This window comes from Schistocerca americana, chromosome 2, assembly GCF_021461395.2.
Source record: "Schistocerca americana isolate TAMUIC-IGC-003095 chromosome 2, iqSchAmer2.1, whole genome shotgun sequence".
In the NCBI taxonomy this organism is placed as follows: Eukaryota; Metazoa; Arthropoda; class Insecta; order Orthoptera; family Acrididae; genus Schistocerca; species Schistocerca americana.
In genome coordinates, this window is record NC_060120.1 from 800,800,121 (window position 1) to 800,944,299 (window position 144,179).

The following is a 144,179-nucleotide window of genomic DNA, read 5'->3' on the forward strand; positions in this document are numbered from 1 at the left end:
TCGAGAAGCTACTTTCGTTCAACTGTTGAAGTATACCGGAATCTAAAATGCACTTCGAAATGGATCACAAGTTTCTGAAGCTGTACTTTGGGGCATATGGCAGGAGGACGTTTAAAGTTAAGTGGACATAAAGTGCTATTAAGGAAATACTATCACGGATCGGAGACGAAGGCTGTCTTTGAAATCCTCTAGAGGAAAATGCAGCTGAATGCGAACACCATTAGTAATATTGAAATAGTTGCTGGCAAGGGCAACATAGAGGAAAAGTTATGTGCAGCGGATTATAGTTGATATTCGAGGACGGAACTGAAATGGACGACAGAGAGGAAGAGACAAAGGTCGATGACCAGCTAGTCGAAAGATTGTCCACTCAAAATAAATTTGCGAGAATCTGTTTTTAGTTGTACCTTGGTCTTCTGCCTGATAACTAAGTTTACGTCAACGTTAAATTCTACTTGTAACGTTCGTCTGTTTCGTGGCACATAAGCCTGGCATCAGTGATCGCAGTTGTTGCAATCTCCCGAGCAAATCCCATCGTACTGGGCCAAATTCGAGCCTAATGGCATCGTTAAAAACCGAAAGCGCTGTTTCCGACGCCAATGGCGTTCTTTACGAGCTCGTATTGGTTTTACGGTGTTGATTTCATCCGCTGTTTTCAGTGTAACAGTGGACGGAAGTTAGTCAGTATTCTTACTTACGAGCCCGAGTTTCTCTAATTGTAAGATCCTCGTCATTATGTGAGAAATACTTTGGAGGAAATAAAAGGTTATTTATCTTGATTTGCTGCGTGGATGGTCAGAATTTTTAGCCTAAGCGTCTTCGCACTGCACACAGCCTTTCTTCTAACGTCTCTCATTGTACATCGTTGAGAATTTCTACGACCCTGCCACACTGGCTGAAGAAATAACATTGTTCTTCTTATTCTTTTTTATATCTTCTGATAGTACAAATTGGTAGGGTCCCACATCCAACAATAATTTGGAAGTCTGTTGTAGAATTTTAGAACACATTTTATTGTGACGTTCCTGGATACCAAGAAATTCTTCTGTGAAATCAACATGGACTTCCGAATCAAGAGGGGTTGGGGTGGGGGGAGGTGAGGGTGGGGGTTGAAAACTGGCTGATGCCAGATTATAGGGTTCAGTTATGGACTGTCGCCCAAGGTAAAAAATGAGACCGCACGGACTATCCAACCAGCTCTATATAAAACTTCTGGGTAACTTCGGAAGCTACAGGAAATTGTTCACTGATGATAATTTTGTATAAATTAAAGTCGCGTTGTTAGAAAATTTCAGTGAAATCCAGGAACAGCTCTAGGAAAAGGAAGGAAGAATGAATCCGGTTCAACTTCCCGTCGACATCGAGATCATTACAGACGATGTAAGAGTTCAGATTGTGTCAAGGATGGGGAAGGAAATCGACCGTGCCATTTCAAAGGAACGATACCGGCGATTTAGGGAAATAACGGAAAACCTAAATCCGGATGGCCGGACACCGGTTTGAACCGTCGTCCTCCCGCATGCGAGTACAGTGTGCTAACCACTGCGCCACCTCACACGATCAGTAACAGCTCCAGGGGATCGATGTTTGGTGCGGGGAGTGGCAGTTGACTTTCAACACAAACAAATGTAAAGTATTATGCATGGAACAGTAAACCTCGGGTTCTGTGAGGAATCGAACTGCCATGCACAAAACAACTTGAAACATCTGGTTTAATGTAATGCGTAATATGTCTGACCTTAACTACGTAAGTCAGAAAAAGTTTAGAAAAGATTTAGTATTATGTTTAAAATTTGTTGATAGTCGCTAGGTGCTATCATTATCGAACATTAGATGAGTATACTCTGGCTAATTTGCGCTCCATTTTAAGCAAAATTAGTTTCTCACTCATCTCGATGTTTGTAACGTCATACTTCCTGAGATGTGATTCGTACAGTGATACAATTTCGCTGGTGCATTCAGCGACATATACGGGTACTGTCTGCAAATTTTGCTTGCAATAGAATTAGTTGTAAAGAAGTAATAAATTAAGAAGTCATGCATGATGCTGAGGTTTTACTACATGAACAGTGGAAATGTAGTAAGCGATAAATATTTTTCCTCATCATTTTGTCGGGTTTCCAGCAAGAAAACGTTTATGTAAAGGTTTGAAATTGTGTGTAACATCTTCTGGAAATCGCCAAGTGCTCTCATTCACAAATTCTGGATGAGTATAGTCTCTTGTTACACATAAGATTATAATTCAAAGAGTAGATTATGACAGCATTTTTAATTTTAAAATTCGGGCAATAATTAAAGAAACATTGAAAATAAAGATTTGCCTGTCCCTGGAAACTGTTAGATAGGTAATCTGCAACTGGGCCCTCTATACCTTATCGATGAACCGGGATAGCGGTTTGGTAATGTTTGATAAGCGGAAAACTTAAAACTGGGGGACCGTCACCGAAATCAGTCCAAAATGGTTCAAATGGCTCTGAGCACTATGGGACTTAACATCTATGGTCATCAGTCCCCTAGAACTTACAACTACACTGCTGGCCACCGTAAATGCAACACCCTGAAGGAAGCATCCGAATCAAGTGAAATTTACACCATGGGCTTGCAGCGATGAGATATGCAACTGATTAGAATTTCAGCGCAGACGCACCTCATAGCGCCATTTAAGGCTTGGCGATTTCGACGAGTGTACGTTCGGCACGTGTGTTTACCTTGTGGCTATTTCACAAGACGATCAGTTATGCCTCATAGACAACAGCGAACATAGTTTGATCAAGTATCCGAGTTCGACAGAGGAAGAATAGTGGCTAACCGAGATTGTGGATTATCATACAGAGAAATCGCTAGTCGTGTTGGACGAAACCAAACAACTGTAATGCTGATATGTGACCGTTGGATGCAAGAGGGTACGACGGACCGACGTGGTCGATCGCATTCACCTCGGTGCACCACTGCACGTGCTGATAGGCAAATTGTGCGCATGGCAGTGACGGATCGCTCAGTGACATCCTGAACCATAGCACAGCACATTGCGTCTGTAACGCATCATCCAGTGTCTTCGCGTACCATTCGACGCCGTTTACAGCAGAGTGGTCTGTCCGCAAGACGTCCATTGCTTCGTCTACCATTGACGCAGAACCACAGACGTCTCCGTCGCCAATGGTGTGATGACAGACGGATGTGGACGGCAGAATGGAATGACGTTGTCTTTACTGACGAGGCACGCGTCTGTCTGCAGCACCACGTTGGTCGGATTCGAGTGTGGAGACACCGTGGAGAGAGGATGCTGGACAGCTGCATTATGCACCGCCACACTGGTCTTGCACCGGGTATTATGGTATGGGGCGGTATTGGATATTACTCTCGCACGCCTCTAGTACGCATTGCCGGTACTTTAAATAGCCGGCGCTACATATCCGAGGAGCTGGAACCAGTTGTCTTTCCTTACCTTCAGGGCTCGGCCACAGCCATATTTCAACAGGATAATGCACGACCACATGTGGCACGCATTGTCCAAAGGTTCTTCGTCAATAACCAGATTGAATTGCTTCCCTGGTCGGCTCGCTCTCCGGATCTTTCGCCGATAGAAAACATGTGGTCCATGGTTGCTCAACGAGTGACCCAGATTACATCCCCAGCTGCCACACCAGATGATCTTTGGCAACATGTGGAAGCTGCTTGGGCTGCTGTACCCCAGGAACACATCCAACGTCTCTTTGACTCAATGCCGCGATGTGTGGCAGCGGTGATCTCCAACAATGGCGGCTACTCTGGCTACTGATTCTGGCAGGAACTACATGTCACAGACGTCTGTAAACGTAATCATTTGATACTTGGTCAACATGTTATCTACAAAATAAATTTTGTTGTGCTACCTCTTGTCTTTCTTGGTGTTGCATTTACGGTGGCCAGCAGTGTACTTAAACGTAACTAACCTAAGGACATCACACAACACCTAGTCATCACGAGGCAGAGAAAATCCCTGACCCCGCCGGGAATCGAACCCGAGAACCCGGGTGCGGGAAGCGAGAACGCCACCGCACGACCACGAGCTGCGGACCCGAAATAAGGCACAGCCATTCAAGAGCTAGGAGTACGTGTGCGGAGCGATAAGGTGGTAAGATAAATAAAACTGTTTCTGAGAGTGTACGTTCCTAGAAGAGCCAACTATTACGTTGCTTCCTTGTACGTACGGGAGGCGTTCAATACGTAACGCAACCCATTTGTTTCGATCAGTCTCGGTTGAAAAATGCCGGATTTGTTGTGGGACATCGTGGAATATTCCAGCTTCAGCCGCTATAGTTTCATGAAGTTCCGATGGGTTGCGTCTATGTACGTATCCATCAAAATGGCGTCTGTAACGGAGGTGCGTTCCAAGCAGAGAGCTGTCACAGAGTTTCTTTCGGCGGAGAAACACAGTATCGCAGATATTCAGAGGTGCTTGCAGAATGGAGGCCTGTTGGTGATGAAAAGCACGGTGAATCGGTGGGAGAGGCGTCTGTCACCATCACAACAACGGCGCACATACCTGTCCAGTCTGCCAAGTGCCGGCCGGGCACACACAGCTGTGACTTCTTCATTGGCGGAACGTGCGGACACCCTCATTCGAGGTGATCAGCTGATCACAATCAAACATTTCATGGCTTGATGGACGTGTCTGTTTGCAGTGCTCACAAAACCTTATTGGACTTTTCTTCCTCTTCCAACCTACAGCACTGGTCTCGCACGTTCCTGCTTGCATCTGTTTCTCCCAAAGAAGGATGTGTTCTGTGTGATTCAATACGTGGACAATGGGGAGGCTACTGACGCAGCAAGACTTTGGCTCTGACGGCGACCGGCAGAGTGCTCCTATGCGGGCATACGGGCTCTCTCTGTAAGGTGGCGTAAGGCCGTAGCATTGAACGGAGATTATGTTGGAAATTAGAGTTTTATAGAGAAACCATGGACCTTGCCGTTGGTGGGGAGGCTTGCGTGCCTCAGCGATACAGATAGCCGTACCGTAGGTGCAACCACAATGGAGGGGTATCTGTTGAGAGGCCAGACAAACGTGTGGTTCCTGAAGTGGGGCAGCAGCCTTTTCAGTAGTTGCAGGGGCAACAGTCTGGATGATTTACTGATCTGGCCTTGTAACAATAACCAAAACGGCCTTGCTGTGCTGGTACTGCGAACGGCTGAAAGCAAGGGGAAACTACAGCCGTAATTTTTCCCGAGGGCATGCAGCTTTACTGTATGATTACATGATGATGGCGTCCTCTTGGGTAAAATATTCAGGAGGTAAAATAGTCCCCCATTCGGATCTCCGGGCGGGGACTACTCAGGAGGACGTCGTTATCAGGAGAAAGAAAACTGGCGTTCTACGGATCGGAGCGTGGAATGTCAGATCCCTTAATCGGGCAGGTAGGTTAGAAAATTTAAAAAGGGAAATGGATAGGTTGAAGTTAGATATAGTGGGAATTAGTGAAGTTCGGTGGCAGGAGGAACAAGACTTCTGGTCAGGTGACTACAGGGTTATAAACACAAAATCAAATAGGGGTAATGCAGGAGTAGGTTTAATAATGAATAGGAAAATAGGAATGCGGGTAAGCTACTACAAACAGCATAGTGAACGCATTATTGTGGCCAAGATAGATACGAAGCCCACACCTACTACAGTAGTACAAGTTTATATGCCAACTAGCTCTGCAGATGACGACGAAATTGAAGAAATGTATGATGAAATAAAAGAAATTATTCAGATTGTGAAGGGAGACGAAAATTTAATAGTCATGGGTGACTGGAATTCGAGTGTAGGAAAAGGGAGAGAAGGAAACATAGTAGGTGAATATGGATTGGGGGACAGAAATGAAAGAGGAAGCCGCCTGGTAGAATTTTGCACAGAGCACAACATAATCATAACTAACACTTGGTTTAAGAATCATGAAAGAAGGTTGTATACATGGAAGAACCCTGGAGATACTAAAAGGTATCAGATAGATTATATAATGGTAAGACAGAGATTTAGGAACCAGGTTTTAAATTGTAAGACATTTCCAGGGGCAGATGTGGACTCTGACCACAATCTATTGGTTATGACCTGTAGATTAAAACTGAAGAAACTGTAAAAAGGTGGAAATTTAAGGAGATGGGACCTGTATAAACTGAAAGAACCAGAGGTTGTACAGAGATTCAGGGAGAGCATAAGGGAGCAATTGACAGGAATGGGGGAAATAAATACAGTAGAAGAAGAATGGGTAGCTTTGAGGGATGAAGTAGTGAAGGCAGCAGAGGATCAAGTAGGTAAAAAGACGAGGGCTAGTAGAAATCCTTGGGTAACAGAAGAAATATTGAATTTAATTGATGAAAGGAGAAAATATAAAAATGCAGTAAGTGAAACAGGCAAAAAGGAATACAAACGTCTCAAAAATGAGATCGACAGGAAGTGCAAAATGGCTAAGCAGGGATGGCTAGAGGACAAATGTAAGGATGTAGAGGCCTATCTCACTAGGGGTAAGATAGATACCGCCTACAGGAAAATTAAAGAGACCTTTGGAGATAAGAGAATGACTTGTATGAATATCAAGAGCTCAGATGGAAACCCAGTTCTTAGCAAAGAAGGGAAAGCAGAAAGGTGGAAGGAGTATATAGAGGGTCTATACAAGGGCGATGTACTTGAGGACAATATTATGGAAATGGAAGAGGATGTAGATGAAGATGAAATGGGAGATACGATACTGCGTGAAGAGTTTGACATAGCACTGAAAGACCTGAGTCGAAACAAGGCCCCCGGAGTAGACAATATTCCATTGGAACTACTGACGGCTGTGGGAGAGCCAGTCCTGACAAAACTCTACCTTCTGGTGAGCAAGGTGTATGAAACAGGCGAAATACCCACAGACTTCAAGAAGAATATAATAATTCCAATCCCAAAGAAAGCAGGTGTTGACAGATGTGAAAATTACCGAACTATCAGCTTAATAAGTCACAGCTGCAAAATACTAACACGAATTCTTTACAGACGAATGGAAAAACTAGTAGAAGCCAAGCTCGGGGAAGATCAGTTTGGATTCCGTAGAAACACTGGAACACGTGAGGCAATACTGACCTTACGACTTATCTTAGAAGAAAGATTAAGGCAAGGCAAACCTACGTTTCTAGCATTTGTAGACTTAGAGAAAGCTTTTGACTATGTTGACTGGAATACTCTCTTTCAAATTCTGAAGGTGACAGGGGTAAAATACAGGGAGCGAACGGCTATTTACAATTTGTACAGAAACCAGATGGCAGTTATAAGAGCCGACGGACATGAAAGGGAAGCAGTGGTTGGGAAGGGAGTAAGACAGGGTTGTAGCCTCTCCCCGATGTTGTTCAATCTGTATATTGAGCAAGCAGTAAAGGAAACAAAAGAAAAATTCGGGGTAGGTATTAAAATTCATGGAGAAGAAATAAAAACTTTGAGGTTCGCCGTGACATTGTAATTCTGTCAGAGACAGCAAAGGACTTGGAAGAGCAGTTGAACGGAATGGACAGTGTCTTGAAAGGAGGATATAAGATGAACATCAACAAAAGCAAAACAAGGATAATGGAATGTAGTCTAATTAAGTCGGGTGATGCTGAGGGAATTAGATTAGGAAATGAGGCACTTAAAGTAGTAAAGGAGTTTTGCTATTTGGGGAGCAAAATAACTGATGATGGTCGAAGTAGAGAGGATATAAAATGTAGGCTGGCAATGGCAAGGAAAGCGTTTCTGAAGAAGAGAAATTTGTTAACATCCAGTATTGATTTAAGTGTCAGGAAGTCATTTCTGAAAGTATTTGTATGGAGTGTAGCCATGTATTCAAGTGAAACATGGACGATAAATAGTTTGGACAAGAAGAGAATAGAAGCTTTCGAAATGTGATGCTACAGAAGAATGCTGAAGATTAGATGGGTAGATCACATAACTAATGAGGAAGTATTGAATAGGATTGGGGAGAAGAGGAGTTTGGGCACAACTTGACCAGAAGAAGGGATCGGTTGGTAGGACATGTTCTGAGGCATCAAGGGATCACCAATTTAGTATTGGAGGGCAGCGTGGAGGGTAAAAATCGTAGAGGGAGACCAAGAGATGAATACACTAAGCAGATTCAGAAGGATGTAGGTTGCAGTAGGTACTGGGAGATGAAAAAGCTTGCACAGGATAGAGTAGCATGGAGAGCTGCATCAAACCAGTCTCAGGACTGAAGACCACAACAACAACAACAGAGGAAGGAGTGGTGGAATAATATGATGTATTTGAATCCTGAATATAACAAAACTATTTCGCAAACAATATGTGTTGCATTATTTATTGAACGCCCTTCGTATATCTCGATAAAATTTGAGAGATTCTAGGTTACACACACGTTTACCAACAACCGTTTTTGGCCAGCCGGTGTGGACGTGAGGTTCTAGGCGCTACAGTCTGGAACCGCGTGACCGCTATGGTCGCAGGTTCGAATCCTGCCTCGGGCATGGATGTGTGTGATGTCTTTAGGTTAGTTAGGTTTAAGTAGTTCTAAGTTCTAGCGGACTGATGACCACAGATGTTCAGTCCCGTAGTGCTCAGAGCCATTTGAACCAACAACCGTTTTTCCCTAAAAAAATGGTTCAAATGGTTCAAATGGCTCTGAGCACTATGGGACTTAACATCTTAGGCCATCAGTCCCCTAGAACTTAGAACTACTTAAACCTAACTAACCTAAGGACATCACACACATACATGCCCGAGGCAGGATTCGAACCTGCGACTGTAGCAGTCCCGTGGTTCCGGACTGCAGCGCCTAGAACCGCACGGCCACCGCGGCCGGCTTTTTCCCTAAAATCATTTGTGAGTGGAGCAGGGGAGGAACGTGGTGGGGAGGGGAGGTGGAAACGATGGCGGTACATAAAGTACTCTCCATCACAAACCACAACCTGGGCTCTGTAGAATAGATGTAGATGCTGGTTAAACAGGGGTTTTGTAGACAACCTCTTTCGCACTTTAAACACACATCGTTAGAAATGTAATTGAGGTGTTTGTCCTCTTTGATGCTAGATTTGTGTGGCTGCACAAAGTAAAAGGGCTTTCCATACATTCACTTGTTAAAATTAAAAAATCCAGAAAAGCATTTCTGGGTAGTTATGAATGAGGACGAAAATCTAACAACAGGGAGACACGCATAAAACGATTAGAAATCTTTAAAGTCTTACAAAAGATTTTTGGTCAGAAAGACTGAGCAACAAAAGAAGCCTTACATTGTGTAAACGACAAAAACTTAGTCCTTCGACGAGATAAAGTGCTTCATAGTTGCTATGTTATTGGCAAAGAGCATCTACGAGCAGGTTATTTTTAACAATAACATTTATTTTAATTGCTCAGAACTGCAATTGAAGGAATAAAAAGAATCACAGAATGGCACTAGCTACACGTGAGTCAGAAAACTGATGATGTAGGATGTAGGACCTATACTGATATGGAGATATGGTGAGAGCTACAGGTCTGGATACCCCCTGCATCAAGAAAATCTTACGTTCGATGATTGAAAAAACAGCAAAACTATATTTACATGAATCAGAAATAAAAAGTCTTTAGAGTGCAGTTTTCACCTTTTAGGCACTTGTTCGGCCGTACGATAACGATACCCGTGTTCCCAAAGGAAGGAAAATTACATTTTAACGCTCTGTCGGAGACCAAGTCTTCACAGCTGCCTTCCAAGATTGAACTGGGGGAAGGTGAGGAACGAAATCGGCCGTACCATTTGCGAAGGAAACAGCTCGGTATTTGCCTTCAGTGGTTTAAGGGAACCATGGAAAACACAAATATGGATTGTCGAACGGAGCCTTGAGTCACTGTGGTACTGAATGCGATTGAGTGTTTTGCATAAGACTACCTCGTAGTATGTGGGAAAGTATTGAACGAAGTGGCAGCCTGTGAATACAGACAAAAAACAAGTGCATGGTAAAATATCTTTTCGTACGGTGTATTATGGCTAGTGGGGATTAATTTGAAGCAGAAGAAAAGTATTTTGTATTTAATTTCATAGCATCCATTATTTCAAGATGTAGTTCATGGAATATCCAAGCGACAGTCAGAAAAATAATTGGCCAACGAAGGAATCATGATTAATGCTTCAAGAGTTAATGCTGATCTGTGAGTAAAAAGCTATTGTACTTTGTTTCGGTATTTGGTTCTTATGCTCGTTCCACGCAACTACGTCTTGAGGTGTGTGGTGAAGAGTATTTTATGTACCACAGTCTCTTCCTTCCTCAATAGTTTCAGTCGCGAATGGAGTGTGGAAACGATTGCAGCGAAGCTTCCATGTGAAGTCGAATCTCTCTAAAGGTTCACTCCTCAAAGATTTTAACAATAAACTGCACCGTGACGCACAACACTTCTCTTGTAAAGCCTATCATTGCAGTTAGAGGAGTAGCTCCGTGACGCTTTCACGCTTTGAAAATGAACTTCTGACAAAAAACGCTGTTCCATGTTTCATCTATTAATCCTAACTGGTATCGATGTGAGACTACCGTTGTCTTTGGTCAAGTTTTGTTGCATGTAAAAATCTCTTACTATGAAATTCTCTTTGAGTGCTGCCGGCCGGAGTGGCCGTGCGGTTCTAGGCGCTACAGTCTGGACCCGAGCGACTGCTACGGTCGCAGGTTCGAATCCTGCCTCGGGCATGGATGTGTGTGTTGTCCTTAGGTTCGTTAGATTTAATTAGTTCTAAGTTCTAGGCGACTGATGACCTCAGAAGTTAAGTCGCATACTGCTCAGAGGCATTTGAACCATTTTGAATCTTTGAGTGCTACGTAAACATGCAATGTAAGTGATACATCGCAATAACGATCACGTCCAACCACCTTCCTCTCATCCTGTAATGTTACTTGATCAATTCCATTGTCTGTGGCTATGTTGTGTGTTTTTAGATTTCGTACTTTGAAGCATTATAATTAGATTTATGGTATTAGGTTATGGAAATACAGTTTTAGAGAGGCTTCACACCGTAGTTCTAATTGGTAAATGCAACAGCCGTGCTAGAAAATTGTTTTTGCGCTTAGTTTCGAATAGACCTAAATTATTTATAGTAAAAAGTAATATTAACCGGTCAATACCATCGATTATATTTTTGTAGTGTAGACAATGATAGCTGTCTTCTCCCCGCTAAAATGGTGCTTGGTGATGTAACCCGTTTCTGAACTTGTAGAAACGTCAAGGCCCGTCAGTTTGTTCCAAGAACCACAAACAGCATAGCCTCGGACTGAAATGGCAACATGTTTTGACAGAAATTTTAGACGTGGAAATACTATTGTAATACTTGACATAACCACTGTACGTATTTGTAGGGGCGTGCGCGAGTGCGTGTGTGTGTGTGTGTGTGTGTGTGTGTGTGTGTGTGTGTGTGTGTCTGTGTGTGAGAGAGAGTGTGTGTCTATTGCTGTGTGTGTGGAAATAATATTGTGACTTAAGGTATAAACATGCATTTTTTTGTCTTGCTGGCATATTTTTGCAGACATTCTAGTCATTGAATTGACACATGACAGAATATAGAACAATTTTGATTCATAAAACATAAAACGATATGTCTATTAGCCTTACATTAAATATAGGCTTAAAAATGGAAATGTGAACTACCTATTTAGGAAGTTACTTTTTAGCCACATATATCGTCCAACAATTAAACAAATGTGGGACTAGCACTGGGGAACAACATTTGAGAGTTTATGTTTTAGGCTCCAATCTTGATGGGTATGAGTGTGCGTGTGTTGTGTTTGCGTGTGTGTGTATGTGTGTGTGTACATTGAAATAACATTGTTACACTTGACATAAACATAATTTTTTGTGTTCTCGATACAATTTAGAATATATTTTAGATGTGAAAAGAAGATAGTGATAGTTGACAAGCAACTTAATTTAAATGGGAAAATATTTAATCCGAGGGTCCTTTGTGCCTTATACCAAGTATGGTACAGTGATCGAACTATGGATGTTGATAAGTGCTACTTAACCTGCAAGTTCGTAGCATAAACATTTTTTGCGTGTGTGTGTGTGTGTGTGTGTGTGTGTGTGTGTGTGTGTGTGTGTTGCTAATGCATTTTAGACATGAAATACTGTTACTTAGTGTACAGTAATGGTCATACACTCACTTAAGGTATGCTAGAAATTACGCTTACATCTGAAGATTTCTCTCTTTGAAGAATTTAACGAATCGTATAAAATCTTGCTGAAAAAGGGTGAGTTTCCACTTGAGTGTTAGTAGCATCGTGCATGGATAGAACCAGATAGCAGGGCGGCGCACACAGAGAGAGACACCCCAGGCAAATCACGCGCCCGGAATGCCTCACTTTGCTGCCGCTCGCCTCGACGATCAGACTGGGCGAGCCGCCTTTGTCGGGTTCGGAACGTACTTATTGCGTACCTTAACAGTGGAGCTCAGGTGGAACATGTGGATTAGTGCGGAACCGTTCAGGTAAATTCTGTTTTCAGTGTAAAAAGCACGCTCCGCTTAGCATTTACGACTGTAATCGGTGGGCACCATTATGGTAACAGGCCTAACAGAATATCAACAGAACGAGTGTCTGCATTCTGGTCTAGCTGCATTTTCCATTAGTTCAGTATAAACGCTTGTCTGTCCACAGTGCAGGCAACTTTTCAGTTATTAATCGTGTCTCACAACTGAAAACAAATTCGGGTGTTGTAGGCTGATAATTGTTAAAAGATATTTACATGGAAAGTAGGTCAACATGTGGCTGCCTAAAATTTCAACCATTATGACGGTTGTTTCTCGCATAAGCCAGACGCCTTCGTTGATACAGGTGTCTAGCGCTGCTTTCTTCTGAACATTTGGCACCACTTGTGTTTGTATCATTTCGAAAATGAGTGTCACTACACCATTCTAGAAGTGTCTCGGATTTACACGTCTTCCTTTTGCATACCCATTTCCTCCATATCTTTCGTGTTCATTTTCTACGTTATTCCTCTACTTGGCTGCGACTAAAAGATGTCGATGTGTCCGTCTTGAATCATTCATTCTTATGCGGCAATTGTTTGGGTATTGAGTAAGAAACGTTCTTCTGTTTTACAATGTACTTCTTGTTTCGGTTTTTATGTATATCCCGTCCTTATAAATTGGACCAAGTGTACTATTTAAGGTCCTTCTCGGTCTTCTTTATAATGCTGCTAGGAAATGTCTCTCACAGAGAATAAGATGCACTGATGCTTCTATACATCCTGTTTTCATGATAATGCTGTAATTTGAATTTGGTGTTTATGTAAAAGCATTTTTTATTGCAAAGGTTTCAAGTGAGGTGGAAAGATATGCCCATTTTCCGGCTCTCACTCTCTGTGCTTATCTGGTCCACTGGCAATAATCCATTTGCCCAGATATTTATAGTTGTTCACACGTTTTATTCTTCTGTTTTCCTTTTTAACTGGGATATTTTGGCCTTGTCATTGAAATTACTTCTGTGTTTTCAAAACTTATTTGCAAGCCAATTTGCTCTCTTACTTCTGTTTCAAAATCTTCTGTCATTATGACTACATCATCTGGAAAAGCTAAACAACGTCGACGCTATTCTTTTTGATCACAATCCTGCGAGGTTTTAATTCGATATGCCATTGCTTAATTTTTCCAATATGTGTCAGATCAAGAATGTTGAAAGTCCATCTTTCTTTAGATTCCTACTGTAAGAGGAAAGATCCTAAGTTTAATCCTGACACTGTACATGTTGAGTAGCACATCATGGTAGATTGAGTGACGCACATTTTTAAAATGTAACAGAAAGGTAGAGCAGAACTTTCAAGAAACATTACTGACCCGTAGAGGAAGAAAGTATATGGCCATAGGTCCAGAAATGCTTCATTTCCATGTTGACCGCATGAAGCATCTACCGGTACTTTGAAACGAATAGTCATCTGTAACCAGCAGATGTGCATTAATATGAGAATTAGCAAAATGTTGAACAAAAAATTCGCAGGAGGAAAATCAGTTGCTGGTAGTGCCTGCAGAAGATGTGCACGGTACGAATACACCGTGTTCTCATGTAGCACAGTGCAGTCAGTCAACATTACTTTTCGCAGGTAATTGTCCTCCATCGACACTAGGTTTGTCTTCAACTGTAGCGGAAGTTCTTCCTCTGTCTGAGGTGTACTCGACCTTCTAGGCCTCCCCCAGTCGCGAGTAGCAAGCTTGGGTGCAGCCCGAATCCTACCGCGGTCAGAAAAATGGTACCGAATCTTCCCAAGACCGCAAGGGTCTGAAAAACGATGGGACCGAATCCTCCCGTTTGAAGCAGGTAGCAGTTCTAAATGTTATGAACACTCCAAGCAGGCAAAGGAAAGCATATGAAGTTGCAGTAGAAGATGTAAAAATTTTTCGCGTGTATTGTGAGTACGTTTAAAAGTTTTATCTTTTATCTTATTGAGACAAAGTCCAGCCAGCACAGCGCCAGCGACTAAGTCCCTCTCAAGGTCATGCGCAAAGCGTGCATAAGTGAATCAATGTTCTTTGTTTAAAACATGGGATGGGTAGGGGAAGGAGATAAGGAACATGGCACAGATAATTATATTATTGTCTACAAAACAACATACAATGTGTCAGTTTGGGAGGATTTGGTCCTGTTACCTGCTGGTTTCGGGACGATTCGGGGCAGCGCCCCTAAGCTTAAACTTCCTATGCTTCCTTAGACAACTATTTTAAATGATCAGTTACTTTAAATGTCCTCCCGATACAAACGTTGAGCACCACGGCCATCGCCAATCCGTACAGAAGATGGGCATCTGCCAACTCCACATCTGAGTACACTTCCACTGCACTGCACCGCAAACCAAGTCCGTGATGAACCCTAAACAGTTGATGCTAGTAGAGCAACGAAATCAGTCGCATATCAACAGAAGCAATGAAGTAAGTCACATGTCAATATTTGTTTCGTTCAATTGGAACAACAAACTCCGGTGGTAAACCTAAGAATTGCCGGTCGAAGTGGCCGAGCGGTTCTAAGCGCTACAGTCTGGAACCGCGCGACCGCTACTGTCGCAGGTTCGAATCCTGCCTCGGGCTTGTATGTATGTGATGTCCTTAGGTTAGTTAGGTTTAAGTAGTTCTAAGTTCTAGGAGACTGATGACCTCAGAAGTTAAGTCCCATAGTGCTCAGAGCCATTTGAACGATTTTTTTTACTTTTCATCACGTTCTTCCTCTCTGCACAAAATATATTATCAGCGTTTTCAGATTCAGTTTTTGTTATAAATTTGACTAGTGTTTCCGGAGTCCTCCTTCATATTATCCCATTTTATGCTCCATCGCTTGTGTAATCGTTTTCAGATGGGCAGTGACAGGATTTTGTTTGTTACTGATACTAATGAGTTGCCACGATAGTTACGTGGCTTTGTAGTTGGGTTGGATTGTTTGGAGGAAGAGACCAAACAGCTAGGTCATCGGTCTCATCGGATTAGGGAAGGACGGGGAAAGAAGTCGGCCGTGCCGTTTCAAAGGAACAAGCCCGGCATTTGCCTGGAGTGATTTAGGGAAATCACGGAAAACCTAAATCAGGATGGCTGGACGCGGATTTGAACCGTAGTCCTACCGAATGCGAGTCCAATGTCCTAAGCACTGCGCCACCTCGCTCGGTGGCTCTGTAGCGTTTCCATTGTTATGGACCTTTGGGATGAGTCAAGGCTATCGTCCAGCTGTCTTGCAGGCGCTTCTCTCCCCTATACATGTAGTTTGCTTTTATATAAAACGTCAGTTGTTTCCTCAGAAGCAACTTCGATCATTCCACTACTGTGGTGTCTTCCCCAGCAGTCTTGCTAGTTTTTGTTCTGTGGAGATTGTGTGCCACCTCATAATACTCCGGAGATTGTACCACTTGCGCTAGTGTGTTTTTAGTTCTCATTGTATTAAACGGTTTTTAGGAACTTAGAACTTCCTTGAAGTATTTGGCAAGTATTTCACTGTTTTCTTTGTTTGATGAAGCTAAGGTTACATCTTTCGTTTGAAAAGAGAGAGTAGGTACTTGTATGAACTTTCCTGTTTGCACAAACATATACTCTGTTTCATATGTATTGTGAGTCTGAAAAAAAGAAAATGAAACACTCAGAAAGGAAGATATTGAGAACAGTTTGTGACTTCAGTTCACCGAGATATTTTAACCTGTTCCAATCAGACTACACGTTAGGCACTCGACTTGTCAGAATTTAGTCTTGGATTCATATTTCACTGACACATTTAATTCCACCTCATTCAAGCGATTGGAAATGGAAATGAGCGTTTGGCGTCATTGGCCGGGAGGCCCTTTGCGGGGCAGGTCCGGGCGCCTTAGTGCAGGTCTTATTACATTCGACGCCACATTGGGCGACCTGCGCGCCAGATGGGGGTGGAATGATGATGAAGACAGCGCAACACCCAGTCCCTGAGCAGAGAAAATCCCCGACCCAGCCGGGAATCGAAGTCGGGCCCGTGGGACGGCAATCCGTCCCGTTGACCACTCAGCTATCGGGGCGGACATTCAGGTGATTATCAATATTTAGAAACGGTATTCTAGCAGTACAGATATTGATATTCTGCAAGTACCTATGGTACCTTTGTATTATGTGGAACAAATGTATTTGTTAGCTGTGCGCATCATAACATTCCACAAATATTTACTTTACAAGGACGTATATATAACACTTGGTTATATTAAGTGAAATATAAAAAAACTGTTGTGTTTTGCGCATTGCTACGAACTTATGCTTTAGCAGGTGCATATGAATAAAAAGGTATTTATTTTCACGGTCGGACTGAATCTCTAGGTCGTTTTGAAATGATCAATACTTATCGCAAAAGAAGTCGTGATGAAATAAATAATTATTCACGTTATGGTCTAAGGCACCGAAATCGGTCTTGGAAAGCCATCTGGTTGTACGAAACTGGAGTTGCTATTTCTTCATAATAATAGCAATGTTCGCAGATGTCATACGTCGAAGAAGAAGAAGAGTTTGTTGTATAAAACAATATTTAAATTGTTGATATTGTGCTTAAATGGTAGTGAGTTCTGATAGCACTTTTCCAAAAGGTTTTAGAAAACCGTCATTTTACAGTAAGTAGTTGTCTGTAAAGGATGTGGTGTAGAGATTTTCCTTGTGAATAAATGTTTTTATTCTTTTAGTACGCCATTTCTCTTTAGTTTTCCTGTGGAGCAGAGTACTTGTATGGTGAGTGTAATTGTGTTATGACACTAGATTTTCCCCCTACGAGGTAAGAGCTTTACTTTTGTTGCTTTTCTTTAATGTATATAACTGACTTTTAAATCGGTTTTAAAATTTCTGACTTAATGCCATAGTGGTACAACACTTTTCCGAAACTACGTAAATCCCACCCATCAGGACCCTTAAGTTTGGAATTTGGCCCAAATGTGCGTACAACCTCCCCGATAATGCTGCAAAAGCATTGTGCTCCACCTCCTCACCCTTGGGCTCGACGAGGCTTCAAACAACAAGATGTCGACACTTGCGAAGAAAAGGCTGCCGCTCAGAAGTTCACGTGACGTATAGGGTGCGTTAATGTCATTACATTTGCACAACATTTCACCACAATTCTCACTGCCACCGTTGACTTGTCACACGAGGGACAAAACCTTGACACCCAGCGTTGAAATCACGAGGTTTCCTTATGAGAGGCCGTAAAGCATTCGACGCACAACGCCGCTCAGAATCGGCACGGAAAGGCCGGAGGGGGCAGCGTAAAGGGCGTCAGCGAAACCGTCCCTTTTCCTGGGGAGGAAACTGATTCCCACACATTTTGCAGTCAAAAGCGGCAATTTGTAGGGCGATGAGCGACCTTTAACATTGCTGACACTCTCGAGCGTTTCAACCCTTCTCTAAGGAAATTATGGTGCTGCACACCTTCATCCAACGTGATCGCAGTCGTCTAGAGCGCAGTGCCACAGCAATTTTCGCTCTCGTATACTCGTTGGAATCCCTAGGGACTGTTCAAAACATTTCGACGAAATCTGAACGCGATACGAAGCATAAAAAGGTGCTTATGCTTTTTCAGCGCTCCTAATTTGTATCCTCCTGTGGAATGATCACAAGGAGACGTGAAACTGACACAAGCGTGAATGAAACGGCAACGTGTCCATCTAAGACCTCTCAGTTCGGCAAAACTCTCGGTGGCACCCGTCCACCTTCTTTGAAATTTAAAAATATGCCTGTGCAGACAGAACCCGTAACGGAGTCGTAGGTACTTTCAGGCTAGTTGCCACTTCGACACTCCCCGATTCCCGATAGTCAATTATCAGTTGCAAGGGTAGCAATCTGGCGGCGAAAGAGCAGCAGCGAAGCTTGCCTGCAGGCGCCTGCTACACATCACATCAACTTCTGAGCTGTGGCCCTTTTTTTCGCATGTGCCCACACTTTCTGACTGAAACGTTGTCGAGGCCAAGCGTGGCGCTTTTGCACCAGTACAGAAGAAGCGTTTATCAAATTTGAGCCAAATTTCAACGTCGCAATGGGGCGGACTTACGGGGTTTCAAATAAGTAATCCTGTAATTCTGTTGTGCTGGGTATTTTGACAACGCATTTTAAATCTACTATGTAATTAGATACGTAAATTAGCACGTATTTCGGTTTTTACATGCTGACGACTTTATATAACGCACATCCTGAAGAGTATGAACGTGTATGATGCCTTATAATGATGAACCTCGTCAAGTGATACTAGCAATGACATTAAATACTTTATTTAAAATTGTTGGGTTCATTAGCGTAGACACAGTGTTAGTGCAACATTTCTAAAGTATAAATATTTTGTTTTGCTTTGGTATACATTTCACACACATCGACACTTTGAACCTCCCTATTGAAATCAAACGCTTCTGTTGGTAATTAGCCGACGATGTAGTTTAATTTATACTAGTCAGTTTCAAATGCGTTACGCGCTTTTTCCCCGGGCAGAATTCTCACTCGACATAAATGGTTATTAGAGTGTCTGGTTTCATTAGACACGCTAACAAATGTTGCGCGAGAACTACGATGCTTCGAGAAGTGGCAGCTCAACTACTCTCTCGTCAATGCGACAACCGCCCTATATCTTGTGCCCAACAAGTCAGATTTGTTGATTTGTTTTCTTCTCATGCAGAAAGTTCCGTCGATGCTTACCATTCTAGAGGTTTCGATGTCAATAGCCACCAACGTCTAAGATTTGTTTTTGCAAATGAGCATTAAAATGTATAAAAAGTATCCCAGGCAAGACGTTTTCATTGGCATATATTCATGAAGGGTACTGGATAACCGGTCAGTTGAAGCATTCTATGCTGTCACATGGTTATGGACCCGGCAACTTACATTTTTCTTTTTCGTCATTGGTCTTCTGACAGAGCTGATGCGATTCGCCACGACTCTCCTAAGCCAACAGTAGCACACCGAATGTTTTCGACGCTTTTTTGCATATACTATAGCCAGCAACCTGACGATTTCTTAAGGAATCGAAAGCCTATGTACAGTGTCACAATTGTTGAACTGTATGAAATGAAACCGACATAAAGTTCTGAACAGTATGCCTGAGGACGTTCAAACTGCACAGCTGGCGGCGGGGCATGAAGGGAATTAGTATGTGCATGCATGGTTTGCTATAGAGACGAAGCCCACTTTCATTGGGATGGGTTCATAAATAAGCAAAATTGACGCGTTTAGGGGACTGAGAAACCGCATTTCGAGATAGAGAACTCTCTTGACCCTCAAGGGGTGACTGTGATGTGTGTAATGTCCGGTTTCGGAATAATCGGTGCGATATTCCTTTATGGCACAGTGACTACCGAACTACGAAGGTTTTGGAAGATGATTTCATCCCCATTATCCAAAGTAAACCTGATTTCGACAGTATGTGGTTCATGCAAGACGGAGCTCGACGCCATCGAAGCAGGTGAGTGTTTGATGTCCTGGGTGAGCATTGTGGCTCTGGGGTACCCAAAGGCCACTTGCGTGCGTCTCGATTGGCCGCCATATTCACCGGATCTGAGCACACGCCACTCCTTTTTGTGGGGCCATATAAAAGGCAAGGTGTACGCAATACCCCGAAAACCATTGCTTAGTTGAAATCAGCCATTCAGGAGGTCACTTCAGCCGGTCATGCAAAATTTCGACCGAGCGAGGTGGCGCAGTGGTTAGCACGCTGGACTCGCATTCGGGAGGACGACGGTTCAATCCCGTCTCCGGCCATCCTGATTTAGGTTTTCCGTGATTTCCCTAAATCGTTTCAGGCGAATGCCGAGATGGTTCCTTTGAATGGGCACGGCCGATTTCCTTCCCAATCCTTCCCTAACCCGAGCTTGCGCTCCGTCTCTAATGACCTCGTTGTCGACGGGACGTTAAACACTAACCACCACCACCACCACCACCACCACCAAAATTTCGCTATTCGTCTGCGTCACATGATCGCCAATAATGGCAGGCATATCGAACGTCATAACTTAAATCCGAATATCTGTAGTGACGTTTACATGTTGAATAAAGTGTATGCACGCTGTAGTTAGTTAATAATTTACGTTTTCTTGCACATAGTTCAATAATTGTCACCCTGTAGGAAGCTTCTTTACAAATGAGTTAAGGTGTTAAATATTTTATGTTAAGCATCTAGACGAGAAAAAAATTTGGAAAACTTTTAAACTTATACTCAAAGTTTGCCGGCAGTCGTCCTCTCATTATGAAACACTGGATCAATATAATCTGGGTAATTTGCGCTTCATTTTAAGCAGAAGTAAATGTTTCACGCAGCTTAATGTTTATGACGTCGTATCTCCAGATATACGAGTCATACAATGATATAATTTTGCACACACATTCAGTGATATACGTAGATACTGTTGCAAAGTGTGTTGGAATAGTCATCATCAACGTAGTTATAATTTAAAACATCACGTCAAATGCTGAAGTTTTACTGCATGAACAGCGAAAATATAAAAAGCGATAAACTTTTACTTTCAGCAGTTAGTTTGATTGTCAGGAAGGAAAGTTCCGTTATGGTTTTCAATTACGTGTAAAGTTTGTTGGAAGTCGCGAAGTGTTCTCAATCTCAAATACTTGACTAATAACGTCCGAGTATTAGTGCGCCGTCAGTTCACTGCCCCAAGACAAACACATAGTTTCCAACACACACAGTTTCTAACTGTAAAACTTAATTCATGATGTTAAGCTTTAGATATAAAATTGTACCTCCTAGCGCATAGATTATAAAAGCTTTATAAGTTTTCAAATTCAGTCAGTAATTATACTACATACTGAAAGACAGATTTTTGTTGCTCCTGGAAATCATTAAATAGGTATCCTGCAACTGGTATCGGGTTCCTGGTTCTAGGACAGCCGCTTAGTAATACAGATCTCCGCCTTGCACTGCAGTTCTCGTCCTCTGCGCCTCTCGCTAATACCATGCAAGTCTTTTCCTCATGTATTATCATCCTATTCGTTCTTCTAGTCAGCAATCCCTTCTTCTAGTCAGCAGTTTACAAACAGCCTTTTCCTCGGTGACTATGTGAGGACTTCTTCATTTCTTACCTTATCAATTAATTCTTAGTATCCTACACACCCCCATGAACCATGGACCTTGCCGTTGGTAGGGAGGCTTGCGTGCCTCAGCGATACAGATAGCCGTACCTTAGGTGCAACCACAACGGAGGGGTATCTGTTGAGAGGCCAGACAAACGTGTGGTTACTGAAGAGGGGCAGCAGCCTTTTCAGTAGTTGCAGGGGCAACAGTCTGGATGATTGACTGATCTGGCCTTGTAACACTAACCAAACCGGCCTTGCTGTGCTGGTACTGCGAACGGCTGAAAGCAAGGGGCAACTACGGCCGTAATTTTTCCCGAGGGCATGCAGCTTTACTGTATGGTTAAATGATGATGACGTCCTCTTGGGTAAAACGTTCCGGAGGTAAAATAGTCCCCCATTCGGATCTCCGGGCGGGGACTACTCGAGAGGATGCCGTTATCAGGAGAAAGAAAACTGGCGTTCTACGGATCGGAGCATGGAACGTCAGATCCCTTAATCGGGCAGGTAGGTTAGAACATTTAAAAAGGGAAATGGATAGGTTAAAGTTAGATATAGTGGGAATTAGTGAAGTTCGGTGGCAGGAGGAACAAGACTTCTGGACAGGTGACTACAGGGTTATAAACACAAAATCAGATAGGGGTAATGCAGGAGTAGGTTTAATAATGAATAGGAAAATAGAAATGCGGGTAAGCTACTACAAACAGCATAGTGAACGCATTATTGTGGTCAAGATAGATACGAAGCCCACGCCTACCATGGTAGTACAAGTTTATATGCGAACTAGCTTTGCAGATGATGAAGAAATTGAAATGTATGATGAAATAAAAGAAATTATTCAGATAGTGAAGGGAGATGAAAATTTAATAGTTAAGGGTGACTGGAATTCGTCAGTAGGAAAAGGGAGAGAAGGAAACGTAGTAGGTGAATATGGATTGGGGGTAAGAAACGAAAGAGGAAGCCGCCTGGTAGAATTTTGCACAGAGCACAACCTAATCATAGCTAACACTTGGTTCAAGAATCATAAAAGAAGATTGTATACATGGAAGAAGCTTGGAGATACTGACAGGTTTCAGATAAATTATATAATGGTAAGACAGAGATTTAGGAACCGGGTTTTAAATTGTAAGACATTTCCAGGGGCTGATGTGGACTCTGATACAATCTATTGGTTACGAACTGTAGATTAAAACTGAAGAAACTGCAAAAAGGCGGGAATTTAAGGAGATGGGACCTGTATATAATGAAAGAAGCAGAGGTTGTACAGAGTTTCAGGGAGAGCATAATGGAACAATTGACAGGAATGGGGGAAAGAAATACAGTAGAAGAAGAATGGGTAGCTTTGAGGGATGAAGTAGAGAAGGCAGCAGAGGATCAAGTAGGTAAAAAGACGAGGGCTAGTAGAAATCCTTGGGTAACAGAAGAAATATTGTTTTAATTGATGAAAGGAAAAAGTATAAAGATGCAGTAAATGAAGGAGGCAAAAAGGAATACAAACGTCTCAAAAATGAGATGGACTGGAAGTACAAAAATGGCTAAGCAGGGATGGCTAGAGGACAAATGTAAGGATGTAGAGGATTATCTCACTAGGGGTAAGATAGATACTGCCTACATGAAAATTAAAGAGACCTTTGGAGAAAAGAGAGCCACTTGTATGAATATCAAGAGCTCAGATGGAAACCCAGTTCTAAGCAAAGAAGGGAAAGAAGAAAGGTGGAAGGAGTATGTAGAGGGTCTATACAAGGGCGATGTACTTGAGGACAATATTATGGAAATGGAAGAGGATGTAGATGAAGATGAAATGGGACATATGATACCGCGTGAAGAGTTTGACAGAGCACTGAAAGACCTGAGTCGCAAGAAAGCTCCGGGAGTAGACAACATTCCATTAGAACTACTGACAGCCTTGGGAGAGCCAGTTCTGACAAAACTCTAACATCTGGTGAGCAAGATGTATGAGACAGGCGAAATACCCTCAGACTTCAAGAAGAATATAATAATTCCAATCCCACAGAACGCAGGTGTTGACAGATGTGAAAATTACCGCACTATCAGTTTAATAAGTTACAGCTGCAAAATACTAACACGAATTCTTTACAGACGAATGGAAAAACTAGTAGAAGCCGACCTCGGGGAAGATTGGTTTGGATTCCGTAGAAATTCTGGAACACGTGAGGCAATACTGACCCTACGACTCATCTTAGAAGCTAGATTAAGGAAAGACAAACCTACGTACCTAGTATTTGTAGACTTAGAGAAAGCTTTTGACAATGTTGGCTGGAATACTCTCTTTCAAATTCTGAAGGTGGCAGGTGTAAAATACAGGGAGCGAAAAGCTATTTACAATTTGTGCAGAAACCAGATGGCAGTTATAAGAGTCGAGGGACATCAAAGGGAAGCAGTGGTTGGGAAAGGAGTGAGACAGGGTTGTAGCCTCTCCCCGATGTTGTTCAATCTGTATATTGAGCAAGCAGTAAAGGAAACAAAAGAAAAATTCGGAGTAGGTATTAAAATCCATGTGTTCCGCTGAATAGGTCAGGAGTTCACTACACTCTGCTGGCGGCTACACGGGTAGCGGAGGCTGTGTGGCGTGGACATGGTGTTTTTTTTAGGTTAGAAGGCCTCGGGAAAGTACGGGGTGGGTTGCAATCTCAAAGAGTGCATGGTAAATGCAGGACGTGCTTGGATCAAGGAACAGTCGGAATTGTAGTTGTAAATTGTTGTAGTTGTGCTGGGAAAGTCCCTGTGCTTCAAGCGCTAATAGAAAGCACAGAAGCTGAACCGTTATAGGTACAGAAAGCTGGCTAAAGTCTGAAATAAGTTCTGCAGAAATTTTTACGAAGTCTCAGACGATGTTCAGGAAAGATAGATTAAGCAGAATTGGTGGTGGAGTGTTTGTCTGTCAGTAGTGGTTTATCTTGTAGTGAAGTCGAAGTAGATACTCCGTGCGAATTGGTATGGGTGGATGTTATACTTAACGGCCGAACTAAGTTAATAAATGGCTCCTTCTACCGACCCCCAGACTCCGATGATGTAGTTGCTGAACAGTTCAGAGAAAATTTGAGTCTCGTAACAAATAAATACCCCACTCATACGATTATAGTTGGTGGGGACTTCAACCTTCCCTCGGTATGTTGGCAAAAATTATTTCGAGCAGTTAGTCCACGAACCCACGCGAATTGTAAATGGTTGCGAAAACACACTTGACCTCTTAGCCACAAACAATCCAGAGCTGATAGAGAGCATCATGACTGATACAGGGATTAGTGATCACAAGGTCGTTGTAGCTAGGCTCAATATCGTCTCTTCCAAATCCACCAGAAACAAACGCAAGATAATTTTATTTAAAAATGCGGGTAAAGTGTCACTAGAAGGCTTCCTAAGAGACAATCTCCATTCCTCCCGAACTATGCAAATGTAGACGAGATGTGGCTCAAATTCAAAGATATAGTAGCAACAGCAGTTGAGAGATTCATACCTCATAAATTGGTAAGAGATGGAACTGATCCCCCGTGGTACACAAAACAGGTCCGAACGCTGTTGCAGAGGCAACGTTCAGAAGAACGCGAAATCCCGAAGATTGGCTAAAATTTACAGACGCGCGAAATTTAGCACGGACTTCAATGCGAAATGCCTTTAATAGGTTCCACAGCGAAAAATTGTCTCGAAATTTGGTAGAAAATCCGAAGAAATTCTGGTCGTATGTAAAGTACACAAGCGGCAAGACGCACTCAATACCTTCGCTTCGCAGTGCCGATGGTACTGTTACCGACGACTGTGCCGCTAAAGCGGAATTATTGAACGCGGTTTTCCAAAATTCCTTTACCAGGGAAGACGAATGGAATATTCCAGAATTTAAAACACGAACAGCTGCTAGCATGAGTTTCTTAGAAGTAGATACGTTAGGGGCTGCGAAGCAACTCAAATCGCTTGATACGGGCAAGTCTTCAGGTCCAGATTATATACCGATTAGGTTCCTTTCAGATTACGCTGATACAGTAGCTCCCTCCTTAGCAGTCATATACAACCGCTCGCTCACCGATAGATCTGTGCCTACAGATTGGAAAATTGCGCAGTGTTTAAGAAGGGTAGTAGGAGTAATCCATCGAACTACAGACCTATATCATTGACGTCGGTTTGCAGTAGGGTTTTGGAGCATATACTGTATGCAAACATTATGAATCACCTCGAAGGGAACGATCTATTGATACGTAATCAGCATGGTTTCAGGAAACATCGCTCTTGTGCAACGCAGCTAGCTCTTTATTCGCACGAAGTAATGGCCGCTATCGACAGGGGATCTCAAGTTGATTCCGTATTTCTAGATTTCCGGAAATCTTTTGACACCGTTCCTCACAAGCGACTTCTAATCAAGCTACGGGCCTATGGGTTATCGTCTCAGTTGTGCGACTGGATTCCTGATTTCCTGTCAGGAAGGTCGCAGTTCGTAGTAATAGACGGCAAATCATAGATTAAAACTGAAGTGATATCAGGTGTTCCCTATGCAAGCGTCCTGGGACCTCTGCTGTTCCTGATCTATATAAATGACCTGGGTGACAATCTGAGAAGTTCCCTTAGGTTGTTCGCAGACGATGCTGTAATTTACCGTCTAGTAAGGTCATCCGAAGACCAGTATCAGTAGCAAAGCGATTTAGAAAAGATTGCTGTATGGTGTGGCAGGTGGCAGTTGACGCTAAATAACGAAGTGTGTGAGGTGATCCACATGAGTTCCAAAAGAAATCCGTTGGAATCCGATTACTCGATAAATAGTACAATTATCAAGGCTGTCAATTCAAGTAAGTACCTGGGTGTTAAAATTACGAGCAACTTCTGTTGGAAAGACCACATAGATAATATTGTGGGGAAGGCGAACCAAAGGTTGCGTTTCTTTGGCAGGACACTTAGAAGATGCAACAAGTCCACTAAAGAGACAGCTTACACTACACTCGTTCGTCCTCTGTTAGAATATTGCTGCGCGGTGTGGGATCCTTACCAGGTGGGATTGACGGAGGACATCGAAAGGGTGCAAAAAAGGGCAGCTCGTTTTGTATTATCACGTAATAGGGGAGAGAGTGTGGCAGATATGATACACGAATTGGGATGGAAGTCATTAAGCAAAGACGTTTTTCGTCGCGGCTAGATCTATTTACGAAATTTCAGTCACCAACTTTCTCTTCCGAATGCGAAAATATTTTGTTGAGCCCAGGCTACATAGGTAGGAATGATCATCAAAATAAAATAAGAGAAATCAGAGCTCGAACAGAAAGGTTTAGGTGTTCGTTTTTCCCGCACGCTGTTCGGGAGTGGAATGGTAGAGAGATAGTATGATTGTGGTTCGATGAACCCTCTGCCAAGCACTTAAATGTGAATTGCAGAGTAGTCATGTAGATGTAGAGAAGAAATAAAAATTTTAAGGTTCGCCGATGACATTGTAATTCTGTCAGAGACAGCAAAGGACTTGGAAGAGCAGTTGAACGGAATGGATAGTGTCTTGAAAGGAGGATATAAGATGAACATCAACAAAAGCAAAACAAGGATAATGGAATGTAGTCGAATTAAGTCGGGTGATGCTGAGGGTATTAGATTAGGAAATGAGACGCTTAAAGTAGTAAAGGAGTTTTGCTACTTGGGGAGCAAAGTAACTGATGATGGTCTAAGTAGAGAGGATATAAAATGTAGACTGGCAATTGGAAGGAAAGGGTTTCTGAAGAAGAGAAATTTGTTAACATCGAGTATAGATTTAAGTGTCATGAAGTCGTTTCTGAAAGTATTTGTATGAAGTGTAGCCATGTATGGAAGTGAAATGGTTCAAATGGCTCTGAGCACTATGGGACTCAACTGCTGTGGTCATAAGTCCCCTAGAACTTAGAACTACTTAAACCTAACTAACCTAAGGACATCACACACATCCATGCCCGAGGCTGGATTCGAACCTGCTACCGTAGCGGTCGTGCGGTTCCAGACTGTAGCGCCTTTAACCGCGCGGCCACTCCGGCCGGCTATGGAAGTGAAACATGGACGATAAACAGTTTAGACAAGAAGAGAATAGAAGCTTTCGAAATGTGGTGCGACAGAAGAAAAGCTGAAGATTAGATGGGTAGATCACATAACTAATGAGGAAGTATTGAATAGGATTGGGGAGAAGAGAAGTTTGTGGCACAACTTGACTAGAAGAAGGGATCGGTTGGTAGGACATGTTCTAAGGCATCAAGGGATCACCAGTTTAGTATTGGAGGGCAGCGTGGAGGGTAAAAATAGTAGAGGGAGATCAAGAGATGAACACACGAAACAGATACAGAAGGATGTAGGTTGCAGTAGGTACTGGGAGATGAAGAAGCTTGCACAGGATAGAGTAGCATGGAGAGCTGCATCAAACCAGTCTCAGGACTGAAGACCACAACCACAACAACAATCCTTCTACAACAACAGATCTGAAATGTTTAGAATATCTTATTTTTCTTTTCTCTCAGACTTCAAGATGCAGTCCATAAAATGCTGTTTTCCAGACGTACGGCAGCCAGAAATTACTTCCTCAAATTAAGGTCTGCGTCTGAAACCATTAGACCTCTTTTAGCGAGCAATGTCCTCTTTGCCTGAGCTAGTCGATTTCTTATTCCAGGTAGCAGAATTCCTTCAGCAGCGAATCTGATCGTTGATATACATTAACCCTCAATTTTTAATCCCACTCTTTATAAATTCCTTTATTTCCATCATTGCAACCTTAGATGTACCGATTGACCAGTAGGGGAGAGTGACTACACGCTTGCCTGATCACTTTTCCCTTGATCTTCTTTCTTAGTGTTTCGTGTTGGTTATTGTTCTTATTGAATATTATTCGTGTTTCCCTGTAGCTTATACAGATTACTTAATTTCAAAAAACTTGCAGCATGTTGCGTTGTTAATGCTTTTTATATGTCGGAAAATCCTAGGATTCACCACACGTTAGTGTATTTTAATTCCGTCCTCCCAACTGTGTCTTCCACTGAATGTTATAGAAGCTCGGCATACTACTTTTATAACATTCCCTTCTTCGTACCGTCAAGCTTGTAGACGTGTTTTTTGGACCATTAACTTTTTGAGCAAAATTATATTTGACAAATCGAAAAAAGGTGCCGACACTGAAAAGCATTCAAGTGATTGTATCAGCTTAATATCCTGTTTAAGAGATTTAACAATCTTGATATAGTGGGAGGCAGTAACTAACAGTGAAAAAAGAAAATAGCTCCATCGCTCCCCATCTAGTACTTTACGGCTGACGTCAATAACGCACGCAGATACTAATGGCTGCTATAATGCGGACGTCTGTTACTTTAATCTTCTGATCTCGTGCCAAACTGGATATTTATGTCAGAGCAAGAGTGGCCATATGATCGTTAACCAAACATGAAACAGCGGAAGAATGGAGGATTCTTCATTACGATGGCCTTATATTCCTTCTTTTGCACTCCATTTGAAACCACTTGCGCTGAATTAATGCCACGATTAATCTCTGACGTCAGCCGCTACATGTGAGGCGTGTATAGCCTCCCTCATTTACACCCGAACTGCTTGTAGGAAGCATTACGCTGGTACAAAAAGCACGGTCTCGTGAATTTGCGCTGTCACCTTGAAAAAAAAATTATATATCCAGAATGAATTTTCACCCCGCAGCGGAGTATGCGCTGTTATGAAACTTGTTGGTAGATTACATTTGCTGGATCGAGACTCGATCCTGTAATTCGCCTTTCGCGGGAAAATGCTCTAACGATACAGCTGTCCAAACACAACCACACTTAAGCCATCACTTTCCCAACTTCCTTGTGGGAATAGCCCTCCTGAAAGAAAGCATATAGGTTTGGAAGGTAGGAGATGAGACACTGGCGAAAGTAAGACTGAGAGAGCGATTATTAAGGAGTGCTTGTGTTGCAGTTGCTGTGGGTCTGCTGTTTAATTTATCTAATTTACATTTAAAACCAGTTCAAAAATCATATGACACAGGGTGAAGAAAATGTTCCGTAAGAAGCATTAAAACACTTCATGTTGTTAAAAAATTAACAAAAGTTGGCTTTTGTAGTCGGTCTTTTTATCCACATATTATTGTTATTAATATTTCATTGTCTAATTGAGATCAATAATTTGAAGGATTTACTGGTTATGGTTTAACTATGTGTCAGCATTTGTAAAACTTTGTAAATCATTGTATTTCATTTCAGTAAAAGAATTACTAAAAAGAAAAGAAGTCAATCCTTAGAGGATTTACCACCTCCAAAAGCCGAAGGTCCAGGTTCGAGCCCTAGTCTCGGAACACAGCTTTAATCTGTCAGGTAGTTTCAAATTTACTGTGTATAAATTTTTTAATTTATTGTAATTTCAATTCTTAGGACATGTAGTTTTCTTCCAACGACTGAGATTCATTCTGACCTCTCCTGTAACTTCAGACGACACTTTAAAGTACCGGGTGATAAAAAGTCAGTATAAATTTGAAAATTGAATAAATCGCGGAATAATATAGATAGAGAGGTTCAAATTGACACACATGCTTGGAAAGACATGGGGTTTTATTAGGACCAAAAAAATACAAACGTTCAAAATACGTCCGACAGATGGCTCTTCGTCTGATCTGAATAGCAATAATTAGCATAACAAAGTAAGACAAAGCAAAGATGATGTTCTTTACAGGAAATGCTCAATATGTCCACCATCATTCCTCAACAATAGCTGTAGTCGAGGAATAATGTTGTGAACAGCACTATAAAGCATGTCCGGAGTTATTGTGAGGCGTTGGCGTCGGAGGCTGTCTTTCAGCATCCGTAGAGATGTCGGTCGATCACGATACACTTGCCACTTCAGGTAACCCCAAAGCCAATAATCACACGGACTGAGGTCTGGGGACCTGGGAGGCCAAGCATGATGAAAGTGGCGGCTGAGCACACGATCATCACCAAACGACGCGCGCAAGAGATCGTTCACACGTCTAGCAAAACTTTTTTTTTTGCTTCTAATAAAACCCTATGTCATTCCAAGCATGTGTGTCAATTTTTACCTTTCTATATACATTATTCCATGGTTTATTAAGCTTTCAAGTTTATACTGACTCTCTGATCACCCGGTACATCACGACATGAAATCCTGATGGAAAGTTAATAACGCGCGAACAAGCCCAATTGTGATAAGCAATAACAAAAACGGCAGTTTCTCCATTGGTCTGAAAATACCACATTCAAATTACGTCCATGTTTTTCATCTGCAGTGTTTAAGAAGCTGAATAATCACAACTATGATGATATACCGTACTATTATATTCACTGCGTCTTTGGAAGCAACCGATGGTTCCATCGACTTTATAATTAAAGTATTACTAGAATGAAAATTAATAGGTACACTGTGAAATAACATTTTAGTTTCTAAGATGCTATTTTGACTCATAGAGTGATATTGGCTATATTTTTGTAAATGCAATAAACAGAATGTCTGAAGCCCCGTGTCCACCGTCGTGTGGTTATTCTTAACCTGGGCGGCATGCTGCGACTACCGCACATGAAACCGTACATTTCTCGGACCCGCTGAACCGACTGATCCGTCGTTATCTGGTATTCTAACTGATCTTACCTTTTTTGTATGTGAAAGCCGTACTGCCTTTCTATTTATGCGCAACTGATGATTTTGCATGCCAAAAATTTTTATGTGTTTGTAATGTTAATATTCTGGAGGAGAATGAGTGGGGTGTTATGTGACAAGAAGGTGAGCATTGGGTTGAAAGGGAAAGTACACAAGTCGGTGGTACGGCCTGCTATGATACACGGGGCAGAGACATGGCCAATCACAGTAGCCCAGGAAAGGAAGATAGAAGTGGAGGAAATGAGGTTGCTGAGGTGGATGCGTGGGGTAACAAGGAAGGACAGGATTAGAAATGAATTTGTTAGATGAGATGTGAAAGTGGGACCCATGGGGAAAAGATAGAAGAGAGCAAACTAAGGTGGTACGGACACTTACAGAGAAAAGGGGAAGAGTATATCGGAAAAAGAGTTGAAGATATAAAGATTGAAGGAGCGAGAAGGAGAGGAAGACCGAAGATGAGGTGGACGGATAAGATATCCGGGGACCTAAGGGACAAAGGCTGGAAGAAGGAAGAGGCAATGGATAGAGTACTATGGAGGAGAAGGATCCAGAAGAGCAACGCCGACCCTACGTGACGTGGGACAAGGCGTCGATAAAGAACGAAAAGAAGAAGAAAAATGTTAATCTTTTTCATACTTAGAAAGTGGTGTATTATCGGAAGAAGCAGCAGTAATGAACTAAGATTAAGACAGTTCTGTGTCATGTATTTTATAAAATACGTTATTGTTGTTGGAAGTCGCCTGAATATGATGTAATGTAACTGAAATCTTCCTGTATCACCAGGCCTTTTCCGAGTATACTAACTCGTCGTCTGATTCCTGAACATAGTATTCCCTATTACTAGCTGAAATTTATAACTTCCACGCCCATATTCTTCTGTAATCTTTTCTTCTACTCCTTCCCCTACATCTGCATTCCAGTCCTCCATGACTGTTAGATTTTCACCTCCTTTTATGTACTGTATTACCTTTTCAATACTCTCATATACTTTCTCTCTTCATCTTCAGCTTCCGAATCGGCATGTCTACCTGGACTATCATTAGCATTTGTCTGCTGTCGATTCTGATCAGAACAATCCTAACACTGAAATGTTCACTATAACTCACTCTCTGCCATACCTTCCTATTCATAATGAGTCCTACTCCCGCTATACAATTTTCTGTTGCTGCTGATATTACCCTACACTCATCCGACCAGATATCCTTGTCTTCTTTCCATTTCACTTCACTGATCTGCACCATATCTAGATTGAATCTTTATTGGCAGCCCCTTCTCGGAGATCAGAATGGGGGTTATTCCGGAATCTGTTGCCAGTGAGAGATCATCATGAATCTTCTTCAATTAAGGGCCGCATGTCTTGCGGATACGGCCGGTCGGTGTGGCCGTGCGGTTCTAGGCGCTTCAGTCTGGAACCGCGTGACCGCTACGGTCGCAGGTTCGAATCCTGCCTCGGGCATGGATGTGTGAGATGTCCTTAGGTCAGTTAGGTTTAAGTAGTTCTAAGTTCTAGGGGACTGATGACCACAGATGTTAAGTACCATAGTGCTCAGAGCCATTTGAACCATTTTTTTCTTGCGGATACACGTTGCGTGTCTTTAACGCATCCTTCTGCATGCTCATTCCGTTGATCATGGCCGATTATTTCATCTTTAGGGGCAGTTTCCAACCCCAAGGACAAGACAGTGTCCTGGATCTGTGTCTGCCCCTCCACACTGTTTGACAAGGCCGTTGAGAGAATGAGAGTGAATTCTTATGCCTGAAGTCTTCGGCCGCCAATGCTGATTATCATTCAAAATTTAAAAATTGGCAGGTTTCAATCGCGGGACTGATAGCGTTTTATTAATAATCGAAGATGTACACCTAGACCATGGATTCATAATCTGTGCAAATTCTAAAAATGGATGCAGATTTATACACAAGGATGGATTTATATTCCACATCTTCTCCTGAACTACTGGGCCGATTTCAACCAAACTTGGTGCACATATCATTCGTTCACTGTCTGGACAGAATCACTGTGGGTGTAACAACTACCTACCTATCAAAGGGGTTATGGCGAAAAAGCTCACGACGCGAGAATAGCCATACTTTAGTCATCCAGTATTAAAGAATGAGAGCACTTACAGACCTGCAACAAACTTTACTCGTAATTTCCAACCGTTACGACACTTTTTCTCGCCGACGACATCCATAAAATCATGAACCGAAAGAAGTTTATCGCTTACTACATTTTCATTATTTATGCACTAAAAATGTCACATGAAGTATGACGTCTTAATTTATTACTTTTTTACTACTAACGGTATTCGTGACACATTTCGCAGATGTTATTCACATGCGTCAATGATTGTACCAGAAAAATTACATCATGTACGAGGGATTTGGTTTAGGAGATATGACGTCATAAACATGCAAATGCGTGACAAAACATCGAGCAAAACGTTTAAATTTATTACTTCGTTGTTACTAACGCTATTCGCAACAGTTTTGGCAGACAGTATCCACATCTGAAGAAAGATTAAGGAAACGCAAACCTACGTTTCTAGCATTTGTAGACTTAGAGAAAGCTTTTGACAATGTTGATTGGAATACTCTCTTTCAAATACTAAAGGTGGCAGGGATAAAACACAGGGAGCGAAAGGGTATTTACAATTTGTAGAGAAACCAGATGGCAGTTATAAGAGTCGAGGGGCACCAAATGGAAGCAGTTTTTGGGAAGGGAGTGAGACAGGGTTGTAGCCTCTCCCCGATGTTATTCAATCAGTATACTGAGCAAGCAGTAAAGGAAACAAAAGAAAAATTCGGAGAAGGTATTAAAATCCATGGAGAAGAAATAAAAACTTTGAGGTTCGCCGATGACATTGTAATTGTGTCAGAGAGAGCAAAGGACTTGGAAGAGCAGTTGAACGGAATGGACAGTGTCCCGAAAGGAGGATAGAAGATGAACATCAACAAAAGCAAAACGAGGATAATGGAATGTAGGCGAATTAAGTCGGGTGATGCTGAGGGAATTAGATTAGGAAATGAGACACTTAAAGTAGTAAAGGAGATTTGCTATTTGGGGAGCAAAATAACTCATGATGTTCGAAGTAGAGAGGATATAAAATGTAGACTGGCAATGGCAAGGAAAGCGTTTCTGAAGAAGAGAAATTTGTTAACATCGAGTATAGATTTAAGTGTCAGGAAGTCGTTTCTGAATATATTTGTATGGAGTATAGCCATGTATGGAAGTGAAACATGGACGATAAATAGTTTGGACAAGAAGAGAATAAAAGCTTTCGAAATGTGGCACTACAGAAGTTTGTGGCAGAAATTGACAAGAAGAAGGGACCGGTTCGTAGGACATGTTCTGAGGCATCAAGGGCTCACAAATTTAGCGTTGGAGGGCAGCGTGGAGAGTTAAAATCGTAGAGGGAGACCAAGAGATGAATACACTAAGCAGATTCAGAAGGATGTAGGTTGCAGTAAGTTCTGGGAGATGAAGAAGCTTGCACAAGATAGAGTAGCATGAGAGCTGCATCAAACCAGTCTTTGGACTGAAGACCACAACAACAACAACAACATCCAAATCTGGCAATGAATGTACTTGCAGAAATATTGTAAGTAGGCTGTTTATGTTTTCTCTATGTAAGTAGGCTGTTTAGGTTTTTTTATGGTAACGCCACCTCTGTATGAAAATCACTGGCTGTGCTGTGTGCAGTCTGTGGCTGCTTTGCATTGTTGTAATACTCGCCATTGTAGTATTGGGCAGCTGGCTGTGATCAGCGCGTAGCGTTGCGCAGTTGGAGGTGAGCCGCCAGCAGTGGTGGATGTGGGGAGAGAGATGGCGGAGATTTGTAATTTGTCATGAACTGCTATATTTATACATGATTATACCAAAGTAAATACATTGTTTGTTCTCTATTAATATCTTTCATTTGCTAACTATCCCTATCAGTAGTTAGTGCCTTCCATAGTTTGAATCTTTTATTTAGCTGGCAGTAGTGGCGCTCGCTGTATTGCAGTAGCTTGAGCAGCGAAGATTTTTGTGAGGTAAGTGATTTGTGAAAGGTATAGTTTAATGTTAGTCAGGGCCATTCTTTTGTAGGGATTTTTGAAAGTCAGATTGCGTTGCGCTAAAAAAAATATTGTGTATCAGTTTAAGGACAGTCGTGTATAATTGATCAAAGGGGACGTTTCATATGGTGACCCTGCCAGGATACCTCACTGGAATCTTCTGATTTTTTTCTTGTAGTTTGTGTAATTAGTGTAGCTATTGTTTATTGCTAGCGCGTAATTATAGAGAGAATTTCCTTTGTAGTTGTAGTTTTTCATTGTTGTACAGTAAAACAGTTGTGGCATGCATGTATATTTGCACCAAGTATTTCGCAGCTGCGCTGGCAATTAAGTAGACATTATTCCCATTGCTATGTTATTTTATTTTGCTCTTCAAATTGCGCTTTTCTGTGTTATCGTGTGAAATACTGTGACAATAATGGCGCGTGAAAAACGTAATACTAGGCTCCAAAGTAAACTGAGAAATGACAGTGAAGACGAAAGCAGTGTGTTAGCGCCGCAGAGTAATGAATTAACTAATGTTCAAAGTAGTAATTTGGTAATTGCGCATAGGGAAATGGAGCGGGCGGCAAACAATGGTGTAGACAGTGAAACAGGTAGTGAACAGGGAAGCGTTATCGATCGATTGGTCGGCAACAGCTCGCCTCAGGAATCGGGAATGACAGAACACAATATTGCAAATACTGCAGACTCAGGTTTTGGGTTCCCACCATTTTCTCAAATGAGTCAAGACACATTTTCCACTTGTCAAAATGTGAATGTTGCCGGTGCAACTTCACTGCCGAAAAGCACTGAGGAACATGTTTCAGACACCAGTGCATTGTTATTACAATTAATGCAACAAATGGGGCAAGAGCTTGAAAAGTTAGACACAATGGAACAACATCAGAGACAAACACAGCAACTGTTAGACACAATGGAACAAAATCAGAGACAAACACAGCAAAAGCTTCAAAAGTTAGACACAGTGGAACAAAATCTTAAAAAGTTAGACTCATTGGAACAAACACTTGAACAAACACGTGAAGATTTAACTACTGAGTTACATAACATTGAATCGAAATGTCAAAAAGTCTGTAATGACGTAAAAACACAAATTTGTGAGCATTTTCAACCTATTTTTTCACGGCATGAAAATGCATTACAGAATCACGAAGCAGCCATAAAAGAACTGCAAATTATTGTTCATGAAAATCATGAGACCTTGCAAGCTAAATTTGACTCAGTTGCATCTACCGATTCGGTTACGCAACTTGCAAAAACTCAGGAAAACTTTAAGGACACAGTAGATACTCTGAAACTTGGTTCAGAAAAACACACTGAAGAAATAAGTACACTATCGGAGAAAGTAGCCGAACTTTCGGATCAGGTCACTAACTTATCTACATAGGTAGATGATGATCTGAATGACACAAGACCCGTAGCCTTCACTGACACAGAAGAGTATGAACAAATAAGAAAATTCAAACAAAATCAGAATCAAATTAATACACAACACCAAAGAGAAATCCGGGAAGTACAAGATCAGCTGACACAGGTAATACAAGAATTACGTATTTCAGAGGACACTCGCGCTCCAACACGGGAAGAGGGACTTAGAAACACGGAAAAGCCACAAAATAACAACACAGGGCACTTCGGAAATTGTGAAAGAAGTTGGCAAGGTACGCCGAATTTTGAGATGGAACGGCCGACACAACCTAACAATGACCGATATGCGACTCGCCGACATTACGATTTTGACTATAAGCTGTTCATTAATACACGTAAATTCAAAACATTTAAGAATTCTGGCAACGACATTCATCCACAAGCGTGGCTCCATCAATTATCTCATTGTTTTCCTCCCAACTGGTCATTAGAACACAGATTAGAATTTATGTGTGGCTACTTGGAAAATGAACCAGCTGTAAGAATGCGATCGGTCATTCACGATTGCCACAGTGAAGGAGAATTTTACCATGCCTTCCTCTCAGCATATTGCTCTCAAGCCACACAAGACCGAGTAAAACATAGCATCATAATGATGAAACGTTTCGAACAATCTGAATTTTCCAGTCTTGTGAAATATTTTGAAGACATGTTGCATAAGAATCAGTATCTTTCAAACCCATACAGCCCCTCAGAACTCATCCGCATTTGCTTAATCAAACTGCCTGAACATTTACGACATATTATTTTGGCAGGACGTTGCAAAGACGACATTGAAGCTTTTCAGGGACTGTTACAAGAACTAGAAATTGACACTGATAATCGCGGAACGCCAAAACAAGGACACAACAATTACAGGTCACATCCGTCACAATTCCGTGACGACAGAAACAATAACCGGACACGACTGGTCTATTCTTACAACGCAAATCGTGACCAAAATAGACACCACCCGTACGACAACCGTTGGCAGAGTAGTAATAATTACAGGGAAAGATCACCTCTCCGCGGTAATGACTATTACAGAGACAATCAGAGAAACAGACAATATGGGAACCAAAATAATTATTATTACGGGAGACAGAATAACTTTAGACACAACGGTCCAGTGCGCAGTTACGATTCAGGGAGAAATTCTCCACCACGTGACGGACAAGGAAGAAACTACGGAAGCTACCGACATGACGACAGACGATATATTCGTAACGACAGACCTGAATTGCATCAGAACTGGCGGGATTCAAACAGAGCTGGGCCCTCTCGGCAAGGCGAATTTGTGGAAGTTAGGCCTCCTAATCCTAGTAACGACGCGCGGCAACAAAGAGACAGACAATGACTCGCACCGCAGGCATACACGTGTGCCGGCTGGCTCCGAGAAAAATAACATTATATCTGGTACTGCTAATGAGATTTTAATGCAACATTTTGGTTTACTTGAAAATATATTCTGGATTTAAAGTACTTTCTGTGAGATACCAGATGACACAGTGGTTAGTTTATGTGACAGCTACATGATGTTATCACGACGGTACTAATGAGTGACAATTTACAATGTTGCTTTTGCAGTGTTTCTGTTTCATATCTGCACAGTTTTCTGAATTCTTCTGGGAAGAAAAACATGTTTTAGTAGTAACTTTTGTGGTATAGCAACAACGAGACAGCCTTTTTCGTGGCATACCAATACGTTACTGTACAGTACTTTCTTCATCACGCCAATAAGCATAATAACTATGATATCTATACGCAAAGCATTTCACTTTTGTTTATCATGTGGTAAGTACATTGGCTTCTGCAGAACTTAGCTTTCAGAGGAAAATAACTACGACACTTCCACAGAATTATCTTACAGCAAGACGCACATTTAGCGCTACAGGACACGCATTTGAGTGATTAATTTTGTACTTAAAACATTTATTTTTAAAGATATTTGAAGTACAATGATACAAAGGTTTTCAGTGATACATTTCATTTCATTGCTGTAATCTGTAACACCTGAGGGTATAATTACATTAATCCTCAGGGGGTTACACACTTACTTTGTGTACCATATGTTTGGCAACCACAAGGAACCCTAGATAATATGGTATTTGCTTATACAACTTTATACATCGGTACCATATTTCTCTAACACACAAATTACACAGCTATCTGATCATTTAACTGAGAGATAAACATTTTTTTTTACTACATCAGTGACACATGTTTACGCAATACACAGTTGGGTAACTTCACACTTATGAAACTAAATTTTGTCTGTACTTTGTAAACTGTTCATATTTTTTTTTCGGAATCATTGTGATACTATGAGAGCTTTGAATGATGTATTTGGTAAGGGAGCATGATTTTAAAGAACGTTTGAGGTAGATGACAGAGAATTTTTTTAGGTTTTGAAATTATTGCAGAAAGCTACGACGTTTTTGAGATTTGACTGAGGTGTTATGATGTTATTATTACGACGACGATGTGTACTATGCTGTTGAGATATGTTTATGATCAATAAGATGATGCTACCGTATATGAGGAATAAGAAGTATGTTGGAAACCAAGAATCGTACTTTAAGAGTTATGAAATGTGTGTAAATTCGTGACTGTATCACAATGCTGACGAATATTTTATTTGGACACTTATATTTATAGGATTTTCTTTCTACAGATTTGCAACGCTAATTCTTGACCTGTGAAATATTTTTATGTGAGACAGTCACTGTAGCGGAAACTGCTGTCGTAAATATTTCCATATGAAAGTTAAGTGACCACCTGCACGTAATGCATCGCGGGCACCCACCTGGGCGACGGCCGCCCGAAAAAAAAATCCATTAGCCTTTCAGAGGCGCAGGTGGAGAAAAAAAAAGAGAAGGAGAGACCATTAACCTCGCTATTGACATTCCTTTGTGGAAAGCATCGCAAATAAGACACGCTCATTACTTGGAAACATATGATTATATTGTGGAGCGCCTACTTTCTGCTACTTACTGAAATGCTTATAAACTGATGGGAAATATTCTTACATCTGCAAACCTGATAATGACAAGTGTCTTTCTACGAGAGTTGAGAGCTACTGACTTATGAAATGTCACATGACTATTGAATGATATTTGTATGCTTTGGTTTGCGTAATTGCTTATTTCATTTGATACCTGTTTTCCAGCTGTGTTACAGCATTACTTTTGTAAAATAAACTTAGATGCATTTGCTAATGTGAACACTTTCTGTCAACAGATCTATTAAATGATAATTTTGTAATCCACATTCTTTAAAAAAAGGAGCACTTGGAAAGGAAAGAACAATAAGAAGGGACTAGTAACAGTAACTGGACACATAATTTTCCTTTCAAATACATGGTAATATTTTTTTTACAATAAGTTGTTGTGGTGCACCACTTTAATTACTTAGACATTAAGATGTGATTATACATTTCCCTTATCTGCATTGTTATCTTTAGTGTACTATTTTTTCTGCTTGAGCTATGTCATGTTTAGATATAAGCTGCTGTTTGCCAGGCATAGTGCTACTGAACTTTAATTTGTGTTACTCTGCTAAGCCAGATTTATTTTTTTGTTTGCTGCGCATTGCCTCATATTAGTTTTAATGTTGAATTGCTTGGTAATTTAGATTTACTGTAGCTTGCTTTGCGATTTTCCATTTTTTTATTGCTGTTTATATTAATTGTTTTATGTGCTGCTGCATTGCCTCGTCCCTTAGTTTAGCATCTGAGCTCAGTAGATTTAAGTTAGCTTAAGAGGGGGTAGCCTCTAAGAGAATGAGTTGTGATGAATTGGAAGAAATGCATTGAGAAGTTATACGAAAAAAAAGTACAGAAAACAGGTTTAGGTAGGATTTTCTTGGAAATAAATGTTGGGGTAAGAAATGTGTGAACATATAAATACAGAAAGCATGCTTAGATAGAATTTTTTTTGGTGGAAACAAAGGATGAAATAAGAGGAAAGATATATGAAGTTTTGGGTTGGACTGCAGTACCAAATGTTACACTGAAAACGAACCCTGTCCTTTCCTATTGGTGTTATCCCACTATATGTTTGTGTACCCTTGTGTATTTGTTTTCTTCCTGTCTCTGTGTACTGTTTCATAGAACTTTTTTCTCTTCTAATACTAAGTTACATTCACTATGATGAGGAATACTGTTATCCTCAAATACAATTGGCATTAATAATGTGTTATTTACTTTGTAAAGATGTTAGACATTATTAATTCTGTTCTGTTTAATGCTCATGTGTAAAGCTGATGTTCCAAAAGTTATTCTGATCTTTTATGAATGTACTCATGTCATAATTCCTGTAACACTGATGTATATGTTATTTCGATTCTTTTGTAAAGCCTGTGTTACTACAATTGTTATCTATATTGCTATGTTCTTTAATGATGTATTTTGTACCTTTGTAATTGTATTCTTATGTTATAAAATTGTAATTGTCACCAGTTCATGATATTATTAACTTGTTAGTTACATTTCACTGCACACGTTTCTGTTGGTCATAGTATATGGACAATATGTGAGAAGTAGGGACTGTTAGTGTTTGCACGTGTGTTGATAATTCAGCAAGGGACTGGATAACAGCATTGCTCGTTCTAAGGACAATTCCAAAAACTTTGTGAGTGCACAAGTGGTGGTTTATGGACTTGTTATATTCTCCGCAAGACTCTTCGATGGTGATTGTGCACCTGCACAGTCGCAACAGATGGCTGCTGGCCGTCTCTACATGGACTACAGTGGGTCTGCACCTTCGATGGCCCACCAATACCATTATTTCTACATGAACTACAGTGGGTCTACATCTTTGATGGCCCACCAATACCATTATTTCTACAAGGACTGCAGTGGGTCTGCACCTCTGGTGGCCCACCAATACCATACTCTCTACCAGGACTACAGTGGGTCTGCTCTGTGATGACCTACCTACCAATCTTCTTCAAACTGTCGAATGACTCTGCTGTGGGTTTGCTCTGTTGTGGCCCATTACCTGTCAGCATGTCAAGAGTCAGCACTGTCTTTCAGTTGGAAGGACAACAGTACTTCTTCAAGACTGCATGGAAATCCACTACTTCCGTGTGCATTTTCTTCTACTGCTCAGACTTTGAGAAAAACACTGCAATTTTACTGTGACGAATGATGAGGACTGTCTTTATGGACTGTGAGAAAATTTTAGCTTTTGACCAACATTGTATCAATAAGTGTGTGCATTTGATTTCTTTGTTATTGTAATTATGAAAAATTTTATCAAATCATTATTGGCCACTGCCCAAAAAAAAATTTGTAAATTTTTTTGTGGGGAGCATGGGGGCTATGTAAGTAGGCTGTTTATGTTTTCTCTATGTAAGTAGGCTGTTTAGGTTTTTTTATGGTAACGCCACCTCTGTATGAAAATCACTGGCTGTGCTGTGTGCAGTCTGTGGCTGCTTTGCATTGTTGTAATACTCGCCATTGTAGTGTTAGGCAGCTGGCTGTGAACAGCGCGTAGCGTTGCGCAGTTTGAGGTGAGCCGCCAGCAGTGGTGGATGTGGGGAGAGAGATGGCGGAGATTTGTAATTTGTCATGAACTGCTATATTTATACATGATGATATCAGGGTAAATACATTGTTTGTTCTCTATTAATATCTTTCATTTGCTAACTATCCCTATCAGTAGTTAGTGCCTTCCATAGTTTGAATCTTTTATTTAGCTGGCAGTAGTGGCGCTCGCTGTATTGCAGTAGCTTGAGCAGCGAAGATTTTTGTGAGGTAAGTGATTTGTGAAAGGTATAGTTTAATGTTAGTCAGGGCCATTCTTTTGTAGGGATTTTTGAAAGTCAGATTGCGTTGCGCTAAAAAAAATATTGTGTATCAGTTTAAGGACAGTCGTGTATAATTGATCAAAGGGGACGTTTCAATATGTCATTCTATGACACATAGTTCAGGAGATACGACGTCAGACACTGAAATTTGAGAAAAATTGGCACATCTTGCACGTCGTTTTAATTTATTACTTCTTTGCTACTGACCCTATTCGTAGTACAATTCGTAGGCAGTATGCAGATATGCCACTGAATTCACCTACGAAAATAAATTATTCTATGACTCACAGTTCAGCAGATATTACGTCAAATACTGAGATTCTAGACTAATTCTATGCACAGCACATTTCGCAGACAGTAGGCACATATACCACTGTATTTACCTGCAGAATTATATCACCGTGCAGTACAGAGGTGTTAAGATACGTAATCAGAAACATTGATCTGCGTGACAACGAAACTGCAGGAAATTCGCTCGACATACAGATGATATATATTGGACATGTGCGTATACGGGCAAAGCCAAGGGTAAAAAGCTGATTGTAAGCCCGTGGAACTATTTCAGTCACGTTTCGCACGCATATTAGTTACAACCTGGAAAAAATACTCTAGGGCTAAGGACTCCAGTCTCCTGTTGTGATAGTGTGGAGAGAAAGGAAGGAGGAGAAGTTGGACAGATAATGAGGGGGAAGGAGGAGATAGGCACAAGGAGGAGGAGGAGGAGGAGGAGGAGGAGGAGGAGGAGGAGGTGGACAGAGATGAGGAGATGGACAGAGACAGGGGGAGGAAGAGATAAGCAGAGAGATGGGGAGGAGGTGACGAACAGACAGAGAGCGAGTAGGAAATGGGCAGAGAGAGGAGGGGGAGATAAACATGGAAAGGAAAGTGAAGATGGGAGGAGAGGTAAAGGAGGAGGTGGGAGGAGAAGATGGATAAAGAGAGGGGGAGGAGGTGATGTACAGGGAGAGGGGAAGGAGGACATCGACGAAGAGAGTGGGAGGAGGTGATAGCAGTAGAGGGGAATAGAGGAGATGAAGAGAGGAGAAACGAGCAGATGGACAGAAGGGAGGAACAGATTGACAGAAGAGGAGATGGACACAGAGAGGGGCAGAAGGAGGTGGACAGAGAATAGTGGAGGAGGACAGAGAGGGGAAGGCGGACTAATAAAAGATTGGAACAGTTACATTCCGAAGAAACACTGGATGCTCAGCTAGTGTTGTAATATCGATGTTGAGAAATTTGTGTTCTTTCCAGCTGAAAATAGTATTATTTTTCACATAAAATAAGTACTTATTTGTAAAAGAACGCATTTCTTCTTTTTAATCTTTAGATGTTACATGCTGAAAGGATAAAGTGGATCGCACCACCATACTACTACATCACGAGTTACTAAGTTGTCTCTCAGATGCCGTGCATTTTTCGCGCAATGTCTCTTTAACGAATACAGTTATATGAAAATATTTTTCCCCAACTTCAAGAGCTCAAGAATTAGCTCATGGTGACGGTAAGTAACAAAAGTTTCGGATGTTGATTTGGACAAAATGGAGCAAGGAAGAAGTTAACTTTCTGCGAATTCGAAATCACTTCAGGTTGCCATAATTCTGTTAATTACTCTTTTAAAAGCCTTAGCGCTTTCGCCGAATTAAGTTGAAAGGGGAGTATACAGCTGTTTATAGCTCTTTTTGTGCATGAAATGATTACACACTGTAACTACTGCGGAAGAATGGGAGGAATTCTGATTACCTTCCCACACAGGGCAAAGTTTTGCTGCCATGGCTCGCCTCGTAGGCGACTGAAACCTTCAATGAACGGGCAAGGATCGCAGTAATTCGTGACTGGTTAAAGTGAAACTTTTAACTCCTACACCCATTTTAATTGAAATGAATAACAAGCAGAAATATGAGCGCTACGGAATCACTAAGATACGGTGTGACCATGCAGTGACGAATTTATTCATCCTCTTTCATTGCACACTCTGTTCGATGGATTGCAGACATCATATGTATACTCTCTGAGGCGACGGGAAATGAAATTAATTTGCGTGAAAATTAACATTCAGAAAGCTTATCATTTATCAGTGAAACTAAACATCAGATGCAACACGACCACGTTGTCGCCTTATGTTACTGCAGTCCTTCATGTATGAACAGGGGGGAATGAATGTAGTGAGAATTCAGCCTCATATTGCACATGAAATAGTTATCTAATTCGTGATAGCATCACGGACATGCACACAAGTAAGCGACCCGTACAGATATTAACAAGAGGAGAAACTGCAGTTGCACTCTGATAGATTTTAGTAAAATTGCCAGTTACATTTTATTGCAATGAAAGTTGACGTTCCTTAAACTCACGAGCGTGAACTCATTCTATAACTAAGCAAACTATTAATGAAACGGTGGCTGTTGCGACCACAAGGCATCCGAGACCATGCTAAAGTCAATCAGTGCCTTAATCAGCACTGGTTCCAGAATACTGAGAATTAATACTGTCCTTTGATAGCTATGCATGACACCTTAATGGAATGAGTCGACTCAGGACCCGTCACTAACTTCATAAACCTGCCAGCTGAATGGTTTAGAACCGAAACACTGCCCTAAATACAAGATCTTAAACTTCAGACGAAAATAGTTAAACTACACACGCAATAGTTAATACAACTCAAGTAAACGACTCTCTACTCCAAGTGGCGCTGGTACCATTAGATTTGGCCTAACATAAATTTCAACCAGAGCTAACATTGATCACCACGTTCTAGCAGGACGTATATACTAGACGATTTCTGGAGCCAGAGTTCCTCTATCACCGAAAACTCACAACCCACCTCATCAAACTGCTTTCAGAGCGAATTCATTGTGGAGGGGCGGCCTGCGACTGATAATCTACGCCCACTGAAAAGCGTGTTAACGCTAAGTCGGCCAGAGGGGCTTAGAGAGTGCTGTCAGTCGTTGACCTCAGGTCTTCCAGAACAAAGTTCCGGAATGTACTAGGAGGCGGAATATGAAAGGGAATGAGACTGCCGATCTCAGTAGCCGAATAAGAAAAAATAAAACAAAATGTGCAATAGAATTTCTTCCTCTGGCGTCAGTCTGTGATATGCTATTGATGAAAATGTTAAATAAGATCATAACAGGTTTGAGAAAGACGAAATTGTAAAGGAGATACGATGAAAACGAACCCTTTTCGAAACTGCTACTCGTTTAACCGAGCGCTGCTGGGAATTTCACAAGACGTGGTGCTGTGTTGGGATGTTGTGTGCACTATTGTCTTCATTCCGAAGACTGGTTTGATGCAGCTCTTCATGCTACTCTATCCTGTGTAAAACTCTTCCTCTCCGAATAACTGATGCCACATACAGCCCCATGAATCTTACTGTATTCGTCTCTTGATTTCCCTCTACAATTTTTACCCCTCCCCTCCTTCCAACACCAAATAGGTGATCCCTTGAAGTCTCATAATGTGTTCTATCAACTGATTCCTTCTTCCTGTCAGATTGTGCTACAAATATCTTTTCTCCGTAGTTCTATGCAGTACCTCCTCATTAGTTACGTGATCTTCCCATCTAATCTTCAGTATTCTTCTGTAGCACCACATTTCAAAAGCTTCTATTCTCTTCTTGTCTAAACTGTTTATCGTCCACATTCCACTTCCGCACGTTGCTACACTCCATACAAGCAATTTCACAAAAGACTTCCCAACATTTAAATCTGTTCAATGCTAACAAATATCTCTGTTTGAGAGAGGCTTCTCTTGCCACTGCCAGTTCATATTTTATAGCCTCTCTTCTTCGGCCAGTAGTTATTTTGCTACCCAAACGACAAAACTCAAAACTCATCTGCTACTTTATGTCTCTCGTATCGTCAGCACCTGAGTATCACCTGATTTAATTCGGCTACATTTGATTGTCCTTGTTTTGCTTTTGTTGATTTTCATCTTATATCCTTCTTTTAAGACAATGTCATTGCCTGTGTGTCTAAGGTGTTTGGGATGGAAATGCCGATATAATTCATATCAGCTGTTCACTGATAAGCTCACAATGGTTAATTACTTCTTTCACGTTTGGAACAGGCCCAAAAACACAGTGTTAAAGACATATTTGGCTTTAATCTTCTGTGAAGCGGGCAACTAGGCTGAAGCCGACAGAGCCCGTGCAATGAACGCAGTCCTGATTCCAACCATTCGGCTGATCGAAGATCCGATTCATTTGAGCTGTAATGCTCGTACTAACCGTCGTTTACTACCATGCGTAGAGAGGAGCAGGCATGCAGACTGCACAAACCACGTAGTCACTGCACCTGAACCTAGTAAACTTCAGTCTACCAAGATATACAATGTCGTCCGTGTATGGTGGTGCGAGTAACAAAACAAAATAACATTATGGGATACCCACGAATCCATTTACAACGTGGCTCGGATTTATGAAAGTGATTTATAGCCTATGATGTTTACAAGCAAGTGGTCAAAATTCTGAACATGCGATTCGTTGCTATAAGTGAAATATCTTTTTCCAAAGCTGATTCACTGAGGAAGACTGCACTGTAGTTCCTTCTCTAAATTGTCGCACAGATGACAAAATGGTAGATATCTAAATAGACGACAGAGGGATAGAGAAACAATTAAAATCGCTCAAAAGAGGAAAGGCCGCTGGACCTGATGGGATACCAGTTCGATTTTACACAGAGTACGCGAAGGAACTTGCCCCCCTTCTTGCAGTGGAGTACCGTAGGTCTGAAGAAGAGCGTAGCGTGCCAAAGGATTGGAAAAGAGCACAGGTCATCCCCGTTTTCAAGAAGGGACGTCGAACAGATGTGCAGAACTATAGGCCTATATTTCTAACGTCGATCAGTTGTAGAATTTTGGAACACACATTTCTGGAGACTAGAAATCTACTCTGTAGGCATCAGCATGGGTTTCGAAAAAGACGATCGTGTGAAACCCAGCTCACGCTATTCGTCCACGAGGCTCAGAGGGCCATAGACACGGGTTCCCAGGTAGATGCCGTGTTTCTTGACTTCCGCAAGGCGTTCGATACAGTTCCCCACAGTCGTTTAATGAACAAAGTAAGAGCATACGGACTATCAGACCAATTGTGTGATTGGATTGAAGAGTTTCTAGATAACAGAACGCAGCTGTCATTCTCAATGGAGAGAAGTCTTCCGAAGTAAGAGTGATTTCAGGTGTGCCGCAGGGGAGTGTCGTAGGACCGTTGGTATTCACAATATACATAAATGACCTCGTGGATGACATCGGAAGTTCACTGAGGCTTTTGGCGGATAATGCTGTGGTTTATCGAGAGGTTGTAACAATGGAAAACTGTACTGAAATGCAGGAGGATCTGCAACGAATTGACGCATGGTGCAGGGAAATGCAATTGAATCTCAATGTAGAGAAGTGTAATGTGCTGCGAATACATAGAACGAAAGATCCCTTATCATTTAGCTACAATATAGCAGGTCAGCAACTGGAAGCAGTTACTTCCATAAATTATCTGGGAGTACGCATTAGGAGTGATTTAAAATGGAATGATCATATAAAGTTGATCGTCGGTAAAGCAGATGCCAGACTGAGATTCATTCGAAGAATCCTAAGGAAATGCAATCCGAAAACAAAGGAAGTAGGTTACAGTCGCTTGTTCGCCCACTGCTTGAATACTGCTCAGCAGTGTGGGATCCGTACCAGATAGGGTTGATAGAAGAGATAGAGAAGATCCAACGGAGAACAGCGCACTTCGTTACAGGGTCATTTAAAAATCGCGAAAGTGTTACGGAGATTATAGATAAACTCTAGTGGAAGCCTCTGCAGGAGAGACGCTCAGTAGCTCGGTACGGGCTTTTGTTTAAGTTTCGAGAGCATACCTTCACCGAGGAGACAAGCAGTATATTGCTCCGTCCTACGTATATCTCGCGAAGAGACCATGAGGATAAAGTCAGAGAGATTAGAGCCAACCCAAAGGCATACCGACAATCCTTCTTTCCACGAACAATACGAGACTGGAATAGAAGGGAGAACCGATAGAGGTACTCAGGGTACCCTCCGCCACACACCGTCAGGTGGCTTGCGGAGTATGGATGTAGATGTAGATGCAGATGCAGATCTGGTAGAAGATCAGTCACTTTTTGCCACTTGAAATAGGTACAACTTTTGATATGATATTTTTTAGTCTTGTTTACTGGACGATTGTTTAACTGTCTTGAAGTAAGCTACCTATATTCAAACCCTGTACAGGCACTTTCGGGTCATCATTTTTCAATGAATGTTTTATGTAATTAAATCTGTTTAAGTATGTCGGCTGCTGTAATAAAAGGAAATATTTAGTTCCGCTAGCCATGATTAGAAGTATTAGAAATAGTAATTTTCAGTTCGAACAATACGGCACATTCCTGACACGGTATAAAAAGTGTAGCGAGTCGGGGTAGTTGTGAACGCTACATCTGCTTCCATGAAATTAGTTTTCTAGTGATACGTATTTCGAAGATTTCTTTTAGTTTACAGTGAACGCAGTGACACACAATTCCACGTTAAAAAAGATTACTGGCACGATTTCTCTCAAAATAATGTAGACCGAATCTGCTTACAGCATACACTCTTATGGATATCAAAATTACCAAAGTAATTTTTCATCTGCTTGATTAATTTCACTCGGGTTTCTATCATGCTTTTCGTTTTATTTATTTGTCTTCTAAAGAGTCTATAGTATTCAGCTCTTTCTGCACACGTTTTCTGTACTTGTTCTGGAGTTACATGTAGTTTCTTTGTCTTTGCTTTTCTTATGAGTATTCTCCAGCAGAAATTTTTCTCTTACATAGTGTTTTCTTTCCCTGGTCTGTTGGACCACTGTTAGCGGTCAGATATCACAACGTTTGCAGTTGCAAGAAACGATCCTATAGTTTCATACTTCGTCTCATATGGTTGTGGTTTCTTTTTGTGTGTGTTTCAACCTGCTCTTAAATGTCATTAGGCTATGACCCACGTTCGCATTCTCACTGGAATATTTTTTTTTTGCAGTGAAGCACCTGGGTTTTGTTTGCTTGTCATTAAGTAGTCGAACAAAAAGATTTGTATGTCTCTAAGGTTTCGACAGTAATATTTTCGTTTGCTATGGTTTCACTATTTTGTTACTTCTCTGAAACTTAATTCACTTAGATATATCTATCAATACACCCCTTCGCATATTTCAAATCTATGTAATCGTTTCACTCTCGACTATCAGTGAAAGGCACATTCTAATATTCCAAAGAGTTTGTTATACTCACTCATATATTTTGTATGTTCTTATTGCATTATTGCATTATATATAACCTCTTCTAATCGGTTTTTATGCGTTTGCTATGACGTGAAAACTGATTTACTGTACCTTAGTAGTACTATCTCCTCTTGCCACCCTCATCAATGTGCAACAAAATACATGCGAACTTCTTCAGGCTTCACTGTCAACAGCCTTTGTAATCACATTTATACTTAGGTATAGGTGCTGAATCAAGATTTTGTAGCCACGAATAAGAGAAGAAGAGATGTTTTGCGAAAAGCGTATCCGCTAGAAATTTAACTGCTAGAGGAAATAGCAAGAAAATCTGACACGTCTGCTAAAAGAGATATTACACGTTATTGGTTTGAAAAGTAAATGGAGAGCAAACAAACATAAACAGACAAAAAGTTTGTCGAATTTCCCGCTACAAAACGCGAGAAAATTACGAACACGGCAGTGTGGTCCACAGGTGTGAAGTCAACGGCCTGCTTAAATCGCGATCTGGTTGTCTGAAGTGGAAGCAAGCAGGGAACAGGCTTTGGCTTCCGAGAATATCAAGCGGCAATATTAAGTTACTCTGAAAGGTAATTTTGCTTAACGAGAACAGCCCGTTAAACGCTCGAATTTGCTGCTCTGCGCTGATTTATTAATGAGATAAAAATTTGTACCGGTTGACGCAAGAGTCATTGAAGCTTAACATTAGGGACGAAAGCTCCCCGTTAGAAGGCTTTTCGTTAACTGCTGCCGAAGAAACTACTGCTGGTAAAATATTCTTTTTTTTCGCAGAGAACAAAATTTTCATGTCTCACTTAACATAAAATGCGTTCGTAACAGGGCGATAAAATGTATATACGAAAGTAATATAAAGTGTTCGAAATGTGAAGGGAAAGGATTATTAATACCTATAAAGAAAGCCGGCTGCTATGGCCGAGCGGTTCTAGGTGCTTCAGTCCAGAACCGCGCTGCTGCTACGGTCGCATGTTCGAATCCTGACTCGGGCATGGATGTGTGTGATGTCCTGAAGTTAGTTAGGTTTAAGTCTTCTGAGTCTAGGATACTGATGACGTCACATCGGCGTGCAAAATTTAAGGAGGGAAGTATCTTTCACAAGATGTGTCATTTTAAGTAACATAGCTCGCCGCCGCAACTGGAACCATACATAGAGAGAACTGCTAGAGTACAGAGCAGAAGGTAACTGAAAGAAACACTCAGTGGGCCGATCAGACACGACACTTTCATTCTATAACTTCATTGAAGTCACTGCAATTTGTGATAATCTTCCGGACATTACAGAAGGCGGGATATGGTTCATAATAGGATGTGTGATTACATGGATGGAAATGCATGCTCTGCAACGCACTCTTATGCTGGCCATATGTTGTATAGGAGGTCTTGTGGTAGGGCGTTCCATTCCTCTAACAGTCCAGCTGACAACCGCTGGATGGTCGGTGGTGCGTGTGGACGTGCTGCAATGCGTTCCTCCAAAGCATCCCAAGTGCGCCTGATGGGAATTAAGTCGGGGAAACCCTTTGCCGAATACACATGTGGGCATAGTGCCACTACTTGACCTTGAACACGGCCATAACGTTTTTCAAAGGTCTTACATGAGATCATCGACGACCTTGATATCATCATCCTTATCAGTGGGCAGCAATGCCCCCTTCCTCATCTCTAGCCAACAACAGTGCAGTATTAACAAATACAAGCTGGTGGAAGTAATGGAATTGTGTAAGTGGAAAATTAAAAAACCCTCCTCTCCCCCTATTTCGAACCAATCACACAGTGCAGGAGTCCCCGTGTCCATACAATCATAGCATAGTGTTAAAAACCCAAGGTGTGGTAGTAGCTCAATAGCATTAGAGGAAAATTGAAAAGCTGGCCCTCTGGCCTCTATCCCTAACAAATCACAGCACGGTACTCCTAATCTCTAGCCAGTCATAGTGTGTTATTAAAAATTCAGTACAATGGAAATATCTCACTTGTGTTAAGGGAAACCTGTCCCCTCCGTATATGGAATCAGACCATTGCCCTCCTAAGAGTCTACTATTCCCCAGAAAGGGTCATCATAACCCCTAGATTTTCGCCACGTAACTTCTAACACCTAACGCATAAAACGTTGTGCTTCCAGGCAACAACATTATAATATATTACAAGGGAGTTCAGCTCAATACATAGCGCCCAAACAAAAACATTGTAATATATTACACATTGATACAAGTTTTCCACCTCCAGTAGCTAACATCTACCTGGTGTTAGAATATTGCTTAAGGCAAGTAACGCCTAACTCTGTGGACAGTGGTATATACTGAGATGTTTGCTGTTTGTGACTGAACATGTCCCTCTCAATTCGACTGGACGGAAGAGTACTCTTAAGAGTCAGTTGTTGACATATTTCACAAGAAAACTGCCTTTAATGCAAAGAAAAGTAAACTGATGCTCATGACTTCGTATTGGAAAGAGAATTTAGACCCGTTCCCAACTGCTAGAGAAAGAGACGAAAGTAATGAGAAGCAGCGGAAATGAGAACAGCATGAAACTTAACACCAGGATTGATGATCACGAAGTAGATGAAGTTAAGGCATTCTGCTACCTAGGCAGCAAAATAATCATTGACGGACGGACCAAGGAGGATATCAAAAGAAGACTAGCACTGAAAGAAAGGGTATTCCTGGCCAAGAGAAATCTACTACTATCAAACATAGGCCTTACTTATAGAAAGTAACTTCTGAGAATGTACATTTGGAGCACAGCGTTGTATAGTAGTGAAACATACACTGTGTAAAAACCGAAACAGAAGAGAACTGAAACATTTGAGATGTGGTTCTTCAGACGAATGTTGAAAACTGGGTGAAGTGACGAGGTAAGAAATGCGGAGGTTCTGCGCAGAATCGGAGAGGAAAGGAAAATGTGGAAAACACTGACAGGGAGAAGGAACGGCATGATAAGACATCTGTTAAGACATCAGAGAATGATTTCCGTGGTACTAGAGGGAGCTATAGGGAGCAAAAACTGTAGGGCAAGACAGAAATTGGAATTCATCCAAAAAATAATTGAGGACATACATTGCAAGTGCTACTCTCAGGTGAAGAGATTGACATAGGAGAGGAATTAGTGGCGGGGCGCATCAAATCAGTCAGAAGACTGATGACTTAAGAAAAAAAGTTTAATAATTTGCCAAATTCGTAATAAGATATGCATAAGCGAGATTTTTTTATGATGACAATTTAGAAAATTGTACAATTTCTTAATGTGATGTGCTTTCTACAGCATATATGAATCCCGAGGTGTTAGTCATCGGAATAGACCTTCGGACTTAGGTATTAATTCAAGAGCCTGTGCACGGTCAGGCCGCAAAAGTGTTTTCCTCTTTTTTTTTTTTTGGGGGGGGGGGGATTTCTAGAACGGAGAGTGCTTTCCAGAATCCAGTCTAGTGTAGTGTCGCTGCACAGACGATTTCCGAATGATCTATCACGATCAGTCTAACCTGTTTTTGAGTTTTAGCCTACGACGAACTTAGCAGCGAGACGTCGGCCTTGAGGAGACGCATTTCGTTGAGCTGCATAAATTTTGAGAGTAGCTTCTGATACTGCACCATAAAAGAGTGCTCTATTACATATAACAAACATGACATTCATGACGTTTTGATTTCTCTGCGAATAGTTAGGACATTATCTTTGATACTGCAACATTAACTGAAACTAATCAAATTACAAATAAAAACAAACTTTTGTAGCTATTTTAAAACATAGAAACTCTAAGAAGGCAAACATGTTGTCAGTTATTTAATTATATATTACTGTGTTGCCCAATAAAGAACAGATCAGTCATTTTGTGGTACTGAAAAGAGACAAACATATTCTTGTAAATATACTTTGCATCATCACACGGGGAAACTGCTGAATTTTGTAATCATTACAGCATGGCGCTGTTGGTCAAGATCTCACCGTCCTGGAGAATCAGCATCACTTTGCTTCCTGACAGTTTGACGAGCTTTCTCTTCACCCCACAGTCTCAATGGTTGCAGAAGGCGTGCGTGAATTACACATTCGAGGCGTTATATGAGTGCAAAAACAAACTGACACTTCAGATTTATGGCCTACTGAGCACAGCAGGAGCAAACGCTTGAGGTTGTGTAGAAGGGGACAATGCCGGTGGCAGAGGAGCGCGCGGCCCCTGCGGACCACAAACTCTGCCCCCTTTTTTTGACACCCGACATAAATCAGCCCATAAAATGGATGCCACCTTCCACTGCAGGCGGCTCTGCGCAGCCATAACAGCCGCGTCTCAGCGGCGCCCTTTCCCACGTACCTAGCACCGGGCGAGAGTAACAGCTCTTAACAGTTCTTTCTAGAATGTATAAGTGCCACATCTCGAGGGTGATAATTTTATTTTCTTTTTTGGTACGAGTGTTGAAATTCCGCAAGTGATAAATGGGAATGGCACGAAGGACAATTTTTCGCATTTACATCTCGTTCTGCTAAAGGTTATAGAAGTATGAGCTGCAGATTTTTAATTCGTATTTCGAATAAGCTAGAAAAGACAGAAACACAGTCTGCGTGTGTTTAAATAGGAGGTTTGCTGCAGTGCCTGATAGATATTGGTAATTACGAAATAGACTCAAAAATGGCCTAGTTTCCTCAAAAATATTCACTGTTCTTTTTTTGTGAATTTCTTTATTATTTCTCGTTTCGACGCATTTTGTCAACTGAAGGATAATCTTCACAAATAAAAAAGTTAATGACAAGTATGGAAGTGAAGCATGGACGATAAATAATTTGGACAAGAAGAGAATAGAAGCTTTTGAAATGTGGTGCTACAGAAGAATGCTGAAGATTAGAAGGATAGATCACATAACTAATGAGGAAGTATTGATTAGGATTGGGGAGAAGAGAAGTTTGTGGCACAACTTGACTAGAAGAAGGGATCGGTTGGTAGGACATGTTCTGAGGCATCAAGGGATCATCAATTTGGTACTGGAGGGCAGCGTGGAGGGTAAAAATCGTAGAGGGAGACCAAGAGATGAATACACTAAGCAGATTCAGAAGGATGTAGGTTGCGGTAGGTACTGGGAGATGAAGAAGCTTGCACAGGATAGAGTAGCATGGAGAGATGCATCAAACCAGTCTCAGGACTGAAGACCACAACAACAACAATGCCAACAAGGAACCTAACAGATATAAGGTATGTGATTGGATGTCAAAGTCGAATTGTACAAATGTACTGTATGGTCATCAGATGATGGGATGATGCTGCAACGCGACGTGACAATAAAAAAAAATTCACATAAAATTACTGAGCAATCCTACAGCACCTTTAAAGTCCGTTTCATAATTACTGAGATATTGGTTGACTTCCTCTTTAGCGGTTGTCAATCCGGTTTGGACTAAATATTACAACTGAGCACTACACAACAGTGTTTCAATATGTCGTGCCACATAAAAGTCAACGTTTCTGGTTATTGCATTCACTGCTGAAGAAGCTGAGCATCTCATATCACTTGTAAAGAAGAGAATGTTGAAACTGGTAACACTTATGACATGTATCTAAGTTCTTCCATGAACGGCTAAAATTTGTTAGAAATAATGTTAGGTCCATCTCTTACATAATTCTTCAATGTCACTGTTCGCATACAGACAGATACTTAATTGCAAGTGAAACGACGCACAAAATTGAGTGAAAGTGGTGTCGTTCTGATTTCCTTGATGTCTATGAAATGGATAACAGATTAATTTTTACAGATATGAAGATTATTGGGAAACTAGAGAAAAATACATTATCTCTTTTGACAGGAAATGTTCGAAATTCGTTTGTTGAAATAAACAGGTTATCTTTCACGACATATTTTAGAGAAATGAACCATGACTATCGGTAACGACATCACACTGAGTCACCATATTTACACCACATTAAGCACTGACATAGAAAAAAATTACATCATAATGAAATCCATTAACATCAAGAGCAGTTATCAATCCAGTTCTTTTATAATAAACAGAATATGCAAAATATGCACTGCAGCATGGCTGTGATACTGGGAATACCTTGGTTCTGCTCTTAGATCTCCTGTTGTTTACTATCTGTTATTTTCTACGTTTCTTGTCCTCCACAGAAAACTGCCGATAAGCGAAAAGCTTAATCCGAGATGGATTAATGAGAAATTTGTATTATTTCCTTTAGTTGCCAATAATAAAATAAACCCCCCTTGAACCATGGACCTTGCCGTTGGTGGGGAGGCTTGCGTGCCTCAGCGATACAGATGGCCGTGCCGTAGGTGCAACCACAACGGAGGGATATCTGTTGAGAGGCCAGACAAACGTGTGGTTACTGAAGAGGGGCAGCAGCCTTTTCAGTAGTTGTAGGGGCAACAGTCTGGATGATTGACTGATCTGGCCTTGTAACACTAACCAAACCGGCCTTGCTGTGCTGGTACTGCGAACGGCTGAAAGCAAGGGGAAACTACAGCCGTAATTTTTCCCGAGGGCATGCAGCTTTACTGTATGGTTAAATGATGATGGCGTCCTCTTGGGTAAAATATTCCGGAGGTAATATAGTCCCCAATTCGGATCTCCGGGCGGGGACTACTCAAGAGGACGTCGTTATCAGGAGAAAGAAAACTGGCGTTCTGCGGATCGGAGCGTGGAATGTCAGACCCCTTAATCGGGCAGGTAGGTTAGAAAACTTAAAAAGAGAAACGGATAGGTTACAGTTAGATATAGTGGGAATTAGTGAAGTTCGGTGGCAGGAGGAACAAGACTTTTGGTCAGGGGAATACAGGGTTATAAATACAAAATCAAATAGGGGTAAAGTAGGAGTAGGTTTAATAATGAATAAAAAAAATAGGAGTGCGGGTAAGCTACTACAAACAGCATAGTGAACGCATTACTGTGGCTAAGATAGACACGAAGCCCACACCTACTACAATAGTACAAGTTTATTTGCCAACTAGCTCTGCAGATGATGAAGAAATTGATGAAATTTATGATGAGATAAAAGAAATTAATCAGGTAGTGAAGGGAGACGAAAATTTAATAGTCATGGGTGACTGGAATTCGAGAGTAGGAAAGGGAGAGAAGGAAACATAGTAGGTGAATATGCATTGGGGGAAAGAAATGAAAGAGGAAGCCGTTTGGTAGAATTTTGCAGAGAGCATAACTTAATCATAGCTAACACTTGGTTCAAGAATCATAAAAGAAGGTTGTACACATGGAAGAATCCTGGAAATACTAGAAGGTATCGGATAGATTATATAATGGTAAGACAGAGATTTAGGAACGAGGTATTAAATTGTAAGACATTTCCAGGGGCAGATGTGGACTCTGACCACAATCTATTGGTTATGAGCTGTAGATTAAAACCGAAGAAACTGCAGAAAGGTGGGAATTTAAGGAGATGGGATCTGGACAAACTGATTAAACCAGAGGTTGTACAGAGTTTCATGGAGAGCATAAGGGAACAATTGTCACAAATGGGGGAAAGAAATATAGTAGAAGAAGAATGGGTAGCTCTGAGGGATGGAGTAGTGAAGGCAGCAGAGGATCAAGTAGGTAAAAAGACGAGGGCTAATAGAAATCCTTGGGTAACAGAAGAAATATTGAATTTAACTGATGAAAGGAGAAAATATAAAAATGCAGTAAATGAAGCAGGCAAAAAGGAATACAAACGTCTCAAAAATGAGATCGACTGGAAGTACAAAAATGGCTAAGCAGGGATGGCTAGAGGACAAATGTAAGGATGTAGAGGCTTATCTCACTAGGGGTAAGATAGATACTGCCTACAGAAAAATTAAAGAGACCTTTGGAGAAAAGAGAACCACTTGTATGAATATCAAGAGCTCAAATGGAAACCCAGTTCTGAGCAAAGAGGGGAAGGCAGAAAGGTGGAAGGAGTATATAGAGGGTCTGTACAAGGGCGACGTACTTGAGGATAATATTCTGGAAATGGAAGAGAATGTAGATGAAGACGAAATGGGGGTACAATACTGCGTGAAGAGTTTGACAGAGCACTGAAAGACCTGAGTCGAAACAAGGCCCCGGGAGCAGACAACATTCCATTAGAACTACTGACGGCCTTGGGAGAGCCAGTCCTGACAAAACTCTACAATCTGGTGAGCAAGATGTAGGAGACAGGTTAAATACCCTCCGACTTCAAGAAGAATATAATAATTCCAATCCCAAAGAAAGCAGGTGTTGACGGGTGTGAAAATTACCGAACAATCAGTTTAATAAGCCACAGCTGCAAAATACTAACGCGAATTAATTTCCAGACGAATGGAAAAACTAGTAGAAGCCAACCTTGGGGAGGATCAGTTTAGATTCTGTAGAAATATTGGAACACGTGAGGCAATACTGACCTTACGACTTATCTTAGAAGAAAGATTAAGGAAAGACAAACCGACGTTTCTAGCATTTGTAGACTTAGAGAAAGCTTTTGACAATGTTGACTGGAATACTCTATTTCAAATTCTAAAGGGGGCAGGGCTAAAATACAGGGAGCGAAAGGCTATTTACAATTTGTACAGAAAGCAGATGGCAGTTATAAGAGTCTAGGGACAGGAAAGGGAAGCAGCGGTTGGGAAGGGAGTGTGACAGGATTGTAGCCTCTCCCCGATGTTATTCAATCTGTATACTGAGCAAGCAGTAAAGGAAACAAAAGAAAAATTCGGAGAACGTATTAAAATCCATGGAGAAGAAATAAAAACTTTGAGGTACGCCGATGACATTGTAATTGTGTCAGAGACAGCAAAGGACTTGGAAGAGCAGTTGAACGGAATGTACAGTGTCCCGAAAGGAGGATAGAAGATGAACATCAACAAAAGCAAAACGAGGATAATGGAATGTAGGCGAATTAAGTCGGGTGATGCTAAGGGAATTAGCTTAGGAAATGAGACACTTTAAGTAGTAAAGGAGATTTGCTATTTGGGGAGCAAAATAACTAATGATGTTCGAAGTAGAGAGGATATAAAATGTAGACTGCCAATGGCAAGGAAAGCGTTTCTGAAGAAGAGAAATTTGTTAACATCGAGTATAGATTTAAGTGTCAGGAAGTCGTTTCTGAATATATTTGTATGGAGTGTAGCCTTGTATGGAAGTGAAACATGGACGATAAATAGTTTGGAGAAGAAGAGAATAGAAGCTTTCGAAATGTGGTGCTACAGATGAATGCTGAAGATTAGATGGGTAGATCACATAACTAATGAGGAGGTATTGAATAGAATTGGGGAGAAGAGGAGTTTGTGGCACAACTTGACAAGAAGAAGAGACCGGTTGGTAGGACATGTTCTGAGGCATCAAGGGATCACAAATTTAGCATTGGAGGGCAGCGTGGAGGGTAAGAATCATAGAGGGAGACCAAGAGATGAATACACTAAGCAGATTCAGAAGGACGAAGGTTGCAGTAAGTACTGGGAGATGAAGAAGCTTGCACAGGATAGAGTAGCATGGAGAGCTGCATCAAACCAGTCCCAGGACTGAAGACAGCAACAACAACAACAACAAAATAAAGCAAACAGACAATAATGGTGTCCTGCCTGAACGTGCTCCATGAAGTAATATTTGACTGCAATGGTTAGGGTTGGCTGAGAATGCGTTGTTTGTCCAAACCTGACCGCGCACACGTTCTACATATAGGATATTTCTGCGTCAGTCTTCCCATATTCATGTCAGGTAATATACTACCTGCATGATCGTAACTGCTCCACTAAGTGTACTGACAATGCCTGTCAGTATAGGGTATCCGTTTTGTGGCTACGAGCCCACATTTAAACTCCCGATCTGTTGTCCAGGGGAAAATTAGCAATAACCGCTTTCTCTTGCCACATGTTCTTGCAGGTATTAACCAACCAAAAACATATTACTCGTAATGGCTATAAGTCTGCACATGAAGTAAATTATGATGCAGTGTGGTCCTATACTCAGTCCCAATAAAAATATCTGCGCTTATTCCTGTTATAACCTGTTCGTTGAAGTCCCTGAACATACAGTTTTCACTTGTCAAAATAGATCATTGCAGAGTGACCCTGCCTTTCGATGTTACCTGCAAAGGTAAGTCATTAGAAGCATCCGTGTTGCTCACTCATTACAAAAGATCTTTTTGATTCTTCAAAATATAAATGTCGTACGAAGTTTTAGTTCTCACGAGGCTTTAAATTCTACCGAAACTTGTAACCAGGCTTCAGATTCATATCCTATTAAATGAGTCAGGCACAGCATACTATTGGAACAGCAATGTCCGCAACTGGCAAGACACCAGGTGCATAGAGAGACTGCAAGATACAGGCGATCCAGAGAGAAGCGACTATATTTCGCTGGAAAGAACTCCACTAAGCCAGTGTATCAGTGCTTCATCGACATTTTACTGTAAGAGAGACAAACTGGAATACTGGAAAGTTTCTACATTGTGTATAGCTTTAAGTGAAGAGGGAAAAATTCATAGAGAATAATTTGTAAATATTGAGAAATTGTCCAAGGAAGTGGGACTGAGGGAAATTAATTGAAGCTGGCATGTGTTATGAGGTCATAAGTGCATACTTTTTCCCACTTTTGGAGACTACGCTTCTTCCAATTTTGGATCGCCAGTTCATTTTCATTCTTCTGAGGCTTTTGAGTGGATGTTATAAACGCCCCTCCCCATTATTCATTTCCATATATTTCCATATTCATTTTATTAAGGACATTTAACTCAATTTTAATGGCAATCGGACAAATGGAAGGGGTTACGTTTACATAAGATACATAAGCGGCTAATAAACTTTACCATTTGCCTAAACCGACCTAAGCTCTGCTTCCTATGCATATAAGAATCTGTGCTTACCAGAATGATAAGTCACACAATTTTAACACAATTTATTTAGACTTAAAACAAATATATTGTTCCTAATCAGTCTCACACAGTCTCACAACACTCATTCAGTCCACGACGAAAATATTTACCACGTAATTAACGTTAAGAAAGAATTTACCGTCTCTGTAGCTCGCTCTAAAATTTGTATGACTTCTTCAGGTATCCAACTATGGCGAGAGTCAACTTTACTACAATCAAACTGCAGTCCGACATAAATGGCTACCACTTACTTGTTACTCCACAATTCTCTTTTACTATTTCTCATTTTCCGTTTTTCGCTCGCAAATTCACAAAATTTCTTCCCTGTGAACGGGAACACACACTCTATTCACGATACTCCTCATGATTTCATAGTACTAATATTTCCTCAACTATAAGGGACAGTCAAATAAAAACCAGATATTCGCCACAACGGGACCATATAACGGTTCTATTCATAGCTAATCACTACACGCGTTAAATCTTTTAACCCACCGGGAGACGAGACGATCAATTCCTGTTCGGTAGAACGCGGTCGGTCGCTGACAGTTCTTCAAGTTCAAATGGTTCAAACGGCTCTGAGCACTATGGAACTTAACTTCTGAGGTCATCAATCCATTAGAACTTAGAACTAACTAACCTAAGGACATCACACACATCCATGCCCGAGGCAGGATTCGAACCTGCGACCGTAGCGGTCGCGCAGTTCCAGACTGTAGAGCCTAGAACCGCTCGGCCATCCCAGCCGGCAGTTCTTGAAGTCCATAATGAGGCGAGATACTGGAGGAATTAAAGCTTTGAGGAGGGGGCGTGAGTCGGACTTGGGTAGCTCAGTGGTAGAGCATTAACCCGCGAAAGGCAAAGGTTTCGAGTTCGAGTCCCGGTCCGGCACACAGTTTTAATCTGCGACGAAGTTTCAGTTCTATAACTGTACCCACTCCTTCTCTTCCTCGTCCGACATTCACGCACGTCTTTCTTCGCGTCACCCAAGATGTCAAATCACACAGTGAAAGATCCGGGTTGTACGGGGGATGCTGCAGTATTTTCCAACCAAATCGGTGAAGTGTAGCCTGCTTCCGATTGGCAGTGTGAGGACGGGTGTCATCGTGCAACAGGATGACTTTGTCCTGGGCGTTTTGACTTTATGGGGCATTGCATTTTTTGCGAAGTGCCTTCATAGCGCTGCGCATTGATTGTGGTTCCATGCTCGAAGTACTAGTCGAACAGAGGGACCCTGCAGTCAAAGATGAAGGTCATCATTATCCTATCGCAATTTGTGTGAATAGTTTTAAATTTCTTGGACGAAGGTGATGTGAGATGTTTCCATGGTAGGCTTTGCTGTTTGCCCTCGGACTGTCAGAATGCTGTAGTACGGAATCATCCTGTTATGCAATGATCCCTGTCCCCTGCCAATCGGTGTAAGACTTCAGTGATTTGGTTAGGAAACACTGCGTCATCCCTATACGGCCCGGATCTTCCATCATGTGATATTCACATCTTTTCATGTCCATTACATAGGAACTTATTCAGTTTCTGAACTGCAATACGACCATTACCGCTGGCCACTTGAAACCCACTGCCCACTGCTGCCTCTGACAGGCGCTCGTGATGTAATAGGGGACTCTCCGACCGTTGGTATCGAACTAGGGGCTGCAGTGGTTAAGACACTGGGCTCGCATTCGTGAGGACGAGGTTCAAAAAAATGGTTCAAATGGCTCTGAGCACTGTGGGACTTAACATCGGAGGTCATCAGTCCCCTAGAACTTAGAACTACTTAAACCTAACTAACCTAAAGACTGCACACACATCCATGCCCGAGGTAGGATTCGAACCTGCTACTGTAGTGGTCGCGCGGTTCCAGACTGAAGCGCCTAGAACCGCTCGGCCACACCGGCCGGCGACGAGGATCAAATCCATGTCTGATCATCCATATTTATGTTTTCCGTGATTTCGATAAACGTCTCCAGGCAAATGACAGGATGGTGCCTTCGAAAGGGCACGTCCGATTTCATACCCATCCGTGAAACACTCTTAGCTTGTGCTTCGTCTGTAATGACCTCGATGTCGACGGAGCATTACACCCTAATCTCCCTTCCTTCCGATCGTTGGTACGAAACTGCAGCGTCTAGAATTTTCTAGAAAGCCAACGACACAGTAATCACCGGAAGTAGGTGGCTGTTATCGATAATTAGTAAGGGTTGCCTTGCAAGGTCAACGATATTCATGACTTTGTTAACAACTTTCGGCTATCTCTAACATAGGTCGGTCACATGGTCACTTGACATTAGTTTTTCACTCTCCGTGTTGTGTCGTAGAACATTATCGCTGAAAATGTGTACTGAAAGAATTACAAAATCTGTTGCGTTTTTCAATTATTCTACTCTTAGTTCCTTTTCATTTTTGTCTGTAATGTGAAAGACTATTCACCGCACAGTTTTACCATCGACACGAGCGATACCAAACCGGAACTTTTTTCTAAACAAGCAGTTGTCACATTTGATTTTTTTTTTACATACCGGGTGATCAAAAAGTCAGTATAAATTTGAAAATTGAATAAATCACGGAATAACGTAGATAGAGAGGTACAAATTGACACACATGCTTGGAATGACATGGGGTTTTATTAGAACCAAAAAAATACAAAAGTTCAATAAATGTCCGACAGATGGCGTTTCACCTGATCAGAATAGCAATAATTAGCATAACAAAGTAAGACAAAGCTAAGATGATGTTCTTTACAGTAAAGGCTCAATATGTCCTCCATCAATCCTCAACAATGGCTTTAGTCGAGGAATAACGTTGTGAACAGCACTGTAAAGCACGTCCGGAGTTATTGTGAACTTTTTTTTGGTTTTAATACAACCCCAAGCATGTGTGTCAATTTTTACCTCTATATCTACGTTATTCCGTGGTTTATTAAGTTTTCAAATTTATACTGACTTTTTGATCACCCGGTATTTTCCTGTATAGACATGGACTCATCATCTTCTAATCTGAATTTTTGTAATTGATTTTGCACTTTATAACGATATTATGCTCCAGAGTTGAAGTTATTCATAATTTACTTACTCTGATACAGAAGTAATTTCCTGTCTTCACTGCATTTACTGGTTAGATGCTTCCCATCAAGAATATCTTTCTTGTGCCAATGTACTGAACTCAGAATAGCACTTACTAGTTACTTGTTCAATTATTTGTCGGATGTATTCTGTCTTCCCCCTGCAGTGTTTAGCTTCTGCAGCTCCCTCTAGTACCACAGAAGCTACTCCCCGATGTCTTAACACATGGCTTATCATCTTACCTCGTGATCTCGAAAGGGTTACCTACACGTTTCTTGCTATTCTGGCAAGAATCTCGTCATTCCTTATCCAATTTCCAACATCTTTCTAAAGCACCGCTTCTCAAACTTTTCTTTTCCGGCGTTCTCAGAAATTTCTTCTTCAAATTAAGGTCTGTTTGCTACTGCTAGGCTACTTTTTATGTCCTTCTTCACTTTGTTCACGTATTCTTTTGCTTCCAAGATAACAGTATTCCTAAAATTCATCTACTGCGTAGTCACTTGTTGTGGTGTCAAGTTTGTCGCTGATCTCATTCCTACTAGTACTTATTACTGTAGTCTTTCTTCGGTGTATTCTTAATCCGTATATTCCACTTTCATTAGACTTTTAGACTTTCTATTCAGCAGGTGCTGTAATTCTTCTTCGCCAATGTTGTCGGCGAATCTCGTCATGGCTACTCTTTCACCCTCAATCTTAATCCCATTTTTGAGTCGTCCATTTCTTTCCATCATGGCTTCTTTGATTATTATTCCGCCTTGGTCCTTGTACTTCATTACACATTTCTCCTATAATTTACTAGTATTTTTTTGAGAATTTCGAACATTTTGCACCATTTTACTTAGTCGAATTCCTTTTTCTACATCGGCGAGTTCAATGAACGTGTCTTGCTTCCGTTATCAAGCGCCATATCAGAACCGGCCTTTATCTTTCCTAAAACCAAACTGGTCATCTAAAAGCTTCTCGGTTTTCTTTTCCATTCTTCTGGATGATTTTCTTGCCAACAACTAGAATGCATGAGAAAAAGCTGATTGTGCGGTAGTGCTTGCACTTATCAGCCTTTGTTATCTTCGGGACTGTCTGATGTTATGTCTCCTAGATACTAAAGACTAACTTGAACAGACATTTGGTTGCCGCTGCCTCTAGCGTTTATGCATATTCCAAAGGAATGTTATGTATTCATTTTACTTTATCTGAACGCAAATCTTCCAGAGTTTTATGAAATTCTGGCCCTCATACTATACTCCTATTTCTTCTTCTGTCACTTCATCGGAAAAGTCTTTCCATCGTGGAGCCCTTCAGTGTACTCTTTCTATTTATACGCTCTTTGCTCTTCGTTTAACTGTGGAATTAATGTTGTAACGTTGATGCTCTTTCTTTTAATTTTTCCGAAGGGTGTTTGGACTTTTTCTCTATGCTGAATCAGCCCTTCCGATGTAAATTTCTTTTCTTCTATTTGTTAACGTTTTTTCTTGCATCCAGTTTCCCCGTAGTTCCTGTTTATTTGATTACTAAGTGATTTATGTATGTATTTCTGCCGTTTCTTAAAAATTTTTGTACTGCGAAATGAAACGATCGCGTGGCGCTATTGGCTGAAGATACTGTCTGATGAAATTTGGGCACCTCGTGCAAGTTTTTTTATTCGAACCTCTTCGGCAACTCATACATCGATAGCGATGAGAACACGAACATCCAGCCCCGAGAGGAGAAAATCTCCGACCCGATCGGGAATCGAATCCGAGACGCCAAGTTCTAGAGGTAGTTATGCTAACCACTAGGCTACGGGCTGCAGATAATTTTGTACTTGCTTGTTTAGTCCGTCTATTGACGTAATTCTTCTCTTGCCCAAGGTTTCTTAACTGTTATCTTCCTTGTATCTATGTTTGTCTGTTTTCTCTGTTTACCCTTTTCAGAGATGTCCGTTCCTCTTGAACTAAAGCGCTTACTGTGATATTCATTATCGCAGTATCTATAGCCATAGAGAATTTCAAACGCATCTCAACATTTCTGAGTACTTCGGTATCCCACTTCTTTCCACATTCATTCTTGTGACCGATTCTCTTAACCTTCAATCTACTTTTCTTATTTACAAAGTCCGCTTCGATAGCTGATCAGTCAGCCCCGCCTGTGGCGGGGATTTTCTCCGCTCACGAACTGGGTGTTGAGTTGTCTTTATCATCATGTGAAGACCATCGGCACGCAAATCGCCGAAATGGCGTCAACTAAAAACACTTGAACCAGTCGACCGGCCTACCCGACGGGAGGCCCTAGCCACACGACATCATTACAAAATTGTGATTCGAGACTATATCTGGTCCTGGGTATGGCTTGTAATACACGATCTGAATTTGGAATCTCTGTCTGACCATGATATAATCCAGCTGGAATTTCCCGTGTCTCCAGGCCCTTTCCATGTATACCTCCTACTCCTGTGGTGTTTGAATAAAGTATTCGCTCTTAATCGCTGAAATGCATTGCAGAACTCAATTAGACGTACTCCTCGCTCGTTCCTGCTACCGATCCCACATTCTTCTGCAACTCTGTCTTCGATTCCTCCCCTATTATCACGTACAAATCCCAGATGATTATTGGATTGTCATTCCCCTTTATAAATAGAATTACCTATTCAATACCCTCATAGGTCTCCTTAATCTCTTCATTTCCTGATTGTAAACTATCTGTCGATTCGATGAGAACAATCGTACCACTGTAATGTTTCCAAGAACTCTCTGCTCCATCGTGCTATTCATAACAAGTCCTACTCCGTTATATAATTATCTGGTGCTGTTGATGTTAACCAATATTTATCTGAACATAAAAAACTTATTTTCTTCCCATTTCGCTTCACTGACCAGAACTTCGAAATACGACGCTTAGACTCGTAAAATGGTACCTTTTCGTTGGTCATACAATGTTTTTCTCGATGTCACCTGTGGCGGAGATCTGCATGGGGCACTAATACGGAATCTTTTGCCAATGGAAAGGTCATCATGACACTTTTCCAGTTACAGCCCACAAGTCCTGTGGATACACAATATGTCTTAAATTCAAGTGGCTCTGAGCACTATGGGACTTAACATCTGAAGTCATCAAACTACTTAAACCTAACTAACCTAAGGACATCACACACATCCATGCCCGAGGCAGGATTCGAACCTGCGACCGTAGCGGTCACGCGGTTTCAGACTGTAGCGCCTAGAACCGCTCGGCCACACCGGCCGTCCTGTCTTAAATTAATTGGTTTCCTTCGTCTTCTGCATCCCCACGCCACTGATTCTTCCACATTTTGAAAGAACTTCCCCTTAAGCGCAAGCGGTTGTCCCGAAACTTCGTCTGCTTCTCCACTCAATTTGAGAGACAGAGGGTGACTCCTATACTTGAAGACTTCGGCCACCATTGCTGATGTTTATAATTTACATGCATCCAGTCGCTGGTTGCAGTCTGGGACCGAGAACGTTTCGATTACTCGTCATAGATGCTTCTCCTTCACCATGGGTCCAATAGGGATGAATACAGCACAGACGAGTAAATAACTGGCTCTGAGCATTATGGGACTTAACATCTATGGTCATCAGTCCCCTAGAACTTAGAACTACTTAAACCTAACTAACCTAAGGACAGCACACAACACCCAGCCATCACGAGGCAGAGAAAATCCCTGACCCCGCCGGGAATCGAACCCGGGAACCCGGGCGTGGGAAGCGAGAACGCTACCGCACGACCACGAGATGCGGGCAGTAAATAACTAAAAAGATATTACGCAACATTTAGCTACAATGAAATTATAAGGAAATCTAAACAAAATAGCAAGCAACAAGTGAAATAACTATATATATATATATATATATATATATATATATATATATATGACTGACACTCCTGAACGCCGGCCGGAGTAGCCATGCGGTTCTAGGCGCTACAGTCTGGAGCCGAGCGACCGCTAAGGTCCCAGGTTCGAATCCTGCCTCGGGCATGGATGTGTGTGATGTCCTTAGGTTGGTTAGGTTTAATTAGTTCTAAGTTCTAGGCGACTGATGACCTCAGAAGTTAAGTCGCATAGTGCTCAGAGCCATTTCAACCATTTTTGAACACACCTGAACCAAAGATAAAGCAGAAAATGACTTAGTTTAGGGGATTGATTGCAGATGAATTTTCAGTCTACAGCGGAGTGCGCCGATATGAAACTTCCTCAGAAGTCGTAAACTGTGCTTTGATAGATCATCGGTAGAGCACTTGCCGGCCAGTGGCAGATGTCACAGGTTCGAGTCCCGGCGTGGAGCGTAATTTTAATCTACCAGGCTCTTTCAAACGAATGCACACTCCGCTACAAACTGAATATTTATTCTGTGTTAGTTGAGATGTGGATTCTCGTTGTGGCATCATAGATCGATACCACCCCCACTGGCGTCTGACAGCTGGCAACAGAAACGCGTGTTTCAGACAGATGCCGACAGCAGTCGTGAGGCAACCTCGCAGATCCCATGAGCTATGCCTTCAGCGGCTCCCTACGAGTGCCCCCTGTCGCCGCGGTATAGGCTGTCCGATGACAGCTACTCGGCCCCGTATTAGCCGTGGTCTTCGAGAGTCTTCAGTCTTAGCAATCGGCAGTTCGCTCGTGCATTAGTAGTGGGAGCCTCACACTGCACAACACTCTGTAGTTTCCTCCTTTTAATAGCTAGACTTTATTGCTGTTTGCTCTTTTGCAAAGACTCTTCGCAATGCTTCGAGAATGCTGTAAGTCAAGTAAGACTTCTGTTTAGAGTATTTACGTGTTTGCTGATCATTTCTGCTCCTGTCCAGCTTCCTTGTGATGACAGCTGCTGCACCACTCTGTAGCCCACCTCTCCTTACCATTGTTTACACAGCAGTACACGGCTCTCACCACGTACCGTACCTACTGCATGAGAGCCATCGATGGATAGTACGTCTCACAAGGGCTTCAATTACTTGTATAATGGCTGTTCAGTCTCCAAAGTTGAGATTTATTTCTTTGAGCACGCTGAAAACATGAAACATATGAAAATGTATGGTGACGCTTGACTTCATGCCATTATGTTTCATGTTTGCCTATGGTATACTGGCGGCTGGACAGGTTCGGTACCCCGTGGTCATTCACTTCAGATATCGCTTTACAAGGGCGTGATAGCCAAGTTTGGCCAGTAAAGGAATTACTGACGATGGTAGAAATGCCATGTCGGTTCTATTGTTTGCTCCAGCACTATCACCATACCCTCCACAATAATCGATATCTTTTTTGGTCATCAATGCTGTTCATGACCATGTCATTGTAGAATACAGCTGTGACCGTTGTGGGTGACCGAATCGACGTAACAGATATTTTTTAACACCCGCGGTATGTCGTGTAGACATCGCCGACTGTCATAGACTCTGTCCAACAGACACTATTGCCTCAACGTGCACACTTGCTTTTGACACTTTCCACGTCACTACTCCTATTCACACGTAGGTTAAAAGCCGCCGGGAGGTACACTCAGTACACAAAACAACGTTAAATTTTTTTCGGTCAAATGACGATGTAAATTATTTAATTGCTATGCCAATTTTGGATAACTAATCATTGTGAATATCATATGATATTTCTTGGTAGATGGATGGGTCAGAGCATGCCAGGAGTCAACATTTTAGAGAGGCTCCCACTACATGACAGTTGGATGTAATGCACTGGCCAGTTAACTCTGCGAAATGTGCTTGAAGAGAGTCATTGCAGTTCTGGAAGGCACCGCCTGGTGTGTAGTGCCATGGCCACTCCAGTGGCTTGGACAGCTGCGCTATGTTTCTGGGTTGAGGATCCTTTGCGCTAACAGCCATGTCGAGGTGGTCCCACAGCCTCCCGATTGGGTTTGAATACGGGGGAGTTTAGTGCCGAGCTTTTACAGTAAACTAATCCTGATGTTCTTTGGAACATGCACACCCACTGCGAGCTACGTGGCTTTTAGCATTGTCCTGGTAGATGTCATCGCGTTGAGGAAAAACAAATTGCATGTAGCGGTGGACATGGTCCCCCAATAATAGATACATACTTATGTTGATCCGGTGTTCCGTCCAGAGTGACGAGGCAATCCAAGCACTGCCACGAAACATTCCCCAGACCCTAGCGCTCAATCTTTCTGCCGGGATAAAAACTGGGGGAGGGGGGAGGGGGGTTGAGATCGCATATTGATTGGAACTACCTACAAAAATTTTGGAAGTAGTTCCACGCAATATGTGAGTTCTCCCCCCCCCCCCCCCTCCTCCCTTTTTATTACAGTTTAATGTTTCATGTTTCATCATTTTGGTAACACCTCAGCTTTCTGCATGTCTCCCCCTTCGTCATCAGGAATGATAACTACTGACTGCCAGAGCTATTACGTTGTTTCGCTTATGTACGCAGTCCTGATTACGACAGCTGCTAAAAGCTTGCAAGTTTTAATTGTAGTGCTGCGGCTTTAATGACCAAGACTTTTTTGAGCCACGCCTCCGCGGAAGACACCGAGATGGATAACACTGTAACTGGGTAAGACCTAACGCAGTTTAAGTCTTTCTCTGAAGTTCAAATAAATGTCGTGGACTCGGCGACCTTTATTGGATGCATCCAATTCTGTTGTCAGACATTGAGCATAAAGCTATGTAGCTGGACTTTGTTAGTAATTCCGACAGTCGTGTTCTTTCTACTTTGGTCGAATCACTCAGTGGTCCGTTTCCTTGTAGTAAGGTTTAGACGATGAGTATATATCCAACATAACTAGCAACGAATATCTTGCAGATATTCCAAAACCTCCAGTTAAACGTAGTACCATAGTCCACGAGATATTCTTATACCGTGCATAAGAGGGTCAGTGCTCTCGAACACAGGTCGCGAAGATGGTTAAGTAGTGCACATAGCATCGTTGTCGCTAGTCGAGGCGGCCGGAATTGAATGTTACTGCCCCGAATGTAATTAATTTCAGTATTTGTTTCAGGAGTTTACCTGCAGTTCAGGAGACTCGTGACAGTCGCCCACACATACACATTACCAGCAAGTCTCTGAAGCTGTCGTCCGTCGAAATGCCCCCATATGTAATCTACATGATTAGTTTCGGTTTTAAGGCAAAAAATTATATTGTGGTTCTTATTTCTTTACAAACCCATTCCTTTAATGTTTGTATGGGGTGTCAGATACCGACTGCGTCTTGGGTCGCCAGGTGTTCGGTTTTTTACAGAACTATTCGGTATTTCATCCCTGTGTTCGATGTTCTGTGCCGAAGTATGACTGGTTCCATGCAGCAATACCTATATGGGAAGAGTTTTCAGTCACATGAATCATTTATGGGATAGAGCTATAAACAAAATATGTATCGATATGGTAAAAGCAGAATTATGCATTCGTTGTAATTTGCAGTCTGCAACGTGTAACGAATTTTACCAAAAAATTAAAAGCAACATTTCTTTTTGAAATCTGTAACCGACAATAATAAATGCAATTTTTAACATAATTGTTTTGTGGTCGAAGCTCTTTCTTTGCTGCATTTGCTTCCTAATACGTAACTAGTAAATATGTTTCTGCCATGAGCAAACACAATTTTTCTTGCTTTACTATCTATGCAAGTTTCAGATAAATTCCTCCAATCTCAGTGGCTTTATTTATTATCAGGTGAACAATACACAAATAATTTATGCATTATGATGTTCACCGGTTTTTTGAGATTATATTATTTACATTATGTAGCTTTTGACAGAAATATGACCTGGAAGAATAAACATATACCTTAATATTACATATTGGTGTTCACAAGTCTGTGTTTGCAGCACAGCTACAATATTATTGTCTTCCAGTAGGTCACCTCATGTCTTCCAGTATGTTTATTTTTCTCCTTCGACTAGTGTTTAGACTTTAGAAGCTTACAGTACTATTTTTTGCAATGGTGTTGAAATGTATGCTGACTGTGATTAGGGTTTATGAGATGCATTTCGTAGAGTTTAATCACAATCAGAATTCATTTCAACATCTTTTTTCGGAAAGATAGTACTGTAACCCAAATAGTAGAAATAGCGGCAGTAGTGCTACAGAAAAAAATAAAAATCGATTATATCATATTACTGCTTAAAAATTTATTAACTGCCTGTGACACACTGGAAGACAATAGTCGTACCTGTTTTGCAAATACCAAAGAGACTTGTTAACAATAGTATGTAATAGTAAAGTATGTATTTATTCTTCATGTCCATATTGCTGTCAATACTTGTAATGATTAAATACTATAATCTCAGAAAGTGATAGATATCACAATGCATAAATTCTTAGTGTATTGTTCAACAGATGATAAATAAAACCCACTGAAGATAGAGAAGCTTTTACGAAATGTGTATGGATAGTAAAGAAAGAAAAGTTGCGTTGTTCAAGACGAAACCACATTTTCTTTTTAGACATTGTTTTTGATGTTTACTAAGTGTATTATTGTGTACACCCACAACCCTCAGCTCAGCAAATCCTTTCGTCAGGCAATGTTCGGTAATTTTGTCAATTGAATCTGGCAACCACAACTGCATCTCAGTGAAAACTACAATGATTGCATATGCTGTGTTGGGGTATTCTTGGAAATATATTTACTAGTTCCAGTTTAATAAAGATTTCTTCCACATGAGCTCTTTCAGTTTCGTCGCTACTTTGTTTGGTAAATTCTGTGTGTTCAGTCCGGAAGGAATACTGATTGGGATACAGCACACGTGCTGCATGAATAACAATGACTCAAATGCGTTAATCAAAGCATAAACGCCGTTTCTTTGTTGAATGAACGAGCTATTTATCAGAGACTGTATCAAAGAGCAAATACCACGGGACAAAATGAGGGCGGCAGTATCAATTTCGGCGGTCCATTGTTCGTCGCATCTGTTAAGCGGATTACACAACCGTAATTAATTGAAATCCATATAATACACGCTCACTGTTGGGCCTATACGTACCTACGCCCGCGCAGATGACTCTCAGGGCATTCGCTTACTCATCTTTGTCCTCGTCCGTATGTTATCATATCACATAGGAACGACACAGGATTTCACAGATATTATAGGAAAGCTTTTAGTGAAACAAAATGGACTAGAATCTGGGACCATTTCCGTTCATAATAATTATTTGTTTCAGGGTAATTCATCAGCGTTTGAAGACTAGCGACTGGTACGTATGACAGTAAATGTGGCTTCTTTATTGTCACACTCATGCAAACGCAGAAATTACTAACATCTCATTAGCCGATAATACTCTATTATCCAAATAGCAGGTATAGGATAATAATATCATGAAAATAGAGACGGACGCGATGTGTGCTAAACATAGGGCCTAGTCCACCAAAAAGGTATGAATAGTTTTCTCGCTCTTGGACGTAAAGTTGAGTGAAGAAAGTTTTGAAATTTCTATTTACCACATTCAGATACTATTTTTCCCTGAATAACGGTATATTGTGCACTTTAGCAAGCTCTTCTTTTAAAAGTGTTCTCAAATGATGTAAAAATAAATAATAGGTTTTTCCCCACCTTAGTGTATTAAAAATATTTACGTCTAATATCTTTTGAGAAAAATATTCGCTTCATTGTCTATTACCACTCCTTTGTTTAATATCATCGTTGGTTCTTTATTTTGAATAACTTTATCCTTAGAACTTAAATGCTATATAGAATGAGATCATAGTTAATGGAACTGGATTTTTCCTTGTTTCTTGTCATGAAGCTGTTGCTTAGTTCCAATGTACTTTCTGTAACGTAGTACAATATTTAAGTTTAGCAGATTTGCGTTACATTTACTGTTTTTGTAATGATTTATCCGTCTGAAACAATAGTAATAAAATTTGGCTTTATTTTTTAGCGAATGCGTCAGTAATATTAGAGGCAGCTTCACGAGCATTTCAATCGCGCAAACTTCTAAAGATTCCCCGCGTCCTTGTGTACAAATTCCTCCGCCTACTGTCATATGAATATCCCTATTTATTTGTTGTGCTGCGTCTCACTACGTTAATTAACATGAAGTAGATATTATTAAAGCATAAGAATGAGGTCGATTTAGAGATAGATGTCACTAAAGAATATTTGTAAGCAGCGAACGAAATTATACGGTGGAACAAAGAATCACGTTGCTTGTAATTCGCAGACTTCAGGAAAGTTTTAATTCAGTTACAAGAAACCTGCACTTCAGGAACGGGGCAGTTACGGTGAAAATTCAAAAACACCCCACTGAACAGAAACTAGTGTACAATTAAAAAAAATTATCGCCGTTCCAAGGAACCCTCACAGACTCAGTTCGTAAATCGAAATATCACAATAGACTAACACAATGGCTCTGACAAATTAAAGGATTGTTCAAAATAATTCCCACAAGGAAAAAACCCCTCTTCCAGATTCATAAAGGTTTTACGACCTGTCAGCAAATGTAGCTGAAATTTTCTTTGTTGCACGGGCAAGTGTTTACAAGAGACATACAAAGACTAAGTCAGATTACATAGGCCTATGACTAAGTAATGTCCCCCAACAGTGATTGAACAACAGTGGTAAGGGGTACAACATCTGAAATTCCCACTGAAACATGCAATTACTTCAAAATAAATCATCTTTGACAGAACATTTCTTGAGTGATTCTTCCACTGAGTGGACAAACTACAAACACAAGGTTACCCTACCTTTTAAAGAAATACAAATACGGAACAACGCTTAGAACTATATACTTCTAGAACAATTTAGGATTAAGTTTACACGTTATTCTGAGCCGACTAGTGTAGCAAGTCAAAAAAGTTGTCTCGTTTAACTTGTCTCCGAAATAAACCACTATATATATATAGAAACTGTAGTCAAACCGGTCACATGTGACCACACAAATAATATGACTTTCCTGCGCAACTAATATTTACAAGAAAGGCAGACATTACCTTATCCAACCGATTTCTCTAACTAGATCTACGTAAGAGAACTTTTATCTCTCTTTTCTGTTTTTAAAACCGGGGAGAGGCGCCCCAAATTGTTCTTTAAAAAATGCTTACAAGGCGTGTGACTAAAGCGCAGAGTCCAGCGAATAATATTAAAGGAAAGGTATCATATCTTGATATAACATATGGTCAGCGTGACAGACTGCCAATCCTAAGGGCCCGGGTTCGATTCCCGGCTGGGTTGGAGATTTTCTCCGCTCAGGGACTGGGTGTTGTGTTGTCCTGATCATCATCATTTCATTCCCATCGACGCGCAGGTCGCCGAAGTGGCGTCAAATCGAAAGACCTGCACCAGGCGAACGGTCTACCCGACGGGAGGCCCTAGCCACACGACATTTCCATAACATATACTGATACAGTGGTTGTAGTTTAAGCACAGAACCAATGAAGCTAAGTGGACAGCGCTACACAGACTAGTACATTTTTTTTAACTTGGCAAAACTCCTCCTTAGAACAGTACTTTTATATCAGAACTTAAGCCACTGGCTGCAATAGTGGGAATTTTACACCTAAATTACAACTGACCAGATCTGCAATTTATTCATATACACCGGCTCATGCAAGAGGCGACATTGTAAATACCAAAACAGTAAGAGTCAAAATTAATACAAGTTCTGCAGGTGCAAGAGCCTGCAAAATTTTAGAGGAGTACATTAACTGAACTAACACACAGACGGAACCTGAACGCGTTGGGTGGCTCGCATGAGAAACCAGTAGTACTTCGCCATACATATTAAGTCTCACCGTTAGTTAGAAAAATTGAAATATTGGGCAGTCCAGCCGATCTTCCATCCGTCCACGGAATCAGAGCATAACTGGGCGGCAACCGTCCAGAACACTTCAGAGCGCAGCCGATGCGTACACAACAACGATCGGCCGCACTCATTTCCGACACGTCACTTGGATCACGTGTCTTTCCTTTCTGTCGGCCGGCAAACAAGTTTCCTTTAGCGTCTTGCGTGTACCTCTACATACACTGCGCTTGGGCACTCATTCTGGTCACGAAAACTGTCAACGGCTGGGAGAACGGTGTGCTGACCACATGCCCGTCCATATCCGCATCCAGTGACGTTTATTGCCAGAGGATGAAGCGGTGGTCGGTCGGTGCCGTGGCTTGTCCAGACGGAGAGTCGGGCACTCATTGCCCTGTCGCAGGGCTATGGACCGTATCGAGTCCGCAGGGAACCAAGGAGTGCACGCGACCTATTGATATGGACTGGCACCAAGAAAACGATGTGTATAGTCTCCTCCACCTTCCGTAATATGAATACTCCTTTTTTACTGATGTTGCGTTTAACTACGTTAGATAACAGGATCTAGATCAGGGGTGGCCAACCTTTCCGGCAGGCCGGCCAAAGTTTTGAGAAGGGATTTCCCCGCGAGTCGCGTTACCAGTTTTTGTTTTGTGGACCAAAACAAGCAAGATATATTAATTTATTTTTTAAAGAACATAAAACAAATCTGAGGAAAGAACATTTATTACACAATTTAACGAAATACAATGTTAGTGGGTTGTTTGGCTTTGTCTGACTGAACTAAGTGTGTCAATGTTGATGTCAACTGAAGTTTTTGCTATGCTCAGAGAGTTTTCCAGATGAACATCAGTAATTCGCGTTCTCATTTGTGATTTGATGTAGTTCATCCGACTAAAAAGCTGTTGACACACGTCTTTCCAAATATTGTATTCCTTTTCAAAGCGTGTTTATAAAACGCTGGATATTTCTTCTTGTCCAAATATGTTTTATAGAACTCTTCCATACCAATCTGATTAAATTTCTCTTTTAATTATGCGTCACATTACATTTTGCAGCACTCCATCTGTAAATGTCCCATTATTGAACTCATGTCTATATTACAAGGCATAGCAAATACAGGAAAAAGCAGACGATGTTTCTTAAAATCTTGAGATCAGTTTTAGAATTCTTATTTCAAGTCAGATATCGGAAAAGCGTATTTAATCTCTGCCGCCTGTGTGACGTCCGAATGCTTGTACAATGTAGAAAAATGTGTGAAGTTTTTGGTAATAACTGTTGTTCCCAAAGTCTAAATTTCATTTGGAATACAGAAATAGATCATTCATGACATTAATAATCTGGTCTTTTCCTTGGAGTCGAGTATTAAAATGGCTAGTTACATCGACCGAGAACGCAAAGTTTGAAAGCCATTGTTTGTTTTCAAATTCCGAGAGTCTTTTGACTTACTTTCAACTTATGATAGTATTTCTTGCCTCAAATCACTCTTTTCAACATTTTCGCACGGGTTAGCAATCTTGCTTCTGTATAATACGAAATATTATCTTCCTCTGAATCCAAAGACTCCAGAAATTCTTGGAACTGATTGTGATTCAGTCCTTTCACTGTTTTGACAAATGCCTTCATGATATGCTCCATTTTGAGGGATTTAGCATATTGAAGTATTCTTGGTGGATAAGGCAATGAAAGTTTAGCATCAACGTCCTGCCAACTTTGCGAGCTTCCTTTTCAGTCAACTGAACTAAGCCTTTGTGTCCTACAGCCATTGCTGGAGTACCATCTGCTGTTAGCGGTGACAGATTGTTAAGTACTAACGAAGAGCGCATTAATGTAGATATATCTGCTTCCAACTAATCACCTCACTTCGTGGTATCCTTAAGTGGATGCAATGGCGCTAATTCTTCTGTTCTATTAAAATGAGCATCAGCACCTCTGACATTAATCACCCCTGGGTGCCATCCGCCAAGTCTATGCATTCATCCGAAGCTAGAGAATAAAATATAAACTCACATGGACGATTTTTTAAATTATTTTCAGTTTGTCTTCCCATGTCGTCCAGTCGTTTAGTAATAGTTTGACGAGACAGGCTTATTTTTGAGAAACTTTTCTTCTTTTCTGAATACACAATTTCAACGACTGTTTCTAAGCATTCCCTAACCATTTCGCCATCTGGATATGGCTTTGCTTTTTTTGTTTACCAGAATCAGAGCTACTGCATAATTCACTTACACGTAGCACACTGACTCTGAAATCGCCCCTGTAAATATCTTCTGTTGAGCAGAAAGGTCCCTTTTTAAGTCGTTTACCTGGTCTTGTCTAAATTCTCCCTTGTACTTATCAAACATAACTGTATGTTTAGTCTCGTAATGCCATTTGATGCTATATTCTTTTGGAACTGAGACACAGTCGTCCCATATTAGACATATGGGTTTTGTTTTTTATTTTTAAAAAATAAAATAGTTTACAGTCAACTTGTCTTGGAAAGTTCTCAACTCCTCTGTGACTTTCCTCTTCTTAGGCCCTACTTGCTTACTGGTTGATGCCACATCAAGTTTACGTCTTCAACTGAAACAGACATTTTTTTTTACCGTAAGTCGAAAACGGACAAAGAGACCACACGCTAACTAGAGTTTTATAATTTTTTGTATATATGGTACGTGAAGTACAGAATCAAATATCAGTTACCTAGGGTAGTTCGACGAAACTCTCAAAAATTCCGTACAAAATCTACTTTATATTTCCCCGAAATTGTTTACACCGTAAAGCAAGTAGACTTTTTTGATGGGCTGTGTGGCCCTGTGGATGCCCCACTGCCACTTTGGTGGCTTTCGGTTCCCAATTGTGGTAAATTTTTAAACAAAGGGTGATGTTCCTCAAAGTGAAGCGTAGGGCACAAAAGAGGGGATAAAATTAATTTGAAAAGTTCTTTAAAAAAAAACTTATACGTAAAGGATCGCTGATTAGGGATTTATATCTGCAATGAAAACTGGATTTTTGTGTGCGCTATGTAATTAGAAATAAGAAGACTTGCATTTTTCATAAAAATGACAATTACATATGTGCTAATTAGCAGATATTTATATGCCGAAGACGTTCGAACTGAACGGAAAAAACTAAAAAAGTAATGACTGAAACTAGACTGGAATCAGCAAGCCAGCAATTACCAGTGTGGAGCGCTGCTTTTTTCCGATCTTTATGCATTTCACGCTTCACGGAAATACTTTTAGAGCATGCGACTACGTTTAAAAGTATACGGGATGGTTCAATAAGATTAATATGTTATTCTACAAATAAAACTGAAGAAAAAAGTTCATGTAAACATAGGTCCGCAAATGTCTCGTTACGTAGTTAAGGCTAATAAAAGATTTTGCCTGAAATTTAGCATCTTCGCTAAAATTAAGCCATCGCAAAACTGTACGAAGTTAAAGTAAAGCACGACTTCCATTTATTTTGTTGTTGTTGATCCGGTGAATCTAATAAAACGTGTCCCAGACGTGTGCCTATAGTAGTTTTCCAGAACATCCAGAGAAGCAAAGAAGTAGTTTCGTAAAATTTGTAATTTATTAACTACTTGGCCCAATTTGGTTTTTAAATTCCAGACAAATGCACAAAGTTTTCAACAGAAGTTGCATAGAATTTAATTTTGGAAATATGATGGTAATAACGTTAACTGAAACTGTACGAAGGTGTCACATTATTAGCTTTTATTAATACTGTAACTACGTGATTTCATGTTAAACTGGAAAAATCAAAGCTCGGTTTTAAGGAAGTTGTACGTGTACATACAGTCTCACAATGAATGTTCAAAAATGTCCCCACCGAGGTCGGTGCATTTAGCTGCAAGTGTATGAACAGATTTTTTTGCTCGTTTCAGTTTCTCAGGGTTGTTCCTAATTTCGTCTATTGCATTCTTAATGTAAAGTAAACAAATTTACTTGTATAATAATCTTTGCTTCCCCTGATGTTCTGGAAAACTGGACATGTTTTATTAGATTAACCAGACCAATAACAACAAAATAAATGGAAATCATGCTTTACTTTAACATCGTACAGTTTTAGATGGCTTCATATTATTAGCAAAGTTGCTAAATTTCAGGCAAAATCTTTTATTATCCGTAACTTAAGATTTGCGGAACTGTATTTATATGAACTTTTATAAACTTTTTTCTTTAGTTTTACTTGTAGAATAACATATTAAAATATTTGCATATCTTCGTGAATCTCCCTGTATGTCAACTATGCATCTACGTTCTAATACAGAGTTGTCCATTGATAGTGACCGAGCCATATATCTCACGAAATAATCATCAAACGAAAAAACTACAAAGAATGAAACTCGTCTAGCTTGAAGGGGGAATCCAGATGGCGCTATGGTTGGCCCGCTAGATGGTGCTGCCATAGGTCAAGCGGGCATCAACTGCGTTTTTTTTTTTTTAAATAGGAACCCCCATTTTTATTACATATTCGTGTAGTACGTAAAGAAATATGAATGTTTTACTTGGACCACTTTTTTCGCTTTGTGATAGATGGCGCTGTAATAGTCACAGACGCGTAAGTACGTGATATCACATAACATTAAGCCAGTGCGGACGGTATTTGCTTCGTGATACATTACCCGTGTTAAAATGGACCGTTTACCAATTGCGGAAAAGGTCGGTATCGTGTTGATGTATGGCTATTGTGATCAGAATGCCCAACTGGCGTGTGCTATGTATGCTGCTCGGTATCCTGGACGACATCATCCAAGTGTCCGGACCGTTCGCCGGATAGTTGCGTTATTTAAGGAAACAGGAATTGTTCAGCCGCATGTGAAACGTCAACCACGACCTGCAACAAATGATGATGCCAAAATAGGTGTTTTAGTTGCTGTCGCGGCTAACCCGCACATCAGTAGCAGACAAATTGCGCGAGAATCGGGAATCTCAAAAACGTCGGTGTTGAGAATGCTATATCAACATCGATTACAATCGTGCCATATTTCCATGCACCAGGAATTGCATGGCGACGACTTTGAACGTCGTGTACAGTTTTGCCACTGGGCACAAGAGAAATTACGGGAGGATGACAAATTTTTTGCATGCGTTCTATTTAGCGACGAAGCGTCATTCACCAACAGCGGTAACGTAAACCGGTATAATATGCACTATTGGGTAACGGAAAATCCACGACGGCTGCGACAAGTGAAACATCAGCGACTTTGGCTGGTTAATGTATGGTGCGGCATTATGGGAGGAAGGATAATTGGCCCCCATTTTATCGATGACAATCTAAATGGTGCAATGTATGCTGAATTCCTACGTAATGATACTACAAGATGTTTCGCTGCATGACAGAATCGCGCTGTAATTCCAACATGATGGGTGTCCGACACATAGTTCGCGTGCGGTTGAAGCAGTATCGAATAGCATATTTCATGACAGGTGGATTGGTCGTCGAAGCACCATATCATGGCCCGCACGTTCACCGGATCCGACGTCCCCGGATTTCTTTCTGTGGGGAAAGTTGAAGCATATTTGTTATCGTGATCCACCGACAACGCCTGACAACATGCGTCAGCGCATTGTCAATGCATGTGCGAACATTACGTAAGGCGAACTACTCGCTGATGAGAGGAATGTCGTTACATGTATTACCAAATGCATTGAGGTTGACGGACATCATTTTGAGCATTTATAGCATTAATGCGGTATTTACAGGTAACCGCACTGTAAGAGCATGCGTTCTCAGAAATGATAAGTTCGCAAAGGAACATGCATCACATTGGAACAACCGAAATAAAATGTTCAAACGTACCTACGTTCTATATTTTAATTTAAAAAACCTTTTTCTTTTTCTTTTTTGTCATCAGTCTACTGACTGGTTTGATGCGGCCCGCCACGAATTCCTTTCCTGTGCTAACCTCTTCATCTCAGAGTAGCACTTGCAACCTACGTCCTCAATTATTTGCTTGACATATTCCGATCTCTGTCTTCCTCTACAGTTTTTGCCCTCTACAGCTCCCTCTAGTACCATGGAAGTCATTCCCTCATATCTTATCAGATGTCCTATCATCCTGTCCCTTCTCCTTATCAGTGTTTTGCACATATTCCTTTCCTCTCCGATTCTGCGTAGAACCTCCTCATTCCTTACCTTATCAGTCCACCTAATTTTCATCATTTGTCTATAGCACCACATGTCAAAAAACCTACTTGTTACCAACTGTTCGTCTAAAATTGTGAGCTATATGTTCGTGACTATTATAGCGCCATCTATCACAAAGCGAAAAAAGTGGTCCGACTAAAACATACTTATTTTTTTACGTACTACACGAATATGTAATAAAAAATGGGTGTTCTTATTTAAAAATAACGCGATATCCGTTTGACCTATGGCAGCGCCATCTATGGTTCCCCCTTCAAGCTGGACGAGTTTCGTTCTTTGTAGTTTTTTCGTTTGATGCTTATTTCGTGAGATATTTGGCCCTGTCACTATCAATGGGCCACCTTGTACATCGAGTAAGACATAAGTATATAGTTCTGGCAACACCGGCCATGACCTTCTTCTGTGCGGATACACACATATTCCCCGAACTCTTACGGGACTTGGTAAGAATGTCTTCCATGAGTAATGAGTGTGTTGGGGTGGGACACTACGAATGTAGTGTGTGGACATACAAGATGAGAATGTGGGTCTCGCGGGAGGCGTGCGCGAGATAGTCCCTGCAGTCGCACTATCCTCTGTGCCCGCGGTGGATCAGATGGATAGAGCGCCTGGCATGTAATCAGGAGATCCAGGGTTCGAGTCCCAGTCGGGTCACACATTTTCACCTGTCCTCGTTGATATATATCAACCCCCGTTAGCATCCGAATGTATTAATACATTTCTCATTTCGTTCTAGACGGCTGCAGGTCAACAATGGTGTCTGTTCTTTCGGACGTGTTCGTATAAGATACAAGCATCTGTCGGTTACGTCAGTTATATGAATGTTTTGAGTTTCTCTCTTCGAGTAAATTTCCCTTACATACTCTTTCATCCTTTTCCGTGGGGCACGGCGGTCGTTGTTGGTGGGGGGGGGGGGGGAGGAGGAGGAGGAGGGAGAGGGGCGCGTGCGTGCCTTCGCCATGGCACGTCGTCCTACTGGTGCTCCTGCTGCCAGAGCAGAGTAACATCCAGACCCAGTTGCACAGACGGCGCGAGGAGATGGCTTGCCGACAGGCGCGAGAGTAGATTTTGTAAATTAGTGGACTTCATCACACCTCTTCAGTAAAACAGAACGCAGATAGTCGCAAAAACTTGACACTGTGCCTTTCTTCTTCACGTATTCCTAAGAGAACTTCAGAGTTTCCTCAGATTTGTACTTCCTGTTCCGGCGTAAAAGTCAAGCGCCGCCACAACGGTCAGGAAGGGTAGGGCATAGAGGGCTGTAAAGACGACGCCAGCCAAAAATACGCTGGCAGAACCCTCTCTAGGATGACACCGGGACAGCAGCGGCCTCTAGGCGAAGAGAACGTAAGCACCGCGCCACCTGGCCACACCCAATAGAAGACTAGCCGTTCTACGACCTCTACAGCAGTGACGTAGGAACTGTATAATTTCACTTCTATTGGAACTGTATATACTGAAGAAACTTCTTATTTGTCTGTCGCCATTGAAAATTCTCAAAGTTAAGTACTGTCATTTATATTCTGATAATAAAACTCTTTTAATATGGTTTGCGTGAATTCTTGTCTAGCGATCCAAGAAGCAGGTTTCCTAGGCACCCCATATTCGACGAGTACGTAGGGCATAACACTTCCAGTGAGGCTTCTTTTATTAGTTGCCCGCTAATTGCAACTGCAACAATTTAACGCACAGGAATCGGCACTGATAAGCCAAAACATTATTACCACATGCTTAATAGTCCGTTTTTTCATCTTTGGAATGAAATACATAACGGACTCTGCGTGTGAGGAGTCCTAGTGTTTGTTGATAGGTTTCAGGTATGAGGCATTGGATGTCTACGCACATCTCATGTAATTCGTGGTAATGGAATCTGGTAGCGACCCAGATTTACATCAGATAAATCTGGTCGCCGAGACGTCAACGTGAGTTTCTACAATACTCCTCGGACCACTGTAGCCCGGTTCTTGCTCCGAGACACGGACAGATTGTAAGTAGGCTGTTTATGTTTTCTACATCTACATCTACATCTACATTGATACTCCGCAAGCCACCCAACGGTGTGTGGCGGAGGGCACTTTACGTGCCACTGTCATTACCTCCCTTTCCTGTTCCAGTCGCGTATGGTTCGCGGGAAGAACGACTGTCTGAAAGCCTCCGTGCGCGCTCTAATCTCTCTAATTTTACATTCGTGATCTCCTCGGGAAGTATAAGTAGGGGGAAGCAATATATTCGATACCTCATCCAGAAACGCACCCTCTCGAAACCTGGCGAGCAAGCTACACCGCGATGCAGAGCGCCTCTCTTGCAGAGTCTGCCACTTGAGTTTATTAAACATCTCCGTAACGCTATCACGGTTACCAAATAACCCAGTGACGAAACGCGCCGCTCTTCTTTGGATCTTCTCTATCTCCTCCGTCAACCCGACCTGGTACGGATCCCACACTGATGAGCAATACTCAAGTATAGGTCGAACGAGTGTTTTGTAAGCCACCTCCTTTGTTGATGGACTACATTTTCTAAGCACTCTCCCAATGAATCTCAACCTGGTACCCGCCTTACCAACAATTAGTTTTATATGATCATTCCACTTCAAATCGTTCCGTACGCATACTCCCAGATATTTTACAGAAGTAACTGCTACCAGTGTTTGTTCCGCTATCATATAATCATACAATAAAGGATCCTTCATTCTATGTATTCGCAATACATTACATTTGTCTATGTTAAGGGTCAGTTGCCACTCCCTGCACCAAGTGCCTATCCGCTGCAGATCTTCCTGTATTTCGCTACAATTTTCTAATGCAGCAACTTCTCTGTATACTACAGCATCATCCGCGAAAAGCCGTATGGAACTTCCGACACTATCTACTAAGTCATTTATATATATTGTGAAAAGCAATGGTCCCATAACACTCCCCTGTGGCACGCCAGAGGTTACTTTAACGTCTGTAGACGTCTCTCCATTGATAACAACATGCTGTGTTCTGTTTGCTAAAAACTCTTCAATCCAGCCACACAGCTGGTCTGATATTCCGTAGGCTCTTACTTTGTTTATCAGGCGACAGTGCGGAACTGTATCGAAGGCCTTCCGGAAGTCAAGAAAAATAGCATCTACCTGGGAGCCTGTATCTAATATTTTCTGGGTCTCATGAACAAATAAGGCGAGTTGGGTCTCACACGATCGCTGTTTCCGGAATCCATGTTGATTCCTACATAGTAGATTCTGGGTTTCCAGAAATGACATGATACGCGAGCAAAAAACATGTTCTAAAATTCTACAAGAGATCGACGTAAGAGATATAGGTCTATAGTTTTGCGCATCTGCTCGACGACCCTTCTTGAAGACTGGGACTATCTGTGCTCTTTTCCAATCATTTGGAACCCTCCGTTCCTCTAGAGACTTGCGGTACACGGCTGTTAGAAGGGGGGCAAGTTCTTTCGCGTATTCTGTGTAGAATCGAATTGGTATCCCGTCAGGTCCAGTGGACTTTCCTCTATTGAGTGATTCCAGTTGCTTTTCTATTCCTTGGACACTTATTTCGATGTCAGCCATTTTTTCGTTTGTGCGAGGATTTAGAGAAGGAACTGCAGTGCGGTCTTCCTCTGTGAAACAGCTTTGGAAAAAGGTGTTTAGTATTTCAGCTTTACGCGTGTCATCCTGTGTTTCAATGCCATCATCATCCCGTAGTGTCTGGATATGCTGTTTCGAGCCACTTACTGATTTAACGTAAGACCAGAACTTCCTAGGATTTTCTGTCAAGTCGGTACATAGAATTTTACTTTCGAATTCAATGAACGCTTCACGCATAGCCCTCCTTACGCTAACTTTGACATCGTTTAGCTTCAGTTTGTCTGAGAGGTTTTGGCTGCGTTTAACTTGGAGTGGAGCTCTCTTTGCTTTCGCAGTAGTTTCCTAACTTTGTTGTTGTACCACGGTGGGTTTTTCCCGTCCCTCACAGTTTTACTCGGCACGTACCTGTCTAAAACGCATTTTACGATTGCCTTGAACTTTTTCCATAAACACTCAACATTGTCAGTGTCGGAACAGAAATTTTCGTTTTGATCTGTTAGGTAGTCTGAAATCTGCCTTCTATTACTCTTGCTAAACAGATAAACCTTCCTCCCTTTTTTTATATTCCTATTAACTTCCATATTCAGGGATGCTGCAACGGCCTTATGATCACTGATTCCCTGTTCTGTACATACAGATTCGAAAAGTTCGGGTCTGTTTGTTATCAGTAGGTCCAAGATGTTATCTCCACGAGTCGGTTCTCTGTTTAATTGCTCGAGGTAATTTTCGGATAGTGCACTCAGTATAATGTCACTCGATGCTCTGTCCCTACCACCCGTCCTAAACATCTGAGTGTCCCAGTCTATATCTGGTAAATTGAAATCTCCACCTAAGACTATAACATGCTGAGAAAATTTATGTGAAATGTATTCCAAATTTTCTCTCAGTTGTTCTGCCACTAATGCTGTTGAGTCGGGAGGTCGGTAAAAGGAGCCAATTATTAACCTAGTTCGGTTGTTTAGTGTAACCTCCACCCATAATAATTCACAGGAACTATCCACTTCTACTTCACTACAGGATAAACTACTACTAACAGCGATGAACACTCCACCACCGGTTGCATGCAATCTATCCTTTCTAAACACCGTGTGTACCTTTGTAAAAATTTCGGCAGAATTTATCTCTGGCTTAAGCCAGCTTTCTGTACCTATAACGATTTCAGCTTCGGTGCTTTCTATCAGCGCTTGAAGTTCCGGTACTTTACCAACGCAGCTTCGACAGTTGACAATTACAATACCGATTGCTGCTTGGTCCCCGCATGTCCTGACTTTGCCCCGCACCCGTTTTCTTATTGGCAACGTTACGTAGAGCTCTGTATGAAAATCACTGGCTGTGCTGTGTGCAGTCTGTGGCTAGTTTTCATTGTTGTTTGCCATTGTAGTGTTGGGCAGTGGCAGCTGGATTGAACAGCGCGTAGCGTTGCGCAGTTGGAGGTGAGCCGCCAGCAGTGGTGGATGTGGGGAGAGAAATGGCGGAGTTTTGAAATTTGTAAGACTGGATGTCATGAACTGCTATGTATATTATGATTTTTCAACACTATTAAGGTAAATACATTGTTTGTTCTCTATTAAAATCTTTCATTTACTGACTATGCCTATCAGTAGTTAGTGCCTTCCATAGTTTGAATCTTTTATTTAGCTGGCAGTAGTGGCGCTCCCTGTATTGCAGTAGTTCGAGTAACGAAGATTTTTGTGAGGTAAGTGATTTGTGAAAGGTATAGGTTAATGTTAGTCAGGGCCATTCTTTTGTAGGGATTTTTGAAAGTCAGATTGCGTTGCGCTAAAAATACTGTGTCAGTTTAAGGACAGTCATGTATAATTTTTCCAAGGGGACGTTTAATATGTCGACCCTTCGCCGAGGATACCTCACTGGAATCTTCTGATTTTTTCTTGTAGTTTGTGTAATTAGTGTAGCTTTTGTTTACTGCTAGCGCGTAATTGTAGAGAGAATCTTCTTTGTAGTTGCAGTGTTGTACAGTAAAACAGTTGTGGCAAGCATGTAGATTTGCACCAAGTATTTCGCAGCTGCGCTTGCAATTAACTAGATATTATTTTCAGCGCTATGTTAATGTGTTCTCTTATTTTTGCTCTTCAAATTGTGCTTTTCTGCGTTATCGTGTGAAATATTGTGACAATAATGGCGTGTGAAAAACGTAACACTAGGCTCCAAAGTAAACGTAGCGTAGCTTACCAACACCACTGTGTAATGAATTAACAGACATTCAAAGTAGTAATTTGGTAATTGTGCATAGGGAAATGGAGCGGGCGTCAAATAATGGTGTAGACAGTGAAACAGGTAGTGAACAGGGAAGCATTATCGATCGATCGGTCGGCAACAGCTCGCCTCAGGAATCGGGAATGACAGAACACAATATTGCAAATACTGTAGACTCAGGTTTTGGGTTCTCACCGTTTTCTCAAGTGAGTCAAGACACATTTTCCGCTTGTCAAAATGTGAATGTTGCCGGTGCAAATTCACTGCCGAAAAGCACTGAGGAACATGTTTCAGACACCAGTGCATTGTTATTACAATTAATGCAACAAATGGGACAAAAGCTTCAAAAGTTAGACACAATGGAACAAAATCAGAGACAAACACAGCAAAAACTTCAAAAGTTAGACACAATGGAACAAAATGAGAGACAAACACAGCAAAAGCTTCAAAAGTTAGACACAATGGAACAAAATCTTCAAAAGTTAGACACAATGGGCACAAAATCTTCGGAAGTTAGACACCACGCTTGAACAAACACGTGAAGATTTAACTACTGAGTTACATAACATTGAATCTAAATGTCAAAAAGTCTGAAATGAAGTAAAAACACAAATTTGTGAGCATTTTCAACCTTTTTTTCGCGGCATGAAAATGCATTACAGAATCACGATGCAGCCATAAAAGAACTGCAAACTATTGTTCATGAAAATCATGAGACCTTGCAAGCTAAAATTGACTCAGTTGCATCTACCAATTCGGTTACGCAACTTGCAAAAACTCATGAAAACTTAAAGGACACAGTAGATACTCTGAAAATTGGTTCAGAAAGACACATGGAGGAAATTAGTTCATTATCAGAGAAAGAAGTCGAACTTTCCGATCAGCTAAATAATTTATCTACAAAGGTAGATGATGAGCTGAATTACACAAGACCTGTAGCCTTCACTGACACTGAACAGTATGAACAAATTAGAAAATTCAAACAAAATCAAAATCAAATCAATACACAGTACAAAAGAGAAATCCGGGAAGTACAAGATCAGTTGGCACAAGTAATACAAGAAATACATATTTCAGAGGACACTCGCGCTCCAACACGGGAAGAGGAACTTAAAAATACGGAAAAGTCACAAAATAATAAAACAGGGCATTTCGGAAATTATGAAAGAAATTGGCAAGGTGCACCGAATTTTGAGATGGAACCGCCGACACGACGTAACAATGACCGATATGCGACTCGCCGACATGATGATTTTGACTATAAGCTGTTTATTACTACAAGTAAATTCAAAACATTTAAGAATTCCGGCAACAACATTCATCCACAAGCGTGGCTTCATCAATTCTCTCATTATTTTCCTCCCAAATGGTCATTAGAGCACAGATTAGAATTTGTGTGTGGCTATTTAGAGAATGAACCAGTTGTAAGAATGCGATCGGTCATTCACGATTACCACAGTGAAGGAGAATTTTATTGTGCCTTCCTCTCAGCACATTGGTCTCAAGCTACACAAGACCGAGTAATACATAGCATCATAATGATAAAACATTTCGAACAATCTGAATTCTCCAGTCTTGTGAAATATTTTGAAGACATGTTGCACAAGAATCAGTACCTGTCAAACCCATACAGCCCCTCAGAACTCATCCGCATTTGCTTAATCAAATTACCTGAACATTTACGACATATTATTTTGGCAGGACGTTGCAAAGACGACATTGAAGCTTTTCAGGGACTCTTACAAGAATTAGAAATTGACACTGACAATCGTGGAACGCGAAAACAGAAACACAACAATTACAGGTCACATCTGTCGCAATTCCGCGATGAAAGAAATAATAACTGGACACAACAAGGCTATTCTCAAAACACAAATCGTGACCAAAACAGACACCACCCGTATGATAACCGTTGGCAGAGTAGTAATAATTACAGGGAAAGATCACCTCTCCGCAGTAGTGACTATCACAGAGACAATCAGAGAAACAGACAATATGGGAACCAAAATAATTATTATCAAGGGAGACAGAATAACTTTAGACGTAAAGGTCCAGCGCACAGATACGATTCTGGGAGAAATTCTCCACCACATGACCGACAAGAAAGAAACCATGGAATCTACCGACATGACGACAGACGATATGATCGTAACGACAGACCTGAATTGCATCAGAACTGGCGAAATTCAAACAGGACAGGGCCCTCTCGACAAGGTGAATCTGTAGAAGTTAGGTCTCAAAATCCCAATAACGACGTGCGCCATCAAAGAGACAATAGGCAATGACTCATACCGCTGGCAGCCACAAAACGTACTTATGAAACTGACGACGCAGTTGCCGTAGCTAGTAATTACGTAAAAATGGGAGGCATTAGGGACATCTTACTCCAGGAACACGACGTAAAACATAACAACATTGCATATCCTGTGATTCACGTTACAGTAAATGACGTAAAATTTACGGCAGTACTTGACTCTGGCAGTCCCATTTCAGTAATTAGTGAAACAGCCTTTAGCAAATGCAACAAATCGAACGATTGTCCCACACTTCCGTTACGTAAGATTAAATTACAAGGTGCAATCTTTGGAAAAAGTGTAGATTGGTTGGTTGGTTTGGGGAAGGAGACCAGACAGTGTGGTCATCGGTCTCATCAGATTAGGGAAGGATTGGGAAGGAAGTCGGCCGTGCCCTTTCAGAGGAACCATCCCGGCATTTGCCTGGAGTGATTTAGGGAAATCACGGAAAACCTAAATCAGGATTGCCGGACGCGGGATTGAACCGTCGTCCTCCCGAATGCGAGTCCAGTGTCTAACCACTGCGCCACCCCGCTCGGTGGAAAAAGTGTAGATGTACGCCAACAAACCAACTTAGAATTCTTTTGTCAAAGCCACAGCTCCTCTATGAACTTTCTTATTGTTCCATTATTGTCGACGGAAATTATATTGGGAGTAGATTTTTTGAATGAATACAAAGTAATCTTAAACTTTCACGATGCTGAAATAAGTTTAGAGAAAGAAGGTTGGTCAATAGCTTTGAAATTTGAAAATTGGCTCTCAAACCATGACGAGGAAATTAATCGGCTTTATCTTCTGTTAGACAACAGTTCGGAATTTTCTACGGAACTAGACAATCACTCTGCAAGTACTGACAGGGATGATATCGACGGCATATTTGAAACTAATGAGTTAATTCAGAATAAAATTCAAACAATTGAGAATTGTAATGACACTGATAGGCAGGACCTTTTTGAGATTTTGCAAGCACATTCCACAGTTTTTACTCACAAAACAGGAACAATCAAGGGATTTCAATACCAATTTCGTGTTCGTGAGCATACTAAATTTTGTGTTAGACCATACGTAATTCCAGCACATTATAGGGACCGTGTTAGAACAGAAATACAATCTATGGTTGACGAGGGCATTATTGAGCCTGCAGTAAGCTCATACAACAATCCATTACATGTTGCTGAGAAAAAAGTGGATCGATCAGGCTTGTCTTAGATTCGAGACAAATCAATACTATCATTATTCCGGAAACAGACAGGCCGCAAACGTTGGAAGAACTTCTTCAAAATTTTAATGGTGTAAAAGTGTTGTCTTCCATTGATCTCAGATCCAGCTTTTATCAGATCGAACTTCATCCAGAATGTAGAAAATACACAGCTTTCCTTTGTTTCAGCGTTTGTTATCAGTTTCGGAAACTTCCTTTTGGTTTGAACATTTCTTCGGCAGCATTCATTCGTGGGCTAAATTCGATATTACCTGAATTCTTAAAACGTCACATCACCTTATATGTGGACGATATTCTGATAGCAGAAGCCTCATGGGAACAACACAATCGCATCCTCAACAGCGTGTTACATATTTTTGCAGAATCTGGAATTACAGTTAACTTGGAAAAGTCTGAATTCGGTAGGTCAAAGGTGAGGTTTTTGGGACATATTATTTCTTCTGAAGGCATTCAGCCGGATCCTGAAAAGTTAGAAGCAATCAGAGCCATTCCAGTTCCATCCACAAAAAAACAAGTCCGCAGTTTTCTAGGTCTCGCAAGTTTTACCGTCGTTTTCTGAATATGCAAATTCTTGTTACACCAAAACTTTGTTCTCTCAGTGGAAAAAATACTATTTGGAACTGGGACGAACAAGCACAGCTGGAATTCAATTCTTTGAAAGAATCGCTACTTAACACGCCAATACTAGCTCATCCAGATCTGTCAAAAGATTTCTGCCTTAGCACGGATTCTTCTAAACTCGGTCTTGGTGCCCATTTATTTCAAGAAGCCACAGAAAATGACACTACTGTTCAGAAAACCATTGCTTTTGCTAGCCGAGTGCTAACAAAATCTGAAAAAAATTATTCTGTTACTGAATTAGAAGCTTTAGCTATCGTTTGGGCATTTAACAAATTCCGTTTCTTTCTTTCTGGTAAGCACGTAAAAGTATACAGTGATCATCGTGCATTACAATTTCTTAGGTCTTCAAAATTAAATCATGACAGGTTAAAACGTTGGGCATTTTTTCTGCAAGAATTCCACTTTACAATAGTCTACATTCCCGGCAAGGAGAACATTGTTGCGGACGCACTGTCACGCGCACCGGCTGGGCTTGAGAAAAGTAACACAGAAGGCAACCTCGAGAAAAATTGCAGTATTCTTTACATTCAGAAAGTCGCCTTTGAAAACTTCATCACCACATCTTTAAAGGACATTGCTCATGAACAAGATAAAGATCCGATTTGGAAAGACATCAAAAGTAAATGGCATGAAATGACACACACTCAGATTCGGCATTATTACCTGGTTAGAAACAACATACTCTTCAAACGCTGCACTGTTGATGACAAGCTATGGGTACTTTGCATTCCAGACGATTTTGTTAATAAGCTCATTTAGCTCATTCATTTCAGCTACGCACATTTTGGTCCATGAAAATGTTATCATATTCTTCGAACGACTTGTTATTTTAACAATACGGAAAATAGAATTCGAAGAGTCTTGTCTATTTGTAAACTTTGTCAAAAGGCGAAACCATCTATTATCCCACATCGTGCTCCGTTGTTTCCTATTATTCCTTTTAAATTAAAAGAATTTGCTACTGTTGATCTCTTGGGACCGCTTGTCAGAACATCTAATGGATTTTCGTACTTTCTAGTCGCTGTTGAACTTACTTCAAAATTTGTTTCTTTCACACCACTACGTAAAGCCACTGGACGGTCTGTATCCAACGCCTTTCTTAAAAATTTCTTACGTGAAGTTGGACACGTTAGTAAAGTCATTTCAGATAACAGACCGCAATTCAGATCTGCTGTTTGGTCACGCATGCTTCGGAATCATAAAATCAACCCTGTTTTTATTTCATTGTACTCACCGCATTGTAACCCGTCTGAAGATTATGAAAGAAATCAATAAGCTTTGCAGACTTTATTGTCGCAGAAAGCATCAGCATTGGGACAGATATTTACACTTATTTCAAAATGTGCTGAATGAAATGCCTCATGATTCCACTGCTTTACCACCTACTCTTGTACTGAAGAATAAAGAACCACCGAACAGAATCAGAGAGCTTGTACCTTTTCCGAATGCACGTAAACTTCGACACAAAGACAAAATTGATTTGGCTCTTAAAAATATAAAATCTGCAGCAGACAAAAGGAGAAAACTGCACGGTAAAGCAAATGCAAAGAAATTATATATTGGTCAGAAAGTTCTCATTAAAGCTCATTCATTGTCACATAAGAAGAAACACTTGAGTCACAAATTCTATCTAGTTTACAATGGACCTTACAGAATCTGACGTATACCACATGATAATTGCGTTGAAGTTGAAACTCTGCGTACTAGGAAGAGTAAAGGTTTACACCACATTCCACATGTAAAACCGTTTATTGAAAGATAATCTGCTTTTTAACTTTATCTTTGCCGTAAAACTTTTCACTTCACATTTCTAGTATGCATTGTCAGACTTAGAAACTGTTACCATGAAACAGTGTTTGAAGTCAAATATCCAATCAAGAACCAAGAGAACTTATTTAAACAGAAATTACGAATGCAATGTTATAGTGAACAGATGTCACAGTGTTATTGTGTGTGTACATTCTTGCTTGTTAGTTGCACGATTACGTAATGACTATAAGGCTTACATACTTAGAACATATACTGGTACTGCTAATGAGATTTTAATGCAACATTTTGGTTTACTTGAAAATACATTCTGGATTTAAAGTACTTTCTGTGAGATACCAGATGAGACAGTGGTTAGTTTATGTGACAGCTACACGATTTTATCACGACGCTACTAATGAGTGACAATTTACAATGTTGCTTTTGCAGTGTTTCTGTTTTATATCTGCACAGTTTTCCTGTATTATTCTGGAAAGTAAAACATGTTTTAGTAGTAACTTTTGTGGTATAGCTACAATGAGACTGCCTTTTCCGTAGCACAACAATACGTTACAGCACAGTACTTTCTTCATCACGGCAATAAGCGTAATAACTAAGATATCTATACGCAAAGCATTTCACTTTTGTTTATCATGAGGTATGTACATTGGCTTCTGCAGAACTTAGCTTTCGGAGGACAATAACTACGACACTTCCACATAGATTATCTTACAGCAAGACGCACATTTAGCGCTACAGGACACGTATGTGAGTGATTAATTTTGCACTTAAATCATTTATTTTTAAAGATATTTGAAGTACAATGATACAAAGGTCTTCCGTGATACATTTCATTCCATTGCTGTAATCTGTAACACCTGAGGGTATAATTACATTAATCCTCAGGGGGGGTACACGCTTACTTTGTGTACCATGTGTTTGGCAAGCACAAGGAGCCCTAGCTAATATGGTATTTGCTTATACAACTTTACACATCGGTACCATATTTCTCTAACACACAAATTACACAGCTATCTGATCATTTAACTGAGAGATAAACATTTTTTTTACTACATCAGTGACACATGTTTACGCAATTACACAGTTGGGTAACTTCACACTTATGAAATTGTATTTTGTCTGTATTTTGTGAACTGTTCATATTTTTTCGGAACCATTGTGATACTATGATAGCTTTGAATGATGTATTTGGTAAGGGAGCATGATTTTAAAGTACGTTTGAAGTAGATGACACTATTGAAATTAGCATAGAATTTTTTTTAGGTTTTGACATTATTGCAGAAAGCTACGACATTTTTGAGATTTGACTGAGGTGTTATGATGTTATTTTTACGACGACGATGTGTCTTATGCTGTTGAGGTATGTTTATGATCAATAACTTGATGCTACCATAAATGAGGAATTTGATTATGCTACATATTTATTTTGATGAAATATTGAAGAAGTGTCGACAAATACGTATATGAATAATGAGTAGTGGTTAGAGACTCTGATTTGTGGAAAAGGATGTTGGAAACCAAGAATCGTACTTTAAGAGTTATGAAATGTGTGTAAATGCACGAATGTATCGCAGTGCCGACGAAAACTTTTTGAACACTGTTATATTCATAGGATTTTGTTTCTACACATTTGCAACGCAAATTTTCGACCTGTGAAATTTTTTATATGAGACTGTCACTGTAATGCAAACTGGTGTCGTAAATATTTCAGTAACAAAGTAAAGTGACCACCTTCACGTAATGAGTCGTGGGCACCCAGCTGCGTGACAGTCGCCTGGAAAAAAGCCATTAGTGTGTGCCTTTTAGAGGCACAGGTGGAGAAAAAGAAGGGGCCATTATCCTCGCTATTGACATTCCTTTGTAGAAAGCATCGCAAATATGACACGCTCACACTTGAAAACATATGATAACACTGTGGAGCTCTTAATTTATGATATTTACTGAAATGCCTAATGAAATGACGAGAAATATTTTTATGTCTATACACCTGATTATGACTACTGTCTTTCTAGTAGAGAGATTTTTTTTACTACCTTATGAAATGCCATATGGCTAATGAATGATGTTTCATGCCTTCCTTTGTACATATTTGCTCATTTTCTTTAATATCTAGTTTCTAGCTGCACTGCAGCATTGGTTATTATAAAATTTAATAGATGTACTAATATCACTATTTTCTGTCTACAGACCCAGTAAAGAATACGTTTATGATGTACTTTCATAGAAAAGAGAGCACAAATAGACATTTCCCTTCACAGGAATTGGAAAAATAAGTATTTAACAGGTTGGTAACTTATCTGCTAGAGTAAATCAAGGGGATGCATCACTCTAGTGTTAAGATGTGACATACTAAACAGGGCCATTTTTACTGTAATATTTTTTCTGCTTGAGCTTTGTCATGTTTAGATATAAGTTATTGCATTTGCTGCTGCTTGCTTTGCCAATTTCCATTTCTTTTGTTGTCATTGCTGTTTGTGTTAATTGTTCTGTGCTGCTGCTTTGCCTTGTCCCTTAGTTTAGCATCTGAGCTCAGTAGATTTAAGTTAGCTTAAGAGGGGGTAGACTAAATAAGAGAATGAGTTGTGATGAATTGGAAAAAAAAAGCATTGAGAAGACATACGAAAAAAGTACAGAAAGCAGGTATAGATCGGACTTTTTGGAAATAATGAAGAACGAAGGGAGATCTCCGATAAGTAAAGAAAATTTTGTTTGCAAAATACTGCAGAAAAAGAAACCCTGTCCTTTCCTTGTGTTATCCCACTATGTGTTTGTGTTCCCTTGTGTATTTGTGTTTTTCCTGTCTTTATGTGTTTAGCTGATGTTGTTATGTTGTAGAATTTTTCTGATACTATGTTATTTACTTTGTAAAGATGTTTAAACATTATTTGTTCAGTTTTGTTTTAATGCTCATGTGTGAAGTTCATGTTTCGAAAGTTATTCTGATCTTTTATGAAAGTGTTCTCATGTCATAATTCCTGTAACACTGATGTATATGTTATTTCGATTCTTTTGTAAAGCCTATACTACAAATGTTATCTGTATTGTTATGTTCTTTAATGATGTATTTTGTACCTTTGTAATTGTATTCTTATGTTATAAAATTGTAATTGACACCAGTTCATCATATTACTAACTTGTAAGTTCCATTTCACTGCACACGTTTCTGTTGGTCATAGTATATGGACAATATGTGAGAAGTAGGGGCTGTTAGTGTTTGCACGTGTGTTAATAATTCAGCAAGGGACTGGATGACGGCATTGCTGGTTCTAAGGACAGTTCCAAAAATTTTGTGAGTGCACAAGTGGTGGTTATGGACCTGCTATATTATCCGCAAGACTCTTCAATGGTGATTGTGCACCTGCACAGTCACAACAGATGGCTGCTGGCCATCCCTACAAGGACTACAGTGGGTCTGCATCTTTGACGACCCACCAATACCATTATTTCTACAAGGACTGCAATGGGTCTGCATCTTTGACGACCCACCAATACCATTATTTCTACAAGGACTGCAGTGAGTCTGCATCTTTGACGACCCACCAATACCATTATTTCTACAAGGACTGCAGGAGGTCTGCACCTCTGGTGGCCCACCAATACCGTGATCTCTACCAGGACTACAGTGGGTCTACTCTGTGATGACCTGCCTACCAATATTCTTCAAAACTTCGAATGACTCTGCTGTGGGTTTGCTCTGTTGTGACCCATTACTTGTCTGCATGTCGAGAGTCAGAACTGTCTTTCCGTTGGAAGGACAACACTACTTCTTCAAGACTGCATGGAAATCCACTACTTCCATGTGCATTTTCTTTTACTGCTCAGACTTTGAGAAAAACACTGCAATTTTACTGTGATGAATGATCAGGACTGTGTGTATGATGGACTGTGAGAAAATTTTAGCTTTTGACCAACATTGTATCAATAAGTGTGTGAATTTGATATCTTTGTTATTGTAATTATGAAAAATTTTAACAAATAATTGTTGGCCACTGCCCAAAACAATTTGTAAAATTTTTTGTGGGGTGCATGGGGGCTATGTAAGTAGGCTGTTTACGTTTTCTTATTGGCAACGTTACGTAGCGCTCTGTATGAAAATCACTGGCTGTGCTGTGTGCAGTCTGTGGCTAGTTGTCTGCCATTGCAGTGTTGGGCAGCGGCAGCTGGATGTGAACAGCGCGTAGCGTTGCGCAGTTGGAGGTGAGCTGCCAGCAGTGGTGGATGTGGGGAGAGAAATGGCGGAGTTTTGAAATTTGTAAGACTGGATGTCATGAACTGCTATGTATATTATGATTTTTCAACACTATTAAGGTAAATACATTGTTTGTTCTCTATTAAAATCTTTCATTTGCTAACTATGCCTATCAGTAGTTAGTGCCTTCCGTAGTTTGAATCTTTTATTTAGCTGGCAGTAGAGGCGCTCGCTGTATTGCAGTAGTTCGAGTAACGAAGATTTTTGTGAGGTAAGTGATTTGTGAAAGGTATAGGTTAATGTTAGTCAGGGCCATTCTTTTGTAGGGATTTTTGAAAGTCAGATTGCGTTGCGCTAAAAATACTGTGTGTCAGTTTAAGGACAGTCACGTATAATTTTTCCAAGGGAACGTTTCATAAGTTATACTGCTGAAAGCTGACATTGCATTCGGGGAAGGTATCAAGCATGAAGGGATGCAGGTAGTTCGCAGCTATCAGTTGCTCTTCGATTAATGCCACACTTCCCACGCTGGCGCAGGAGAACGTCTCTCATAGCACAATACTGCTCCCACCAGCCTGCGTCCGCGGCGAGCTGCACGTTTCGAGCCGCCGTTCACCTTGATGACGCCGTTTGTGGAGACGACCGGTGACCTAGTGTAGCAAAAATGCAATTCACGCAAAGATCCGACAGGTTTACGTCGATCGACGTCGAATCCCAATGATCCCGTATCCGCTGCAATCGTAAATGACGTTGTTGTTGGATCAGAACGTGAGCCCTAGGAGTTGTCTGCTGTGGAGCTGCACGTTAAACAGTGTTCGATAAACGGTGTGCGTGCCCCAGCAATGTGCTCTACCCTAATTTACAGAGTACACAAGCCTCCGACCCCCACGTTCTGTGAATAGTCGTGGACGTCAAGCCATTTAGCGCCTAGTGGTAGTTTCACTATCCATCTACTACTTTTCATAGTTGCTCAAGACAGCAGACATGAACATTCGACCAGCTTCGCCGTTTTCGAGATACTCGTTCACAGGCTCTGCATAATAGTAGTCTGCGCTATCTTAAAATTGCTATCTCAACTGATCTCCCCATTTGCAACCCATATCTTCTCTAGGGCGATCCCCCGTCCCTGTCTGCTCTGCTTACACACTTTTGTATGCCACCACGCGGCGTACAACGTCGCCGTGGGTAGTGGTCATAATGTTTTGGTTCATCAGCGTCTTCGTCAATTTTAAATGGTGCACCTGGGGGTGGGGCATACCCTGTGGGGAGGAAGGGGTTACGTGTATCCTGGTTTGTATTGTATACCACAGCTTTATTTCACTTAAATAAAGTACTACAGACTGGTTTTTCTCAGAAGAATAATTCGATAACTTCATCAACTAAACTTCTAAAATCGGTTTTCAGTTGAATCACTTCAACAGACAGAAACACTACAGAGTCGTGGCCCTTGAAAAGAAAGAGTGAGTAACTCAGTCAGTGCGGGAAACACCACTGGATTGTGGCGACTGTTTTCATTCGGTTCCTCACAGAGACTGGTTTTATGCGAAAGAATGTTACGTAAACATCCAACCGAATGAGTCTATTGTTTTCCAAGAATCGACTGAATAAACTGTTTTCATGTGGCTGTTCATATCACTAGGATCAACTCTTATGCACCGTGGTCGTCAAATTCTTCTTCTCACGAGCTAATACTCTGATAGTAGAGATCATCCGGTACAGCCGCGCGGGGTTAGCCGCGCGATCTCAGGCGTCTTGCAACGGTTCGCGCGGCTACCCCTGCATGAGTGTGTGTTGTCCTTAGCGTAAAATAGTTTTAGTTAGATTGAGTAGTGTGTAAGCCTAGGGACCGATGACCTCAGCAGTTTGGTCCGATAGGAACTTACCACAAATTTTCAATTTCCAGTACAGCACCAGTGGCTGCCGCATCGCGGTCGCGAAGTGGGGACGAGGCAGTTCCAGGTAAGTTTTATAGTCTGAAGGTGATATATGCATTTGTAGTTTTAGCTTGACGATGTCCACTACGGACAAACGGTAGTTACAGTTATTCTGAAGAAGGATGGGTTATCCCGACTGAAACCTAGGTAAATTAAGGTAAACGGTGCAACTAAGGCAGTTAATTATTAAAATTAAAATTAATGTACAAAGAAGCCGCTCGGAGTCGCACATTGACAAGGCTGAGGCCGCAAGTTGATGGCAACGGAGCGGCGCACGGTGGAGGTTCAGTACACACGGGAGAGGTGCTAAGTATTCGTGCGACAGGCGGCGTCCAATGGGCATCGCCGTGGATTCAGCCACATTCATGTTACTGCCCGCTGCAGCTGCGTACGTCGATATCAGATCAAGAACCATTTGTGTTTCATTCTGTGAGGGGACCAAGAGGAGGAGGTCGTCCACATAAGAACAACACCGAAAAGTGAGTCCAGAAAGGTGGGATTCCCGATGAGTGGCTCCAGGTATATGGCATAAAGCAGTGTCGAAAGTTTGCAACCCTGCCTTATAGAATGCCGGATGGTCACTGGTCCCGTCACACGGCCATTGAACTGAATCAGCGATTCGGCACTACCGTACAGGCGCCGGATGACAGCGATAAAGGCGGGTGGAAAACCCATTTGGGTCATTACTGAGACCAAAAAACGATGGCACGCCTTGTCGAATGCACTGTCAGTCAATGCAACCACCGCGGCGCGGAGTCCGCTCGCCGCTGCGAGTGCAATTAAATTACGACATTCTCCTGTGGCCGTTTGTATATTAACTAAGCCACCCGGAATTGTCTGTACTGGAGATAGAATGCTGGGCACGAGTCGTGCAAAAATATTATAGTCTGCATAAAACAGAGTTAGGAGACGGTAATGTGCTGTCGTCACAACCCGGTGTCGCCGCGAGGGGTAGCTGCGCGGTATAGGGAACCTTGCCACGGTTTGCACGGCTCCTCGCCGTCAGAGGTTGGAGTCCTGCCTCGGGAATAGGTGTGCGTGTGTTGTCCTCAGCGGAAGTCCAAGTTAGATTAAGCAGTGTGTAACCCTAGGGACCGATGACCTCAGCGGTTTGATTCTATATGGACTTACCACAAGTTTCCATTTTACTCCAGGTGTTGGTTTGTGGATGGATATAATAATTTCCGTGACAACGGACGGCAGTACGGCCTTGCCGATCGCCAACAGTTCATAAAACTTTGTCGTCCACCGTGTCGCCACTAGCGCAAGGAAAGCGCGATAAAATTCTATCGGCAATCCGTCGATGCTAGATTACTTTTCAGAGGATCTTCGTTGATTGCCACGCGGACTTTGTCGTACGTAACCGGCTCCATCAGCTCGTCCACCTCGTCGCCGGGAGGGTCTCTTCCTGGTACGTCGTGCGGTAGTGGTCTACAAGGGCATTGGCGATTTCGGTCTGGTAAGTGACGTGCTGAGCGCAACAGGTGGAGATCTCGGTAATGAGTCTTTGTCGCCGGTGTCTCCTATCGGTGGTGATGCATGGTGGGATGTTCCTGTTCCGCCGAATCTTGACGTCGGGTCCGCACCATCGCCCCCTGCAATCTACGGCGTGTCAACGCTACAGTTTGTGCCTTCTGGGTTTCAGAGGTGGGCGGCTGGGCTGCAGAGAACGACATAGAAATAGTCAGTAGTGTGCTGGCGTCATGCTGCTACTTCCTTGCCGTACTGAATCAATGTACGTCGAATGGCAGGTTTGGCACATTTCAGCCACCAAGTCAAGGTTGTGCAGTACTTAGGTAAGCGATGTTCACAGATGGCCCCTGTTCTGGTAACTCGCTGAAGACATTCGGGATCATGAAGATGAGAGGTGTTTAGTTTCCACGGTACACGACTGCGCCAGAACATTTGTTACGGGAGTAGAAGGTCGCAGATGTATGTACAGTGGTCCGAAAAGGCCAAGGATCAGAGTTCTGCGCCTTGGCCTGCAGGTGCAGGTGTGAGTTCCAGAGACGTAAATCCTATCAAGGCGGCTCGCAGAGTGACTCGTCTGGTACGTATTTCCAGGTGCGTCGCCTTGCCGAACTTCGCAAATGTCGCGGAGTTCTTGACAGGTGTTGTAGTGGGGCATTTGATCCTTAGGGTGCAGGGCACAGTTAAAATCACCCCCAATCAAGTAATGGTCACAGAGCCCAAAAAACAAAGGGGCGATTTATTCTGAATAGAAGTTACCCTGTCGCGTCTGCTGGTTGGAGCCTGACAGAGCGTAAATGTTGACACTACGCATCCACTTCACAATGACAGTCACGCTTCTGGCGGATGGAAGGTATGTGATATCAGCCACCGGAATGACTTCTCGGACGTAGATGGCTACGCCACGTCCCAGGTGGCCATCAGGTGAAGTAATAATTAAATCAAGGCCCTAACATACCGACAGGCGTTAGTATAAATCAACGGGGACAGTTGAAAATGTGTGCGCCGATCTGGACTCGAACCCGGGATATCCTGCTTACAAGGCAGACGCTCTGTCCATCTAAGCCACTGAGTGCACAGAAGATAGAGTGACTGCAGGGACAATCTGACCGAGTCCCGTAAGAGTTCGGGCAATACGTGTGCATCCGCACAGAATAAAGAAGGCCTTGACTATATATGAAGATGGTACACGCATTGCCGTAGCTCTTACGGGACACGGTAAGATTGTCTGTCGCGAGTAATGAGTGTAATGAGCAGGAGCACTACGAATGTAGTGTGTGGACATTAAGTTGGGAATGTGGGTCTCACGGGGAGCGTGCAAGGGATAAGTGCCTGCAGTTACTCTATCCTCCGTGCCCTCAGTGGCTCAGATGGACAGAGCGTCTGCGTTGTAAGCAGGAGATCCCGGGTTCAAGTCCCTGTCGGGGCATACATTTTCAACTGTCCCCGTTGATGTATATCAACGCCTGTGGGCAGCTTAGGGCTTTGATTTAATTATCATTTCATTCTAAAGAGCTGCACGGTCACCGATGGTATCTGTTCCTTCGGACGTGTCCGAAAGAACTCATACCATCATCATATAAAGAAGGCTGAGTTATATCCCGCGAAGTCTGGAAGTGTGGCCAAGTGCACTTCCTGTAGGGGTGCGATGTCGACGTCCGACTCGCATATCATCTCTAGCGGGAGCTAATAGCTGTAGTGTTGATCGTTTCTACTCAGTAGGTTTGTAGTCGTGCCCTGCCTTGAAGAGGATCTCCATCAGCGGATGGCGAAGATGGACGAGGCAATTGCGAGTCATGCCGTACGCCGTCTGACGGCGCTATCGGCGGCTTAACTAGGTCTCCGTCTGCGGTAACTCCGTCCCCAGCGTGTGGTTCGGACCATCGTCGACGTCGTCACTCCACGCCATCGAAGGCGCTGTCGTTGTGATGTTCTTCTGTTCCAGCTCGTTCGTAGGAGCGGAGGACGCCTCGGCAGTAGTCGCAACGGTAGAGCCCATTGCTTCAGGAGCACCTGGGCGAGCCAGCAGAGTAGGTACCGGCACAGTTCGAGCTGGCGTCATGTGGTCGTCATTCTTGTCGCCGTGCAGGTTCTCCGAGGGCTCGTCGGGCCGGACAGCCTCTGGAGCCTCAGGGGGAGGTGGTCTGTCTCGTTCCGATACCGTACGGCGCCTCCTCTTGTGCCTTTTAGGCCCGTTTCACACTGGGACACTGGAGGCAGTCACCAGTGACGGTCACCGACAGAGATGCATTCGTTTGAACTGAAGCATTCACACCGGGGCACTACAACGCCTCACCGAGCCACTGTGATCCAGCAGTGACTCACCCTCGCCACATGTGACGAACAGGGTCACTGTGTTCACAGCAGTCACCACCGGACATGCATTAGTTTGAATTGGAGTGTTCCCACTGGGACACAGATCACAGACACAGCGCTGCAGATTTGCCAACAGACGACAGTCATTTTTGAGACAGTGGCGCGAAACATTCACTATGCATTATAGTATACATTCTAGCCATGAATTTATAGTTAACAAGAATATAAGTGAAGTAGAAAATCGTCCTGCTATTTAGGATGTCAAAAGCGATGACTATACCAACAAAGTGGTGAAAACGAGTGCTTGGTAAGAAATTATAACGAAGTTTGTGCCTAATTTCAATGAGATGAGCACCAATGAAGAAAACAAAATTGATAAGTTGTGTGTTCTTTTTCAAATTTAATACCTTATTTTTCGGACCATAAAAGAGAAGCGAAATTTAGTTGCTACGCCTGTAAAGGCACATTTGCATCCCTCACCCCTTTTCTTTTGCATTTACGATGTACCTTTACGCAGTCTTAATGCAATAAGAAGGGACAAAATGGATGAGCACGCAGTGAGTGCGCGCACTCTGCAGGCGGACACCACAGCACGTCCGCACTGCACGGCTGCGAAAGCCAGACTGACCACTCAACCACGACGCCACAGCAGTTGACCCTTTCCTCAGTACTGCAATTGTTAAACTTGGGCCCTTCACTGTTTCTATTTCGCTTTCTTTTCACACAGTTCGGTACATCTTCTTCCTGTTTTCATGCTTGATCTGTATTCAGTTTTTGACGAGATATCCACTGTGCCATCTTACCAGTAAATTTGAGGGGCATGTGATTGGGAGATTTCCATGTTAGCAAGAGTTTATTTGTTAAATGACGCAGTGTAGGCTTAAGTCAGGCTATGGGTCCATCTGTTAAAATATCCCGATCTGCTAGCTGTTTAGCATCGGGCATCCACATAATTTGTGAAAGATCACATTGTGCTAATCAGTCAGTCTCGTAATACAGTGGGTATTTGTACAAAAATCTGCTAAAACTATAAATAGCAAAGGGAGATGGAGTGCTTACAGTATATGCCCGATACTTTGTTGCTAATTGTCTTAACTAAGATACAAAACATATATGTGACCATTTTAGACTGTTCATTATTTTGTGATTTGCTACCGTAATATAGTATTTCTGCCAGTAGAACAATATTCCCGCTTTGACGTATACGCTGAGATGTCACATACCAGTAAGATAAAGGCGACGTAGATTTGGTGTGTGGAAAGGATTTTTTTTTAATATCATTTTGCGGGGTTTGCTTGGTGTTTAACGTCTGAACAAGAACATATTTGTCGCCAATAATGCATTGTGGAAATTCTTTAACGTGGAATATTGACGTAATTTTTTAAATAATGTACTGTGGTGATTGGTTACCATTTTATTCACATATATCTTTGGATGGAGATGTGGGTATTTGAAAAATCGGTAAAATTGCAATAAATTATTTAAAAGCTGCACATGGCAATCAGTTAAGTGTGGAAAGCGTAATTGCAGCTATGTGCCTTTTTATCCTAGCTGTACGGTAGCGGTTGATCTCTGCTGCTGCTGCTGCTGCTGTTGCTGCTGGCATTTCACAGTTACGCTTCACTATGGCATTCAGAATTAGAATGACGAGGCTCATGCAGTTGCCCTGGTAATAAAAGGAGGAAGAGAGAGAGGTTAACTTGACTGCTATTTCTCCAGAGAGAAAGAGGGGGACGAAGGATAAGTGGGAGGGTAGCCTTGAGTGTACCACATACAGTCGCTTCAGGCGTGTGCAAAGGCCAGGTGGGTCCCAGGAGGAGGGGAGTGGGAGTGGGGGGGAGGGGGGGGGGCTGACCTGGAGACAACCACAATTGCCGCAAGTGTAACATGATACCCTGGATGTCTTATCAGTGACACTGAATTTGATGCTAAAATCTGTCCTGTCTCACTACTGTATGCAATATGAGTGTTGTTACATGGAAACAAACCCAAACTTTATAGAGAGGTCTGCGAGTAAGAGCGAGTAGGAATGCTTGTGGAGATGATGGAGTGACAGTTGGCCCAGATACCATATGAAGGAGAAATAAACTTGTGTCTTAATTCTTCATGGGTGAAGAAGGATAAAAAAGCTTTTGATGGTTCCTTGAGAGGAAAAAGGTTAGATAAAAAATTTTGAGTTGTGTCCCTCTTCAAAGATTTATGATGTTATTATAGTAAGGGAACATTCGATCTGGGGTCGATCTGGGACCACTACATGCCAACAATGGAGATTGTCATGGGAAGCGCTTCAGATGTTTTGTGTCATACGGTATAATGCTAACTTATAGCTTCAAACGTAAATAATAATAGAAATTTTAATCGTTTAACTATGATGGTTCAAGTGGCTCTGAGCACTATGGGACTTAACATCTGAGGTCATCAGTCCCCTAGAAATTAGGTCTACTTAAACCTAGCTAACCTAAGGACATCACACACATCCATGCCCGAGGCAGGATTCGAACCTGCGACCGTAGCGGTCGCGCGTTTCCAGACTGAAGTGCCTAGAGCCGCTCGTCCACACCGGCCGGCATTTAACTATGACTTCCGTCAAAAAATAGAATACATTCGTGGCGTGTACGAATCTGCGTCATGTCGCTCAGGTAGACTCCTCTAACAACGTGTTCGCGTCGGCGTATGCGTTACGTCACTACCTCATTGCAGGCCCACATCTGCAACGTGATGAGGACCTTATTTTTAACGACTATATTTTGCCCTGCTGGGTATCGTACGTTGGATTAGAATATCTTTTCATTTTGTCTCGTACATGGCATCTTGATTTTGGCTGTGCAGCCATTTTCAAGTGTGTGAAGTATATGCCAGAAGTAACATCGTTAAAATATAAATATTGAACAACCATTGGTTGCTTAGTCCGCAGAATAGAAAATACAAGAAAATAAAAAAGAAATTATGTGGCATAACCCATCAAACGAACATATTTGTGGTACACAGGAACCTTACATTCATCATACGTTGTAGAAATGCAGCTGGGTGATCTGGTATGCAATAAAATATAAGTAGAATTAGAAAGTGGTTGGCATGATGACACCATACAACAAAATATTTAACCATATTTCTAGCCTTTAAAATAAACAACGTACCACCAGATGCTTTGGCAACGACAGTTTAAAAGGACTGTACATAGTTGGGCATAGAGTGCAGTATCTCTAGCCGTACAGAATAATTATTACGCTGTCGTTGTGTGGGGTCACTGCAAATATACCATACTGAACATAGCATTTACTGTTTTATTATTTCCTTACTACTGTATACCTGTTTAAGTTGCGCACAGCGGCAAACTTGCGAAATTGGTAACAACCGATAACAATAGCTTCTGTTGTTAGGGTACAACTATACTGACTGCACAGGGTAAGCGATGGCTCAAATCAACAAACGGGGAGTGAGTGCGTTTGCCACCTAGAAATAGCAGATAGGATTTCCCTCGTGCTTATGAATGGAGTATTGACGTTACACTAATTAAAGTTGAAATAGGGTATTAATTAAACCCCATCTACCACACAGTATTACCGAGTACGTTGTTTTGTCAAAATAAGATTGTTTGAAGTTCCTCGTTTATAAAATTGATATGGCAAAAAAAAGAGCAGTGTCTGTTTTCCATTCAACTGTCAAACAGACGATAGTTTTACAACATGATATGTGGAAAGGTTTTCCAAAAACAACATTATTCCGTCCTCTGAGATAATATTATAGGGTTATCGCTTAGAAGTGAGACGAGCTCTGTAGAACAGAATTTTGTTCCGAGTTGGTAGTTTAGTAACATTTAGGATATGAACACAGGGCGCTGCATTGTCTGCAAAACTTAACGATATTGCGCAGTGGCAAATGCGCTCTCGTCGCTATTAACTCCAGCATTTCGAGAAGTGAATGAACTGTGCGCCTGATTACAACAGCAGTCAACGTAGGGACGTGAATTACAACCATTATCCCGCTGAAGGACCGTCCAGTAGTCTGCGAAATGCGGTCGCTGAGATATTAAGCGGTTGCGACGTGACGCATTTACTGCCTAATTTAACGTTCCGCTGTGATGGGTTGCTACAGTGCCAAAGGAAAGCACCACGATCAACGAACCAGTGCTAGGTCTGATTTATCACTGATTCAATTCGTTATGTCACTACTATGGCCCAAAGATGTATTTTCCCAGTACAAATACCGTAAAATGTCGCATCTAAATTAAGCCAACTCTTTGCTTTCCATATTTTGGGATTAAGTAGTATGGAGCAAAACAAGGAAAAAAATTCTGATAATCACGGGATCTAAAATGCATGCCTTAAGAGGTATGAGCACTTGTTCAGTAGAAGAGATATAATTCACAAGAGAGAAGATGAATAAGTGTTCACAGCTCTTCACGTATGCGCTTTAGACATCATGTCTACTGGACATTTTGTTCTTGTTTTGGTCCATGCTCCCCGCAATATATAAAGTATAGAAACTTCAGCAGAAAACACAAGTTTCTTTTACAATATCGATATGAAGAAGTGCTCATAACTCTTAAGGTTGGTTGATTGGTTGGTTTGGGGAAGGAGACCAGACAGCGTGGTCATCGGTCTCATCGGATTAGGGAAGGAAGTCGGCCGTGCCCTTTCAGAAGAACCATCCCGGCATTTGCCTGGAGTGATTTAGGGAAATCACGGAAAACCTAAATCAGGATGGCCGGACGCGGGATTGAACTGTCGTCCTCCCGAATGCGAGTCCAGTGTCTAAAACTCTTAAGGCATGCACCTTAAAGCCCATGTTTACTGGACTTTTTGCTTCAAATTATCGTTGCTGTCATATCCCCATATATCGAATTTTCTTCTGGCATACACTGTTTGTATATATATTGAAAATCAAGTGTTAGTTTCTAAGTTTCGAAACATAAGGCCGATTATCTCCTTGGAAGGGCGTCGCAATGAAAAATTAAGCGCTTCTCATAAAGTAAAGCAAAGAAACAAAACAAATTATTAGCTATGATTAGTTGCATGCAGAAATTAAACAGGAAGTATACAAATGTTCCATCATGAATCGCATGACACAGTTAACAAGAATAATAGCACAATAAGAGAACTGGAAGAGGTAGAAATAAGACTCAGTAGCTTGCCCACAAGTTAATTCTACTGTAAAACATCCAAGTACTATTTAAACACTTTAAAAAAAGTTTTGCATCACACCGATCCCCAGAACTCCTGAAGACAGACGTTGACTGTGGGTACTCTATCACAGACACAGTCCCTTTGACTGTTCAGAGGTGGCACTAAACCCGCCCAAAGATGTAAACAACGATGAATGAGCAGCGCCTATTAAACGGAGGGGATTCGACAGCTGATCAGTTCCAGTCATTCCACAAGGAAGGAGGTACACGGCTCATGTTGTCTGTAGTTCAACCATGTCTACATGGTGAATACCGTGGTTCGATCGCGTCCGCATTGTTACTTTGTGACATGAAGGGCTCTCTACAAGAGAAGTCTCCAGACCTGTCAGAGCGAACCAAAGTGGTGTTGTTCGGACATGGATGAAATACACAGAGGAAATGTCGATGACATGCCTCGTTCAGGCCGCCCAAGGACTACTACTGCAGTGGATGACTGCTACCTACGGATTACGGCTCGTAGGAACCCTGACAGCAGCGCCGCCATGTTGAATAATGCTTTTCGTACAGCCACAGGACGTCATGTTACGACTCAAACTGTGCGCAATAGGCTGCTTGATGCGCACTTTCATTCCCGACGTCCATGGACAGGACCACCTTTACAGCTACTACACCATGCTGCGCGGAACAGATGGGCCCAACAACATGCCGAATAGACCGCTCAGGAATAGGATCACGTTTTCTTCACCGATGAGTGTCGCATATGACTTAAACCAGACAATCGTTGGAGACGTATTTAGAGGCAACCCGGTCAGGCTGAGCGCCTTACACACACTGTCCAGAGAGTGCAGAAGATGGAGGTTCCTTGCTGTTTTGGGGTGGCATTATGGGGGCCGACGTACGCCGCTGGTGGTCATGGAAGGCGCCGTTACGGCCGTGCGATACGTGAATGCCATCCTCCGGCCGATAGAGCAACCATATCGGCAGCATATTGGCGACGCATTCGTCTTCATGCACGACGATTCGCGCTCCCATCGTGCACATCCTGTGAATGCCTTCCTTCAGGTTAACGACATCGCTCGACAAGAGTGGCCAGCCTGCTTTCCAGACATGAACCCTATTGAACGTGCTTTGGATAGATTGAAAATGGCTGTTTATGGACGACGTGACCCACCAACCGCTGAGGGATATACGCCGAATCACCGATGAGAAGTGGGACAATCTGGACCAACAGTGCCTTGATGAAATTGTGGATATTATGCCACCACGAAAACAGGCATACATCAATGCAAGAGGATGTGCTACTGGGTGCTAGCAATCTGTGTGCAGCAATCTGGACCGCCACCTTGACGGTCTCGCTATATGGTGGTACAACATGCAATGTGTGGTTTTCATGAGCAATAAAAAGGGCGGAAATGGTGTTTATATTGATCTCTGTTCCAGTTTTCTGTACAGGTTCCCGCACTCTCGGAACCGAATTGATGCGAAACTTCTTTTTAAGAGTGTGTTTGCAAATCTGTTATGATAGAATCTATTGCTTCTCCACGGCGCACAACGGAATCTCATCACACTAAAACAAAGTCCTAAAAATGCAGTTATTTATATTACGGCTATTTTTTTAAACCTCCCATTGGTCGCGAATTGGAAACCATACCGATAATAAAAATGTTTTATTTGCTACGTTTTGTACACTTTCAAACTACTTCGCTGCAAAGTCGCCAATCCAACTTAGATAATTTTAGTATAGTGGTACTAAGTTTCCAATATCCTCGCCATAGCAGGTAGCTACCTGTAACTAACGCCAGTTCCCTACGGTGGTCTGCAGCTTACTGCCTGTGCCAAAATACAGACTTCATGCTGTTCATATGAGGTAAGAGATGAAATTCCGAGGGAGTCAGTTCCGGACTGTATCGTGTGTGATTAGCCACTTCCCACTGAAAACACTGCACGAGCGTCTTCATGGACCCTGCAGTGGCACGAAAAAGGAAACGCATGAAATAAGACGAAATCCATCAGCACGACCTCCAACTTGGCGTGATACATTATTTTCTGGACATCTATACGTGTTCATTATGCAGTCAGAACTCAAAAGTGCGACGTGACTCGATAGACGGCCGTACTAGAGACGTAAGGCAACACAACTGAGCAAAGTTTCACCAGCTTTCACAGAGGTTTTAATTTCCGACCGATCGGTGGTTGAAAATAAATAATTAAAAAAAAGCCCTGGTATGTGCACCGAGGTGACAAAATCCATGGGATAGCGAGATGCACGTATACAGATGGCGGTAGTATCGCGTACACACAGGGCAGTGACTTGGCGCAGCTGTCATTTGTACTCAGGTGAGTCAAGTGAAAAGTTGTGCCATGTGATTATGGTCGCATGACGCCAATTAACAGACTTTGAACGCGGAATGGTAGTTGAAGCTAGACGGACGAGACAGTCCATTTCGGAAATGGTAGGGAATTCAACATTCCGAGACCCAATATGACAAAAGTGCACCGAGAGTATCAAATTTCAGGCATCACCTCTCACTACAGACAAAACAGTGGCTGACAGCCATCACTTAACGACCAAGAGCAGTGTCTGGAATTTCAGTGCCGAGCGGTCTAAGGACGCTGCAGCCATGGAGTGTGCGGCTTCTCCCGGCGGAGGTTCGAGTCCTCCCTCGGGATTGGTGTGTGTGTTTGTCCTTAGGATAATTTAGGTTAAGTAGTGTGTAAGCTTATGGACTGATGACCTTAGCAGTTAAGTCCCATAAGATTTCACACATATTTCAACATTTTTTTGGAATTTCAGTACTGAAGGAGAAGCAACATTGCGTTAAATAATCGCAGAAATCAACGTGGAACGTACGACGTAAGTATGATTTAGAACAGTGCGGCGAAATGCGTCGTTAGTGGGCCATGTCAGTAGACGACCGACGTGAGTGCCTTTAGCTAACAGCACGACATCGTCTGCAACACCTCTCCTGGGCTCGTGGCGATATTTGTTGGACCGTAATCGGCTGTAAAACTGTGACCTGATCAGATGAGTGCCGATTTCAGTTGCTAAGAGCTGATGATAGGGTTCGAGTGTGGCGCAGACTCCACGAAGCCACGGATGCTAGTTGTCAACAAGGGATTGTGCCTAGTTGTTAACAAGGCAGGGTGCAAGCTGATGGGCCGGCCGGACTGGCCATGCGGTTCTGAGCGCTACAGTCTGGAACCACGTGACCGCTACGGTCGCAGGTTCGAATCCTGCCTCGGGCATGGATGTGTGTGATGTCCTTAGGTTAGTTAGGTTTAAGTAGTTCTAAGTTCTAGGGGACTGATGACCACAGATGTTAAGTCCCATAGTGCTCAGAGCCATTTGAACCATTTGAATTCGTTTGCAGCCATTCATGGACTTCATAATCACAAAAACATGAAATTTTCATGAATGAAAATGCGCCATGTCACCGCTCCACAGATGCTCGCGACTGGTTTGAAGAACATTCCGAACAATCCGAGCGAGTGATTTGGCAGCCCAGATCGCCCAAATTAAATGCCATGTAACCTTTACGGGACATAATCGAGAAAGCGCGCAGTGTCCAGCACCGGCAACATTTTCGCCGGTACGGACGCCATTAGAGGCAGCATGCCTCAATATTTCTGCAGGTGACATCCAGCGGCTTTTTGAGTCCGTGCTACGTCGAATTTGAAACTTCCTGGCAGATTAAAACTGTGTGCTGAGACTCTAACTCGGGACCTTTGCCTTTCGCGGACAAGTGCTCTAAGTAAGAAGTAAAGTAAAGCTGTGAGGACGGGGCATGAGTCGTGATTGGGTAGCTCAGACGGTAGAGCACTTGCCCGCGAAAGGCAAAGATCCCGAGTTCGAGTCTCGGTCCGGCACACAGTTTTTAATCTGCCAGGAAGTTTCATATCAGCGCACACTCCGCTGCAGAGTGAAAATCTCGTTCTGGCTACGTCGAATTTGCTGCACTACGCCGGGCAAAAGGATGTCCTACCACGACGTTAGGACGTACCCCATTACTTTAGTCACCTCAGTGTAATACTTAAGGATCGCCTAACAATGGATAAGTTGTAAGAAATTAGGTATCTTAAAATGTAAGTCAAGACTGTGAATAAAAAAATTATATCTGCTGTAGTCAAGCGAATAATTGCCAACAAAAAGCACAGAACAATGTTCTTAAATACTGAAGTAAAAACGACGCTAACATCTATGGGACTTGCATCTTACTGGCAGACTGCAAGAAGAAAAAGTAATAAGACTTCCATATCTGGGCATTTCACAAATTCAAATTAAAATAGAGAAATATTAAATATAAAGAACTGAACATTCAAAACGTGTAACAGAGCTAGATAACAGTGATCTGCTCAGAAGACAGATTAAGCGACGTGCTGTGCGAAACGTTTTCTAAACGCAAGGTGTTCGATACAGTTCCCCACAGTCGTTTAATCAACAAAGTAAGAGCATATGGACTATCAGACCAACTGTGTGATCGGATTGAAGAGTTCCTAGATAACAAAACGCAGCATGTCATTCTCAATGGAAAGAAGTCATCCGAAGTAAGAGTGATTTCAGGTGTGCCGCAGGGGAGTGTCATAGGACCGTTGCTGTTCACAATATACATAAATGACCTTGTGGAGCCGGCCGCGGCGGTCATGCGGTTCTAGGCTCTCAGTCCGGAATCCTGCTTCGGGCATGGATGTGTGTGATGTCCTTAGGTTAGTTAGGTTTAAGTAGTTCTAAGTTCTAGGGGACTGATGAGCCATTTGAACCATTTGAACCATTTGATGTTGTGGATGACATCGGAAGTTCACTGAGGCTTTTTGCGGATGTTGCTGTGGTATATCGAGAGGTTGTAACAATGGAAAATCGTACTGAAATGCAGGAGGATCTGCAGCGAATTGACAAATGGTGCAGGGAATGGCAATTGAATCTCAGTGTAGACAAGTGTAATGTGCTGCGAATACATAGAAAGAAAGATCCCTTATCATTTAGCTATAATATAGCAGGTTAGCAACTGGGAGCAGTTAAGTCCATAAATTATCTGGGAGTACGCATTAGGAGTGATTTAAAATGAAATGATCATATAAAGTTGATCGTCGGTAAAGCAGCTGCCAGACTGAGATTCATTGGAAGAATCCTAAGGAAGTGCAATCCGAAAACAAAGGAAGTAGGTTGCAGTACACTTGTTCGCCCACTGCTTGAATACCGCTCAGCAGTGTGGGATCCGTACCAGATAGGGTTGATAGAAGAGATAGAGAAGATCCAACGGAGATCAGCGCGCTTCGTTACAGGATCATCTAGTAATCGCGAAAGCGTTACGGAGATGATAGATAAACTCCAGTGGAAGATTCTGCAGGAGAGACGCTCAGTAGCTTGGTACGGGCTTTTGTTGAAGTTTCGAGAACATACCTTCACTGAGGAGTCAAGCAGTATATTGCTCCCTCCTACGTATATCTCGCGAAGAGACCATGGGGATTAAATCAGAGGGATTAGAGCCCACACAGAGGCATACCGACAATCCTTCTTTCCACGAACAATACGAGACTGGAATAGAAGGGAGAACCGATAGAGGTACTCAAGGTTCCCTCCGCCACACACCGTCTGGTGGCTTGCGAAATATGGATGTAGATGTAGATGCAGATGAGTGGACGCCGTCAACGAGAGGTGAGAGCTGGGAAACGATTGGATACCAAATATAAATTCTCTGTACCGAACCACAATTATCAAACTACACTTGCAGAGGTGACTTCCTGCAGCTGTCAATGTAATGAAAGAGAAAGAATATCCTTTTTTGTCTTCGTGTACAGTGTTTGCCCTCTACAGCTCGCTCTAGTATCATCGAAGTCATTCCTTGATGTCTTAACAGATGTCGTGTCGTTCCGTTCGTTTTCCTTGTCAGTGTTTACCACATATTCCTTTCCTCTCCGATTCCGCGAAGAATCTCCTCATTTCATACCTCATCAGTGCACCTAATTTTCAACATTCTCTGTAGCACCACATGTCAAATGCTTCAATAATCTTCTGCTCCTTGTTTCACTATCATACGATGCTGTGCTCCAAACGCACATTCTCAAAAATTTGACCCATAAATTAAGGCCTATGTATGATACTAGTAGAATCTCTTGGCCAGGAATGCCCTTTTCCCCAATGCTAGTCTGCTTTTGATGTCCTCGTTGCTCGTCCGTCATGGGTTTTTTGCTGCCTAGGCAGAAGAATTCCATAGCTTCATCTACCTCGTGGCCATCAATCCTGATTTTAAGTTTCTAGCTATTCTCATATCTGTTACTTCTCATTACTGTCGTCTTCGTTTTACTCACAGTCCATATTCTGCACTAATTGGACTGTTCATTCCATTCAGCAGAAAATGTAATTCTTCTTCACATTTATTCAGGATAGCAATGTCATCAGCGAATCGTATCATTGAAATTCTATTACCTTGAATGTCAATTGCACTCCTGAATCATTCTTTTATTTCCGTTATTGTTTCTTCGATGTACAGATTGAACAGTAGTGGCGAAAGACTACATCCCTGTCTTACACCCTTTTTAATCCGAGCACTTCGTTCTTGATCGTCCACTATTGGTTCTTGTACGTATCGTATATTACCTGGTCCCTGCGGAGGTTCGAGTCCTCCCTCGGGCATGGGTGTGTTAGGTTAAGTAGTGTGTAAGCTTAGGGACTGATGACCTTAGCAGCTAAGTCCCATAAGATTTGACACACATTTGAACATTGGTATATTGCTCTCTCTCCTTATAGTTTACTCCTATTTTTCTCAGAATTTCGAATATCTTGCACCGTTTTACATTGTCGAACGCTTTTTCCAGGTCGACAAATCCTATGAATGTGCCTTAAGTTTTCTTTACTTTTGCTTCTACTATCAACTGAAATTGCCACTCTGGTGCCTCTATCTTTCCTGTAGCCAAACTGATCGTCATCTAACACATCCTCAATTTACCTTTGCATTCTTCTGCGTGTTATTGTTGTCAGCAACTTGTACGTATGAGCTGTTAAGCTGATTGTGTTATAATTCTCGCATTTGTCAGTTCTTGCAGTTTTCGGAATTATGTGGATGATATTTTTCAGAAAGTCAGATGGCATGTCGCCAGACTCAAACACTCTACACACCAACGTGCACAGTCGTTTTGTTGCCATATCCCCCAATGATTTTAGATATTCTGATGGAATGTTATCTATTTCTTCCATTTTATTTGACCTCAAATCTTCTCTCTTAAATTCTGACTCTAATACTCGACACCCTATCTCTTCAAAATTGTCTCCTGTTTCTTCTTCTATCACATGAGACAAATCTTATCCCTCATAGAGGTTTTCATTGTACTGTTTCCACCTATCCTCTCTTTCTTCTGCATTTAGCAATGGAATTCCCGTTGGACTCGTAATGTTACCACCCTTGCTTTTAATTTCACTGAAGGTAGTTTTGACTTTGATGTATGCAGAATCAGTCTTCCGGCAGTCATTTCTTTATCTATTTCTTCACATTTTTCATTCAACAATTTCGTCTTAGCTTCCCTGCGCTTCCTACTTATTTCATTCCCCAGCGACTTGTATTTCTCTATTCCTGAATTTCCCTGAATAAATTTGTACTTCATTCTCTCATGGATTATGTCAAGTATTTCTTCTGTTATCCATGGTTTCTTCGCAGTTACATTTTTTGTACCTATGTTTCTCTTTCCAGCTTATGTGATTGTTATTTTTAGAGAAGTCCATTCGTCTTCAACTGTACTGACTATTGAGCTATTTATTATTGCTGTGTCGTATCTATAGCCTTAGAGCGCTTCAAGTGTATCTCTTCATTCCTTAGTCCTTCCGTCTCCTACTTCTTTGCGTATTGATTCTTCCTGACTAATGTCTTAAACCTCAGGCTACTTTTCATCACTACTTTATTGTGATCTGAGTCTCTATCTGCTCCTGGGTACACATCATAATCCAGTATCTGATTTCGGAATCTCTGTGTGACCATGTTGTAATCTAACCGAAATCTTCTCGGATCACCCGGCCTTTTCCAAGTGTACCTCCTCTTCTTGTGATTGTTGAACAGAGTATTCGCTATTACTATCTGAAATTTTTTACAGAACTGAATTGGTCTTTCCCCTCCCTCATTGCTTACTCCAAGCCCATATTCTTCTGTAAACTTTTCTTCTATTCCTTCCCATACAACAGTATTTCAGTCCCCCATGACTATTAGATTTTCATGTCCCTTTAAGTACTGTTTGTACCCTATCAGTAACTTCGTATTCTTTCTCTGTCTCTTCGTCTTCACCATGGGACGTCGGCATGTATACATGGACTACCGTTGTCGACGTTGGTTTGCTGTCAATTATGATAAGAACAACCATATCACTGAACTGTTCGCAGTAACACACTCTCTGCCTTACTTTCTTATTCATGACGAATACTACTCCCGTTATACAACTTTCTGCTGCTGTTGATATTACCATATACTCATCAGACCAGAAATCCTTGTCTTCTTTCCATTTCACTTCACTGACCTCTACTATATCCAGATTGAGACTTCGCATTTCCCTTCACAGATTTTTAGCTTTCCTACTACGTTCAAACTTCTCACATTACACACACTGACTCGTAGAACATTATCGTTTCGTTGGTTATTAAATTTTTTTCTCATGGTCACCTCCGCCTTGGCAGTCCCAGCCCGGAGATTAGAATGGGGGACTATCCCAGAATTTTTTGCCAATGGTGAGGTCATCACGACATTTTTTCAGTTACAGTTAACACGTCCTGTGGATATACGTTATGTGTCTTCAGTGCAGTGGTTTCCATTGCCTTCTGCATGCTCATGCCGTTGATTATTGCTGGTTCTTCCGTCTTCTGGGCAGTTTCCCAGTCCAAGGACGAGAAAGTGGACTGAACATCTGTCCGCTCCTCCGCCCTCTTTGACAGGGCCATCGACAGAACGAGGGTGTCTTCTTACGCCGGAAGGCTGCGGCGGCTAGTGCTGACAATAGTGATTATCAATCAAACAATATTCTTTACCCACGTAAAAACAGATGAACTCCACAGAACTTTTAACTCAAACTGCACAAAACGTTTCTTGTGATTCATTAGTTTAGTAATGGTACCAAACATTGTCTCTCCATTGGTTAGCGTTGTTCATATCTCATATGGGAGTGGGGTCGATTGGGTGGGGGCGATTGGGTGGGGGCGAGTTCGTAAGTTGGAGTTGAAACAACTACTTTTCTCACCAGGTTAGTGGAGAGCCGGTAAGTGGCTCGTCATCTCTTTATTAATTGCAGAGAGAAAGGCAAATTTCATGTTTAAGTGAAACGGGAACGCTGCACTGCACGACAGCTGCGTCTTTTGCAAAGGAATAGCGCCAGGGAATGACTAATGTGTTACACAACATCCAACAATAATGAAGATAAACAAGTGGAATATCTGTTCATAGAGGTCATTTCACTTAATAGAAATTGTCTCTTTGATGTGTGTTCTCTACAAGACTTCTAAAGTAGGTGATTTTGTGTGCTTCGAAACTGCTCTTTCAAATCTCGAATCGATATACGAGAATATAATACAGTGATTACACTAATAACAATTTTCTATCCTGTAGCTCATCCAGCGTTAAATTTAAGCTGATTCTTTCTTCTTCAAACGTATCGCTATTTCAGCAAGCTCCTATCCATCATACGAACGGTAGTCACTCTCTCATAGATATATTTGCAACAAAATCATCAAAAGAGTAATTCTGCACTTGTCATGTCTTTCCACGACATAATTTTCATGACGTACTCACTAGAATGTCCCAGAAAGAAATAGCAAAGGGCTATATGCCGAGACTCAAAACACGCAACTGAGGCGCAAGAAATAGCTTGCGGGACGTCTATTCCTTTCTCGGATCTGAAAGAAAGAGAAGGGTTTGGTAACAAACTTACTCCACTATATGACCACTTAAATTCTAGAAAACTATTAAGAAAACCAGTACCTTGGCTAAACTGAGAAACTAAAACAGCTCATGTATCTCACAGACGCTTTACATCTGGCATGCAAACAGCGCCCGACGGCTGAAAGTCATATTGCTAACAAGCAGGAACGAAAAAGAGTCTGTCAAGCTGTGAGAAATGCAAACTCAGGCATACCCATACATTAAACTACAACAAAATTAGACCAGCTACCCGTAGAAAAACTTGCGTGGATTTGGTCTAGGTGAGGTAACGGCTGCAGCTGATCCAATTGTCCCAGCCGATTGACTGAACCCTTACTTCACATTGCCTGCAACGATAATTAATTGAACCACAAACGAAATAGACTCGTTGATTACTTCATGGGAGTAAAAGACTGTAGCCACAAAAAATTCTGTCTCGCAACACTGCCAAAAAAAGCCACCATGTGTGTCAGACAAGCATTCACTGACACGATGCTATCACATTCCAAATGATGTAGCTTATTGTTGACTCACTGCTGCCAGCTGTAACACGTATCTTCAACACTCCTCAGGTATTTCCCCTGAGGCCTGGAAACAAGAATTGGCTAAGTCATCTCCTAACAGGACGCTGCCACAGCGCTCTCTGATTATCGACTTATTTGCATTCTTCCTGAACTGCCCAAGGCCTTAGAATATGCAGTTCACGACCACCTAACAAATTACCTAACTACAAACAACCTACTAGACGAATACCAATCAGGCTTCCCTAGACATCACAACACGACACGTACCTTAACAGAAGCAGCAGACGATCTGAAGTTTGGCATGGATGAACAACAGGCAACTGTCATGTGCTTCTTAGACACCTTCATTTCGACACGGTCGACTACTTTCGCTCATACCTGACCTTCGCCACCGTAAAGTCACAATGGAGGCAGGTAGGTAATGTCAGGTGTTCCCCAGGGTTCGGTATTAGATCCTTCACTTTTTTCATTGAACGTAAATGTTGTATCATCAGATTTGTCCTACAGCAAATACCACATGTACGCTATTGACCTCTAGTTGTATCTTAGTGCAAAACCAATAAATCTGAAGACAGCTATCGAGAATCTCAATATCGACATGTGTTTGCTGTCAAAATGGGCGCAGAACTTAGGATTAAAGGTCAACTCACCCAAAACCCAAGTGGTGCTGGTTGGTCATACTGGAATCATTACTCCTAAATGTCGGGAATCCCTACCATTTTTAATCCTAAATGGGAGAAATATCAAACTTCAATGGTTCGGCGAAGAGCTTAGGAGTAGTAAAAGATGAAAATGTAAATAGGACTGAGGACTTAACTGTAATGTGGAAGAAGGCGTCAGCATCTGTCCACGCTCTACAAAAACATAAAAAGCTTTCGTAGCCTGAAGAAGCAACTTCTATAATCCGTTCATCATAAGAATAAACCTGATGTTAACAAACGCGATGATTGGTCAGAAGCCGTGGCACACTTAAACTGGTGTTGTTAAGCTCTTGGAAGTAGGTCCTACTTACGTATTAGATATCTTATTACTAAGTTACGTTAAATGAAACTTTAAGTTATTAAAATGTATTAACACCCGTCAACGTTTCTCTTAATCACGCTTTAGCTACGTAGTTTTTATTTCAAAAATCGTGTACAGTCACAGCCTCTGCAGCGTTATGCTTTGACTGTCGCGCTGTTAATGCGCAGAACGAAAATGGCTGAGGCCGCTTTATGTTCCGTAGTGAAAAACGCGCGTGGAACACGGTTAAAAAGTGCCGAGGAACGGGCTGATCTTAACATTTTTCATAAATTTACGGTGATAATCCTCTTTGAAGTATTCCCACCGTTGTGTGGTTAAAAACTTCCCAGTATAATTTTTTTCTCGTTCAATTTGAATTGCCCAAATCTCGTAATTATAAAAGTCATCATTGAAACTTCCTGGCAGATTAAAACTGTGTGCCCGACCGAGACTCGAACTCGGGACCTTTGCCTTTCGCGGGCAAGTGCTCTACCAACTGAGCTACCGAAGCACGACTCACGCCCGGCACTCACAGCTTTACTTCTGCCAGTACCTCGTCTCCTACCTTCCAAACTTTACAGAAGCTCTCCTGCGAGGTTTTCTTTTGTTTCCTTTACTGCTTGCTCAATATACAGATTGAATAACATCGGGGAGAGGCTACAACCCTGTCTCATTCCCTACCCAACCACAGCTTCCCTTTCATGCTTCTCGACTCGTATAACTGCCATCTGCTTACTGTACAAATTGTAAATAGCCTTTCGCTCCCTGTATTTTATCCCTGCCACCTTTAGAATTTGAAAGAGAGTATTCCAGTCAACATTGTCAAAAGCTTTCTCTAAGTCTACAAATGCTAGAAACGTAGGTTTTACCTTTTCTTAATCTTTCTTCTAAGATAAGTCGTAAGGTCAGTATTTCCTCACGTGTTCCAACATTTCTACGGAATCCAAACTGATCTTCCCCAAGGTCGGCTTCTACCGTTTTTCCATTGGTCTGTAAAGAATTCGCTTAGTATTTTGCAGCTGTGACTTATTAAACTGATAGTTCGGTAATTTTCACATCTGTCAACGCCTGCTTTCTTTGGGGTTGGAATTACTATATTCTTCTTGAAGTCTGAGACTATTTTACCTGTCTCATACATATTGCTCACCAGATGGTAGAGTTTTGTCAGGGCTAGCTCTCCCAAGGCCGTCAGTAGTTCTAATGGAATGTTGTCTACTCCCAGGGCCTTGTTTCGACTCAGGTCTTTCAGTGCTCTGTCAAACTCTTCACGCAGTATCGTATCTCCCATTTCATCTTCATCTACATCCTCTTCCATTTCCATAATATTGTCCTCAAGTACTGAAAAACAATCATTTTCACAACATGGAACACATGAAACAAACGCTGCGTTTTTTGCATTTGCTACTGTACCATTACAATATGAACCCAACAGAACTAATCTGGAGCCTAGCTGCGGGGTTCTTCCCGAGAAGTAACAAGACTGTTAAGCTGCCTGACGCACTGGAACTAATGCCTCGTTTACACGACGACACTAGGTTGCGGGCAACTGCGCTACCGGCCACTGCGCATGCGCGCTGCGCGTTAGCGCAACTCGTTGGTGAAACTAAACACTTTCGGCGTGTTCCAACTTTGGCGACACTAGATGCATGAGTTTTGAGGTTATGTGTGTTTATAGAGTGTAGATAAACTGAAATATGAAGTGGGAAACTGAGAATATTGTTCGCTTTTTGGATATCTATGCTTTGCATTGGTGTTCGTGGAATTTCAGTGACACGGATTACAACAATAAGCAACATATTGCTGCCGCTGAGACGGTCATGTGCGATCATGATATAGATGGTTTGACAATATCTGAGCTGCAGGGCAAAATTTATTGAGTTATTAGCACACATATAACTGAATTAAGAAAAATATAAACAAGTGTAATTCTAGCTATGGCAATGCTATCGTTTCCCATTGTTTGAGTTGGTCAACTCTTTGTTAAGGAATATTGTTGACAGGAGGGAAGGCTACACAGATTGAACAAGCTGCATTCTTTATTCAATATTCATCTATTTAAAACGTCGCGGCAGTGCTCTCCAGCCGGCCGGTGTGGCCGTGCGGTTCTACGCGCTTCAGTCTGGAACAGCGTGACCGCTACGGTCGCAGGTTCGAATCCTGCCTCGGGTATGGATGTGTGTGATGTCCTTAGGTTAGTTAGATTTAATTAGTTCTAAGTTCTAGGCGACTGATGACCTCAGAAGTTAAGTCGCATAGTGCTCAGAGCCATTTGAACCACATTTTTGAAGTGCTCTCCATTCACATACGATAGGATTTTGAAATATTGCCAATGTTCAGATCTATCTTCAAGAGAGAAGTTTGCAAACCATTCTCTCCTTACTGCGGCCTACGTCGAATAATTATTGTTGCTAATGTTAATTATTACTGTTAATGTTAATAATTGTTGGTGCTAATGAACTAGCGTCATCAACAACTAAAACTGTATCTTATAGCATGCCGAGTTTTCTCGATTGTAATGCACGCAATATGATATGTAATTTCAGTTCTGGTGACAGCACTTCATGCATTACGGTACCTTTATTCCTTATTGCATAATTAACGCTATTTAGAACAAATGTGAGCAGTTCTGATAACATTCTAAGATAATAAAAAGAACTTCTTGGATCTTCCGTTATAAATGATTTCAAGGATGCTGAGGAACCGAGCTGACGTCTTTTCTTCATCCAGTCAAGAATCGAAACACGTTTCTTATTTTTTTCTTATGCAGCTTTAACTCCATCACAACTCGTGCGACGTGCAGCTGCCAAAACTTTCCTTTCAGACATGACTCAGGGACCCACAAAACGACGAAACTTCGTGTAAACTGGTGTCGCCATGTCTACAGTCATATATGAAACCACTTGCGTGCAACTCATTCCATGCAAGGAGTGGCGCAACCCAATGTCGTCGTGTAAACTAGGCTTAAGGCAAGCAGGTTTTTCACGTGTCACTGCCGAACGCTGACTGGATATAGGACGGCTAGTCATAAAAGAAGAAGAGAAAATACTGCACCTGCTTGGCTCTCTGGATTCTATTGTTGATAGGCTCGTTATCAACGTAGCAGGTGACACTTCCAGAACTGAAATGTATTTCTCGGACTCTAATAAGGAAGGATCTAAGAGATTACCAGACGACTGACTGTAAGTAATACCTTCAGTGGCTTCAATATTTAACTGTACGGTGAAATCCTGCAATACTCTCTTACGTCACATGCAGCTTATGCAGAAAAATTACCCTGCTGTTAAGCCAGGAATTTTCATCATTCTTGTTTTTAATTGCAATAGTACGTTAGCTTATGTGGCGTCCCCGCACTCCAACTGCGTGCTGATACTGTATTGTCGACGCCGTGGAGCTGCTACTGCCACAGCTCTCGCAGTGGAGTTGAGACACGATGCGCGATGACGTAAGTACCCGTCGGTGAACGGGAGACAGAAATGCGAACTCGTACGATGGATGCTTCTTCTGATTTAAGATTGAATGATTCATTGCCCGGATATGCAGTAGTTGTTAAATCTTATCTCATCCGCATCGTACACACCACCAATTGCGAGGAAACATTGTAATTATCAGTCTTCTCATACATTGTTGGCTCGTTGCTATGGAGTTGTTGAACCTGTATGAAGCGAGATCCACAGATACTCTTTGATCACGTCTGAGTGAACCTACGCCTTAATGTTAAAAAAATGTTCAAAAGTTCTCTTTTCAATTAATGAAGTAGGTATTTTGATATTCAGATTAAATTGTCCCTGCTGAACAGTCGTTGGTTAGCTGTCATTGATTAGATCACTTAATAACGTAGTCCACGCTTGATATTTCACTTGGAACGAACAGTTTATTGTTCCTTGACACTAAATACTTAATAACGTTCGCACCACACGCACACGCAGTTGGTTGGTAAAGTCAGTTCTATTAAAATTACGACAACTTGACTCTTCAGCGTAATTGTATTATCATCGTGAAGTCGTGTAATTGTGTCCTACTCGAGACTAATTGTGCGTAGTCCTTTGATATACTATCCACTTTTCTTTTAGTTCTAACTATTTAAAAGTCAAGTTCAGTATTCACTAGTTTCGTCAATAAAGTTCAATTAACCCGTTATGCTCGGTTAAACGCGGCTAGAGTTCCTGTCTCTGATTGGAAAATCAGTTTCCGAAGTTCGTGAATCACGTCACGCAAGAAACTCTACTGAATGCAAAACAAAATCGTCGCGTTCCGTACTCTCAATAACTAAGACAACAATTGTTATCGCACGTCTTTACAGGACGAGAGCCAGAAAGCGACTTCTCCTGTGAAAGAGTATTGTAGGCGCATTGAATTTCTTCGTTGCGCTTACAACTTTCTTCCACATAAAAGTTATCTCTGACTAACATCACCTTGGACTTAGCTTTCAAGATATTAATTGCAATTATCATTTGGATATTTGTCCATTAATTAAATCTGAGCTTTCCTCTTTTCATAACAAAAACTCTCAGTGATGTATAATGTCGTTGTTATCAAAACTTCTTGGTGTTAGCTTATCGGCAAAGATGTCGTATTTGCCAAGATAACTCTTCCCTACTTCATATTATGATATTCTGTCTTAATTGACTTTAAGGAGGTCGTCTGTCGCGGTTTTCGTATAGTCGTGTATGGAACGTATTGTAGGAGATCTGCAGTGTATTATTTCAGTCTGCTTAAAAATTAAATGACATTCGAAGCTACATTTTTCCTCTGTTCGTCTCTTTTTGCGTGGGAACTGCTGATGTCCACGTCACTGCAGCCTAACTGTACCAGCTGACCGGCCAGTACTGTCCAAGTTAAACGCGCGTGTAAAGCTGTTGTCCTGTTTCATCGCTAAGTCGATGTGCGCGTAACGCACCCGTATTATCGTACTTGACAGTACCCGAGACAGCATGGCTGCAGTCCCACGCGAAACGGAAATCCAATGAGGTTCCAGCAAACGCGGAAGAATACATAGTGCAATGTTTACATCAGGTTTATTCTTATGATGAACGGATTATAGGAACACTTATACTTCCTCTTATTTATTACAGCGATGTTATCCTGCAAGGCATTTTTCAGGAGAGCTCACGGCGCCTGGGACTGGTCCTTGATACCTTGGTTCATTGTATCTGTGATGTTCAACTCTTTGTTCACATTTCACCTTAATATGAACAGCTGTTCTGTCTGCATGCGGACAAACCCAGAGATAGATTCTCTATTGCCTCATCAATGAGCACTGTTCCTCATATCTCTCCTTGATCTTAATGCTCTTGTCCGAACAACGCGGCAGAAACACCCGTTCTCACCAGAGCAAAATCCTTTCTGTCCCACTCCCGTCGCTCAGCACCTTTTCGAAGTTCTTCTCAATGGCAGAAACCCAACTCTGAAGAATCCTTCCGCTATATACCAGAGAACTAAGTAACATCACCTGCTTCAGAAGATAGCAAACGGCATATCTATTGAAAAAAAAACCAATAAGGATTACCAACGTCCCTGCGCATAATTACCTTTGTGTATCCCTCTTTCCAACCTGATATCTCTCGCCGGCCGTTGTGACCGAGCGGTTCTAGGCGCTTCAGTCCGGAATCGCGCTGCTGCGACGGTCGCAGGTTCGAATCCTGCCTCGGGAGTGGGCGTGTGTGATGTCCTTAGGTTAGTTAGATTTAAGTAGTTCTAAGTCTAGGGGACTGATGACCTCAGATGTTAAGTCCCATAGTGCTCAGAGCCATTTGAACCATCTGATATCCCTCATTTTCTATGTTCTTAGCCGATACAGTGTCCTTAAATTTTCTTTTCCCAGAATTCACTGTATCGGAAAACATTTATTTTGTACACCTATAAATCCTTATCATACCTGCCGCTATCGTTATTGTCATTAATGTCATTATTATTATTATTTTTATTATTGTTGTTATTATTATTATTGCTATTCTTCTTATTACCACTACTAGTGGCAGCAGCTGCAGTAGTACAAGTACTGTCAGTATTCACTTTGTTACTTTATAACATGAGATATATTAAAATTGCTATGCTAATTCATAACATGAGATATATTGAAATTGCTATTTCATAAGTAACTATAATGTAGTAAGTATTGCACCTTTGGAACCCTCGTCCGGTCGAAGAGGGAGTCTGATGGCCCTTATCAGATCTTATTAAAGAATAAAATTTCGGAAAACAGAACCTTTGTGCATCAACTGGGCGTCACATAAGTACTACCGTTCCCTGCTTTTGGGACGTAGTGAAACGATACACTGTTGAACACGGCAGATTCAATCCCTTCCTGTGAGAGATCGAATAACTTTCCACTCTCAGAAAAAAATACCACGCTCATACAATGAAGTAATCGTAACAGAGCCGAAATAAAAATTGTAAAGCAATATTTGACAGTCATGTTAAAAAATATACACCGGAATTTTCGCAAGAACCTCCAGGGTTTCATATGAAGACTGGGCGAAATCTACAAGACGTACGGAACGACGTAATATGTCGGTAGATAAAGCGTCTCCAAGAGTTTCTATTAATAATACTCGCCATGGAGTAGTCGCACCACAGGCCAAGCGTGTCATTACCTGCTTGGCTTTGTCTTAGCGAATGAAGCTGCAGATAGACAATACAATGAACAGATTTACAAACTGGGCTGGTTTCATGCCTTCCCAGGTAGTTCGTGTCAGCTACATCGCGCACGTGCTGACGTTCGCCATCGTCACGTGTGGTGGCCATACTGAGCATTCGTATAAGTTGCCCTGTCGACTAACATAATTCTTATTCCGTGTCACTGGAAAGATCCTTAGAAAACGTAACCAAAATGTGTGGAACTTGAACGAGTGGTAACAAGATAACGCCATGATACATAGTACGATAATGGACGGTCATACAAATATGTGTATGATGCGTTCAGGAGGACACTATTTTTTTACATGCTGCATTAGGTCTACTAGGGCCTGCCATCTTATTGTTTTATTACCTTATCCAGGCCGCAGTGCACCATGCAAACCACTTAGCCGATACCCACAGCCGCCACTGAGCAGCAGAACTGTGCTCCGCAATTGGAGTCACAGGCATTGTTGTCCATGGGGCAACATATGAGGGTGGGGCAACAATTATGCTTATTTTTAAAGAAAAACGAAGTTGGAAGTAAGAAATTACAAATTTATGGCATATTTTAAGAAGAGGACACAAAGGAGAAAGGAAAGGGTAGCAACAGGTTTCCCTAAACCAACACTATCCAGGGAACAACGGAACTGACCTTCGAGTTTGGCTTCCCCGTGTGGTGCTGTGCATATTAGCATAACCGCGCGAACATCATTCCTCGAGTAAACTGGTTTTGTTCAGCACACGTAGACATAATCTATTATACACTCAAAAACCACACCACGAAGGTACAGAGTTGTTGGAAGCCCGCCTGAGGGATTAAGCGCCAAATTCTGTGCAAATGGTGCGTTAGATCGACAAAACCCAGAGATGGTTGGAGGGTCCTGTTCCTAGCTCACCAAACTTTCTCAGATGGGGAGAGATCCAGCGACCTTGCTGGCCAGGGTAGTGTTTGGCAAGCACGAATGCAAGCAGTAGAAACTCTTGCTGAGTGTGGGTCTGCAATACCTTTTTTGCGTCATCAGTCTCTACACTGACGAAATAAATCTCGGGTGAACAGCCTGATATCAGTGAGCATAGGACACAATATTTCGGCAATCGACCACGTTGCCATCTTCAGGTGCGCTGATCATAAAATACGCTTGGAGAAATTGAAGAATCACAGTTTCTGATTTGATGCGGACCGCCACGAATTCCTTTTCTATGCCAATCTCCACGGTATATTCCAATCTCTGTCTTCCTTTACAGTTGTTACCCTCTACGGCTCCCTCTCGTACCAGGACAGTTATTCCATGATGTCTTAAAACATGTCCTACCATCCTGTCCCTTCTTCTCGTCATTGATTTTCACATATTCATTTGCTCGCCGGTTCTGCGGAGAACCTCCTCATTGCATACCTTCTCAGTCCACCTCATCTTCGACTTTCTTCTGCTAATTCACATTTCAAATGCTTCGATTCTCTTATTTTCCGGTTTTCCTACAGTCCATGTTTCAGTACCATACAATGCTGTGCTCTAGATGCACCTATGTTTGATATTAGTAGACTTCTTATGGCCAGGAACACCGTTTTTGTCAGTGTTAGTCTGCGTTTTATGTCCTCTTTGCTCCGTCCGTCATGAGTTATTTTGCTAGCTACGTAGCACAATTGCTTAACTTCAGCTACTTCGTGATAACCGGGCCTGGTGTTGAGTTTCTAGCTGTTCTCATTTCTGCTGCTTCTCATTACTTTCGTCTTTCTTCGATTTACTCTCAGTCGATATTCTGTACTCATTAGACCATTTCATTCAGTAGATCTTGTAATTCTTCTTCACTTTCACTGAGGGCAGCAATGTCATCAGCGAATCTCATCACTGATATCCTTTCGCCTTAAATTAAAATTCCGCCCTTCAACCTTCCTTTTAATTTTGTCATTGCTTCTTCGATTTATAGATTGAACAGTAGCAGCTCTAGACTACTCTCCTGTCTTAGACTGTTTTTTCGATTACTGTAGGGCACTGGCCTCTTAGCTTGCATTTATCGCGTATCTTGAGTCCATCGCAAAACCCGAAGCTACTGGGAAATATCGCAGGTGACTCGTGTATATAAGAAGAGTGAAAGGATTGACCCACAAAATTACAGCCGTGTATTCCTAACATCGATCTGTTGCCGAGTTCTTGAACATATTCTCAGTTCGATGCAATAAAGTTCCTGATACAGAAAAGTTCCTGTACACAAACCCGCGTGGTTTTAGAAAGTATAGCTAATGCGAAATATCACATGATATTCTGCGCATTATGTGTGAAGCGCAACAGGTAGAATCCATACCCCTTGATTTCCGAAAAGCGTTTGACATGGTGCCCCACTGCAAACTGTCAACGAAGGTAAGGGCATACGGAACAGTGTTCCAGATATGTGAGTGGCTCCAAGTGTAAATAATAGAACCCAGAAAGTTCCCGTATCGACAAGATTATCATCAGGAGCGCCCCGCGGATGTGGGTTAGGACGGCTACTATTCTCTACACACGTAAATAATCTGACGGACAGCGAGGGCAGCAATCTGCGGCTGTTTGCTGATGATGTTGAATTGTACGAGAATGTTTCGTCGTTGAGTGGCTGTAGCAGGACACAAGACATTGTAGATGAAATTTCTAGTTGGTGTGATGAATGGATGCTATCTCTATATGTAGAAAAATGTATGTTAATGAAAATAACTAGGAAAAAAGTAATGTTCGAATACACGCATTAGTGGTGTGCTACTTGACACATCACGGCGATATATAAATATCTAGGAGTAACGTTGCAGAGTGATATGAAATGGAACGAGTATGTAAGTACTGTAGTGGGGGGGGGAAGGCAAATAGTCGACTATGGTGTATTGGGAGAGTTTTAGAAATGTGTGGTTTATGCGTAAAGGGGACTGCTTATAGAACACCAGTGATAGCCATTCTTGAGTACCACCGTACGTTGGCTTGCGGAGAATGCACGTAGATGTAGAAGGCTGTAACAGGAATTTTTTAAGCACAGTCTACAAGCACAATAAGGAAAACTAGATTATCTGTTATCCTTCCTATAATTGTGGTTTATATATTGGAAGAGCTCTGAAATTCTACACAGAATGTAAAAGGATACAAGCAAAGAACTTACGCGACGAGATAGATTGCGGAAGGTGAATGGAATTCCGTCGCATGGCTGCAAATGTGACATCAGGAGAATTCATTTTGCCATTCTCTTTACCAATGAAGAAACCTGTGCAAATCATGAAAACCTGAACGTATGAAATTTGCCGTATTGGTCCGCTTGGTATCTATTTTGGGTGTCGATACTGCTCTTTACTATGACGCTACGCCATTTGCTATCGTTTTCAGTACGTTTTCCATATTGTGGATTTGCTGTTATCGAATCAAAGTGTTCCATTTTTTTTTTCAGCAGTGTATTTGCACGTCGTTGCACTTGCAGCGTGTGAAAATATATCCAAGAGATTTGTTCAGGCTGTCAGCCTGTTATTTTGCTAGTGATCGGATGTCATAAATGGAATTTGGTGGAAGTGTGTTTGGATTTCCTTTTTGTTACTATTGCTGATGTGATTTGTGATCTAAATGTGTATCACAAAATTAGCTCGGTTGTCTTTTGTGCCCATGCGAAATCGGTACTTAATAATCGTTGTGCACCAATGTCATGCTTGCGTAAGACCATTAAATTTTTAACATTCACCAATATGTCAAAGCTTTAGCTAAAACATCAAAGAGAGTTGCTATCGTTGTTAATTGATGAATTATCTTTAGATGAGCAACGTAAGTAAATATCCTCATAGTAGTGAAGCAAGTCAAATCACTTAATAAAAGCAAGTCTTTTGGTCCAGATTGTAAACCAATTAGGTTCCTTTCGGAGTATGCTGATGCATTAGCTCCATACTTAATAATCATAAAAACAACCGTTTGCTCGACGAAACATCCGTACCCAAAGACTTGAAAGTTGTACAGGTCACACCAATATTCAAGAAAGGTAGTAGGTGTAATCCACTAAATTACAGATTCATATCGTTAATGTCGATATGCAGCAGGATTTTGGAACATATATTGTGTTAAAACATTTTGAATTACCTCGAAGAAAACTGTCTATTGACACACAGTCAACATGGGTTTAGAAAACATCGTTCGTATGAAACACAACTAGCTCTTTATTCACATGAAGTGTTGAGTGCTACTGTCAAAAGATTTCAGATCGATTCGTATTTCGGGATTTCCGGAAGGGCTTTGACACTGTACCACACAAGCGGCTTGTAGTGAAATTGCGTGCTTATGGAATATCGTCTTTGTTATGTGACTGGATCTGTGATTTCCTGTCAGAGAGGTCACAGTTCGTAGTAATTGACGGAAAGTCATCGAGAAAATCAGAAGTGATTTCTGGGGTTCCCCAAGGTAGTGTTATAGTCCCTTTGCTGTTCCTTATCTATATAAACGATCTGGGAGACAATCTGAGCAGCAGTTTTCGGTTGTTTGCAGACGAAGCTGTCGTTTATCGACTAATAAAGTCATCAGAAGATCAAAACAAACTGCAATACGATTTAGAAAAGATATATGAATGGTACGAAAATTGGCAGTTGACCCCAAATAACGAAAGGTGTGAGGTCATTCACATAAGTGCTAAAAGGAATTCGTTAAACTTAGGTTACACGATAACTCAGTCTAATCTGAAAGTCGTAAATTTAACTAAATACCTAGGAATACAATTACGAACAACTTAAACTGGTAGGAACACACAGAAAATGTGGAGAAGGCTAACCAAAGACTGCGTTTTATTGGCAGGACACTTGGAGAATGTAACAGACCTACTAAGGAGAGACTGCCTACACTATACTTGTCCGTCCTCTTTAGAATACTGCTGCGCGGTGTGGGAGCCTTACCAGATAGGACTGATGGAGTACATCGAAAAAGTTCAAAGAAGGGCAACACGTTTTGTATCATCGCGAAATATGGGAGAGAGTGTCACAGAAATGATACAGGAGTTTGGCTGGACATCATTAAAAGAAAGGCGTTTTTTCGTTGCGATGGAATCTTCTCGCGAAATTCCAATCACGAACTTTCTCCTCAGAATGCGAAAATATTTTGTTGGCGTTGACCTACATACGGAGAAACGATCACCACGATAAAATAAGGGAAATCAGAGCTCGTACGGAAAGATATAGGTGTTCGTTCTTCCCGCGCGCTGTACGAGATTGGAATAATAGAGAATTGTGAAGGTGGTTCGATGAACCTTCTGCCAGGCACTTGAATGTGATTTACGGAGTATCCATGTAGATGTAGGTGACACGTTCTTTTCTTTCCACTCGATGTGTCACAGTAGCTACATATAGCCAAGGGTAATAAGTGAAACCTTTAGATGACATTTTTCCCAGCTAGTCTCAATGCCACAGGATTTGGTACGTAGGACACTCATAACTGACAGGCGTGATAATTAATCAATCATCGTATCCTCAACTTATAGCAGACTCTCTTAGCTGCATTAGGCTTGGATGGCCCGTTGGCCAGACGCAATAGTTCGTTATGATAACACGAACTGCTGCATAAAACAGCAAATTGTTTGATGCTCAAAACAAGTAATTTCTGTCTTCTACATATTATAATTTCTGTGCCACTACTTCTCGATTTACAGAGAGTGATATGCTGTTGAATTCGCGTCTTTGATGTGTGCCACATTAGTACCAGAAATTACTGTAGTTCCATTTGAAAAAGCGAAGTTGATACCGATATCTCTGTAATTAAAACACCATGTATAACACAGGATGTACCAGACATAAGTGCAGATATTTTTATCCATGAGTGACAGTACACTGAACAACATTACATCAGCATTTACATCATTTACAGACTAATAATTACAGCTGTTAGGAGTACTATGTTTTTAGATTGTTTCGCACCTAAAACTACATTTGCCGAGAGCAAGCCATTAATACTTATTTTCCCCTGGGCTTCACGTAAGGTGTTGAAGTGTGGACACTTGGACGTGAAATTGTTAGTCTATATGCAGGTGTAGTCCACTTATAAGTGAGGTTGGGTACATGCAGGAAACATCAGATAGTCAATTATGTGGTGTGTTTGCAGGAAGACTGTTTCACACAGAGCAGAAACAACCAACACACAGACGCGAGTACATATTTAGGTACCACATATAAATATATTTGCAATTGTACCCAGAACACCTCGTAAATATTATTAAACGAAAATATCTCGGCAAAGGAGCTTCCAGAAGCAACAAAAGTTTGATTAGCAACATTTCATGTAATCGCTGACCGCATTAAAAAATTTAAAATGCTGTCATATTATACTCTTTAAGATGTATACTCTTACATTAACAGTGTACCACAATAAGCTAAATATTAGTGTGTTTCTCTTGATGCAGCTGTGAGGTAATAGGCGAGTTGTGGCGTGGCCGCACGGGGCGCTCGGCAAGCCGGGACTAGTCAGCGACCGCGCGTGTGCTGCCGAACATTAGCCGCAGTAGGAGTAGGCCAGAGTGTGGTCCAAGCCGATTGCGAGGCTGGGAATTCCATGTAGACGCAGTGTTGAGGACTGTGCTTCGTGTTGACGACGGAGATTTGTATGCCGGGAGTGCCAAAGATGGCAGACTTTGCGAAACCACAATAGCAGCCATTTTACAGTTCATGTGGAAATTAATAATAGCCAGAGGAATCATGATATCTTAAAAAGAAACATGTACATTACCATTATTTGCACGACGATTCTGATGGTGTAATCAGATTTTTAATATCTTTACTAGTTTAAAGTTTAGTACGTGACTGTAAATTATAAAAGTAACACTCAGCAACAAATTTCCAAAGTCTAAACGGTTCATCCGATTTCGTCGATCGCCATGTCTTTAGAAAGCTCACAGTGTAAACCTAAATTGGTATGAATTACAGGCATGTAACTTGAATAGTACATGAGTTATTTGAAGTCAAAGTGGCTGATTACCATTGATCACGACAGGCCATAAGCACTCCACAGTTACACGAAAAAACGGTAGCAGCATGCTTATGAATATATTTATTCGTCTATGTCTTTGTTTACTTCTGATATATACTATTCATGAAGAAATTGGTCAACTGTTTACTGTGTTTTAGAAAGCGCAGAGACATTAGGCTACTGGCCAACTTTTGTTTCTATTCCTTTGATATATGTTTATTTGATTTGTTTGTGTATTTAATAATGTGTGTTATAGTGTGTTTATGGTCCAGCCGTAGGAATATTTATGTAATTTCAAGTTATTTAAATGTAAATCCAGTATTTCGTTTGTGTTTCAATATGTCTGGAGTGAGCGTTGGCTTAGAGACATGGCGGAAGCGCTCTAGCCAATCACAGCGCTCGTTACTACGGTAGGCGACTACCGAAGTCAATGAAGAGACTGTATGGAAGTGGGGGAGGAGCACCGGGTCGCAGGAAATACTTGGAGAGTGTTGAGCAGTTTGCGCGCGGTTGCAGGAGATAGAAATATTTTGTAGTGCCGACTGGTGCACTTGTGAGATTTCTGTGGCTTCTGCAGTGAAGACGTTTAGAAGTGAATATCTCGCGAGCTATGTTGTTGCTCGTAACTAATTACGTGAAGTAGGAATCTATTGTTTCCCTGTTATTCAACTTATATTTTATTTAATTTCTGGACCATCGACACCAATAAGTGTTTTACAGTAATAAATGGCATTCTTAAAGGTACTTCAGCAGTTCTAGGCGCTTCAGTCTGGAACCGCGGGACCGCTATGGCCGCAGGTTCGAATCCTGACTCGGGCTTGGATGTGTCTGATGTCCTTAGGTTGGTTAGGTTTAAGTAGTTCTAAGTTCTGGGGGACTGATGACCTCAGATCTTAAGTCCCATGGTGCTAAGAGCCATTTGAACCATTTAAAGGTACTTCTGCTATCGTACTCATCATTTAAAGTCGTTAAAATAGTACCTGTAGATTTTATTTAATTGCAATCTTTCTTTTATAAATTTCTATGTTACATCCAAAATTTGCAATTTCCGAGTGATAGGAACCTTCGACCATTCGATTCATGTGTATATTCATATTGTATACTGTAAACTCAGCAGTATTTGGCTTGTGATGCGGCAATTACACATGTCAACCCCTAGACAACGAAACCACCCAAAAGTTTTAATATTTCAGCTCTGAGTTTGAGGGTAAGTAGTTGATGGCCACATTTTTTTTTTATACGAAAGCCCGCACAGCGCAGCTAACAGCGCGCAAATATCTGAACTTCATTCATTCAATATTTGAGAACATTCAATATTTGGACGACTTCCAACATACCATACACATAATTTCAAATCTTCGTGAAAAATGTTCTCGGTGATACCCCCCACAAAATGTTGTAAGAAAAATAGATGATCGCTTACTACATTTTCGCTCTCCACACAGCAATACCTGAGCGCTACACGTTATTTCTCTACTACCACCTCTAGTCGCAACACAGTTTGCAGACAGTGTACACATATACCAATGAATATACATACTTGCAAAATTATATCATCGCACGATACATAATGCAGGAGAAATAACGTCATAGACATTCAGATAACTTAAAAACTATCTTTTGCCTAAAATGGAGAGCTAATTACCCAGACTATACTGATCCAGAGTTCCGTAGTAAGTGCACTTAGCGACTTCCAGTAAAAATTAAGAATAATTTCAAACCTTTCCTAAACATTTTCTCGCTTGCATTCTCAAGGTCAAAAATTTAACACATTAACTTAATTAACGTTCGGAGTTACAATTTTATTAAACTTTGTGATTGCACTAACTTGCAGCAACACGAAATTTCCGTTAGTAATTCGTCCTTTGTAAGGGAGGTTTCAACAATATTGATGATACCTTGTCAATAGTGAAGAGCTTTGGACTGTAGGCCCCCAAATTTGCTTTGTATACGGAAGAGAATTGAACTACGGCAATGGTAGTTAATCCTGATACAGTCTCACTTTCACACTGTTTTTCCCTGCTGCCGTAATAATGATTATGTGCTTGCATGATGACTCGCAGTCCCGCCCAATGAGTTGCCTAGTGACAGAGGGTAGAGCCTGCTTATGTTTCTGCCTCTGCTTTCAACAAGTAAGATGAAAGATCTTTTATCGGCAGTTGCGTATAATTTAGCAGTGCAACTTACATGATAGGGCGATATTATCTTCTTGGGTGGAGTCTACACGTAGGACTGCATCCATCGTTTCTGCAAGCCCTGTACGTCTTTGGCTGTAGTTGCAGCGACAGGTGGAACATGTTACAGTGATATTCTGTCGTTTGTAAAGCAGCTACGGACAATGTGGCCACACAAATGAAGAAAATCTCTTTTGGTCCATTATGGCCAGCGGACATCGACTGGAACGTACTATTCAATTCAATAAACCTTACCAACAGCCGTACACTTTTAGATATTTTATTTTACTTTGAAAGCAGCCAGTTTTGGCAATTCATTTAGCCATCTTCAGGCCCCATACGCTTTTATCGAATCCACGAGCTTGTCGTATAGCGCCATAAAACTGTTGCTGTCACGCTTTCGTATAAATCAGCTGCGCAACGATTGGGATTCACGACATCCAGTTTCACGGCGTTATACGATAAACTCGTGGATTCGAAAATAGCGTATGGGACCTGAAGGTGGTAAAATGAGTTGCCGAAACTGGTTGCTCTCGAAATAAAATATCTTAAAGTGTACGGCTATTGTTAAAGTTCATTGAATTTAAAAAAAAGAAGAAAATGCTACAGTGCGTCTGCGTTGTGGGACGCTATGATTGCGTCACTAATCACTTCACTGATGGGTGTTGCAACACTGTGCGACTGGTTTTGTGAAGTTTGTGGAGCAGACCGGCTGCAATCGCCACCGTCCATGGTGGTGATTCAAGCGTAACAAAAGTTTTAATAACTCTGCAGAGGTTATGGAAGTAGAACAAACACCGGAACGAACTAGCATGGTGTACACTCTGAGAGTACTTTCCGGTTAGAAAGTGTTTACACCGTAGCGCTGTCTCTTCTGCTTCCCGGAGCGAATTGTGAAAGGTAAGGAAGAACACGAAACAAACTAAAGTAATGATGATATATTAACTGAAGGGGCAAGTTAAGCAAGGTCAATATAAGAAAAATAAACCCTGCTCAAACAGACCATGAAGGCCTAACCGTACCAGCCGGCCATCCACAGGCGTCACTGGATGCGGATGTGGAGGAGAATGTGTTCAGCACACCGCACTCCCAGCCGTATGACACTTTACGAGATTGGTGCCGCTACTTCTCAATCAGTTTGCCTCACAAGGGGTGAGTGCGCCGCGCCTGCCAGCAGCTCTCGGCAGACCGGATGGTCAACCATCCAAGTGCTAGTCCAGCCTGACAGAGCTTAATTTCGGAGATCTGACGGGAACCGGTGTTACCACTGCCGCAAGGCCATTGGCTTCAATATATGAAACACAACTATAAAAAGAGTAAATTAACTAAGCTCTTTGGGTAGTGGAGGAATTTGTGGTAAGATAAGTTACGTAGACAGTAAAAGAAGAATCGCAATCCGAAACTAAAACTTCCAAAATGAAAGTCACGTATGCATTACTGAAACATAGGTGAAAAGGAAGAAATTTTTTCCGGTTGTGGAGGTTGAACTCTCTAGAATTCTCTACAGACAGAAAAGCAAAGAATCAGATTTAGAACAGTAATTGCCACTCCACCCACCCAATCCACGATTCCTTACAAAATCGAACTTTTATGTATAAAATGTAATATCTTCTGAATTATGTTCCGCACAAAAATATAATTTTTCAGATCTATTCAATGGTATATGTGGACTCTATCTGCAAAGCATGTTACGAATAGAATTTGCAGCGAGGAAGTAATGAATTAAAACGTCATTCCTGATGCTGAAGTTTTGCTGCATGAGTGGTGAAAATGTAGTAGGCGATAATTTTTTTCTTTTCATTATTTTGTGGGGAATATTAAATTATGTGTGAAATTTGTTGAAAGTCGCTAAGTGCTCTCATTCTGAAATACTGGCTACATAATTTGCGTAATTTCCGCTCCTTGGGTTACGTTGCCTCAATACAAAAATGGTTCAAATGGCTCTGAGCACTATGGGACTTAACATCGGAGGTCATCAGTCCCCTAGAACTTAGAACTACTTAAAACTAACTAACCTAAGGACATCACACACATTCATGCCCGAGGCAGGATTCGAACCTGCGACCGTAGTGGTCGCGCGGTTCTAGACTGAAGCGCCTTGAACCGCTCGCCCACTCCGGCCGGCATTAAAATGTTCAAATGTGCGTGAAATCTTATGTGACTTAACTGCTAAGGTTATCAGTCCTTAAGCTTACGCTCTACTTAACCTAAGGGTCCTATGACACCCATTTAAATACATCGTTGATCCATTTACTCAGAATTTTTTTTCCTGTACGAACTACCTAAGTCGAATGTCTGCCCCCCTCCCCCCCCCCCCCCCCCCCCCAGACAAAAACTTAAATTCATATCTTCAGCTTATTTTCCCCCTAAATTGTCACTGTTCCCAGGGCTCTCCGGCACTGACGTAATGGGGAAGTCCTGTACCAAAGGTGATCTTGTGGATCTTATAATTAAATTATCCCCGAGACGTTTAAGTCTCGTCTTTATCTACGATAATGATGGAAGTTGAAGAAGTGAATTAAAATTTGTGCCACGGCTGGGACTCGTAACAAATTAGGGGGAAAATAAGCTGAATATATGAACTGACTTTTGTGTTGGCGCGGGCATTCGACTACGGTGGTGTGTTGATAAGCATTTCTGCCTAGTAAGCAAGAAGACCCGGGTTCGACTTCCAGCCGAAGCGCAAATTTTAATGCATTTCTTCAGACAAAGATGATAAATGTCTCGGGGAAAATTTAATTACAAGATCTATTAAGATTCTACTTGATAAGAATAACGCAGTAAGACGGACTGCGTATTCGGATCTATTAAGCCGTTTGGCAACGCTACACAGATGTGACGAAGACTCACAAAACGCCCTGTACTGAAATAAAAGTGAATGAGCAAAATATGGGATGCATAATTTCGGGACACCTATTAATGTGCATTTATTGGACACCGAGCCCGGCTCGCTAAATTCACGAAGAACATCTTCTGAAGAGACGTTCTGTAAAGAAAATCAAAAGGGAAGTTCAGAACTTCCACGAGCCAAAGTGAAATCAGCGTAATGAACTGCAGCATCAGTAGGTCACATCGACGATGCACTCTTTTTAGATGATGATACGTCATTTTCATCTTTTAGCTAAGGACGTGGAGAGTGTGAATGATGAAAATCACTGCAACGTTGTCACTTGCAACATCTCTAATCAAGTGCATTTCCCACAGAATCAAAGAGAGAGGAATGTTTCCAAAAGCAACCTTGTCAGAAAGTATCCGTTACTACTCTGTTTTATACCGTAACAACCAAGAGCAGCGATAGAAATGTCAAGGTACCGCCGGTGTCCTCCTGAAAATGCATTTTGTTCTAAAATTATGGCGCCAGTATTTCAGCAGTAAGGGTCGGAGGTCTTTTACGTAGGAGGTGAATTACTTCCACGTACAGCGCTCACACCTCCGAGGTCCAGGGCCGAGATATACTGGCCAGGCCGTTACGAAGGAGTTATTTTAGCGCCCAAGAGGCTCGCCATTCACCTTCTTTCTCTCAGTGCACAATGTGCAATCATTGTGTACGGTAATAGTGTAAAGGGGATGGAAAAGTACTTGTCAACGAGCTATTATTAGATGTGCTTTTTTCTATAGATCCACGGTGAGCACATGTTTACTTATGTAGAATACACAGTAAAACGAGAGTACGATTACATGTTACGTACAAAAAAAGTATCTGTTGAAGGAACTTTAACATTTCTAATTGAAATGGTCGTCATGGATGCGGAGTAATTAATCAAATCATAAACATGTTTTCATTTAAGAGGCACTAACAAACATATCGCAAAACGAGTAAATATAGAAAACATAGAGATGTATATGATCTACATCTACATCTACATCTACATTTATACTCCGCAAGCCACCCAACGGTGTGTGGCGGAGGGCACTTAACGTGCCACTGTCATTACCTCCGTTCCCCGTTCCAGTCGCGTATGGTTCGCGGGAAGAACGGCTGCCGGAAAACCTCCTTGCGCGCCCGAATCTCTCAAATTTTACATTCGTGATCTCCTCGGAGGTTTAAGTAGGGGGAAGCTATATATTCGATACCACATCCAGAAACGCACCCTCTCGAAACCTGGCGAGCAAGCTACACCGCGATGCAGAGCGCCTCTCTTGCAGAGTTCTCAGGCTGTTGTAGGCACGCATCATCAAACAGAGAATCAGTTTGCAACACTTACGTGTAATGACCCCATTACTGTGCTGAAGACGTGCAGATGTCATGGATATTGACGGTTCGACGGGTGTTCGGTAAGTTATCCAACACATTTTTCGGTTTAAAAAGTGCGACATTTGTTGCGGGACATCGTAGAATATTCCCGCTTCAACCTCTACAGATTCATGAAGTACCGGTAGGTGGCGGCTATACGTAGCTCTCAAACTGGCGTCTTTAATAAGGTCCGTTCCAAGCAGTGAGCTGTCATTGAGTTTCTTCTGGCGGAAAACCATAGCATCACACATATTCATAGGCGCTTGCAGAATGTCTACGGAGACCTGATGCTGAACAAAAGAGCCGTGAGTCGTTCGGCGTGGCGTCTATGATCATCGCAACAAGATCGCTCAAACCTGTCCATTCTCCCGCGTGCCGGTCGGCTGCACACGCCTATGACCCGTGCAATGTTGGAACTTCATTCGAAGTGAGCGGCGGATCACATACAAACACCTCCTTCCAAAACAAACATCTCGCTGCAAAACTGACATCATGCAAGTCTGCACACCGAAGAGGAGCTCACAAAACTTTATTGAACGTTATTCAAAAATGGTTCAAATGGCTCTGAGCACTATGGGACTCAACTGCTGAGGTCATTAGTCCCCTAGAACTTAGAACTAGTTAAACCTAACTAACCTAAGGACATCACAAACATCCATGCCCGAGGCAGGATTCGAACCTGCGACCGTAGCGGTCTTGCGGTTCCAGACTGTAGCGCCTTTAACCGCACGGCCACTTCGGCCGGCCGAACGTTATTCCCTATCCACCTTACAGACCGAATTTCTCCCCTTCCGATTTCCATCTCTTTGGGCCAATGAAGGATGAATCCGCGGGTAATGGTATTTGGATGGTGGGGAGGTTATTGATGTTGCGGGACATTGGCTCCGACGTCGACTAGTAGAGTGGTACCCTCAGCTGGGCATAAAGGCCCTCCCAGTAAGGTAGCCACATCGAACGCAGGTTACGTTGAAAAATAACATTTTGTATACAAGAGAATGGGCAATAATGCGGTGTTTTGGAATCCTAAATAAAACCGACTTGCTTTAAGAAAAAAAAAAAAATGTGTTGCATTACTTATTGATTCCCCACCTAATGATATAAACATCAGTTAGTTCTGCAAAGATATTTTAATGAAGAAGAAAGAGTTGGCCACCGATGAATGCTTTAGGTGCCCATTAAAGTGAAATTTATTGGTAACTAAACCTTTTATAGGTGCTGATAAGTTACGGAACATGGGTGTTCCTGAATAATGGGCACCTGTCTTGGTCAAAGAAAGTGAGTTTTTATTACATTAACTGAGCTATTAGTTTGTAAACCAGAAATATTATTTATAACAAATTTCATTATGGAATAAATAAATTGAGAAGCCAATACACCCAGTTCCTTGAACAGGCCTCTGCAGGACTCCCTTGAGTTCGCACCAGACGTAATTCGTATTGTACGCTCAGTGCAAGTGTTTGATAGCTGTTCGTAAGCAAGAGCTCTTAGTCACATGCTTAAAGAAACCATATAACCGACGGAAAACTTGAACCATTTACCTCAGTGTCGTGCCTGGAAGCAATCAAATTCAGATGGCTCTAAGCACTATGGGACTTAACATCTGAGTTCATCAGTCCCCTAGAACGTAGAACAAACCTAACTAATCTAGGGAAATCACACACATCCATGCCCGAGGCAGGATTCGAGCCTGCGACCGTAGCGGCCACGCAGTTCCAGACTGAAGCGCCTAGAACCGCTCGACCACAGCGGCCGGCGGAAGCAATCTGTCTAGCCTCGCAAATATGGTGATAATTTCGCAAACAAATGTAAAACTGAACACAATTGACTAGTAATATTATGCTAAATTTTGACCAGTTTCCTCCACACGTTGACATACCGTGCAGACGGACTGAGAAAGTGTTTCATATTCTACTGAAACACAAAGTCTTATCAATAACAAGGAAAAATGCAATACAGTTGAAAACTTAAATACCTAATTAATAGTGATCACCCGAAGGATGATTCTTCCAACATAGAATTCATGGTAAGATATTAGCTAATATAGCTTGTTGGGAATATGATTCTTTTGTAAGTGTTATGTGAAAGTACAGAAACCACCGGCCATGAATAGTAAATATAAGCGTGGATTTTATGCTCATTTCTTGTTTTATTGATTTGGTGTACTCCGTCATTTGACTGAAGTAACTGTAGTTCATATAGTTCCTTTATCGACTTTTAGCTTGTGTAAGAACATTAAAAATTATATTGCTTTATCATTTCGAGAGCACTTTCTGTGAAGGAGCGATGTGTTTGGCTATTCGAAAGGTCTTTTCCATCTACCATTTGTATTCCCTTTAAATACACCCTGCACCCACAACAACCGCTGTAATACTACTACTACTAATAATAATGAAATGTATGGAGACTGCAGTGGCAGAATATCTTATGCTAAACGTTTCCAAATGCAGTGCAAAGTTACCTTTATCAAAATCTTCACGACAGTTTCAACAGCGCTATTTAAGCTTTCCACAGACTCCTAAGTATTACTGAGTAGAGTGCAATGCTTATACTACATAAAATTTTACCCTACGCGAAAACGTTCGCGAAATCCTTTTCAGTCAAAAAAATAATTGCCCGCAACAGCATGAGAGAGCCTGTAATTCTGGCTGCAATTGAAGGAGCCTGACTATAGCAAAATTTACTTAGGAAGTCATACTCGTGTAGCGAACTAACTGCGAAATTTTGGTATTCAGGATCGAGTCGCGATCTTGGGCAGTTTGGTCAAATACAAACATCACTGCCTATATTTAGCTAAGAGTAGATCTAAGTCAACCCAATCACTATGTTTACCTCCATAGCAGTGAAATTTTTCCTGTTATTACCAAACTTTTTTGCAAAGCTGAAACGGAAAGAAGTATATACCGACATCTGATCGAACATCCTATTAGGAATATAAATCGAAAAGGTATGTGAATTTTTTGCACAGTGAGGGATGTATCGATAGAACGCGCTGCGCGGGCTAAATACATTTGATCACTCTAACAGTAAACATGTTCAGATTAATTGTATTTCCAAGAATGAAAATTGCCAGAAATTGATATAACATGTTCCGTTACACTCGTGAGCTGCAAGGGTATTGTAAAGTTGATTAACTACATGACGCCACCAATTGTTTTTGTTATATACTGCGTATTTTCCAGTTCTCCATAGCAGTTCTGTTTCACGAAGAGTCGCGTCGATAGTTACTGGATTTCGTGTTTTACAGAAACATACGTATTTCATGAATATGTGGCAGAGTTAATAAAGTAAATAACCTGTAATTAAAATACAGTTGGCACAATGAAGAATCGCACCTGAACCTTGGATATCTAAACTATAACGTTCTGGTCGTTAGGCAACGTTATTGGTTGGAATCTCTGTCACGGGTGTCAAGCACCGCCGCATGATTCATCAGAATTAAGGAAAGACTTGGAAATAATTTTGAAAGGTCATTTTATTCCTTTTTTAAGATGACCATGAACAAATTTTACAATTATTAAGGCAATTAATTTCTTTCGATAACTACATATGTAATGTTGTACAATTTTTAAATGCTGCCACCTGACTGCCACACTTGTAATGAAGAGCGTTTTTCTAATGAGTGCGTAACTATGCTTACAATCCATTTTCTAAGAAAAACTTAGGAAACGTTGCATGATAGCCAAATTACTTCATTCGTAGTGAGTATCGGCTTTCTTAATAGGAGGTGTCGGCTATCTTGCATCTGTTCTTTGCACGCTTTTTCTTCTAAGAGAAAAACACTTGTAATATGGTATGTCTTATAATGTGCGTGCCTTATGAATTATCGCATCCTCTTTTCCGACGACGATACAAAAGTGCAGAACCGGCAGGAAATTGTTATGAGACGCTGAAAAAATCTTCCTGTGATCAGTCATTGGTGCTGAGGTCTTTTCTCTACATAAATTACTAGAATCAAAGAAAAATCAGCTACCTAGTACCTACTAAAAAAAAAGAACGGAGAAAAGTAGAAGTATAAAGATTCTTCTTTCAAGGATGTAAAATTCCACAGGATTGATAAAGCAAAGAGTAAAACTATATTTAAGAATATAATTCACTTAGTATTAAAAAATGTCAGAAAATTGTGGAAAAAAGTCACTGAATCGTAGCACTGGCGCTCAAGAATAAGTGCATATGAAATACTGACAATAGGAAAACGACAGAAGAATATTTGTTTTGTACATAAAACCGCCTATTCTCTCCGCGGATGTGATTTCCTTCTTTCCCAGAAGCGTTTCGCCTTAATACTATAAGGTATCTCAGTGCGATCTAGAACGATACAATTTTGCTTTGATATGTGCTATTTTTAGATTATCAAACAGTTCGCGTTGCGTTTTTTAATGTAAATAAGTAATTACTTACAGTTTGTTGGCATCTGGTCACACTACGAGACCAGATGAGAGGAAAAAATATTTCTGTCTTGCTGCAGGGGATGGTCACGCAAACAAGCTTGACAGAAGAATAAATTTAAACGATTGGAAACACGGTGTTACAGAAGAATATTGAAAACGAAGTATTCCGCAAAAGCCCTATATGTACAAGGCTACAAAGATGGGTAAGAAAAGAAATCTACAGAAATTCCTTTCCGAATAATTGACATCTAGTAGACAGTTAGTAATATTTGTCTTAAGCTTAGAAGGAGCAGTAAAGGAGAAAAATTTCAGGGTGTAGACAAAGATTAGTAAGGGAGAATGTTGTACCTGGAGTATAGTGTAACTAGGAACA